The sequence below is a fragment of the Trachurus japonicus genome, chromosome 23 (assembly GCF_045865225.1).
Source record: "Trachurus japonicus isolate A0001 chromosome 23, Traja_1.0".
NCBI classification, from domain to species: Eukaryota; Metazoa; Chordata; class Actinopteri; order Carangiformes; family Carangidae; genus Trachurus; species Trachurus japonicus.
Window position 1 is genome coordinate 13,811,538 of NC_140929.1, and position 102,415 is coordinate 13,913,952.

Consider the following 102,415-nt stretch of genomic DNA (forward strand, 5'->3'; position numbering starts at 1 on the left):
TCCCTACACCGTCTTAGAAACATTGTCTTCCAGTGTAATGCCACTCCACTGTCAAGTGACTGTGTGTTGGTGGTTTAATCATTCAGCGGGGCGGTGAGAGATTCCAAGCCGCTGGACTGATGCCTCCCTCGGCCTATGACAGCGATTTCCCGGGCTGGCTGGGTGATCCCCACAGGAGGGTGGAGCTAATTCTGGGGTTCAGCGTTACATTTCCGCATGTCAACAAAAACAAGTTTGGGAAATACAAGGGAAGAAATGAAGAGTTCGTGTAGGAGACGTGTGTAGGTCCCGTGTGCTCCTTTCATTTTTGCATGTATCACAAAGCAAACACGTCAAGACTTTCGGTCACATGATGCCAAGCCGGGGCAGACACCAGCTGCAAGGTGCTGCTGCCTCTTCTCCACGACACTGGACACTCACTCCGGACTCTTTATAAAGAAGGACTTTTGTACTGAAAAACCAAGGAGCTCAGTGACCCGTGCACATGTTGAAGTTACAGCAAAAGTTTGACCTGCACAGAGATGTGGTGTCTGACATCCTCAGGAAGGAAGCGTCTGTCTGCCGGGTGAAAGGTGAGGCGTTCAGGTGCCCTCGGTCAGCTTGACGCGGTGTTGCCAGCTTTGATTTGTAAAGTAGCCTAGCTAACAGCGATAGCCGAAGTGTCAAGTGGAAACGTTGAAAAGTATTTTTTCTACTATTTTCATTGGGTTCAGAGTGAGTTTCGACCTATACTGTGCATGTTTGTGTTCACTTGAGGTGTGGACTGAATGATAATTATTGAAAAGAAAATGTTCCCTGGTTAAAATGTACCCTAACTAAGTTTCCATTTTAGCTCTAGCCTCAAAATCAGAAATATAACTTCTAAATGATTTAAAGGTGTTTACAAGTTGAGCACTAGATGGAGCTGTTCACTTTTCACTTTTTTCTTAAAAACTCTCATAAATCTCCAGAACATGGAGCAATTTAAACAGTAATTCAATCACAACTTCCTGAATCAAAGCCCTTAGAATTGTCAGTTCATTAGCTGAGCATCTGTGGAAGTATAATTTGATTTTAATGCATGGAGAGTGTTTCCTTTTTCAGTCTCAATAGAGGGACTAATTTTTTGCAGGATCCAATACGCTAGAAACACTTAAAAACATTATAGGCTACAGCTTCTAAATAACCAAATCTGGGCATTTTTTGCATCAAACATTATACAGAATCACAGAAACACTCATCACCATCAGTGTCTTCAATATGAGCCCCTCAAAGGGTCCCCTGTTGTTTACTATGTGTTCATAATAAGGATTATGTCTGCAGAATACACTGGCACAGTGGACACTTGTATCCTGAACATTGAGAGAGATGAGGGCATCCTTTACTCCTGGAAGGTAAGTCCATAGAGGAGGCACTGCATATTATGTGTTTCTTATACTGGGTATGCTCATTAAGTGAGTGTGATCAATCTAATCCATATTAATCCGGTGCTTTTTCCAATTCAGTTGTGTTACAAGCTGCATTTCACTTCCGAGTCACTTCATTTTACTGTCTATCTGAAAGTTGCACTTTATTCTGCACAAAACAATGTTTTTACCCCTTTATTCCTTTAATTTCACCATAACAATGTCCTAACCTAACCTAAAGCTCCCACATTTCTCCACAGAGTTCCTGTACTTTTTTATATCATACGGACTTTATATGCACTCGGCTTGAGAGCCACTCTGTATCTGAAGTATTCAAATCCCGGATGCCATCCCTCTTCAAATGGACACCATCAAATAAAAAATCCTATATTCTTTCCTCTGCATTTCTCTTTAGTTCTGTCTGACATATTTGGTATTTCTGGAAAGCTCGAGATCTTTACTAGAATATGAAATATAGTTCTCTATGTTGAACTGTGCTTTCTCTGCACAACATACATTTTTAATGATAGACCCGCCAAAGACTCTGTGGGTTTAGGAGGTTAAAGACAGTGTGCAGCCTGCAAACAGAAAATAATCTCTTTTTTAGTGCGAGGTTTACAATTTAATGCATGCCTGGATGTGCTTTGTGCTTTGGGTTTCAAAGAAGACCTGCTTTTATTTTAAGTCTGCTGAGCGCAAAAATGGGGCGATGCGCTGGTTTGAAGTGAGGCAGGTCTAGTCAGGATAGGCAGGGAGGTCAGCCGGGGTAATGAAGAGGTCAAGCATGACGTTCCAAACATGTCATCGTGGTGGAAGACCCCAGTGGGAAAGCGGGTTGGGATTACCCACCTCTGCACTTATTTAATTGATTGATTGATTGATTTCAAGATTCCTGCCCTGACTAGAACTACTCTCTTTTGACAGGGAGCAACAGGAACCACCAGGATTGGGAAATATGATTCCATCACCAAACAGAACAAGGTATTTTACATGTATCCATGTCCCCTTCAGTGCTGTTTTTGCTTTTGTGTACGCCGCTGTCGCTCTGCACTCTCATCCCCATGCGGCCGTGTTTTTGTTCTCTGCAACAGCTCCTGTACTCATTTGACAAGCAGGTGTGTGTCAGCAGCTGTTCCCTGAACAAGGAGGAGACGTTGTTGGGTGAGCCCCTGTGATGTACAACCAATGAATTAACCAGCAATAGACATTATTAACGACAGAGCGCTCTTGGCTCAAAATTATGTTTAAGCTTCAGTGTCTAGAGAGCAGTTCAGGAGTAGTTCTGCATTATTATTTTTCTTCCACCATTGGGGCCAAATCTGTAATATTAAGTCATGTCACTGCACTTCTTCTTCCTCTCTCTCTCTCAGCTGTCAGCTTGGCACAGAATACCAGAGAAGTAGAACACCTCAGACCAAGTAAACACCCTCTCTCAGTTTTGTTTAATGGCTGTGACATTAACCTTTTCTGCTTCTAAAAGTATCTTAAATCCATACCTGGCATTTTCAAACTTGGCCATAATTGTGTTTGATCTTTGCAGTATCCAAGTGTCTGACTCTCCTGATTGAGATCCATCCCATCAACAACACTAAAGTACTCAAGGCAGTTGACTGCAGGGTCAAAGTGCAGGTATATGTGTGTGTGTGTGTGTGTGTTGTCTTGGCTGCTGTCACACAGGTTTTACTGCAGCCAGGAGCTGACGTTGCAGTTACAGTGAGTTGGAGCTTGCAGTGTAAAAGTGCCGTAGACTATTTATGTTATTAAGCTTGCTGAAAGTGCACTGGCCTGTAGTCGCTTTTCTATCACTTTCTCTTTAATCACTTAATCTTTGTTTATTTCTCTTCCTAAATTATGTCATCCCATTAACAGGGGGATATTATAAATGATTATGTAATTAAGCTACTGTGGCTATAAAATATGCATCCCTCACTGTTTGTTGCTAAACCACGCGTTTAGAGACACGCCAAGAATATTTGAGGGCTGCGTTGAAACATAAAAAAATAAAAAAATCTCCAAAGTGATGTCTCTGTTTGGTGACAAGTGTCATAAACTACTTGTTCATACTTCAGATGCTGACTCATGTTTGTCTGCGGCTTTCTCTAGTTCCTCCACGAAGAAACTGACAGGAGATCAGCGCTGGAGAGCCACCTACTGCTGCTGACAGAAGACGGATGTGAGTTTTTGTGTTCTCAGCGAAAATAAACTCTCAGCTCTCAGGAGAAAAATGATTCTTGACATTTATTAGTTGTATTTACACGTAATTATGCTTGTGTGTGTTTCAGATGTGGATCTGTACCACGTTCTGCTGACCAAACAGGAGGGTTATAGAGTGGTTAGTGCTTTGCATTCCCCACATTGCCTGCTCTTTTTCTTTCTGAAGGATGTGTATGTGGACACAGTTGCCTCAGCTAAAGCTGAAAGTATCATTGAGATTTTTTCTGGCTGGTGGCTTTGTGTATAAATTCTTTCAGAGGGTCTACATATCGAGCAATTAATAAGTAAAACAGTTGGAATGTATTTACATAACCTGGTGCAAAGAATATATTATTTTGACCTCATTCTCAGGCGATAAACTACAGTGTCTCCAATTCCCCTGGGGAAAGATGTGCATTACGAATTCAGAATATGTTGAATATGAATGCGTGTATGTGTGTGTGTGTGTGTGTGTGTGTGTGAACTAGGTGATGGCGAATCCAGAGCGCTTGCCCAAAACTGTAGAGAGAATAGTAGAGGATTTTAGTTGGGTCCAGTGGGACGGACACATGCAAAGACTCTACTGTCTCATGCACAAGGTAACGCATGCGGACATGATTGACTACACATGCATTCATCCATACAAAAGGCGGCTGCGTCACTCGTCAGTCAACAGAGCTGCAGAATAACCTCACCAACAATCACGTGTCGTTCACAGGACAAGTTTCTGCTGAGATGTGTTCAGTTTTACTCCAACCATAACTGTGACACTACAGTAAGTCCACTTCATGTCTTGTACTTTAATGCATCAACTGTTTGTGTGCACATGGTTTGTTCTTTCATTCGATAAACCCCTGCAATTCTCTTGTTTTATGTTGTTGTCCAACAGATGGAGCTGCCGATAGAGTTACCTGCTAATCCTTTCCCCGCGGTCAAGTAATTAGAAATATGTTTCCTCAGTTGGCACTTGAATCTGTATTCTACATTCATTTGATTCTTATATTGTACTTGCAATTTAAAAACCTGTGTGTATGTGTGTGTGCGTGTGTGTGTATGACCTACAGGTTTGTTAACCTTGGTTTTGACCACTATCACATGGAGAAACCAGAACGGGAGCTTGTTCGGATGAAAGTATTCACAAACAAAATAGGTAACAAAGTCACACACACATCCATAGACACAGACACACACACACACACACACACACACACACACACACACACACACACACACACACACACACACACACACACACACACACACACACACACACACACACACTCACTTGCCTTGTGTGAATAATGTGCTTTTAAACACGTGCCCTCTCACTCAGATGTGTTACTCCAGTTCCATTAATTATCATCACTAATATGTTTATGTGTGTGTTTTTTATTTCCCTTTGTGAAAACAAGAACGTAAGTGTGTGTTAACATCTTCAGTGCACAGTGAAGCAACAGAATCAGACAATAAAACACAATGCAGGACCTGAATCAAGGCACTTAACGTAATTTACACTTTCACTTTTGGCATGATGATTACTGGAAGAGTTCCATTACAAAATGAAAAATGCTGATTAATGAACATCAAGGTAACCTTTTCTCACTAGGCTTACATATAACAGGGTTCCTACACAAGTATGGAAAGTATGGAAAGTATGGGATTTGATTTTATACATTTCCAGGTCTGGAAAAGTATGGAAAATGGAAACTATTGTATGGAAATATATTTATCTGGGTTTGGTCTTATTCACATTATTATTTTTGTATGCGCTGTTGTACCGAGCTACAACATCCTGGAAATGATTTGGTTACATAATGGCATACAAATTCAGAATAATGAAAACAAATGATAAATTGCATGATTTATTAACATGATAAACATCTATTTACTTAAATGTAACAAATTATTTAAAAAAAAATTTACTGAGACACTGCAAAAACTCAAAATCTTTCCAAGAATATTTGTCTTATTTCTTGTCAAAACTAATCTCTTTCCACTTAAAATAAGACTCATCACCTAAAAATTAACTTGTTTTTAGATCATTTGCACTTGTTTCAAACAAATTTTCACTTGAAATAAGTAGAAAAATCTGCCAGTGAAAGGAAGTTTGTGCTTGTAATAAGAAAGAAAAACTTGCTCCACTATCAGATTTTTCTACTTATTTCAAGTGAAAATCTGCTTGAAAGAAGTAAAAAGTGTCTAAAAACAAGCTGCTTTTTATGTGATGAGTCTTATTTTGAGTAGAATGAGATTTGTTTTGACTAGAAATAAGACAAATATTCTTGGTTACAAGTTTTTTGCAGTGGAAGTCCGGAAATTAGGGTCTGGAAAAAGTATGGAATTTGGAAATGTAAAATGTGTAGGAACCCTGATATAAGAATTGCTCTGATAATAGAAACAGGTTAAAAGTGGATGCTCAAACAATGAACAAGCTGATTACATAAGTAGAGTGATTATTCATTGAAATTGATTAAATTTGTTATTTCTAAATGAAAAACCTCCTTGTCTCAGTGACTGATACAATTTCAACATCAGATTTTAAAATGTGAATAGATTCTCCAACAAAACAAACCAAAAGGCACTGATTTGATCTCACATTGATTTTCATGAACATTCACATGGATGTTTCTGGTCCTGAAATAACAGCACCTACGAAGTTGATATGCATCTCCTCCGTCCCTGTGGTTTTGTTTTCAGGAAGCATGTGTGTCTGCTACAGCCAACCTCAAAAGGACAAACGGGAACTAATATACACCGTGGTTTTGGTTCACAAAGGTGTGTGTGCGCCGCTGACTCTTGTCAAAAGAAAAGTTTGAAGTTTCTACTGTACCTCCAGCACGTGGCGACTCAATTTCTGTCTTTCTGCAGACTGCAGCAAAACGTTCAGAGTGTCTCTGGGCAGCGACCTGTCGCAACACAAAGCTGCACAACTCCATCCACTCTTCATCCCCATAGGTCAGTGTGCACACAGGAATGTGATACAAGCACACACACACACATCATTCTGCTTAGAAATTCAACTCTCTGTGTGTGTATGAGTTTGTTAGCTTGCCTGCCAAACATGCATAAACAGAAACACTGACTCGCAAATACAAATAAGTGTGTGTGTCCTCATGCAACCTAATAGAGGTCTAGTGTGCTTCTAGCATACTTAAACACAACACACACATACACACACACTGACGGTGATGTTATGGCGTTTTTCTATGTAGGTTACTACATCCTGGTGTATCTGAAGGATTGTTTCCTCCACTGTGTCAACACCAGGCAGCAGGAGATGCTCTGTCACTCCCTCTTCCTCTCTGGTAAGACAAAGTTTTTGTACAAATCATGTCTAAGATGAGTGAAAGCTGGTTGTCCATCCTCTTTCTCAGCTGCAGTGCACACATATGTGATTTAGATTGTATTCTGATATGATGTTTTAAACATGGGACCTGTGCAAACATGGAGCTTTCACTGATATTTGCCTGTCGGAAAAGAAAGTCCTCATATTCATTCTCTGTCTGTTCCAACACCTCTAAGGTCAGGATGTGGACTTGGGCCTGCAGTGTCGCAGCGTGGCTAACTTCACGGTGCTGCACACAGAGGAGGAGTCTTCTGGTCGCCTGCTGGACCTGACCACTGGAAAGATCCACGCAGCTGAGCTCAGCCCTGCCTACCTGCTGCAGATACTGCGCTCATCTTCTAGGTGAGCATGATCCATTCGCTTATGGTGGAAATAAAGTGTCTGTATATATTCAGGGTAAATATTTAGGTGGCATTTATGTAGCTAGAGAAGAGGATGGGAGAGTATAGGTAGGAAGCAGACAAGTGAGGGTTATTTCTGTGTGTGCACCTGCTGAGCCTTTCTGTGAAAATTAAAAAGAAAAAGAAAAAAAAAAATATATATATATAGCTCTAACTTGATTCTATGCCAGTGGGCAATTTGGATCGAAGCATCCTGCTCAATAAAGATGCAGCAGTGGCTCTTTGCTCTGTTTCCCGTCCATGGACATTTTTTATTCAATTCATTCATATTTCAACTCTAGACCACTTTCTTTTTGTTTTAAACCACACATACATCACTGTGTAGGTGACTGCTGGCCGTCTGCCTCAGCATCTGCGCCTCTGTGTTTGTATATGCTTATGCTGTATAAAAGGTAAATTTGTTGTACATCCCCTTCCGTCCAAGGTGTCCCAGTGGCTGGACCGACCCTCAGCGCCTGGCCGCCCTCCACTGCCTTCTGGTTTACATGGGAAACGACCCAAGCTTGGAGCTGAAGGTACAGATGGGAGGGAGGGAAGGAGTTGGGAGGACACAATTATTGGCATTTCAAGCAAATGTACTGAAACAGGAAAAAGTCCCTGGGTTAAATGTTTGCATTTTCCCAAATAAAAGGTACAAGACAACTTCTAGGCCCACAGAGCAAGCACACCTTTTATTCTGTTTTGTTATGCAACACATTATCATTATTTTTGTACAAACCTTTTCCGTTTTCAGGATTTAAATGCAGTCACAAGAATCTTTTGAGAATAAATGTCCCAAAAATTGATGTTCACCTTAGAGGAAAAAATTCTCTGCACTTCTATGTAAATTCTGTAGGTGTCAACCTTGAGTTGGAGGAGAGGAGATGGAGAAAAAGAAAAAGCAAGGGGGTGAAATAAAACAGCAGCATAGAGAAGACAAGTGGACAGAGATCAAACAAAGACAGAGAGAAAGGGACAGATATGTTGTTTGGGCACAGCGCTAACGATGACTCAGACTCTATTAGTGCTGCACCTAAATTAAGACGTTCCTGCCGCTCTGATAGATTGTAATAAATTCTTTCTGTAGAGGTTAAATGAGTCACCAGCTTCATTAGTGCAGCCAGCACTGGGAAATTGGACACCACACATAACTTCAGTATTCTTTGTAGACTTGGTTAATGGGGCCAGCAGCACAAAAAAGTAGCGGCTTTGATAAAGGTGATTGCTCGTTAACATTTCTCCCTTTGTTCACAGTAGTTTGCAACTTTAACAGAACAAAACTAAGTCCTTCCACTCTTCGTTTTACTTCTCTCTAGTTCCAGTCTATTTAACGGTTATTGTTATGTTTAACGTCTCTGGCCTCAAAGTGACTCGTGGCAAAGACGCACTTCTTCAAACAGCATGGGGAATGGGCAGCGGAAAATGAGTTTTCACTCTGATGCTCTGTGGCTGTAGGATTTTCAGGGTCTATCTTTGAGGACATCAGTAATTTTTCACATTTCTGTAATGTAAACAGTACAACATCAAAGCTAGATCATCAAAAAAAGCCTTATCAGGAACTTAGACTTTTATTATATCAGTCTACAGCCATGCAATCGTATCTATCTCCTCATCCGACGGGCTATTTTATTTATTTTTTATTTTCAAATGTTGAACTTCTCTCTTTAAAGAATAGAAAATCAACTAAGGCTGTGTTAGATTGTTCACTTTATAAGAATAACTTTATTTGTATAGCACCTCTGACACACAAAATGCAGCTCAAAGTGCTTTACACTTGAAGCAATAAAAGGAGCAAACAAACAAATAGAGCAGGAGAAAATAAATGTAAGAGCATACATAAAAATATACATTATTAAGAAATAAAAAAATAAAAGAGAAAATTCAATAAAAACAGGTTCAAGGGATAAAACACAAATGGATTTACTGAAAGCCTTCCTGTCGAGTTATGTCATAAGGTTGTTTTATTTTAATGTCCTCGGGTTGTGGCCTGTTTATTGTACATGCTCAGGTCTTTACACAGTTTTGATGCATAGTTGATAAAAGCAGCTTCCCCACCTTGTTTGTGAAGGGTTGGGGTTTGGTCACAATCAGAAAAGCAGCTGTGGATGATCTCAGAGCTTTTTGTGGATGATAAGATCTAAAAAATATAAGTGATATAGCGTTTATAGGTGATTAAAAGGACTTACAAAACAATTCTAAAAGACCCAGGGAGCCTGTGCACATCTAACAGCTGCAACAGGAGTGTTATGCTCTCTATCTGTCTGGTCGAAGTTTGTACGTAAATGTACTAATGAGAATGCAGTACAGCTGTGGCCCAGTGCTCAGCTCCCACCTGTGTGACACCTGTCTCCTGTGTGTTTCCATCATGCCACTAGATTATTGAATGGCTGTGTGACAACGTGAACGCCTTCGCCTCCTTTGATCAGATCCAGGAGTTCATTCTAGGTCGGTGGCAGCCGAAGCAGCTGAAGGGGACACAAATCTCCTGAGTATCACTTCGACTTCCTTTTTCAGGAGTCCAACTCCTTTCTTGCCTTGTTTTTTTTTTTATGTCCTCTCTTCTTTGTGCTTTACAAGAGCCGCCTTGCATCTTGTCTGCACAAAGCCCAATTCTTTCATCAACTCTTAAATTTTTTGTTCTTGCCGACTTCTTTTTGCCAAGCGTCCCACGCAGACCTTAAGAGTTTCGAAAAAATACACGTGGTTATTTTAAGGCCTTGGGGACTTGCACATAAAACGGTGCGAACATGGTTGAAGTCCAGACAGACGCCCGGCGGCACATTTGTATGCACCAGCACGTCCGCCTGGTATTCTGTTAAAGACATAACTCAAGAACAGCACATGATATTGATGATTCATTTCATATTTAAGAAAACAGTCATCACCCAGAGATTAGACCATCACATTAGATGCTCAAGCACCTTGATGCATAAATTAGCATTTTATTGGAGCTGCAATAACTTCTTTAACTCGCTCTCAGATACAGAGGTTATTTTAATTCAGATGATAGTGTGGAGTGCATGAAATTAACGACTCATTTTTGACCTCTGCTTCTTAATATTTCAAATTGATCATGGTGGGACGTGGGCTGAGGTGTTTTATTTGGGCATATTTATGTAAAAGATACAACATAAATGTGTTTGAAAGCAGAGTTTGAGTTCTCCCTCTGACTGTGATGTCTGTGTTGCAGCCTCTTTGTACAGGATAAGCTACGACAAGTCTCTCAGCCTGGATAAAGTCCTGCCGTACTCCTCTGTATTCGACAAGAAGGTACCTACATGCACATTTGCATTTGCATGGAAAATAAAACCCTGTATGTATAGCTGTGAATGCAAAGAGGGTACACTTGTTCAATTTCACTCTTTAGTGGTACACGCACACACTCACGTCTGCTGCCTTTGCGTGTTCCAGGAGGTACCAGTGTGTCTGCTGACGATCCCTGGTGTGTTGTGTACCACCGAGCTGCATATTGAGTCTGTGCTAAAAGGGAAGGTAAAAACATGCTCTTCAATTTTTAAAATGCATGTCTAAAAGTAGTTACAGCATAAAACTTCAGACCGGAGATTAAATTTAGACAACGTGCGTGTTGCATAACTTGTCATACATGCTCTAGGTGATACAATACAATGACTGGAGCCGGCTCAGATGTAAAAAACTGTGTAATATTATTCGCACTTGGGTGCAACTCAGATGCAATTATCTGCAAATGTTTGCAGCAGCGTCCTTGCTTTGTTACTTTGGCTGTGCTGTGTGTTTGAATTGTGTTGTGCCTGCGTGCGTCTCTAGGGTTTCTGGACAGAACTGCAGTGGAACACAGAAAGGACAAAATATCTGGACGCTGTTCCCAACCCCAGATACAGAACCTCACACATACAGGCCGAGTGGGACAAACTGGTGAGTGTGTTTATGTCTTTTCTGTGTTTTTGTGTGTGTGCCGCAACAATGCATGTATATCTATTGACACAAATGAAGTTCAGTTGATTAAGTGATGTTAAATGTGTATGTGTGTGTTCTTGTTGGAAATCCTGTGGGCTTTTGTCAAACAGCTGGAGCGTATTTTCAGCCCTCCCATGACAGCTTTTCTCGTTTCAGAGGTCCGAGACGAGACCATCCAGCTACATGAATCACCTGGAGGAGAACACAAAGAAGTAGGTCTGCCTCCCACCGGAGCTCCGTTAAGAAAAGTACCACAGTCCTGAAACTAGAGAGAGAAGAGAGGGGGAGAGAGCGAGGGGCGCCGTGCACCTCCGCACTGCGTTCTGTTTGGAAAACACACCCTGCTCTAATGAGCGCTATAATTTTAAACCTGGAAAGGTTTGTGACACCACCGGTTCAATCTTCATAGAGGTTGACATAGATTAGCGTGGTGCTCCAGTTTTCAAAAATATAAGCTTATATTTAGGCGTCAAAATCAGGTCTGGCAACACGTAAAGTGAGAAGACGGTGAAACTGACTTCGGCTGCAGAAGTTCATCTTCGCTAATGACACTGATTCCTGGAACTCAGTGCGAAGTGCATTGAGCTTTACCGATCTTGAAGGCACATAGGTGGTGTTATTCTATATTTTCTCATATATAATTGTCAGTATGTCACTTTGAAAAGAGCAAAACAAACAATGCCTGACTCCACCTGTCATCACATTCAGACTTCCAGCCTCAGCTCGAAGCCTTTTGGTTTATTCTGAAGATTTAAATCTTTAAAAATGGCTCTCAAGCATGCCGTTTATGTTTTTTAAAAAGGTTTTTTTTAATCCCAACAGCTGGGCACTGTAGTTTTTTTTAATCAAACTTATCTTGTATGGGAGAAAGAAGTGAAGTCAGTAACATCTGGTCATTTCCAGCAGTGTATGTTGGACTGTGTAAATAAACTCCAGAGACCATGTGCGTTGTAATGAAAGAACCTGTTCGTCAGTGCAGTGCAGAGCAATAAACAGTATCTGGCTGTGATGACACAGACAATACTTGTTAGTTGAATCAGATAACTGTTGGATCTTATCTTTTCATTAATAGAGTATCTTCGTTAACCATGCTTGAGTGGAGATATTCACCCAAAAATGTGTTTAATGATGAAGCTACTCTTGTCAATTCTGAAGTTTAATCAGTTAGTTGAAGAATAAAACATTATCTAATATAATAAATATGTGAAGCAAGTTTAAAAAGTACTTTGAGTTTATATTTTATAAAGACAAAGTACTAAAACTCTACTATTTCTTCGAAAAAATGTAAGATTATTTGATTTGTGCTACGTTGCAGCTCAATGAAATTCACTCCATAATTTCCCCGGCCTGTTGGGAGCCTTGATAAATATGGAACAGGGTTGTTGATGGTGCAAGTTCAATTTCTAAAACCAATGTGGAGAAAAGACAAGAAAAGGTCTTCCCTGTGTCTGCTCTCTGTGTAACTGTCACAGCTTAGTTACTTCCACTCTACCTCTGCTGCTGATGCTTTTCTCCACTTTCACTCTTCCTTTATTCACCTTCCTCTGTCTCTCTCCAAACACTTAAAAACTTGAAAGTGAGATAAAACCCTGCGCCCGCTTCTTTTATTGTTCTGTGTGAAATCTTTTGTAGCTGGTTACCTGGTGTCTCCCTGAATTAAAATAGGTTAAAGAAAATGAGATTATAACTGCAGCCCCTCAGCGCTTTATAATAAAGCCACTTGAAGATGTCTGCGTACCTGTATCCATCACTGAGGTGAACCTGCCGTGAATTGAGAACAACTCTGTCCGGTTCATGCCAGGTATCAAACCGGCAGCTTCTCACTTCATAATTAGCTTCTCCTCCTTCAGGCCAAACTCCAGCACCTGCTTACAAACTTTCTGCTTTTGTAGTTTTGATATATTTCTGCTGCCGACCGCAGCAGCGCAGCATTATACTGCCTGGGCTTACAGCATAAAGAGTAAGACTCTTATTATAATGCAGGCTTGAGGGATTGTTCTCACACAAAGCTTTTCTTCTTATTTTGTAGAGTTCTATCAATGGTGGACACCTGGTGTCTGGGTAAGCACACTGAACATGCACATGCACAGACAAACATAAATCCATAGCTGCAACACACACACATACACACAGGTACACACACAAACACAGGGGATGTGAGTGTCATAAATAACAAAACCTTGGCTTATAATGAAACTCAAAACTGAGTGTGAAAGTGTTTCGGTTTGTGCGTTTGTGTGTTCTTCTGAGGTCGCATTCTTCGTGCCCACTAGAGAATTCAGCTGAACCGAACCACCACACTAATTTATCTTGGAAGGAGAGGCTGAGAGAGAAGTGAGGGAGAGGAGAGGGGAGGGGAGGGAGGAGGAGAAAACAGGAGGAGGAGGTGGGGGAGTGAGGAGGAGTATGAAAAAAAGAAAAGTGAAGAATGTATTGTTATATAACAGTGGGGAGTTTAGGTACTTCCTTCCCTTCTCTCTCTCTCCCTCTTTGTATGTCCATCTCTCTCATGACTCTGCTGCAGCTGCTTCGTGTCAGAAGCGAGACAGGACCTTCCTTCACCTCAGTCAATACACACAGATGATCTCATGCACCCGCAGCCTCCCTCAGATTCTCCACTAACACGCACACACAATCATTTTCCCTGCACCGAACCTTATATGATAACACTCATGTCATGTAAGGATGCCTGTTGTTGCTATGTGACACATGATGCTGAATCCTCCATCAAGTGTGGAGATCTGGATCAGGCCTAGGGCTAAAGATTATTTTCTTCATTTTTTACATTCATATCTTTTTATTAAATGTGAAAAATAGTGGAGAAAAAAAAAACAATTTCCATGATCCAGATGTGATGTGTTTGTCAGAGCATTGGTGCAAACCCATTTCAGAAGAGAAAAGCTGCAAAAATCCTCTTTTTGGAGTGGCTGAAAAGTAAAAAAAAAAAAAAACTAAAAGAAGCATTTCTACTTTTATGAGGTAAATTACAAAATTAATGAATCAATTATCAAAACCTTTAACTGTTAATTTCCTAACTGGGAGCTTGTGAGTACACGAGCAGCGGCGCCTCCCGTTGGTGTGAAGTCAAAAGGCGCTGAACCTGCTCGCTCTGAATAAAACCATCAGCTAAATGTCTAAAATATGCTAATTTAAAACAGTTGATAACTTTGAAGCGCTAACAGGCATACAGGGAAATCTGGCAGCGCAGCCTGTCAGTTAGCCGCTGCCCTGCCAGCGTTATTTATATCTGTAACATATTACTGTGTAACATCAAAAAGCACAGCCTCTCGCATGGGTGAAGAAGTCATCAAACGATGGTGTGAGTGTGTGTGTGTGTGTGTGTGTAATAATTCATCTAAAAGTAGCCAAGCTGCAGCGCCGTCCACTTTTGTGCGACTGACATAAAACAACTCCAGCAACACACACACACACACACACACACACTGAGGAGGATCTCAGCGTCCAAACCCCTCAAGCTTCAGGGTTTATTTTTTGAAATAAAACACCCCCAGAAGAATCTATTAATATCTCCGATTCTCTCTTTTTTAAATGTTTTTTATTAACGTCATAAACAAGTTTGAGTGTGTCCTCCAGTCACACTGATGATCTGTTGATGATGTCACAGCTCTGACACACCTGTGGTCTTCAGTTTAGAGATGCAGCAGCGTGAATCTCTTTCATCTCTCTGTTGCCCGCTCTCCTTTAGATAAGAAGGTGGTGCCGCTCTTCCAGGAGGAGGACCATCAACAGAGGCTGCTCATAGGCCTGGTGAGACATTCAACACACACTCACACACACACAGGGTGGTCAGAGGGAGCTTTTTGATGCTCGGGGTCTTGACCCTCCCTTTGTTTCTGTGGGGAAATCTTAATGCTACAGCAGGCGGTGACATTTTAGACAAGCGAGTTTCCAACTTTCGGGGGTAAAACTTTGTGCCGAGCGCTTTCATGTCAGTGACCTCATGCACAAAGTGAGATCCGGAAAGAAATTGGGTTTTCCCAGTTTGGTGCTGAGGAGCTTGACTGGCCGGCACCGAGCGCCTGAGTCCTGACCTCGACCTCGTCCGACACCTACGGGACTGAACCGAAACACCGACTGACTCTGAGCAAAGGCTTATGTATCTATGTATGAGCTGGGCAACAACAACTCAGGACAGTTGTGTTACTGTGTGAGGAGCAAAAACACTTTGAATTCACAATGTGGCATAAAATTAATTAAAGTTGGGTTTAATTATTTTGAGTGACAGGCTGCATTTGTTTAGTTTTCAGACATTTTCACACCATCCAGAGTTTTTAGTTAAAATCAGAAACCTTCCAGTTATAATGAGGACATGGTTGTTGATTACAGCGACTCTACCCATCACCATGGCACCCACCTCACTAATGCTCCAGTGGCTGAATGGGATATATATAGCTGGTTATCTTAGCTTAGCATAAAGACTATAGAAACAAGTGGGAACAGCTAGCCCGGCTCTTGTCTAGAGGCAAGAAAATGTGCCTACGTCTTCCTCTAAAGTTTACTAATTAGCACGTCACAGCTCACTGTGAAGATCTTGGAGGGGATTTTTAGTTTGAACTTGGATTCTCTTGAAAGCCCCGGAAAAAAAAAAGCATCACTTGTAAAACGCTGTCAGCCAAATGAATCATTCAGCTAAAGGATCAGTCAGAGTCAGTCATGACACAACACGCCGATGTATCAAAAAGCAGAAAAGTCCTTCAGCACTCCAAAAAAAAAAAAAAAAGGAGGATCGTAGTTAACATCCTGACACTCAAAATCAAAAGAGCGGGAGCAGAATAGAAAACAATCAAACACGTCAGCCATAACCTGGATGGTTGATCAGGGAGATTTTGGGATACGTTCTCAGCTTTGATGTCCTTCCTCCTTTTCTTTCCTTTTTTTCTCTACTGTGTGTGTGTGTGTGTGTGTTTCCCCTCCACTGTCACTAACTGTGGATGAGGCAGAGTAAAGAGGAAGTGGCTTCTCCTGAGTGCTGCATATTGTTGATATATAACAGCATGTGCACGCTCGTGGAGGTGGATTCTCCCTTTATCGTGGCCTGATATACACTCCTCTAAAGATCCACTGTGAACCGCTGACAGCCGATTATTTCCCTCCATAGTCATCTTTTAAGGTGAAGTTCCCTGTTACGCTTCAGATGACTCGACACTTAAAAAAAAAGGGCATCTTAAGGTCCCTGTCCTGCTTTTTTTTTTTTTTTTTTTAACTGTGTGCTGTTTGATGGACAATTTCATATCCCCCAGTTTTCCCTGTACTCAGCACAGTTTTTAAAGAGCAGATAGCTGCAATTTAATGGAGTTCAGTCAAGATGCTGGAGTCTCTGCTATTCTTAGACCGACCCTCTCCTCCTGTCATTCTCTCTTCTTTCTTTCCTTCCCTCCATCACATGCATCTTTCTATTACCCCTTCCTCTCTCTTTCTGGTTCTTTACCTTCACTCCTTTTTCATTGCTCATTTCTTTCCTACTTTCCATCTTTTTCCTCCTCATCCCCTTCTTTGCAAACATTATTCTCCTCTCCTCCTCTCCCTCTTCCTCTTCCTCCCCCCTTGGTAAAATCAATTTTTGGGACATTGTAGTCATGGGAACACTCGAGGTGAACTCAATTTGACCTTGCTGAGTGCACAACAAAGTCTGCTTAAAACGCACAAACACAAAGTTAAACTCTCGGCCACACACACACACACACACACACACATACAGTATGTGCACAAAAGAATAATCAGTGCGTGTTCTTTACATTGCAGACGGTCGACAAGCTCCGAGAGCACCTGAACAGACACCTGCCTCGACTGGGGAAGAAGAAGATTGACTCGCTGGTTGTCTGCTATGGAGCCAAACTGGTTGGTACACTGTGTGACTGTGTGTGTGTGTGTGTGTTTGGAGATAAAGAGCAGTTCAGGAGCTCTGTATATCCCTCTGAACCCAATTTTTTTAAAAGGTGCATAGCTCTTAAAGTATTATTTATTTAATATTTGCCCTTGCTCTTTTTTCGGGGAAGGTTAAGTGGCACTCACTGTGCGGCTCGCTCAGTTGGAAGAGGCAGCAGGTTTTCCACTCTCACTAAATGCTTTGACAGAGCTCACAGATGGATGTGTGCTCTTGGTTTAGAGGGATTACCGTGAAGATTCGGGGTCACCGTTTCAGTCCTCTGAAACAAATGAGACACATATCCTCAATGACTTAAAGACTCTAGCTTTGTTTATGCATTAAAGGGTTAACTACAGTGGACAGTGGAGGGGGTGGGAGGTGGGGGGGTGGTATTCCCCACTTCACTTTTCACAAGCCTATTTTTGCCATTTTCAGTATTTTTAGTCCCACTTTCTATATTCTTCTAATATCATTTTGCTGAGTCTCCAGCTGGGAGAAGAGGGAGGAGCTGGTGAAACGGTGGAAATACTAAATGCATTGTGGGAATCCTCTGTATAAACAATGCAGTGAAATCCCCTCCACATAAAACAAATACATTGCTAAACCTGCTTTGTTTACATGGTAGTAATTATTGCACTCTTACCGTTGGGTAACATGAAAACATTTGCAGACTTATGTGTTGTATTGTCTGTTTCCAACCAAATGCACAACCCCAAACATAAAAACATTTCTCTGTGGCGCTACTGGAGGTCAAACAACTCTGTGCACATTATTGTTGCCAGTGCTCTGTCAAAGACCATCACAGAGGAGAGGAGAAGCTACACTTATTTGCTCTCTGGAGGAGTCAGATAATGATCCCAGCCAAGAAAAAGTCTTGCAGCTGTGTATAAATGATAGTTTTTATACTTTTTCTGGTACAACGTGGTAATTAATCACCTTTAAGTGCTTTTTCTCGTTGTTTTGGAAGTAAAAACAGTTTAAAAATTACATCGCAGAATGTAAATGCATCTAAATGCACATGTATATGAATGAGTATAAATATAACTTCACTGTGGCCCCTTCACACTTCAAAACGCCCTTGGTATCCACCCACGGAGCGGCGGGTGGGATCTGCATAACCGAGCGGAAAGATGTAACCACTCTGTGTCTGTGCCCTATAGAAGCACTCGGTTCTGTAAAGTCAGTCTTTAGTATTCCTGGGAGGTAAATCCTTTCACAGCTAGGAGCCACTGAAAGCAGACATACAGCATATATCAACACAACAGTATTAAATCAGGCCAAGGGTAAGGCAGGAATTGAATGGAAAGCAGGGTGCACAGCGTTTTGGGACTTAAAGGAATTGCATATGACAGAGCGAGAAAAAAAAAGAAAAGAGGAAAGGTATCTTCTGTTCTCACAGCTGGATCAGTCGACGTCTCTGCTCGGTGTGACAGGCTCATGAGTTTTAACCTGTGCCTTCAATATCAAAATGAAAGTAGTAAAAATAGGTGAGCCTGTAATCGGTTCCGACACAGACAAGCGCAGTGACTGAATTTATTCCCCTCAGCGAGAGTGGAAAAGTTTCTCATCCTGGGAGTCGGACTTATTAAAACATACGCAGAGACGAAAGACCCACAAGGTATAGAGCCTCCAGGGACGTTTTTTAGTTAAACAGCAGCCGACTAACTCACCAGGCGGGGCGACGTGATCTTACATCAGATCAGCTGACTCAAACTTTTTAACACTCAGGGTGGTAACGTTTCAAAGACGGCGCACTTCCCCTCCACAAATAAAGAACATCTCCCCCTCTTGTCGGTGCTTATTGAGACTAATGGCTGCATTGACACAGGGGAGAAGTTGGGGGTGAAAACGATTACACCTTGGAAGAGCGGGGGGAACTTTCGCCATGATAGATTACAGCTCCACAGTACATTATTGTCATAGTTATTTATTTATCCCCCATCCCTGTTGCTACAGACGACTTGAGTTGCATTACTTTTTTTATTTCAACACAGCAGCCAGTGTCAGAGCAAAGAAAGAGCCACTAATAGCTGAATATGAATGACTAAAAGCAGGAATGCATATTAAAAGTAATGCAATGAACTGAAATAGGCTGGAATAGTTTTAATTATGCAGCAGAAAAGTTATTTCTATACCCAAGGTTATTAAACTTTTCCTCAGCAGAGGACCCACACCGAGTTAATCCAGTCTCTTTGTCGGATCGAGGTTCATTAAGACAAATCGCTGATTCTAGATTTTATTCTAATAGAAAACCACACAGGGATTACAGCGTACGAGTCTGTGGCTTTAAACCACTCGCCTGCCTTTTGTTTGACTCTTTTTTTTTCAGCACAGAAACATCTCAGCCATGTTTTTTTTTTTTTTTTTAATCTTATTTACTGATTGTCAGGGGCCTGGATTGCATCAGCAACTGAGCACAAGATACTGTATGAGTTAAACCAGGAAATTTGTAAATAATTTATTTTATACCATTAACAAACCAGTGGAAGGACTGTTTGCTTATAAGTATTAGTTTTTGATTTTTGTAGTATTGCTTTGATTATTCGTATTTACAAAACAGCCAATTAAAATGCATGTTTTGCATGCAAAGAAAGAAAAAAGCGTTGGTTTAAGATCAAGACACACTGCTTTGTTAAAGCGTTAAATTTAGAGTCTATACTGTGTTGATTGCACACTGGTCTCTTCAGTGTCAAACAGTCACACAAAGACAAATGAATCCCATATGTACCAGCTTTAGTTCTCACAAGTGGAGAACATAAAACACATTAAAGACATTAAGATTTGTGTATTTTCTTGAAATGGTTCAAAAGCAACATATGGGAGAGAGCTGCCTGCCACCATGAGAATTAGGATAAATAATAGATGTTACATAGAAATAGAACAAATGGAATGATTACAGAAGAAAAAAAAGGACAAAAGACAGAAAAATCTAATAAATTAAGATTATGAGCTGAGCAATTAATCAAAATATTGAAATTGTAATATGGCTAAGTGCATATTGTCACATTTTGTTCAGCTCTCAAGAAAACAACAAAAGTGGCCTTGATCTTTGACCTTTGGTGACCAAATTTGGATGATTTCAACCTTCAACTGAACATTTGTGTCAAATTTGAAGGAAACTCTTCAATCACTGGCTTTAACAGATGAAGAACCACCAGTGTTGATGTGGTTGACAGACAGCACAACAGACAGCACAACAGACAGCTCAAATAACGTTCTTACGTCCCCCCCCCCGCCCCCCCCAGAGGAGCTTATTATTCCATTTTTCCTCAGAACTTCAACACTTTTATTTTTGGGAAAAGCCGGTTACATAAATGACGCTAATTGAAATTCCCACCCTGAGGTCAGTGGAGGACGTTGCTGGCAGAGTGGGTTTCCCACTGGTGTGCAGGATGTGAACGAGGCAGATCGTTTTCCTGTTATTCTACATGACACCAGAGAGATGGAGAGGGCGGTGTGCGTTTTGGCACGCAGCGGGCACGCTTCAAAAGTGGAGAGCATCAGAACGATCCTGGATGCTGTCAGACGAGCGGTGAAGTGATGCGTGTGTGCGTGCTGAAAGATGCGTTTCTTCAACATTTCAGAAAATGGGAAGTAGGGGGAAAAAAAGAAGAGGGAAGTGAGGAAACTGATCATAGAACAAGTGCGTAGAACATTTCCATGAAGAAAATGTTGTCATAGCAAAAAAAAAGAAAAGAGAAAATTGCATATTTTCTGACAGGCTGCTTGTGTAGTGCAAAATTTCCAGGCCTCTGACTCAGCCGCATGTTGAAGAAAAATGTTTCATTTGGATCTAATGGAGCATCTCCTTCCCTAAGCACTAACATGTGCTTGTGTGTGTGTCTTTGTATGTGTGTGTGTTTAGCTGGAGCTCATCAGACACATGCTGGACTCGGTCTGGCTGAAGTACAAGCTGGGCCCTCGTGTTTTATGCCTGTGAGTACTCCACCCCCCCACATCCACCCCCCATCGCCACTGTGTGTATCTAATTTAAAGTCATATTTCTAACGAATGTCACGTAAAGCGTAACACACTCACAGGATGTGTGCGTTCGGCCTTACGCATGTGTGCTCCAGACCCTCCATCATTCCCCGCTGTGTGCGTGTCTGCATGTACAAACTGCTGATGACCCCGTACCCTCACGTTACATAACAGCCCCATCCCAAATTTTCTGTGTGTGTGTGTGTTCTTGTACTTACTACGTTGTGAGGACCCGAACGAGTTTTTAACCAACAGAGTGAGGACATTTTTGGGAAGTGAGGACATTTTGGCCGGTCCTCACTTTTTCTAAGGGCTGTTTGAGGGTTAAGACGTTAGGTACAGTAAGAGTAATGGTTAAGGTTAGGCATTTGTTTTGGATGGTTAAGGTTAGAGTAAGGGACTAGGGACTACATTATGTCAATGAGTGTCCTCACAAAGATAGCATTACAAGGATGTGTGTGTATGTGTGTGTGTGTGTTCCAGGAAGCAGCAGGGCAGTCCAGCTGAATGGTCTGCGTTTCACTTCATGTTTCGGATCCTGGAGGCCACGAGGGGTCTCTGCCTGCCCCTCCCACCAGGTACACTCCCCCCTCACACACACATGCATGCATGCACACACTCACACTTTTAGTTGTTATAATCCAGCCTGTTCCCAGTCTCAGAATAACAATGTGTGTTTGACAACAGAGACAGCAGACCCCCCCCCTCCTCCTCCTCCTTTCTTCCTCTCCTTCACTAATGTAACCAAAAATATGTTAAACATTAGCATAGTGCAGACACGGGTAAAGCCGAGCGTGAATACATTTTCAATCATTTGAATTCATTTTCCAGTGTTTGTGGCGTAACTCTCTCTGTTACACAATCGCTCATGGGTGAAAGTCTGTGGGTTAGACTCCCACTGGATGACTGGGAGCGACGCAGCAAGCGAGATGCGCCCCCGAGCAAGGCAGCACCCGCCTAACACCGAGGCAGCAGGTGTAACCCGTGGAGCTGTAAACTTCATGCGTGTGACGTACAGTAGCTATTGCCGTGGCTGTGCACTTAGGTGTTATTTTACTTTTTCTCCTCCTGTGTGATTTGTAGAAACATAAAAAGCTAACTTTCCCCTTCTTCTTCTTGTTTTTCTCCTCCAGGCTATCACACCCTCTTAGCTGTGTTTGCCGTGCGTTGCCTCCCTCATCACACCTTCCTACAGTACATTGATCACGGCTTCCTACAGCTCACAGAAACCTTTCTGTCTCGCATAATGACAGGTACACACACACACACACACACACACACACACACACACTGATAAGTCTTTCCTTGTGTTTATGAAAAACTTTTTTTGTACCCCTGGTAGACAGTAATATCATTGTCTCTGTGAGAGTGTTAATTTTAGCACTTAGCTCAAAGCACTGCATATTTAGCCTCACACTAAGTCATTCAGCCAGTGTAAATCACACAGTCTGTTTTGTGGGATATTCTTTTATTAAAAAGGCACACCATGCAGAAAACAAATATACAAAAATATACAATCCAATTAATGTACAGTGGTTAAATTCAATTCAAATTTATTGACTAGGATAAACCCCTATGACATTATTGTTTAAGAATTGTTGCACGATTTTTTGAACATGATGTGGTTTTTATAGAGGAAAAACTGAAGCAGTACTTTGGAGTTTTGTGTTTAGGTTGTCCATCAGTGAGATATTGAGTTTAGCAACATAAGTTTAAGACATGAAGTTATGACTCTGGGATCACATCTGCCATCATTAGTTATTAGGACTAGGATTGTGCTTCTCTTTTTTGATCTCTTTGTGATAATGAGATGAAAAGAAGTACAGGAACGGATTTAGACAGTGATTGAAAAAGTAAAAACACTCCACAAAGGTCAGCATCTGGCTAATGCGGAGCAGGTCTTTTCTTTCTGTGAAGAGAGCGACCACGTACAGCATGCGGAGAATGACGGGAAAAAAGGCCACGGCCAGGGAGAATGCGATGATGCGAATGAAAACCTTCGTAGCTCTGGGCTGTTTCATTGTGGCCATTTGGGCTTGGCTGACCCCTCGGACAAGAAGCACGTAGCAGGTGAGCAAAGTCAGGTGGCTGAAGATCATGAAGCCGATGTAGACCACCTCGAACACCGGCATGATGGAGTGATCACCGCAGGACTGGCCGCCAGTCCATTCGCTCTTGTCTGTGAGTGAAAACACGACAGGAAGAGCCTCCAGGGTAGCGAGCATCCACACAGAGGAGAGTAACAGCCGCTGCCAATTCCGGGCCAGTTTGCTCCACTTCTGGGGATGAAGAATCTGCCAAATGAAAAGGAAGTTTTTAGTTTTGCATAACATAAATCATCAGATCAATCTAGCAGTGGTCTTTTTTTTTTATCTCAACCCAAATCCATTTTAAATGGATAGTTCATCATTTGTCAAATTGGCCCATTGCCATAATCCCTATAGTTTTAGAACTAGGTTTTTTACCTTTAATTGTTGGTGCAAGCTATTTTTAGAATGGCGGAGCAGAGCCGCGAGCTGCTCAGAGCTAAGCTATGGAGGCTAATGGGATTTCTTGGTTTCCCTCATCAAACTCATCAAATACACAATCCAACAACTCCGCTCTCCGTTTTCAACCTGGGCCCTGTTTTCATATGTTTTTCTGTATATGTGAGTGATGGATAATACTTTTATTGAGGTCACTGCAGTATTGAGCCGGGCAGGCAGCCTGCAGCCCAGCTAACGCTCTTCCGCGGGGCAAGTGGCTCCCGTCAAAGTTTGCCTTATAAACGCCCTATAAAGAAGAAGAGACGTGCTGGCTACAGTAAAGGTAGAGACATAGGCTACTGTACGTTAATTTCTCCTTTCTAGTATGTTGTCGCACACTCATAACTATCTGAGCCTGTCAGCTTGAAAAAAATACCCGTTTATAGGGTGAACTTTGACGGGAGCCACTTGCCCAGTTGAAGAGCGTTAGCTTCGCTGCAGGCTGCCTGCCCGGCTCAATACTGCAGCGACCTCAATAAAAGTATTATCCATCACTCACATATACAGAAAAACATATGAAAACAGGGCCCAGGTTGAAAAAAACCGAAGTTGCCCTTTAAAGGTAACGAACCTACTGCTATGACTATATGGATTATGGCAATGGGCCAATTTGCCAAAATGTTGAACTATCCCTTTAACCTAATAAAAAAAATCTCTAATTGGGAGTGGTAGATTCATACCTGGTAGTATCTCTGAATGCCTATCAGCACCAGGATGTTTAAGTCGGAGCTGATGCAGAAGAAGAAGAAGTAGAAGAGAAGCTGACAGACGGCGTAGGGCGGACGAGCTCCACCGTAGAAAACCGCCACGCCGAAGGGCAGGCAGAGCAGGCAGAGGAGGTCCGACACCGCCAGGTTGAAGAAGAGCCGCTGAGTGATGGTGGAGCCGTGGAGATGCCGGCTGAGTTTTGCTATCACCCTGATGTTGGCGGGGATACCCAGCAGGCAGATGACCGCAATCACCCCGGCAACGACCAGTACGTCCCAGGAGCCGGGCACGGAGTCTGAGGAGGGGGGCATGGAGCTGGAGCCGTTGGCGGAGCTCTCGTTAGAACTCATCGTTGGATAGAAAAGTGATGAGACTGAAGAGATGAGTTGTGTCGGGCTCAGGCTGTGCGACCTGGTTGTTGTCTGTCATGCAACAACATATGTACGACCACACCCCAGTGGTCTGTGGTCTCAGTGCTGCTAACAGCAACTCATGGTCTCTACTCTTGACTATTTGAAAACTCTTTATGGATTAAACTAAACTAAACAAAGTGGAAGTAAAGTAGCAGAGGGTTGTGACACTGCACAGCTTCATCCCAATCCCAGTGTGGAGTCTCTGAGTGACTTACCCTTGAATAACTTAGCGCTGTGTCTTAATTAGAGCCTCACAGTGTGGCTAATGTGGCTGTGGGCACCTAGTTAGGCACAGGAGGCCCAGGTGTTCATCACTTGTTGTGAACTACTTAGTGAAATACGTGTGAAAAAAACCCACAGGACAGCAACTGTTACCACTAGATGGAAACAGGTCTGATGTGGAATTTCAATATAAAAGCAGATAAATAGGACATATAAATATAACTCAACAAACACACACAGTACACCCATATACACCACCACTTACAAGCACAATGCACAAGCACTTTATTCCACGTAACCTGCCATGTTGTATTTGTCTTCTCATCTTCTTTTACCTCGTCCATTGTTTTTATGCTCTATGTGTTTTTTTTTCTGTTTCCTGCCCTTATGATGTGTATGATTTTAAGTATGTAGGCCACCACTGTGATGGGCAGTTGCAATGTCATTGTATTTTAATGCAGTGACAATAAAGGCCTCTTAAACCTCTTATATCCATATAGTAAATTATACACCTTTTTTGTTATATTTTTCCTTAATTTTTCTTATTCTTACGTCTTTTGTTATTTCCAAAATGTTTTATTTCATACTGACTTAATGAATGATTTGTTTTTGGTCATAGTTGCAGCTGAAGAATAAATAAGTCTTGATCACTGAAGCCATAAAAACGGGTCACACCGCACATACAGTACAGTAGCTGTGACATCAGTTTGACCCAGTTTGACATGAGACAGCAACAGACACCATGAGGATTCACCACCTCACTCATAAATCCTCCCCAGTGTGTATTTTGTGTCAAAGTGTATCGTTCAAAGGACAAACACTGCGACTTGGCGCCCAAATCAACAGGACCAAAATATCCGACCTTCCTCGTCGCTCTTGATGCCGTTGTACTTTCTCTTTCTCACGCACACAACAAAAAGATCTCCAGAGATGAAAAGATTGATTTGAAAGGGCCGAGTCCGAAACTTAAAAGTGAGAGAAAAGGCCGTTTCATGACTTTGAAGTAAGAGGGTTCACGCGTCACTTCTCCCCAGGGAGTAATCAAATATCTATATACCCACTCTACATTCAACTGGTGCGCGCTCCCCGCCCGCCTCATTACAAACACACACAAACATTTTCACATGTAGTTCTCTCTCAGTCCAAAGCAGTCGTCGCCCTTAACCCTGGGTGCAGAGTAGACCTTTGATACACTGCCTACATGTGGTAACCATGGATACTTGCTGGACACATGGGAGGAGCAGTAAAGTCCTCCCTCTTGGTGGCTGAGCACAAATCTGGGATTTTGATGATTGTGTTGGTGTCAGAGCTGCACAGTTGATCACAATTGAATCAGAATTGCAATATGGCCCAGTGCAATATTCAAATCACAGGAGCTGCAGTTTATTAGGTTAAGTCACAACATTGCTTTGCATCGACAGCACCATGAAATAAAGAAAATCATATGATCGATTTCTGCAGAAACATCCCTTCCAACAGCAATGACAATATCTGCCCATCTAACTGCAATATGATGTTTTTTTTTTTGCATATTGCACTCCTCTCTAATTAGCATTTATTTGAATGTTTTGATGCAAATGCTGAGAGAATGTGTCACACTCCGTTCTGTCAGACTGGTGTCCAGAAGAGTAATTAGTGTCTCTCATTTCCTTCTGCTTTGTGTTTAGATTTGGACAACAGCGACGCCAACGAGAGACTTAAGTTCAGCATACTTAAAAGACTCCCCGAGGTACTGGTGTTATGTGTGTGTGTGTGTGTGTGTGTGTGTGTGTGTGTGTGTGTGTGAGTGTTTGTGTGTGTGTGTGTGGCCACAACACAAACAGCTGTGACTGTTATCGGCCATGATGACACACAGACACAGTGGTTTGGCTGGAACGAGTGAGTGAGTGAGTGAGTGAGTGAGTGAGTGAGTGAGTGAGTGAGTGAGTGAGTGAGTGAGTGAGTGAGTGAGTGAGTGAGTGAGTGAGTGAGTGAGTGAGTGAGTGAGTGAGTGAGTGAGTGAGTGAGTGAGTGAGTGAGTGAGTGAGTGAGTGAGTGAGTGAGTGAGTGAGTGAGTGGGAAGTTTTGATCTTTTCTCCCATGGTTCTCTCCCCAAACTCCAATTAAGAGTTTGAAGTTATTTTAGTTCTCATCTCCCTCAAGCCCCCCTCAAGCCAATCACAAAGCACTTGTGTAACCAGCTCGTGTGTGTGTGTGTGTGTGTGTGAGTGAGTAGCTGGGGAGGGGTGTGTGTAAGTCGTTTGTCGGCTTAGTGTGTGTGTGTGTGTGTGTGTTTGTGTCTCAACTGTTGTGTAACTTCCACGTGTTCCCATGTGGGTACAGTATATTTCATATTTCTGTGTTGGTGTGTTTGTGTGTGTGTGTGTGTGTGTGTGTGTGTTACGTCCGCACTGTGATCAGAGGAATGTTGAGTGTTTAGTGTCTCTGTTCTGTTTCCTGCTTGTCAGATTTTTTGTTGGGTGAGTTTGGCAGGCAGGAGACACACACACACACACACACACACACACACACACACACACACACTGATAGAGGTAGAAAACAGGAAATGTTTGCCCACTGTACCCGAACAAAACCCAGCATCTCCATAATTCTGGTTATTAATGTGTTACAAACGTACAGAGGATTTCCACTGAACCTTCATATTATATTTCAGAGCTCTACACTGTGGATCAGGAGCCTCAGCTTCTTCATAGCTGTAATCCTTCTATAGCACTCATACAATAATGCTAATGTTTACTAAGTGGCGCTTTAGGCATCAACAAATGAAAACAGGCTGCAATGCACAAACTGCTTCTTATTGTTCTTTATTGATGAACTCAGATGTTTGTTACGTTCACCTGTTCAACCTGGACTAGTCACACAGTCGGTGCTGGTCACTGAGCTTGGGACAAACTTCACACACAACTTAGTAATGGATTCATGAATAGCAGCTGCAGCTCGGCCCAGATGTAGAGTGGAAATGAAACATACAGATAAGATGTATCATTGCAGCTCTTATGGTGCTGAACGTAACATCTGAATGAATTTCAGAAATATTGAAATTCCTCTTGAGGATTTTAGGGCTGTTATAAAATTCAGTGGATGAAATATTTTGAGTTTATTTGAGTTTTATGGCTTAATAAAACAAACCTCTTCTTTGATCATTATTTTCATATTACAAATTAATTTGAAATACTATGAACAAATACTTTCCAAGAATAAAGTCTCTTATTTATATTATGTTAAGGTCAAGTTAGGGGATACTTGTTGTACCTGCTCAACCCTCACCCTGCTCTTACTACCTGTTGCATACGTCAACAAGTTCAGTGAATCCTCCATCTAAGATTAAAGGTTTTTTGTATTCACAATTATTTTACAAGGAAATTAACTAAATTTGAGAGTAAATCCTTTAAGAGAAGTGGTTTATTTCAAACACTGACCTCCTGGTTGTCCTAAGGAACCAGCAGTGCTCGTGACATGATGATATTGTCATGTATCAACATCAAGGCTTTTATTTTGAAATGTCACAGTGTTTAAGCCAATATTGGTCAATCCTGTCCAGTCATCTGTGTAGATACATACATGGTATCTCAATTCATTCATATAAAATTAGATAAACCATGACAGAACACATTAACCAGGATCTTTTACTGATCATAATAATTAATTTCAAGGAGGTGTGTGTTAATACGTGTATGTTTAGCCCTGATTATGTACTGTAAAAAAACCAAAACAAAAAACTATGACGTAGCTGAGGAACTTGTCAGTATCTGGCTGTTCTTCTCGGCTCTGAAGGAAACACAATCCTTCAGCAGCTCTGGATCAACTTGGCAGCGCTGTTTGAAGCTGGACAGAAAAAGCAGCCTTGAGGAAAAGCTGCATTCTTTCTCACTGTCAGTCACACCGGCAGTCACCGCTTGCTTAACTTTTATTTATCACTGTGCTGTTGGTTGCACAACACTGAAAAAATAGGATTTCTATGAAAACTCATTAGCAGTCAACACGGCCATAATGGGTCTGAGTTCCAGTTGGTAAAATAGAGGCACAGATGTTCACATGCTCCAGGGATGCTTTTTTTTAAAATGACATCATGAGCTACATGCCTAAAATATAAACTCTAGTGTGTGTGTGTGTGTGTGTGTGTGTGTATGTGTGTGTAGCCTATGGTGCAGAGGATCTACCATATGTGGGATCATCCTGTCAGTTCAGCCTCAATCTCCAGAGATTACGTGAGGACTCTGCTGGAGAAACGCAGCAACAACAAGGTAACGCAGCACGATGTATCACTCTATCTCGCTCTCGTACACACACACACACACACACACACACACAAAATGCACTGCAGACTAGCAAACAACACACACACACAAACAATGGGGAAGATTCCTCCTGACAGGCATGAAAATCCCCCAGGGCAGAAAAAGTGAGTGAAAAATCATGATGTTCTGTGGCCTCTTGTGTCACAAAAAGCCTGAAATATGTTTTATCAATACAAAACCCACCGTCCTTGGCCTGTTTCATTAAACACACCAATAAATAACCACAGCGAACACATCATCTGTCCACTTAATGCAATCAGATAGTTTCTCTTGCAGCAGACCAGTATCATATTGTGAAGTCAGAAAACAATCCCAAGGCCTCAAAAAGGCTGTAGACCATGAATGTAAACAAGTGTGTTAGGTGGCTAGTTTCTTGATTTGTATTGAGAGTGTGTATTCTGGAAATAACATGGATCTATAGTTGTGTTTTTGTGTTTTTTTGTCCTCCATTCTTTCCTCCTCAGGGTTTTGCAACCACCAGTAGAGACAGACCTGGCTTCAGACCTGAGTTCCTGCCTCTTAGCTACCTGACAACAACACTCACTGATATAGAGGAACAAGGTAGCGTATGTGTGTGTGCATGCATGTTTGTGCGTGCACGTGTGTCTGTTTTTATTTCCTGCCAGGTTTAGATACAGAGGCCTTTGGAGGATTATTGTAAGACAGAATGTGTGTATTCAGTGCACGCTTGGTCAAAAATGCAGCAGCATCCTTCATGAAGTTAAGGAGGAAGTGTGTCTGTGTGTTTGTGTGTGTGTGTGTGTGTGTGTGTGTTGACTGTTCTATAATAAGCTGCATCATCCCTCTGTTCCAGCTTTGAACCCGTTCGAGGAGCAGGAGAACGTGGACGCTCGGTTCGTGGAGGAGACGGCTCTGAAACAGACGCTAATACTGCTGGGCTTTGATAAAAAGTGAATAATGTGGAGAAAGGAGGAAGAGGTGGGGCGGGAGGGGGAATGCGGATGGATGGACTGAGGGGGAAACAGATGAGGGGGAAAATGCGTTGGAGAGCACAGTCATCATTGACTGGGCCTTGAGGACAGGTAACGGATGGGTGGATGATGGAGGGCTGGGAGTGTGAGATGAATGGAGAGATTGAAAGGCAGAGCGCTCATACACAAGCCCTCAATGGATGATGACAAATTAGAGAGAAGGAGAGGGAGGGATGGATGGATGGATGGATGGAGAAAGAACAGATCTGAGGGGAAAGCAGATGAAGAAACGACCCTCACTGTTTATTATAAATCCTGACATATGTGTGTGTGTGTGTGAGAGAGAGACAGCGAATGCAACCAAAACTCTCACCGCAACAGCTTCATCGTATACTTCACTTTCAGGAAATATGCTTTTCAAATATTTATTGATAATCAATAACTGCAGGCAGCTATTTATATTAACTCAATGTCTGTTGTAGCAGCAGCCATTCTCTCCAGTGCCTCCTCATTCAACTTCTCTGCTGTCTTTCAAACAATTTATGATCACGGATGTCAAATCCTGCAAACAGTATTTATAAATCAAACAGCGTTGTTTATCCTCCTGTGTTTCCTGTAATGTCGCCGCTCCCCCATCAACTTGATTACACGCTGACAAAAGCTTCACAGACACACAGGGCTGGATATGTGCGAGCGGTGGCAGCTGTGCATTTAATCTGAGCTCAACACTTAGCTGTACAGAGGGGCTGCAGTAGAAAAGTGCCCCAAGGCGCAAATCATTGAGGGTGTTAAGTAAATGTACAAATTAATGAGGATTCTTTATCAAAATGAAAAGTGTCAGATAAGAAGGATGTTTTCAGATTTTAGACGATGAAGATGTGGATTAACCAAAGTGACTAAAACTAAACAAGGTGTTTGAAATGTTGAGGGAGTTCACCATTTGTTGCCTTGTTGAGGGGTCTCATTTAAAATATGTTATAGTTAAAGTTTAGCACATTTGTCAAATTTGTCAAAAAAAAAAAAAAAAAGAGCCTCTGCCAAAGTTTTCATAAGAATACAACTTTACAAATTTAGATTTGAACTTTAGAAGATTAAATACAAACCTTATTCAAATTGAAGGTTGCAATCATAAGCAATAACACTCATGCTAATGGCTAATGCTAACTTGATATAGGCCTACAACAGCAACAACTGTTTTGGCTGGTGATATATTATGTTTCAGCATTCACTATCATCTCGTAATTGTTGCATAACGTCAGTGTTTGATATTCGGCGCTACAGTCAGTATAGATATATTTAAAGATTCCCAGCTCTATACTTAATAATTAATACATTATACATGATGCATAATAAATGAGGGGGAAACAGCAGTTCAGTAACTTTCTTGCAAAATAAGTCGAAAAATGCTTTGCCAACCATAACAACAAACAAGATACAAGATAAATACAGAAATAAGACCTGAAAAAAAACAAAAAAAAAACAAGGCTCACTTTCAGTCCACACACACAAATGCTCAAACGTCTGGTTTGAGTAACGTGAGCATGTGTCCTCAATCACGACTGAGCTTTTGCTGTAAGTGGAGAAGCTCTGTGGTAGTGGTGGTTGTGTATCTGTGTTTTGAGTGTATGTGTGTTGTGTGTGTTTGTTCATAATCAGTTTTTGATAGTGTCAGAGTATTGGCACCCTGCGCAACCCACCCGAGACTAAATACCAGGGATTATTTACATCTCACGTCCTGCTTTGATTTGAGAAATGACATAACATTCCTCTGAAGAAGAAAAAGGGATTTCTTTCCACTCGTGATTCATATGTTTACAGAAAAAACTGTTTTGTAAGATGAAATATGAATAAAGAGAATTTTTCATTTTCGTTTTTGTGCTTTTACTGGCTGTACGTTTGAAGAATGTGGTGTACAGAGGCTTTGTGGTGAGTTAGGCCTTGGCTCACTTTGTTTCTATTTAATTTCCTTTGAACCCTGGTAAAAAAAAAAAAAGAAAAGAAAAAGAAAAATAGTGCTAATTGCACTGAGGAGCCTTGAGATGAATTGGGAAACAAAGTCAGATCATTGTGTAGCGTGAAAAGCTCTCCAGAAGAGGAAGTGAGCGCTCATATTCCTGAGAATATCTGAGTGTTTTGGACAGACTCAGCAGAGCTCCAGTGAAATCAGGAAATAATCTCAGCGTCAGTCATCACACGCTGAGTCACATTTAGTGAGGAACACACCCATCACGCTTTTGTACATGCTTGCATTACAACACCACGGCATTGGAGTTTGCTTCAAATCATTTCTCCTCTGGGGAATTCCTCTTGTAAACGTGAACAAATTGCTCGTTCCCCACTCCATTGCCTCCCCCCCCACACTTTGTTATGCAGTCGGTGTTATGTAGCTGACTAATAAGCACAAACAGATAGGGGGCTAAATTAATCTGACAGATCTCACCATCAGCCTGCAATGGATCATCACACACACACACACACACACACACACACACACACTGCACATCACTGGTTGGACAGGGTCTGGCTCCAAGTCAGATAAACTCAACCTTCTGCCTTCTTGAACCTCTTAAGAAGTTGACTCACACAGCTTGTATCGCAAGTATAGCTCAACACGGCATACACTAGAGATTTCCAAACATTTTCGTCTGCCCAGCAGCCCGTGTTATCTCTAACACTTCTTCACCGGGAGCACGTGTCAACTGTTTATCCATCACTTCCATATAAGTGTTAAACTGTTTATCTATTACTTCCAGTTACCTTTTACAACTGTTTAAACATTTAGTTTGATTATACACTATATTATACTCATACTAACATCAAGGCATCGTATCACATTTAGGCATTTTCAACCTTTAGCTAAACATACAAATGTTTATCTATTACTTTAGGCCTCTTAAATCACCATTTATCAATGAATTACTACAACTAAGCTACTTTTAGCCAGCTAATGGTTTATCCATTTATTATTTTTTAGCTGGTGTCTACCATTATCCATTTAGCTAGTAGCCTAAAAACTGTAGCTAATGGTTTATCAATTCACTTTGGCTTCTTGTTTCTACCATTTATCAATTAGTTGCTTTTAAGTAGCAAATATTGTTTATCAATTTTACTCTCAATAAACAATCTTTTATCTACAATGTAGCAAAATTGTTGATAGGTAGTACTGCAAATCAACAGTTCATTCTTCACCTTTTTAAAAGTATTTTTTGGGGGGCTTTTTGCCTCTAATTGACAGGACAGTAACGATAGACAGGAAATGGGGAGGCAGAGAGAGGGGGAATGACATGCAGCAAAGGGCACACCGGGGCAATCGAACCTGGGCCGACTGTAGCCTCTGCAGGTGGGGCGTCTGTTCAGCCCAGTGAGCTAAACAACGCCCCATTCATCAATTACTTTAAGCTGATTTGCTTGTTAGCCGTTTACCATTTTTAAACTATCAGTCCATTACTTTAGCTGTGTCAACGGATATTCTGCTTCTCATTTAAACATTTTTTTTGTAACACAATGTAATTAACCATTATGTTTAGCTAACTGTATCGTTTTCTAGTCGGTGCTCATGCACTCAGAAATATGTTACAACAGATTCACACGAGTGAGTAGTTACTGGTATCTGTGGCAATAATTTCACTACACATAAAATCATACCACTGTTAATTTTTTTTTTCAGAAATGTAATTTTTGCCTAAACATAAACATGTGTAACTAACTATACCCACATACACAGTGTTGGCCCGCACATGAACTTGGTATTCAAGCTCACACATGCTTACAAGCTGCAAAACACTCTCATGAGATCAGCAGATAGAAGGACTTCCAGTAAAGTTTTAGGAACTTCAGAGACTAGAGACACTTTGTTTTTCGTCTCTGGTAACCAGCTCTGAAGTCACCACCCCACTTATAACTCCATTTTTATCCATGTTTCTCATGACTCCCCTCTTCTGCTCTTTCTGTCTGCCATCTTGTTCCTCTTCATTTAAATTCTCCTCTTTGTCACCCTCTGTGCTCTTTCATTGCCTGATCTTCCTCTCCATATTTATATTTATCATTTCAGACATTAAGCAGCCACTCTTAGCTCAGCTTAGAGCTTAAATCCATTGCAATTTATTCATTAGCTGCATGATTACAACTGCGAGGAATGAAACAGTAACGAGATGAAGAATATGTAAAAATATGTGAAATCAATTTATCTCCAGGAGAAAGGTAGTGAGAAAACATGATGTGTCGAGAACACAACATTTCCTGTTAGTGAATGATACAACAATAAACACAAATTTCATTTCCCCCTCATGCCCTCTGTCTCCCCTTCCATTCTCCTACAGTACTTAGTGTTTCTGCAAGCAGAGCGTAAACAAGCTCTTGCCAGTAAATGCAAAAAAAGGAAACACAATTACAACCAGATGCCGTCCACAAGTACACACACAAATGACCAAACAGCACTGGTATGCTGGACAGTAGGGACAAAAATATACACAAGAAGCTGAGAGGTGCAGCAGGAATTAGCGGGAGAGCAGACAGATCTATAAATGTGTGATAGGAATGAAAATTGCCTGAGAAAATATATTGAAAATTCAAATTCTAAATTCTCATTTATTTTTGAATGTCTGCTGATTCCTCAAGTGGAGATTAAATGTCTCTGAGGAACACTGACATGACTGTGGATTCTGATTAAAAATCAAACCCAATCAGTGTGTTGTTGTGTCGTCTATCTCTAAGGGTTTGAGTGTTGGTTTGCGGAAGTGTCTCATGTGGGCTGCAGGCTGGGATGGTTTGAAGGGGGCCTGGGCTCCGTACGGTTTGGGCAGAGGCAGCGGGCCGCTCTCAGGGATGTACGCGGTGGGACGGACTTCAGCTGTGGTGTACTCTCCACTGGGCATCTGGTTCCACACGTCCTCTTTGGCCCGCTGAACACACACACAAACAAAACGCACATCAGAGGCAGTTTTAATATTTGATGTAAGACTGCATGACCTTGAATCAAACTGTTAAAAATTCAGTTTTGCTGAATTTTAATCATGAAATAATTAAAGGGACAACGAGGAGTTTGTATTTGGTTATAAAAAAGTCTCATATTAATGTGGATGAATATGCGTTACCCACATTTGTTAATGGCCCCATTTTCGATAAGTTTATTGTTTTGTCTTTATCGTTATTTTTTTCATGGGAATAATGCCGCCGAATCACCGTTTATGGTCGGAACTAGGGCAGCATCTGATCGTCTTCGAACCTCTGACTTTCATTCTTGAATGAAAACATTCTTGGCAAGACGTCCGTCTTGCGCCAGTCTAAGAATTTCACCGTGCGCGCAGGCTCATGGGAAATGTAGTGTGAAAACACTTCGCTTTCTAAAACTCCTTGTTGTCCCTTTAAAGCAGAAGTAAGCGATCCGGTCATTTTGGCTGACTTCTTGTCAGTCGATGGAGTTAGCAGTCCCCGCCCTCGTCATGGATCTATTGGTCCTCGTCCCTACTGTACGTCACCACAATCACGCACATCCCTTGGCTGCACACACAGCCCTTCATGCCATTCTCTCTCCTCATTGGATAAAGCTTGTAGGATACAAGGAAGTATACAAGAAGTTTTCTCCTCGGCTTACAGCAGAGCAGAGTGACTGACAGACCCGTGTTTCGGACCAAACACTCTATGTAAGTGATTGCTGTCGGAAGATAGAACTATTTAAGACTCATATTAACACAAACACTCCGCTTACTTCTGCTTTAATTCCACTATTTATTTTTACTTATTTTTTAATATCATGACAAATGCAGGGGTGCCAATGAACAGTTGAGCTCAAGATCCCAAGGCTGAGAGTTTGAGCTAAAGTTGTTTATATGAACTTCAATAAATGAATATTCATGTAAGACATTAGTGATTAGAGACGCTCAATGGGATGTGATATGTGATTTTGTTTTTTGGAGTAAAAATAAATGAATACACAGGTAGCTGCATTTCTTCATCTCTATGACTAACAGATTATGATGCACTGATGACTTTAACTTTAACAACAGAATGATTAATACATGATTTTGTCGAAGGACTGAGGTTATAAAAATATATATACCTCAAACTCACTTCTTTTTTTTTGACACATAAAGAAATGGAATCACTCATTGCAGGCTGGAAAATTTTTCCCCGCGTTAATAAAACTAAAATATGACGACTGGTGGAAAACTGACAGCGGCTGGCAAAATTGATTTGAACCCAACATGGCTGATGAATCAATTTGTAACCATTGCTGCCTCCTGCTGAGAAAAGGGGGGAAAAACTGTGCACATGTCGTCATGACACTAACGGTCCTCGCTTTGACTTGCGCCCCACCACAGCATGTAAATGAACTGTGCCTAAATCTCACAGAGACTTCAAAGAGATGGCGATTTTCTTGTGCGTATGAACAGTTTATCCGCTGGCATGTGATCTGAGGGAGTTCACACAAAAACAGGAATAATGGCTTTGAATGCAAAAAAAAACATAGGAACACTGCCAATAAATAAACAGGAAACATACTGTATCCCTTTTCTTGGGTTCACAAACAGTTATATTTAAAGACCTAGCTAACAGCGTATGAGTAATAACGCTCAGGCTGAGGCTCTGAGAAGAGGAAATAAGCTTAAGTTCGGTTTCTGCTTGTGCCGTCTTGTTTTTATTACATGCAGTGTATTGAGGAAATGCAGACGGGTTTAACAGCAGACAGGCGGCAGACAGCTGGACCGGTTTCAGACACCGCTGATCCATGTGCGCCTTTTCTTGTGTAGACAGCCCCTACTTCTGTTTGTCAGCCTGTCTGCCCTTCTTGTCCCATCTTTGTGCATGTGGTGAAAACACTTCAGTTCCTGTCTCGGCTGTGTGCGAGTGTAGAGGACAGTTTCTATTCCCTTCCCTCAGTCGGTGTGTTCAGGTGTACTGCAGCCGCTTTTGTCCCTCAGCACCTTAATTGATTCGTACCCCATGTCGTGTCCCCACTTCACTTCTGTTTTCTTGGTCGCTCTATCTTCTTTTCTTGCCCCTCGCTGCTTTAATCATCTCCTGACCAGTGATCTTTGTGCGTGTCTGTGTTTCTTTACCCTCTCTCTCTCCTCTTTGTCCCTCTGCCTCCTCTTCTTGTCGCGGAGCATCCTCCTCCACTCCTCCTCTATCTCAGGGCAGGGTGGCAGGCCCTGCTCCAGCCGCCGCTGGCACCTGTCCATCTGGAAACACAGGGGCCAGCGCAAGAAAACATTCATTTTGTATTCCTATCACTGCGACCACTCTTTGCTCTCCTGGCTCCAGTTAGAATTGAATTTTAACTGCGCTCGAAAACAGATGGCCGTATTAGTGTCAGAATTAGGGCATAGTTATGCTTCTGCATTTGCTACCTTCCAGTTGTGTCTGTGGTGTGCTGCAGGCATACATCAGCTGCAGGGGCTCTTCAGGTTAATGACAATCTCTTGCAACATTTACAAGACATATGGGAAATCCTCTTATTTTTATTGGTTTAATTTTTTATTAAGGCAGAAAGCAGGAACCATTCTCTGCTCAATTTCAAAATACTGTAGGTTGCCAGCTTAGCCACTGGCATTTTGTTGCTTATGGCAGGTGTCACTCAAACCTGGGGTAAAATGATTTCTCTCCACTTCTGAAGGAAAATGGAGCTCAAATAAAACCATTGTGTGTTGGGACATGCTACAGCAGCTTTTGGCAAAGCTGTTGTTACCAGGTCTGTTCTGCCAGTTGAACTCCAGTCCTCAAAGCACCAGATGTTGAAATTTATTACCGAAAAATATAAAAACACAACGTTTACAAGCGAGACATACACTCAGTATTTGAGTTTATGATGGAAGCATAAGAGTCAATGAGCAACACATTTATCAATATGTTAACCTTAAAGCTGCACAAATCAGTGATTTAATATTCACAACATGCACTGTGAAATGTAACTTATTGAGCATCCTTCAGCTCATTGTTTTGGTTTTAGGCTGATAACTTCACTGTTGTAACTTGGTCTCAGTGCTGCAATCATTTTGTGGCGTAACTTAAGCAGCAGCTGACACCGACTCTTCAAAACCCGCTGACATTAGCAATTAGCTGGCGGTCATGACTTAACTGATGAGTCATTTCTCTCTGGAGGTAGCAGGAGACCAAAACAAAGCTAGAAGTGTTGTGATAACAGCACTTACATGACTTCCATGTAATGTAAGCTAATGCCGCTAAATATGCAGCTGTTTGCTAACAACTAGAGGAATATAATACAGACCGTAGCTTGATACGTATAAACTAAATGTTACACGCTAAGTAATATTCTAATTTATACACTAAAACAACACTTACAAAGTTTAACTTACGGATAATGTTGTCTTTGCTTTCTCAAACACAGGCATGGTGAGAAGAGGCTCAGGAGTGATTTTGTATTTTAGAACTTACGACTCAAATGTCAACAGTAAAACACATTTTGGTTGCTAGAGCAACAGAAGCTGCTAATGAGGCTAAGCTAATAACTGCTACCAGTTACTCTGGTCATTTTCTTTAGTAATCAGCCCCAATTAATTCTTCATGAGGTGACCAGTACACAAACAATAATACAAAGGTTTGCTCGTCTTGCAGGCTCAATATTGCCTGTGTGTTCTAAACGTCCTTATAGTCCTGTTGTTTTTATTTACCGTTTATTTTTATTTACTGTGGTACTACTTATTCATCTATTTGTCCTTGTATTGTCAGTTTTATTATCTTGGTTTTATGAAACCTCCAGGCCATCATGTTTATGGGTTGTTCGTGTGTCCATCCTGTCACCATACAGATCACGCTTCTGGCCATAACTCAAGGATGAATGCACTAATTATGACACAATTTCACACAGGATAAAATGATGAAGTGATGACATTTCATATCCAAAGGTCAAATTCGCTGTGATATTATAATGTCCTCAGAAAGCACCCCTGGCCATGATTCAACACTAACTCAGAACCAAAAGGAGAGATCGGGACCTTATTTCCTGTGACTTGACTGGCTGGCGGAGGCAGACAAGAGCCAGACAGTAATTCTAGTTGACATTTCTTCAGTTTTATGAACCCACTGGAGGTTTTTTTAAAAACTCATTTATGAATATTATTTTGTCTGTGTTTACTTCTTGATTTATCTTTACAGTGCAGATGAGCAAGATAAGTGGGTTTGAGGTGAAAGATGGGACACAGTGAGGGTTTATTTTTGAGACACTTTGCTGCTTTCGATCGCGGTCAGTGGAGAGTGACAGGAATAAATTGGAAAGACAGTGGGAGACTGAGAGGGAGAATGTGCTACTAAGATCACACAGTTTGGACTCCAGAATCACACAGTTGTGGGTGCATGGTATGCGCTGTAAGTGAGCGAGACCACCTCTGACCTGGAGCTCTTTCTCTTTGATCTCTTGTTGTTGAGACAAAGCAAGGGCCTGCTTCATGGAAAGTTCTGCAGCAAGGGCCATCAGCCGCTGGTTGGTGCTGATCATATGTGACCGGATGTTGTTCAGCTGGAGGTAGACAACACATACACACACGTGCACACAGAGATTAGCTGAATATTACATTGATTCAATATTGAAACACTGGTTTTAAATCAATTAAAATCCTTAAAATGCCTAATCCCTAAAAATCCTTTGATCTAAGATTTTTTTTTATTACATACCCGACACTTGTAGCTTTGCACTTCAAATCTAATTTCCCTCCATTCATGTTATGAAGAAATACTTCCACAAGCTATCAAGCGTAATGAACCTTGCTCCACTTGCTTTTGTTAAATGTAATGCTCTGTGAACTCTGCCCACTCTGCATGCTCCTCACATGGGCTGCACATGCTCATCAAACAATGTGCGAGTGTGTTCATGAGAGAGACACAAAGGGAAGACGATCACTGGACTATAAATGAACAGGTGAGTGATATAATGAGGATCTGTGCGCGTGTTAATCCGAGTGTGCAGTCTTTTGCGTTGGAGCTTTTGTGTTATCTGATCGTGTGTATTTGAGCCGGGCTTTATCTTGTCGCGTACCTTCTTTGCCAGAGAGAGTTTGTCCTGTTGGCAGTTCTCAACCTGCTGGCTGAGGGGCTTCGAGAGCCGGGTCACCTGGTCCACGAGCAGCTCTTTCTCCAGCAACTGTCTCTCGTGTTCTGCTAGATTCACCTCCAGCTACATACAGTACGCACAAACAGATACAAGGATTATGGTCTTGCAGTGCAGTTTTCAAAACGACAAAATCAGCTGCAGTTTTGTCATAATGTTGTTCGGTACCTGCTCAATTTTCTGAACCAGATCTACAGCTGGCGGGTCTTTGCCTTTCAGCTCTTTGTAATCAACCGTTCGATTCAGATCTTCACGTGTCTTGTCCCTGGCTTCTGAAAGCTGAGATGGAGAAAATAAAATCAGCTTTTGACTGTGAGTCATCACACTGAAAAATACAGTGAACTGAAACACAAAAGAGGTAATAATATTCATATAGGCCAAACAGTTCTCTTAAAGTTGCTGTCATTTCTGTCTAGTAATGAAAATAATACAGTAACTTCCCACAGGACACTAGACTTCACTCACATGAATACTGCTGTCTGTGTTTCAAGTGCCTTTGTCCTCCAGGCATTTAAGATACTCGTTTCAACGGGATTTAAAAAAAAAAAAAAACTCTTATGGCATTTCACATTCAGCTAAATGCAGTGCCTATATGAGAATTACTCCCCTCAAGGTAACAAGTCACTGGCAAAGTGTGATAAGAGAAACAAAATTTTAAAATGCCACGGGATCCCTCTAAGGTACTGTTTTTCTGACATCCCGTTAGACAGCAGAAAGAAGGGGAGGTGAGGATACAAAAGAGAGCACGAGAAGACGAGTTGAAAGAAGACAGTGAAGGCACACACTCACAAGAGAAGACATTAAAATGATGTGAGGGGACAGCACTGGCATTTTAGCTTCACGCCTTCAGCTGACACTGACATGATTCAGTGAGGAGGAGTTTAGATAAACAACAGAAAATTAACACCTGAAACATTCATCACCAGGAACCCTGTGGAGTGACCTCGAGTAGCGCTATGCACCCAGTTTTGTTTGTCTGGTCCAGTATGCACATTTCGCCACTTATCTTCAAGCAGTGGAGGCACAAAAAAGTGACGATGTGCTGCTAGCAAAGGCAGGGCAGAAGAAAACTGAAAACTTGCAAACATCGATGAAAACAATGCAAGTTTCGACAAAAAATTCAACAGAAATAAGCTTGGGTGAAAGTTTTTTGAGCAAAGACATGCATTCAATAGATTTGTAAAACCTCAAGGATAAACACAATTCATGTTCGTGAGCCACTCGTTCTGTAAACAGATCTATAAATTGCCTTTAATCTAATCCATCAAGCAAACATGTCAAACTTCACAACGGTTCCAGCTTCAAATGCTTTACCACCGATTTTTCTCCTTTATATCATTGTCAGCCCAGAAGAACAGTCAGTACAAACTTCTGTTGTTTGCCCAGGCTTTGTTCAAACAGAGAGAAGTTCAGTTAAAATTCTAGTGGAGATCCCAGAGTTTTGAAAGATGGCAAATATGTCAGACTGAATTTTGGGTATATGTGGATAAAATGAGACACAAGACGTGAGAAATTAAATAGATGTGTGCATCAAACGTTATTTATAAAGCTCATACAGCTTCAATGAAGAGTTGGGGACAGAGTATATATCATATATATGTGAAACTGTCAGACAGTGTGATCAAAGTAATTACATTGAAGGGAAATGGAGAGAAACTTAATGGTTAAATGGTAATCTAGAAGATTTTCATTTCAGAAAGTGTCTTTCAAGTCTCTATCTATTGCAGAATGAGGTAACACAATGGTGATTGAGTCTGTGACTCACTGATGAATGTATACATTAGTCTTTGCATTTTACAGTTTGATGAACTGAGTGTCCTCATGGAGTTTTGGCTTGTCGGTCAAATGAAGCAGTCTAAAGGAGGGAAAGATTTGAAGCCTTGAAATAGCTTTAAACGCTGGGTAGATTTTTGAACGTTTTAAAAAACTTAATGATTAATCCTTGAAGCACCACTTAATTAACACATTAGTTGAAAGGGAAGTATGTCCACTGGAGGATATTGGGTCATAACTGCAAGTGGAATCAGTCCATTTCATGCAGAAAAGGTCGTTCCAATATTCACCATTTTATGTAGGTTAGGGCAACAAAGATCAATAAGAAGTCAGACGCTGGATTTTTACATGGAAATGAGCTATTTTAAAGCAGCTGCAGTGTCTCAATAGGGAAGTTCATGCAAATGCACAGTGGCCCCATTTACAGCAAAATGGAGGTGGTCTATATATAAAAATACTGTATATGCAGGTGAGATGATCAAGGAGCCCTGACAGGGACCACAGAGGGGACATAAGCAGAAAATAGAAAGAAGGGAGAAAAAAAACACATATCAGATGACAGAAGAGAGAAAAAAACACAGAATACATGAGAAAATATTAATAGATGCCTGGGGAGATCGGTGAGGGAGACGAATATAAGAGAAGAAGAAGAGATTGGCTCGACTGCAGTAAACAAAGAGAGGGTGGAGAGGAGTGAGGGAGGAACAACTGGGTGTGGAAAAATGTTGTGCACAGGCGTTCTGACCTGACATGACCCGGCTTATGAAACAGCAACTTCTCCTCCATTCGACCATACAGATGCATGTGTACGTGCCTGTATCTAATGTGAGAGTGTGTGTGTGTGTGTTTCAGACTTGAAAGACAGCGTGGAACAAAGTGATGATTCCCATTTTCTCTCCCTTCATGGGATGAGATTAATGAAGCCTCACTCATTCAAACAGACAGCAAGTCTGATTAAAACAGACTGAGGTGTTCACCCTGATAAAAAGATGCTTCCCCCTCAACGTCATATGACTCTGGTTTCATCTTCATAGTATGGCTGCCATGTGATTAATCGAGGTGTTTTGTGAGGTTAAAGTTGCAGATGCTCAGCGGGGAATAAAGTTGAGAGGAAGAAACACTGACAGTAAGCAACTGATAGACGGAAAAGCAGAGATACAGATGAGAGTGGAGCAGATGTACTCGGAGACGCTGATAAAAGACTCGACAGTTGGAGATAAAGTGAAGAGGAGCAAAAGGAAAGACAGCATGAAGCCTAGAGTGAGAAAAGGAACACGAGATTGGATGTGAGAGCAGAAAAGAAAGACAGAATTAGAAAGACAAGAGATGCTGAGAAACAGAAATTGGGGCTGACCATCAGGGACCAGGGTTATCTGCAGTTTTCACAGAACATAACTTTGACAACAAAACCTTGTTCACAGTGCCTCCAGCTGAATGCGCGATGAGGTAATTTCAAAACACAAAATTAGGCAACAAAGCAGGCTAGATGTTCCCATTTCATGCTGAATGTACAAATGGAAGTTACCAAACTGTTAAATATGATAGTGACACCACGAAATAAGAAAGTTGAACTGAATTCTGAAATGGTTTCTCTTTTTATGAGAGGAAATAAACAACAAAATGATACAGCAGCTACTGTGCACACTTTAACATATTTCAATAGATTTTTTTTCTGGGTGGACATCACATTTCCCGTAATAAGAGTGTGACTGAGTCCGACATTTGACTTTTTTGCAGACATCGCTATGTGATGTAATGAGATGTTCCAGTATTGACACCACCATCTGATAATGTCAATACGTCTACAAAGGCATGGTTTCCAGTGACAGCACTCCGCCGCTCCCAGATAAAACTCATGACAAAGCTACTAATAATTCGCCCCGCTAACTAGAAGCAGGACAACACCAGACATTATTTTGGAAATGTTGTTGAGTCGCTGACGACGAGTGCATCAAATCCTCTTGGATCCTCTCATTCTTCAAAGTTATAACTGCTTTAGTGAATATGGCAGGGAGTAACAAGCAGACAGCAGAAACCTGATGAAGTAAAGATATACAAGTTGAAGTACTTTAAATGCACTGGTATTGGATTGGTACAGGGTATTGATTGATGTTCAAAGTTCAGGTATTAGAAAAGGAAAGAAAGTTGTCAGAATATTTCTACTAATGTACTGTAGCACTTCCAGCTTACAGAAAGACTTGCTACGCTGTTATAGTAAGTGTTTGTTTTCACTGTGACAGTTCAGTAAAAGGTACAGTAGCAAGCCAAATGGAAGCTAGTTTTGCTAGCCAGCCAATAGAGGCTATTGAGGCCCATTAAACAGTGCTCTCTCTAGCCATCTCTCTTCCAAGGGTTGTGTTGATGGCAAATAATTAGACTATCAAAAGCACAGCATTGACTTGCCCTGGGTCCTCAGCACTTCATGTATTACAGAGTCACAGAGCTACATACTGTAGGGATTTCTCAACTCATGCAGACACTAAGCTAATGGCTAGCACCGTTGCCCCTGGAGTAACAGACTGTAAGGCTTTTGGAGCTAAAATGACATAACAATTTTAAGTGCCTGCCCTCAACAAATTATCAGTATTGACATTGGTAACCAGGACCAAAAACTCAAGCCCCCTCTCCAGACAACAGTAATGTAGGGCACACTGTTATCTCATACTTTCTAAATTAGCAGCTATTGCCACAACAATCACAACAATGGTTGATTCAAGTGTGTGTCTGTGTTAAAAAAGGAGAGAATTCAGAAATCCCAGTCTCTATGATAATTGAATAATGGATTGTCAGCAGAAAGAAACCTCAAAGCATCAAAGCTGTTTTAATGCACCTCAAAGCTTTAAATGAAGAGGAACTTTTCAGAATCTGCAAACACTCTCATGTGATGAGTGTGTGCCCAGTTCTAACTTTTAAGTCTGATTGATCCGTGTTCCTCCCTCATACGTAACCACCGTTAGCTATTTAAACACAACATGATGGATGGGCATACAACGCGTCTGTCACTCTCCTTCTCCTTGCTCCGCTCTTCAATCACTCTTTTTTCCCCTCTGTGTTGCCCTCACTCTTAACATTTTTATACCCGTCTTCCTCTCTTTGTTTGTCTTTCTCTTTGTATTCATCTGTCTTTGTGTCAGTGTCCCTGTTCTGCCTGCCTGCATCTCTGTTTTCTTCATCTGACAGTCAAAAAGAATAGCAGCTTTCTTGGCCCATGAATGTTGTAAACCATTGTACATATGAAAGCATCCACGCAGAATACAATTTGCATATAATTTACATAATTTCAGCCCAGTTAGCAGTTAACATGATGGCTTAAAAAGCCACATAATGGATGGCACACTGAATATTTAACAGTGCAACGATAAAGACAAATAATGACCTTATTTATAAAACACTTCCCAAAAATGGGTTACAAAGTGCTTCACAATAAAAAGACATAAAAAGACAAAAAGGGACAGATCAGTGAGGCAGAAAGGTCAGTAACTGTAGTAAAATCATAATCTTAATAAGGTTATGTAAGGTTAATTAGGAGAACATGTGAGCAGAGGAGCTGGACTGAAGATTTCCTGAGACCCGCATGAAGAATAAATTATAATTAGATATGAAAACATACATTTTTAACATGGACTCTGCAAGGGTGTTAAAAAAAACAAGACACTGGTTAACAGATTTATACCAGTGATGTCAAAACGATTCAAAGTTAAGGGGTATAAAAGACTGTTGAGACCGTTAACCTTAAGTATTGCATATATCTTTTAGGAGAGATTTGACCAGAAATACAGACTCTGCTGACCTGGATTCCTCAGGCAAAATCTCTCTGCAGCCTTGAAGCCTCCGACTAGAAAAAACCTTCCCCTGTAACTCTAATACACAAACAGTTCAAAAGCAGACTTTTAAGGAGATGGTGTTCACACTGTATTTAGACAAACTGGATCCACACACTAATTCCTCTCATCAGGATATGGAAACTAGTCAGTGATTCTGTGGACCTCTTTGGGCTGGACTTCCATCTGCCTAACAATCCCATAATCCTGTGAAAAACCTCTGACTCAGATGTATTTTAACAGGTAATACTCAGAACTCCAATAAAAGATGGAGGAAAAGTAATCAGAGAAATACTAAAATCAAATATAAAAAATGAAAAAGACAAAAAATATGTCTGTTGGGTGACAGTTTGGAGTGTAAAAAGCTATATTAGATTTTTTATTTTGAAAATGTCATGGCATAAAAAGTGAGTTTTCTTCATTTCAAGGATTCTACTGTAACTTTGCTGTGGGAACCTTGAAGAGTGCTATCTCACTGAGAGTCTGTCACAAACACTGTGGGTCAAATGTCTACGAAAAATAACAAGTTGGCTGCTGTTACTGACGTGCTTTTATTCACAATCAGTGAGGGGGAAAAAAACTTGGATGTTCACAGCAAAAACAAGACAAGAAAAAAACCCACAAGTCTGGTTCATAGCCAACCTCAGACTACTCGAGAGGCTTGTTGCACACAGGTTTATGTCTGCTAAGCCCCACCCTCTAGACTGGCCCCAGTCTATCAATCAATTATCACCTTTTTCTCACAAGATGCAAGTCCAGTGCTAGTTTTCATGCGAAACAAATACAACCTGTCAACAGAGACACACTTTTTAAGTTCAATTACTTCAATTGATCCTGACAGCTTACCACCGTTTCAATAATTCAGCAAGTAACACAGAAAATGTGGGTTCACCTGTCATCAGCACACCTGTGCAGGTGGCTGCTGCTTCTAATTAAGGCAACGATTTGCAGCTTTGTAATTAGGGAGTGTGGAGGAGAGGGACATCTGGGATGAGCATGATTAAACTGAGCTGGAGTGACTAAGCTGTTAAGTACTGTAGTGTTTTCTTTTGTCGTACTGCAGTGTGTGTGTGTGAGGCTTTTATGTAGACACCAAAATGACAGAACGGAGTTGCGTCCCAACTTTGAAGACGTGAGAGAGTTAGAAAGTTATGCAGGAGGTGTTAAGGAAAGGTCAGATTTATGAGGTGAGCTATCAAATGACATTCAACAGTTTCATGTGCTGCACAAAAGCAATTACAAGTTGCAGCATTATCAGCCGTTTTGTTTCTGCGTGTCTGCTTTTTCTCGCTTGCTCTCTACCTGCCTGACTTCTCACTTACACAGCATATACACTTCCACATTTCCGCACACATCCTCTTGTCTATCCAGACACGATCTATGGTGGAGTTCCCCATGGTAATGACTTCCAGACGTGTTGGACAAAGATTTAAGAGATGGACAAGCAAACAATATGACACCACTGTCGGGACGGTGCAGTATGTCATCAGCCCCACCCGCCCTGTTATAAATCTCACTCCATGACAGGCTGTGTGCGCTCTATAAATATCTCTCTGTCAGTATCTTTGTTATATTGTGCATGGCTACATATAACAGAAGTCTAGCTAGTCATTAGCGGATTGTTCAGAAATATTCAGATGCTGCTGCAAGGGTATTATCGCAACTTCACTGATCTCAGTGTGTGTGCAGACTCGCGTACCTGGATGTGTGTGAGATGTCGACGTGCCAGCAACTCATAAACAAGTAGTAAATTTAGAATCCAACACCAACCTCTGTTTATTTTGAAGCAATTAAAATTCCTCAGAGCAAATGAAAGCCTCAGAGTATATTGAACCTCAATAGTCTCACAGATGGCCCGATCTATCTTTGTCAAAATTTTCCATCAATGGGAGGGGGGATCTGTCTGCAATGAACAGATAAACTGGTCACAGATGAATACAAATACACAATATATATGATAAATCGACAGCAAGGCAGTTGCATGGAGATTGAATTCGCATAGAGAATGAATTTGCAGGGAGAATGAATTGAGCAGGCAAGCCTCCTGCAGTAGGAGAGCACCTATGATTCACTTTTTGTACCCAGGAGAGATGGCTGTGTAAAAGGAAAACAACGATTTAGAAAATGATTTGCTATTTACACACAGAGGAGAGGAGGTGATACAGAATGACTAGATGGATGAATGGATGAAAAGAAAGACACACTAACACACTAATTATGGGTGGTTGTGTTAATTATTAGAAAGCTCAAGCTGTGGTGTGTGAGGCCAAACAAGATAACAAGTTTACATTTACTGTATACCAGCAGACTGTATCAAGGCACAGCAATGCTTTTGGCTAAATGCTAACTCTAGCAAGTTAACAATGCTGCTAACATACTAATGTTTAACAGGTATAATGTTTGTCATGATTACTGTTTAGTGTGGTAGCACTAGCATGCTAACGTGCTAATTTGCACTCAACAAGAAGCACAGACGAGGTTGATGAAAACATTGCTGTTGTTGTGCACTGTTGTACATATGGTATGAAAATGTTAAACTGGACGATGGTGCCACACAAAAGTTGGCTAGTTTAGCTAAATAGTTTATAAATTTCATCCTGAGGGAACCGAATTATGATCATTCAAACTATACTTGTTTAGATATTTATCACATAAATGTGGACACTGTGGTGTCATATGCTGAAATGTAGGCAATCAAATTTGTGAAGACACATCCTCTGAGAGCCACAAATGTGGCTGAAGTCTGAAGTGGGAAGTTTGACCTGACTGTTGAGGTGAATGAAAACAAGTAATTGGTCAACTGGCTTCATCCTCTGGTGACCACAAATGTTTCTCCAGAATTTCATGGTAATAGTTGCTGAGATATTTCAACAAAGTGGTGGACTGACCAACAAAAAACAAGCAAGGGATCTACCGTATACACTGCCAAGGTCAGTGAGAGAGGGAGAGAAGGAGGGAGATAGTTTTAAGAAAATGAGTGATGGATAGGAAGGATGTGAAGATAAAGTTTCTCCAAGTGAAACAAAAACATTAAGAATGCCTCAAGGGAACATCGATATGAGACGTGGTCAAACAAAGGCGGGGAGGAAATACGAAGTAATGTTGAGTGAAACAAAAGAAAATATGACTGACAGAAAAAATATGGCACCAACAGGACCCGTTGTAGCAAATGATAAACAGCAGAAGGAGTAAACAGATGGAGAAAAGGGAAGGGGGCGTTTTTCAAAAGAGCAGCACATGGTGAAGCCTGTTCCAACACTGCGTTCATCCAAAAGAGCAGAAGACTCAGATGAGAGAAGTCTGGTCCAGCAGCAAGTCAAAACCAGTCGCTCTGATCCAGAGCTGCAACACACCCAATCCCACGATGCAGCCCCTGGCAGGGAAACTCAGTGTGTGTGTGTGTGTGTGTGTATGTGCGTGTGTGTGTGAATGTGTCTGTATGCTTCTCTCAAATCTCTCTTTCTATGTGTCTGTCACTCCTTATGCATTGCAGAATTGCTTGAATATGTTTGTATTTTTATGTTATTTATTCATGTGTGTGTCTCAGTCTGTTACTGAGAAGCTTGTGCAGTGTGTGGTTGTTTGGGTTCGTCCCTCCAGGTTTAGATCTTCATCTTCTCTCTGCTCGTGTGTCTGCAGAGTTCAGGGAGCAAAAATAAGGTTTCTGTTGCTGTTGATACTTCTGAAGATGTTCGACTACAGTCACGGCACCGCGACAACACAGAGGGAGGGGAGCGGCTCTGAAACCGAGGCTGTAAACTGACCGCCTTTGATGAGGGATCAAAGTCAGCTTAAAGTAAATGAAAACATAATACTCAAAGTAGAATATCAACATTGAGTCTGTTCATTAGGTTGAAAATACAGCTTTCCTTCACAGTGAATATTCAATGGTCTCATTATAAGGTGAGGCTTTGGAGATAATTCAAAACAGATTTTCCTATTAGTGGTGTCATAAGTCATGTGTTGTGTTCTGGAGCTTGTACTTAACTGTTTTCACTGGATTTCCCATAAGTAGACAAAGATACAAATAAGGCTAAACAATAGTCTGAGCTACCCATAGGACACATGAAACTCAAAGCTATGACTTATCATCTTCCCAAGATTTTATAAGGATTCCCCACTGATATCATTCATATCACGTTTAAAATTGAATGCTGGGAACACACACCCCTAACTGGACAATGACCTGAGGCCATTTTGGATTAAGTCTCTGGCTTGCAGACATTGAAACGGATATGAACGCAGACACACACAGACAAAGAATTTACCAGAATGTTCCAAGGAAAATTTTGCAGATGCGCACTCTCAATCTATCTTTTCAGTGCAGATCTTATCACCCAATCACACCGGGAAACTCTAATTGACACGTCTAACTGCTTGCAGACAGGATTTCGAAGCCAACGAGCAAAGTCACATCCTAAAGTGGTCATGCTGAGATTGGACATTGGGGAAAAGGGGACGGCAGCGTACCATGGGCTCAATCTGAGCAAATTAGTGGTTACATTAGCAAAACCACTCAGGGGAAACTGCAGGGGCGCCACGGAAAACAACCGCACAAGCACCTGTGTGCAATGCTCATTAAAGACAGTAATATACCTGGTGCCAGCAATAACACAAACCACTGCAAAAAGAAATAAACAGCAAAGCTGTTTGGTGCACCTTTGTGCTGGAACTTTTGGGAACTGGCTGGACTCGCAGCAGATGCTAGTTCATCAAAAACACTTTTTAAAAAAAGTGTTTTTATCTCTTGTTTCCAAGAAATGAGAGGCCATACTGAGAAAGGAGAAGTGGGTGTTGGGAGACTGTCACCAGGACACTGTCATTACTGTGTACACATCAGAAATGAAAAAAACTCAGTAAAATAATCTCTTAAATAAACACACCTTCCCACCCACATTTTTCCACTAATTAGTTTGCAGTTTCAAAAGTTAGGTGGGATTACTGTAGTGCTACAGACTGTCAACTGACCGCCGCTGACGTCTGTGGATTACTGTAGTGCTACAGACTGTCAACTGACCGCCGCTGACGTCTGTGTGAGGATGAACACGAGTTTGTGGGTGATGTTTTTCCTACCTCTATCTGCAACATTGTGATCTCTTCCTCCAGCTTTTTTGTGACGGGCACCTCCTTCTTCTTCAGCTCTATCTGTCTCTTCTCCTCGTTAATGGCTAACTGCAAGTCTCTCATCTCTTTCTCCATTGTCTCCAGCGCCATGTTGCCCTTAGTGATGGCAGCTTCCTGGATGTTCACCTTCTCATAGTGGCTGAACAACACCTCCTCGTGCTCCAGGAGCTGAATACCACTGTTGGTGACACACACACACACACACACACACACACACACATACAAACAATTTACCCTCTCTACTTGAATTCAGGTAAAATTCATGTAAACTTCAACAAATTAGTACCCTACAGGAAATTGCGTTGCTGAACAGTTGTCTCATGATTCTTGTTAATGTCGAGAAGCGCCTGCTCCTGGAAGTTGATCATTTGTGTGAGGTTTGCCAGCTCCCGTTTGTTGTCCTCACCCTGTCGACTGACCTGATGGTGTTTCCATGCAACCTGGAAGATGGTGGATAGAAAAAAAATCATTTCTATTCAAAAGCATGTTTATGCTATTCTTATTAAAGATTTTGACAAGTAGCAGGAAAGCTATAACTCAAAGATGGTTGATCCTCCGACATTGGACCAGTGGTGTGGGATTGTGAAAGATTTAGTGTATGGACTCACTTTTGTTTGGAGAAATGTACTGCACACTGGGAAAAAATGGATTATGTACTGTATGCACTCCACCTAGAATGGTATGACACTATACCATGATGTATGGAGACAAATGTTTTGTGACTCTTACTGTAAATAAAAAGACTATAAAGAGGCATGTTTCTGCTTTTAAACAGAATGAAGTACTTCACCTTGGCAGTGCAAGGCAAGGACAGTACAGTAGCAAAGGTTCACAGAAATGTTGTAATCCCTGAATTGTTTGCATCTTACTCTGAAGTGTCTTATGAAACACACAAAGATAAATACAGGGGGGGTGTTAAACTCTCGAACTCCTGAATCAAAGCTCTGTTACATAGTGAATCTGTTTATCAGTTTGTGATACTTGCTCATAGCAAGGAAGAACCACAGTGTCTTTTAACTGATCACATCTCTGTGTTTGTGTGTGTCTGTCTGGACCTTGGAGATGTCATTGCGCAGTTTGTCCCTGATTGCAGAGCCGTTAGAGAGCTTCATACGAGCCTTTGTACACGATCTGGAAGAGAGAAACACAAAAAGAAAAACCTCAAGGACATGATACAGAATGGAAGTAGCTTTGGTTGTGGTAATCATCAACAAATGCAAAGGTCATGAAAAAGCTACACTGTGTAATTATACCTTCACAAAATGATGATGATGTGCATGGCCTCTTTTCTGCATAAATATGCACTATTTTTCTGTATTAGCACATCATATACAGAGGTAACCTTAAACCCCTCCTCTACACAAAACACACACACACACACACACACACACCTGTCCTTGTTGATGACAATGGTTCGTTGGATCTCCATCTCGTTTTCCAGAACCCTAACCTGCTCCGTCAGCTCTGTGATAGTCTGTGAGGTGATCTGCTTCAGCTTGACATACTTCATCTTCTCTTCCATAATTGTGTCGCACAGTTTAGAAAACTGTGATATTCTGAGGCGGAAAAACACTGATAACAAATGAACCCATTCTTCGCCTGCATTAGCAAGACTGACTATTATCAACACTCTTTGTTTAGCTAAGTACTATACATAGGATTTATATACTGCAGGCTTTATACAGTACTGTAGTATTAGCTACTGTAATATAATTTGTCAAAGGCTGACTCAACTGATAAAGTGGTCAAACTTAGTATGTTCATGTTAATGCATTATTGGTCTTAAAGTATGAGCTGTGGGGTAATAACATTGGTTTAAAAAGTGTGTTATGAGGGAGCTACATTGAAGCAATGAGATATTTCATTAAATCTCATGATGTAAGTAGAACAAAGAGGACCTGCAATATTTAATGATCAACCTTTTGCTTGACTGGGAGCAGTTTTGAAGGTCTATGGCCGTGTACTTTACTGAGAGTCTGCTGTTGTACTGGGAGGTGCAAGATGCATTAGCCTGAGTCTGAACACTGAAGTATGACCAATTAGTAAGTTATGGTTTTCCACCCAGACAACATGTGCAGATGTCTGAATTAATTGTGATCCCAGCTGTTACACAGATCAGAGGAGCCAAAACAACAAGTAGGAAATCAGTTATAAACTTTTCACATCAATATACTGTGTATCAGAAATTGATTTGCTGCCCACATTGATTGCTAAGACCATGGACATAATGTACAGGTACCGGATGACCCTGGATGCACAGACACAATTCCTGCCACTTAATCTAATGCAAAGATCAAAGATATCTTGAATTGTAGAATGAAAAATGTCACATTATGGGGAATGTAAAAAAGAGAAAGTAAGAGCTTTCCCTTTACATTTGATAAAAAGTGGCAGATGGAGAAAACGGGAAACATCAGTGATACCTGCGCTGTAGCATCGTGTTGAGCTTGTTTTGGTCCATGATAATCAGCTCTTTTTCTCGCAGCTCGTGACGGATGTGCTGGTTCAGTTGCTGTGCACAGAATTACTCAGGTAAAGCCAGAAGTTTCATCACCTCTTTGTGTGTGTGCATGTGAGTGTGTATGTGGTGTGTGCATTGGAGTGTGTGCGCAAACAAACAACACATTAGTTGATCTAGTGATCCTCATTTTAGTGTGTTATTTTTGACAAGCTTTTTATGGAAATCAATGATTCATTTCAAAGCTTTTCATTTGCTGCATTTACTTCAGTACTTAATTAAATCAGGTAGGAACTTGTATATTATAATGTTTGATACAAAAAAGAATTATACTACATTTGATTTTAGCTGAGAGGAAGAATCTCCTGGACCTTTGTTCAAGTCAAACTGCAATCTCACACAGGGAAAGTTTTAAAAATCTGTATTTTTCCAAATCACTCAGAACCGATCACACTGTGGTGACATTTGCACCCTTTGAATTTGCCTCATTTTTTGGTTGCTCTCCTGTCACACTAATATCAAACTAATCCAACTTTAGTCTCTCTTTGATGTTTCTGTGTGAAATACAAGTCAGTGTCGGCGTATGTTATATAATGCACTAATGAAGACATCAAAACGTGATGCTGCTAATAGACCTTTCTGTGTGTGTGTGCACCTTCCCACTTGTTTGCATCTACGTGATTGTGTTTGTAGCATGTGTGTAGTTTGCGTGTTGTTTTTGTTGCACCTCAGCCCTGAGCAGTTCACGGTGCTTCTGGCCCCTCTCCTCAGCTTTGATCTGGGTCAGACATCTGAGGTTGTGGAGTTCTTCTCTGAGGCTGTTTGACTCCCTCAGCAGCTTCTGAATCATCCCACTCTGCCGATTCTTCTGGCTCTCCTCCTCAGCCACTAAGCGCTGGTTGGGAACAAATTTACGGATGTTCTCATTTGGACTTGAAAAATCTCATGACTCTATTTGGAGGAAATTTAAGGGGTACTGACAGCAGAATGAGACCATAAAGTGGACTAAAAATCCCTTAATAAGAGGATGATGGATGCAGGATGGTGTAGTTATATTAAGTCTTGTACAACTATGTGATATGCTGTAGATTGGTAGTGGAAAATCTCATTTAGTCTGGAAGATGAAAATGGTAAAAAGAAAAATATCAAAAAGGACTTAAACATAAAATTTCAGGTGAAAGTGACAAGAAGTGAAAAAAGTTACGAGATATTAAAACTAGAATAATAGATTCAATGCTTTGCAATCACAGATTCAACAAAAAATGCATACATTTACATGACATTAGCGAGTTATTGTGTCCACCCACATGTTTTGTCCCCACCTGTTTTTCAAAGCTGACTTTGAGAGCGTCCACCTCTTTCTGAAGCTCCATCCTCTGCTGAATACTGGCCTCCCTTTTGGGAACAGCATCTAACTGGAAATTCGACAGTCAGTAAGGTCAACATCAAAAGTCTGCTCAGATTTTCAATGTTAAAGGAGATCTTACATCTGCTGTCGTCCCTCCACAATCTTCGAAAAAAAAGCTGTAAAATACATTTTTATCAATTGCTTCCCTGATTATAGTCCTTTAGACTTAACATGCCAAGGATAGAAGGACCGTGAGGATCCAGAACAAAGATTAGCAAACTTCATATCAAATTCACAGTGCATATTCAATCTCACATTAAACATTGACTGCAAAAATAATTAATACTATATATCAGAGTTTCCCTGAGGCCTCTCTGATAGCGCTTGGATCAAGCGACACTGTGAGTGTTCAGTGAAACTTATGAAAGATGAATGCCCTCAGGCGTCAGGATTGCCCCTCTCTGCAGGGTTGCCAGGCCCTGTGTTCAGTGGTATGAGCTGCGTCGCTCCTTATTTAAAAAATGTTAATTGTCTTCTTCCCTGACAGGAGAATAAAATTACATTAATCGTTTCAAGGGTTTTCAAAAGACAATGCAATAAAATCTTATGTGAGCTACATGACGCATTTCATACTAATCATTATTAGCCCTCATGCACTGTAAAGCTTAGACCACAATACTGTGAAAATATTAGGCCCATCAATCAACCAGTTTGATTTAAGTGTAATACATTTTTGTGGTGAAGCCACAGACTGACAAATCTTCGTCTGATCAGCCTTCAAAGTCAAATTTATGTTTGTTTATATTTATCGTGTGAGAGTCACTGCTGATAGGCAGATTAGTGTATGAAGGGATTCTATTGTACAGCTGTTTTGTTTTTGATCTTTTTTACATTTGTGAATTCCCTGATGTGTCATAATGATTTCCTTTCATACGGTTATGTGCTCGTGAGATGTGCTGATGCATTTCCCACGACTCGCTCTCGCTCTCCCCCCGCTCTGTTCTTCCTCTCTCCACTTTCTCTTTAAAAACCAGGAACATCAGTTAAATTACAGGAAGCTCGAGAATAACAAAATGCTTCTGGTGTAATGCAGATTAACGGCTTAATGCGTTTATCATTGGCACCGTGACATGTGAACTCAAAATGTTGCCACACCTATGTTAAAGCCAGAAAATCTGCCAAACCAACAGCCAACACCAGTAAAATCCTGAATATTTTTCCAAGCAGCAAGGAGGTGTTAAATGAACAACAGTAGTTTTCCACTACATAAACTATCTTCCCCCAAAACTGCAACAATCCATCAGTCACCTGTGCCTGTAAGTCACTGTAGATGGACTGCATGTGTTCTAGCTGCTCAGTGGCCATGGTCAATGCATACTCCATCCTCTTGAGGGCTTGCATCTGCCTGAAGGAAAAGCACAGGCGCCCTTTAAACATTCATCCACATCATAAGGCTATGGCTCCTTCAGCTGGAATTCATTATCTTAAATTTGCCTCATTATATAATATAATATATCAATTCTTGTCAAATATGAAGAGTTTAACTGTGTTTGGAATGCAGCTACAGAAATCCTTTGAACCTTATGGCCTTTTGTTCAACTAAAAAAACTCACAAAAAGACACATCTGACAACATTTGTGCGCAATCAAACCAACAAGCTCAACAGTTTGAAGTGCCCACATACAGTGTGTACTTTATGGATGTGTGGAGACTCATTTACATCTGTGATAGAGCTCAGTTTGACATCATTATACCTATTTTTCTCCCTGAGCTGCACAGACTGGCTCTCATACAGGTGCTTTCTGTCACTCATGATGTTCTGCAGCTTTATTTCCAGGATACCTCTGGTGATGGAAAAACACACATGGACATGTATGAAAACACAGAATGAAAGCTTCTCTCTCTTTATTCTAAACACCTAATCAATCATGGTATTTTATCTGTTATTTACAGTGTGTCTAAAAAGGTTGTTTTAATTTAATCACATTTGGTATTTAAATGCTGGCCAGAGTCCGTTTTTGACTGTAGTTAGAGTTTTGTACCTGTTCCCAATGAATTCAGCCTCCTCCTCCCTGTTGACCTCCTGTTCTTTCAGCAGCTGTCTGTACTCTGCCTGACTGGCCTCTACTTGGGCTTGGAGAGCCTCCAGCTCCTGCATCACCACCTTCGTCTTCTTTACCCTGAGGGAGTGGTTATGCTCGTCCACCTCCTTCACTTTCTGCTCCGCTTCTGAAATCTCTGTGTTCAGTGCTTCTATCTGCTCCTTTGCAGCTCTAATGTGTTTATGTGGAAAGGACAGAAAGAAATATACATAGACAGAAATATAACACAAAACATACACCATATATACAGTACCACGACCATAAGAGCATCCCTTTATCACCCCATGCTTGCCCTGTAAGAGTGAATATCTCATGAAATAACAGCATGTGCATCCATCTTTTACACACACCCCCAAGTCCCACTCAGCTTGGTGCATTTCAAATAGCTCACATGGCTCATAGAGACGGCTCCACTGCATCACTTGTGAGCCAAATATTAATTTGAAATAAACATAAAAAGAAACTGTAGTGAGGCTGCAAGTGGAACTATTCTCTGGTGATTAAGGAGCTTTTGACTGCAGCTTCTCTTAAATATGAAATTAATGATGTCTGCTGATGCATATGGCTGTCATTTTTTATTAAATGAGGATTGCCACCTTCAAAAATTGTGAAATAATTTGACTGCAGCTACAAATAGTATCTTATTTTTCACTTCATTATTTGGACTAAAATATGCCGTTCCACAGAACTGCAAAGTCTACAGTACATCAAAAGGAGCGTGGCTGGAAAGATACGTTGCAGAGAGGAAACTGAACAACAAATGGAACTGGAAAATGAGCAGGAGAAGCAGAGTAAAGAAAGTTAAATTTTGCTTCAGTTTTGCACAGATTCTGTCGTTGCTTTTCTGTTTCATATGAGCTCCAATCAAAAATCTACACTGAGCAAAAACAATTAGCAGCAGATGCTCATGTCTTTCTTGTAAGATGAAGGGAGGGAGACACATATCAGAATGATTTAAAGCCAGTGACTCAAGGATTGTGCAATTCAGGGAGTAGTTTTCAAAAGGTGTTTCTTCTATATTTTCTTCTTAGTGTTGTCTCACAGAATTTGCTCGTTTTTAATTCCCAGTGACTCAACTTTCCTGCTCTACCCTGATAAAGAACATTACAGGGGTTAAATGTACTTACTCTCTCTTCAAACGTTTCCTTTCAATCTTCTCTAAAATCTGGTCAGGTACGCTGATGAGCCGGGCTCTCTCAGCCTTCCAACACACACAGAGAAACATGCACACACAAATGTAAGAAGTCATGTGATTTTTTTTTGGGATGGTGTGCTAACACACATACAAACACACAGACCTCTCTGAGCTCTATGATCTCCATCTGGTCCTCCAGCTCTCTCTGTTCTTTCATTATCAGAGTTTCATTGGTTTCCACATCTTCCATCAGACTTCTGTGCAGGGAGTGAGAGAAAGATAAACACAAAAGCTCATTTATATTAAAGAAAAAAAAGGTGATTAACAGACTTAAAAAGATTCAGCTGCAGTGCTTCTTACTGTTTTCAGTTTCACTGTTTATTTCACACCAGACCACAGCAACCAAACAGAACAAACTACAGACACCAACATACCAATACAACAACAGCACAGTTAGAAAACAACAACACCTGGTGTGAAAAGGGGATGGACGAAGCATAGCTTTTAAATTTCCATCCCCCACATAAAGACACCATCGAGACATACATAACAACAACAAAAAAAAAAAAACAAGCGAGCAAACAAACAAACAAAAAGCATTGAAGTAGGAGCATTGCGAGTGCATTCTGCATTCAACTCACGATGTAAGAGCACATGAAAAACTGAAATATATGAAGAAACATGAATAAAGACAGTGGCCCTCATTTATCAAACTTGCGCAGGATCTGTAGATCAGGATCTGTAGATTCTGGTGTAAATATCAGTGTACGCCAAGTGTCACGTGTGATTTACTAAAAGTGTGTACGCTGCTGATTTCGGCGTAGAACCGGCGTGGTGGTGATAAATCCGGCGGCTGAAAACCAGCGTCATTTAAATGTCACGCCCCGATATATTCCTGCTTTAGAGGCGTCGCCCTGCCCCTTTTACGACATGGAGACACGGAAGACGGCCAAGAAGAGGGACTTTACCGACATTACCGCGTTGAACAGGGAGAGGGCGGCAACATTAAATATCTGGACATTGATAGATTGATAGATTTTGTGATTGATAAGCGTCATCCCGGTGGATGGAGGCTGCAGACGCACATGTCACCGACCACGTCAGGAAACCCAGCGATCTCATGAAATGCTCCTGCAGTTTACTAAACACAAGTGACTGAGGAGAAATCATATAGGCATATTACTGCTGCGAACGCGACTTTATGACCATCAGCACCGCTGGCATGGTTCGGCTGATGGAGGGATGTGAAACACCGGCTCGATGTCCCACTGACAGGTCCCGGTGACGGGGGAAAAAAAAAAAAAACACTCCGCCGCGGAGATCAGCTGCACCTGGACAGGTAGCGGAGCCCCCCTCCCCCTCCGGTGTCCGGCAGAGAGAGAGACTGAGGAGCCGTCCGGTCATGCTCTGGTGCAGGAGATGTTGGAAGTTTGTGTGTGTGATCTACAATAACAGGTCTGTCTGTCATTGACTGTTTCTGTTTACACAGCTGATTAACGAGCATCTGTCACGTCGTGGTTTTTAATTCATCTCAGTTGCTCAAAATAAAAGTCGAGTTAAATTTTCAACACGGACTTGGTTGTAGCGTTTCTTTTTTTTTTTTGGCTACTTTTTATCTTTTTATCAATATAAACAACAACAACATGTGGTCCACATCGCTGCGTTATTAGACTATGGTTTAATAATCATTCTGACACAGCAGCACTCCTTCCTGCATGTTCTACGCTGGTTCCAAATGTGCGTACACCTGGTCAGAGCTGGTGTGAGATTTGTGCGTACCGTACGCTCACGTTCAGATTGATAAATGCCGATCCTTGCGGTGAATTTGGTGTACACCCATTTTTCTGGTGTACGCAAGTTTAATAAATGAGGGCCAATATGATGAAGAGATGGAAACTGTCACACCAGTTAGATGAATAGAAATTAAAAGTTTAGTAATGACAGACCTGACTTCCACTTGTCTCTGGGCCACTTCTTTCCTCAGTTCCTCACATTTGTCTTGCAGTGCCTTTCTTCTGCTCTCCAGCTCCTGGAGGACCCAACAACAGTATGAACTTTAGATCACAAATCAAGATTTTCATGTTAATGATGAGAATTTAATTGAGTTCTGGCTGTGCAGCCAAAAGACTATTGTGTTTTTCCTCATTTCACAGTGTCTAATCCCTGTTCTCAGAGTCAGTTCCAACAGACCTTTTTTCTTAACTTAGAGAGGCTTCTTCCGCCTGCATTGCTTTTGTCAAAGTGAGGTCATTTCCAATTGAGATGTTATCTTAATATTAAAAAGCCAAGGTCAAGTTTCTTTTTCCGAGGTAAGAAATGATCTGGTGGTGACAACAATTCTACTTTGATGGCCAAATTTTGGTTTTCAACATTTTCTGCACTGAAATACAGTATGTTTGATTTTTAACATTGCTGAAAATGTTGAATTGCACTGACAAGCTTGACTATCACAGTAATCACATGACTTAAGCAGCTACTAATAATTCATCTAGATTAACATTATTCACTTTCTATATTCACTCTTTCTCTGCTACACACGTACAGCACAGCACACAGACGTACAATTAGAAATGTATGTCAGTCCTCAGTGAGAGAACGCTGTTTATTTATCACGTAGTGCGTTTGTTGGTGACTCCCCCAGGTGCCATTGAGCATTTCATTAGAGTTAATATCACACTTGATGCTGTTGGTCTAATATGGCACATTTTCCTTCATTAACAATGGGGAAGGGATTCAAAGGACCCTTTCGCACACAGACTGCATTACATTAAAAGTTAATTGCCTGAGCTGTTCTGGTAAAAGCAGCTTGTTGTTATTCAGACAAACAAGTCCTTTTTCTTTTTGAAGACAGGATGCTTTTTGAACACAATTTTGATGTTGTACATTTTAAGAATTCTTCATGTTATGGTGCTGTGTGTGTTCACAGTGGCAGTGAACAGCTCAGTATGATAATTCGTGTTGGGCAGTCACGGTGCTGAAACTGTGTCACTGGCTCTGAAAGGATTTTCCTTGTGTAGATTCACTTCTAATGATAAGTTCTACATCAGGTCGCCCAAAACAAAGGCAAAAAGGGATACACTGAAAAATTCTGTTATGTTAATTATTCAACTCAATTTCTTTCATATCACACTTATTTCTGAGGGAGTAGAGACTTTTACAGCTCTCATACTAGCAACTGTCTAGTGATCAGCCTATTTATGGTGCTGAATGTAGATTTTTGTGAGAGTATTTTTGAAAGCAGATTATTTAGTCCATTAAATGTCCTTATTTGGACCATTAAATATTACCCATAACACTCTTTGCCTCATGGACACAGTAGCTATTGAATGGTGTGAAAATGATTCCAGTCAGAGGCATGTTAACAAAGTTCTAGCACATTTCTAATGTCTTCTTGTTGCGATAAGTAATTAAACAGTAATTGGAATCAAGAACAGAATTTTGATGAAGTTTAATGATTGTAGAGTTTGAATGCAGTTCTCCCTGAGACTTGCCCTCCAGGTCTTATGTTCCTATTCTTGGACTTCTGAGTGGATTTTCTTCAACACAATTCCTGATTGTTTGTGCTGATGATTCAACATCTGCTGTGGATTTTCATGCCCATCCAAGTGTTGGAAATGCCCACAATGCACCACATTGTGGTAGGCCTCTGACAGACTGAATAATGAGAGTAATACAGTAGTTATATAAAGCTTGATTTATAGTCCTGTAGTGTTGAAAGCACACACCATCAAGCAGATACTAGGATTCTTAGGATTTGTGAATGAATAATTATTCTTTTTTTTACAAGCATTATGAATGCTGTATATTACTATATAGTAAGAATTACATTGTATTTCTACATTTATTATTATGTATACGATTGCCAGCCACTACTAACTTGATATGCCTGCTTTAAGTTAAAAAAGTAAAAACTGCTCTCCATCTGTAACAAAGATTAAACCTTATTCAATATGTGTGTGCCATCCTTTTGTCTGAATGTGAGACTGGAATGTAAAAAGCTTCTGCTTCACATTACTTTAAATGGCCCTACAAAGAGCCAATTGCAAGTCGTCATATGAGAGGATTACGCCTGGATGGAGGCTTAATGTAAAACTCATATTTATCCCCTCTGAAGACCGTTGTTACCGTAGTAATCCACATTTCTGAAACTGGATGAGGATGGTGCAATGATGAACTTACAGCAGGTTTCGGCTGAATCTCATTCTCTTTCACCAGATACTGCTTCTCTTCCAGGAGACTGCATAGAGTTGAGATGAGGTAAGAGGACGTGAAGTGATGAGATTGGGGGAAAAGAGGAAGAAATGTGAAAAATTAAATAGAATCAAGGCATTATCAAGATATAGAAATGTCAATTTTCAGTTCCTGGTTCGACGGAAAGAGGAATGCGTTGAGAGGAACTTACATACAGTACAAATACACCAACACTTTCAAGTTAACTGAACTCATGCTAAATCTGTCCTACAGTACCTGAAGGGCAAAGTTTCACATGTTTTGAATTAGTTCTATGAATCCGTTTTATTATAAATAATGAGTGGTTAAAAACATTATGACATGCAGTTAATAAAAAGAGCCAGTATGCAGTCTATATGTACAGTAAATGTCCATATACACGTACACTGACAAGCTTTCTCATACATAAAGAACCCAGCACAGTTCAGATGTGCATATGAAAACATAATTTGAAAAATTCTCAATTTCCCTGTGGCGAAAGCTTTTTGAGCAGCTGATTAAAGTTTGCATGAAATAATTCAGCTCTGTCATTGTGAAAATCCTTACAACAGCACATAGTGCACAGCTACACATTTCACCAAGTAAATGATATTAATCTTCCTGACAAGTTGATGTATTGGATATTAACTGATATATAGAAAAAGAAACTGCATGAATGCTAAAATATGTGGCTGGAAAAAAGTGCTGAATTCCTATGTTTCTGTTTGGCTCCAGATAAAGGACGCAAAGATTGTAAAAAGGCATATTTGCATGGTGAGCATCTGTTTGTCATATGCAGACCGCGAGCCATGTGGACAGGAGACGGAGAAAGAAAAACCAAATGAAAAAATAAGGTCAGGAAGAGGGGAGGAGATCAGGCTGGAGAGGGTGAAAGAAAGAATAGCTAGAAAAGTAGAGACGAAAATGAGACGATGACAGGACAAGAGAGTTCACTACCAAAAGCTGTCACACATAATATGCTCGCTCAGTGGCTAATACTGTCTATTACTGCATCCTCAGAGAACACCCTGTAAGTGTTTTCATTTAATATTTCAATTACCGCCTGAGCCTACAGCTTTCTGCCTCAGTGTGTGCTCTGGACTGAAAATCACTTTATGCTATGGATCATATCTTTGCAATACAGTGGTGCATTTATCTGATGAGTGCTTTAATATTCTTCATCTGACCTTTTCGGATTTATCTGTAAGCCGATTACCAGTGAAAACAAATTTCAAGATTATTTTAGGGACTTTGCTTTAATTGGAAGCTTTAGAAGCCCTCATTCATGTTTTCACCCCCAAAACATCAGTCACACTTCACACTAGTTCATCTACTTCATAGCTTTTCATAGCTTTTTCGGTCAACGCTATGTGGTCTCCTCACACCCTGTCAAATTATCACATTGAATGTGGCGATGAACTCACTGACATCAACTTACAGCGCAGGCACTTCACCTATTTTATTTCTGGACAAATTTCTGTTGCTGTTCATCTCCTTTCATCTGTAAACATTGAACTGATTGCTGAAAGTGTTTTGTTTCTGAAAATCCCATCTGATGCGAGGTGGCTCTCAAAGATTTTGGGAACCACCAGTGTGTGTTACCATGTTGCTTAGCAATGTTCCAATAAGCTCACTTTGGCGCAGCAGAGTTTTTGTATAAAGAAGAGCGAGGTGCTCGACGGCTGAGTATGTTATTTTTCAGTACCGTGGGCGTGTTTGACCCTTTGGACACACTGACAGTGGTGCTGAGTGAGTCAGGGGAAGGAAAAGAGAAACCTGCAGCAGAAAAGAGGAAAATCTGTGATGAGAAAAGAGCCTCATGGGAGGGAAAGGAAAGAATTAGAGGAGAGGAGCAGAAACGACCACAGGACTGACGTCAAAACACTGACTGGTACGGAGCTCAGACAAGTAAACACATTCCCACATCTCCAGCAAACATAAAAATCTACCGTACTTGAAATGCTTATATATCTAATTTATTATGTACATCAACTCTTCACCCCATGTGATAAACCCTCAGAGGAATGGTGGTGACTGAAACAGAAACTATTTAAGCAGTTTTTAGTGCAAACTGTTACAGTAAGTGGTGCAGAAATAAAATGTGTGTGTGCGTTTGGCCCGTGTGTGTGCCTTAACGGTCACCTTCACCTTCCTCTAAAGTCAATAAGAACTTGCGAAGATGCTGCCTCATGTACAGTAGCTGAGTGTTTGGTCCCTGGTTATTTAACCGTGACTGTGTGTGTGTGTGTGTGTGTGTGTCCATGCACGAATATGCTCGCCTAATGTACACAACTTCTCTCTTCAACACTCTAGTTTCACTTCTGTGTACTGCCCTTGCTGGCCTCTGTCACTTGGGCTCCTGTCAGTGATGTATGTGTGTGTGTGTGTGTGTGTGTGTGTGTGTGTTATGAGAGAGATGACAAAGCTGCGGCCAAATTGGAGAGGAGTTTGTATCAAGTTTGATACTGTCAAACTTGTCTGATTTATTTGGCATGCGATTCAGTATCTGATTGAAACTGAAGCTTGAAGCATGAGTGACTGCAATAATAATGTGTGTATTTTATGTCCACAAAGCTCACCACTTCAGTTGGTGTTGGGTCTTGTACTCTCTGTCCTCGGCAGCTCTCAGTTCATTGTACACCTGGAGGAGCTGTTGCCTCAGTTCAGTGACCTCAGTCTGAGGCTCCTCAGACGTGCTCTGCTCCTCTGTTCTCTCCACCTTCGCCTGCAGCCTCCGCAGCTCAGCACGACACCTCTTCGCCTCGTCCAGACGCTGGATCTCCGAGTCCTGGGCACTTTCAGATGAAACAATGATTTAAGTGATGTGATCTTACATTTACATAAAGAAGTAGACCAAAACCAGATAAAGGCAGTAGTCTGAATCCTTCTTTTCTTTGTATTCCACTGTTTAAGTAACGTCATAGAAGATAGAGAATCCTTTTCTACCTCCTTTCCAGACAAAGTGAAAATAAATTCAGCACAGCAGTGCAGTATAGTTTTTGATATTATAATTAATTGACAATCAAATGAATTTCATGATTCTTCTGTTAAGGAAACTGATCAATAACAGAAGGGTAAATCCACAAAAACGTACTTACTTCCTAAAGGCGAATTGATCTAAATAACCTTGACTCTTCTCTGAACACATTTTTTCCCCTAAAACATGTGGTACAATAACCTTGTAAATTGTTCTTTAGATGCTGATTTACATGATAGAGTTCTGACTACTGAGCTGGTTAAATTGTATGTGCGCATTCAGATTTCCCCCCCTCGTTTTCACAAGAAATTGTAGCCTCAAAAGTTAATTTCACTCCCCCCATTATGTGCCTTGGATGGTGATTTGGAGAATAATTGTTCAACCATGGATTTAATAACGCTTGAAAAGAATTATGCTTTGGGACACGTCTTTGACAGCAACAGTACCTCAGCCTGCAACAGTCAGTCGAATTGGTTGTACCTGCTTCTTTCTGCCTCGGCGAAACGTTTGCTTCCACCTCTTTGCTCAAGTCATTATTTCATTCTTGACTCCACTAAATGAGTTAGAAGTAATAAACCTATGAGTCTTCTGAAGCCAGGGGCTGGTGTCACAGATGCCACCACTGTGTTTTTACAACAGTGTATAACAGCGGCACACCTAGATCAGATAAGCAGTTAAAGACTTTTTCAAGGACATCCCAGTTGGACGCATTCTGACTTCAACACAGGTCTGATGTTTCTGCACGCACTTCTCTAATGTGCTGCCCTTGCAACTCTGTTGTCAAGCATTGCTTCAAAAGGGAAACAGGGAAACATACCACTTCAGAGTCTCCTGCAGTAGCCTGTAGCTGGCTTTCAGTTTGGCCACTTTGCTCTGGCTCATCTTGCCCTGTGACAACAGCTGAGGAATAGAAAGCAGGAATATTACCAATAATATGGGCATGAAAAACATTCTGTAAAGAAGGATATGCTCCAATATAAATGATGATAAAAACATTCCCCTGGTGTGAATCATCCACATCTGAGCAGTCCAGCTCCAGCCAGACTTTTCGGCAGCCCTAAACTGTCTGGCTTCATTCAGCTGAGCCGGCTACAGATTTCCCTGCATGGGTGTGCCATCTCAGGTTTCACTATTTCAGTGTCAGAGTTTATGACTTCAATAGAATATCAGTGTCAGAGTTTATGACTTTAATAGAATATCACATTAAGTGGAAATCTCTTGTTGGCGTTTTTTCCGGATAGAATATGCAATAGGCCATTATTGCCAGGAAACAGATATATTTCTGTCCTGTAAGCAATTTTGTGTAATATTGTTTAGTGATCAAATTTAATTCCAGAGGTTGAAAACTAGATCACGAGTGACCCAAAGAAGAGTTTTGGATTTTATGACAGTCAAAACTTTTTGCTTCTTCTTCAATATGCATAAATATTAGTTACTGTAAAAAAAAAAAAAGAAGAAAAAAAATCTTTCATATCTGTGTGGATTCACCAACTCCCAACTCTGAATAAACCTTTATCATCATAGTATCAGAACACCTTATCATGATAAGCAGAAAAAACAAACCTCCAACTATCTGCAGTCCCAGAGGGAGCAGAGTAATGATAGAAAATAGCCCATATATAATGATAAGTAACGGTATTTGTCAAGATTAAGAAAGGTACCATCAGGTATGAATGCTTTTAAAAAGTTGATTAAAAAAGCTGTGAGAACTTTTGCAAAAACAAAACAAGAGAGATGGCAAGGAAAAATATATCAGGTCAGAAATTTAGCAAACATGAGAAAATTATCTATACAGGCTGTTGTGAAGTTATTTCTCTCTGGGGTGAGGGTAGTTGTGTGTGTGCCACGGTGATAGAAACAGAGGACAGGTGTTGTTTCCCTCTTATCTTCAGAGCCAGGTTGGTAGAGTGGGGTGTAATGAGGGATAGCCTTGTCTGTATCAAAGAGCTGCAGGACTGAGGATATCTCAGGTCGGACTACGCAGCAGGTAATCTAACGGCAATGAACACACACAAATGGTCTGATTAGGCACACACACGCGTGCTGATAACTCCCTCCGAGTTCAAACATTAAGGATAACCGATTATATTTTTAGATTCATTCCATTATTTTGTTTATCTGGCTATTGTCAAATGCGCTTACAAGTGCAAGACCACGTTTCAAGGGCTGAAAGGACAGAGATATAAACGTTGTGAATGATGTAGATTAGGGCTTTTGTCAATATGATTTATTTTGGTGTTTTTCAGTCAGTTTGTGTTAGCGGTCACCCAAGGTCACCTCACTACACGGAAAACACCTGACTAGTATTACATGATCTGTGTTTAAAACATTAAGTACAGCTAAATCAGTCGCCCTTACAGATATTGAGCCAGTCATCTGGTCCTAATTGATGTCTAAACTGCAATTTTAACCAAGTAATCTAATACAAAGAAAAGCAGATTACAGGAACGTGAAATCATCTCATCATTGCCCTCAAACAAAAATAGCAATTTGAAACAGATTTTGAGGCTGAGTGACAATTTGGAAAAAGAGGTCAGTTCTGTGTTTTCAGCAGCATATACAGCATCCCAGTGATGCGACAGACATCCAAGCCATAACACTGGGCATTTATCTGAGAGAAGCAGCCTGAAGCGGTTTCAGGCAGCCCCTCTAAATTCTGGTGCCAAGACTTATCTTGAGCAGAATAGAGTATTGGAGGCTTTTACAGGGTGGCTGCATGAGGCTCACATGTGGCTGAGCATCTTTGAAGTGAGATAGAGACAATCACTGCAAGATATTCAAGCAGGCACATGGACATGCATACCTGACTATTTACGACCCTCATCCATCCACACACACACACACACAGACACACGTGTGCATAACTTTGGCGATACGAGCATGTGATCTGCGCTGCAGAGCACGTTTAAAACCTTCCAGTAATACGAGAGTGTGATGCAGCAGGTATGTGGAGTGTGTAACAAAAAGAAGCTGTGGGCTTTAATACGCCGCACCCTCGGGGAGAAAAATAATGACCACCACCACCACGAGGCACAACACTGTATTCCACTGGGTGATGGAGAGAACCATCTCTCTCTGTTTGTATCTCTACCTTCATGTCCTCATTTTGACTGTTTGAGTTGGAGTCGAGCCTACAGCCAGATTGAAACACTTTGTTAGAAGTTCTTTTGTGCTGTAATATTTTCCTTTCTGGAGTGTTCCTCCATCAGGGCTGAGAGCCACTTCTGGAAGTGAAATCAATTACTGAAACTGTGTCAGTTCTGTAGAAATATGACAAATGCATGACTAACGCCTTGGAAAAAAAAAATCCAATTACAGTACCCGTGGTTATGAATTACAGAATGTACTAAAACAATAGCCGTGGCCCACAAACACACAATCAGTGCCAAGTTAATGAAACCACAAGAACTTTTTAACAGGACTCCATGTAGGGTAACCCCCGGAGTGAGTGAAGCTTTGCTGTTATCTAGAATAAACAACTTTTAATCACTTTCATTTATTGATATAAAGATGCTCCATGAATTTACCTCATGTGTGAATAATGCCTGTGGGAAAGAACAAGTGCAATTTTATCTATGTCAATCTAAAAAGCACCACAAATAACCACATCTCCGATTCATTATTATCTGTGAAAACAAGTGTATTGTTTACTGGTGATTAATAAAGACTTGATTATCTCTTTTAAACAAACAGCGTAGACCACTTTATAAATCAGCGGTGACAATCATAGCGTGGTTGGTTTAAAATTGCTTTTGAATTTCCACATTTTGTTCACGCTACAGATGAAAAGAGGCTCTCAGGAAACCAGGGTGACACACGTCCCTCCGAAACAAGACACGGTAGCAGAATAAATAAGACCATTAAGTATAAGCTATGGTGTGCTGTTTGCTACATTTCACTAATAAAGCACTACTTAGCCATCGGAGCATATCTTCTCTAAATTGGATTGGCTTTATTCATTTTAATGTAGTGTGAAGTGTGCGCTCTGCAGGTGTATTGTGCTCGAAAGTTTAAATCAGATCAGGACAGAGTATTGGCAGGCGCTCAGTATTCATGGGTGTCAGTGTTCAGGGAAAACTGAATTTATTAGTCTCTAATGCTTAATTTGCAACATCCTCAGCGTGCCGTCTAAATCCGGAAAAAAAGCTGTTGCTAGAAATGAAAACAAACCCCTCTCTACAGTATTGTTGCTGCTGGTTAACCATGGACAGCGCCCATCTGACCCTTATAAGGACGTGGAGAGTGAGTGGCGCGGGTGAGCCAGGGTTTTTAGAGAGGTTTCAGAATCTGTAGTGTGTGAGGATGTGTCCTTTAAATGTTGTGAACATCTGAAACCACCAAAACAAAACATGTCAGTGTAAAAAGAGTTGAAGTGGACGTGTGACTGTGAGTCATTTTGCTCTTCAGGGAAATGAGCTGGCTTCAGAGGAAGGCAGGACGGCAGCATGCCCTGACTGCAGGAGGAAAGAACCTACCTTTTCTCTTTACCCCCCCCCACCCCACACTCTACCCCTCACCCCCCACTCCCATAATCTCTGTCCGCATCTCTGTTTTTTCACAATGCTGCTGATATGGTGTTTTGCATTACGCAATAGTCCTGCCCCTCCCATCCTCTATAACTCGGCACACTCTCTCTCTCTCTGCCCCTCTCCCTCCCTCCCTCCTTCACTCCCTCCCTCACTCGTCCTGATATTAATGACACAGCTATCTGAGGCAGCGGCAGTTCCCCTGCGCTCTCTCCCTCCTGCAGGCTGCGCTCATACACACACACACTCACTCTTAAACCAATAGGATACTGGACACTCATTCACAGACGCTACACCTACAGGAAATCTGCAGCTGCACACACACACACACACACACACACACACACTACTATACACACTTGCACACACTTTAAGTTTACATCAGAGGCAGTTGCTAACACTTTCACTTCACAGAGACTTATTTCTTCTTTACAAATCTCAAGCAGAAAAATGAGGACAATTTTGCTTTGCATCGGTGCCAGTCTCCTGCTCACAGCCACCCTGGTGCCGCGCGCCAGCCGGGCAGCGGACTTCACCGGCAACTCACACCAGAGATGGGATGCTAGAGGAGCTCACACTTCAGGATCTGAATCGAATACCCCCACCTCCTGCCCCGTTAAACTGAGACCCTCGGGCCAGTGCGGGGCAGAGGAGGAGGGGGACTGCCCGTACCAGATCACCTTACCTCCTCTCACCATCCAGCTGCCCAAGCAGTTCAGGCTGCTGGAGAAGACAATGAAGGAGTTGCAGAGCCTGAAGGAGGTGGTGAACAAGCTGAAGAGCGGGTGCCAGGAGTGCCGCGGGGCACGAGGCAGTGGAGCTTTTGGGCATCAGCAAGCAGACCAAGGACAGAGGGAAGGTGGGGAAGAATTGAGACTGGAACTGACAGGACAGGATCTGCAAGCTGGGTCCAGCCAAGAGGAGCGGGGAGATGGGATGATCCCTGGAGCTACAGTGGACGGTACTGGACTGGGACAAGGCACTCTGTTTGGGAGAATTACACCAAGCCCCAACAATATGCAGGAGATGCAGGTAAGACATTTAACACTTTTGGACAAAGTAATTTATTTCTCCAGACTTTTTCCTAGAGAATTATTTAAAATACTTGGTCAGCCTAATCCAAGTTAGGGTGGACAATACTTTATCTGATCTGGTCATATATAGAATAAAAATCAACAAGAATTTCCATGAAATCAATCAACTGTAAAATCCTTATCAACCCACAGTGAGCATGATTTAAAGGTCTACACACAAAGTCATATGGTGGTACTGCACCAGTTTCTCCATCTCCATCAAAACCATGTAAATTCACTGTGAGCCAGGATCATTTATCAGCCCTTTGAAGACTAATCTAAACAAACTAAACTGAAATGTGCTTTATAAACATTCGAGATATAAAGTCACTTAAATATGCCCGGGCAAATGTACCCATCTGGAATGTAAACTGACCAAATGTTAACAGACCTGTAAAGTCCTACCTGGCAGGAATCCACCAGGGAAAATTCCTGGTACTGTAAACAGGGTGGGGAGTCAGCCTTAGACACCGGCCAAATGGCAGTAAATTTTGCTCTGTCTGGTAAGCTTGTTGACTCTCACAGCCACTCTGGCAGACGGCCAACCATCACGCAGACCTGTTTCTATTCTAAAATTCAAATTGGCTGGTAAAACAATGCAGGAGACCCGGTGACTTCAGTAATCCACCTGCTTTGTATTCGGTGCACAGCAATAATCCCCCTCCCCTTCCCTCCCCTCCGCACTCCCCTCTTGCTCTGGCCCTTCCCAGGTGAAGCTCAATAGGATGTCAGCCAGCCTGCGCAACGCCAGGAGCCAGATCTCGGCTCTGCAGGGTCGTCTGGAGGGGCTCAACCTGCTCAACATGGACAACGTGCAGGCTATGGTAGACAGACGGGTGGAGAACATCACTGGAGTGGTCAACAAGCTCAGCTCCACCTGCACCACCCATTGCCCAGTACAGAATGCCCCTCAGTGTAAGCCTATACTTTTTGTAAGATTCATCTAGTTGCATTCTTTATTTTGTCTCTTGAATGCTCGAGCCCTTTCTTCTCTACCTCGTGCTCTGAAAGCCCTCTCCATCTTTTCAGCTATTTACCATATTCTCTTGCAACTCAAAAGTCCTTTCTCTGCATTTTCTATTGTTTTATTCTATTCTATCTTTGCTATTTCAAAGTTGTTTCTCCTCTCCTATCCTCGGCTCATGCATTTTTTGTAATCCCTCTGGGTATGATCAAGGAGCCTGGTCTCTATTCTTTTCTATTCCCACAAATTCACCACAGATGTTATTATGGTAATGAAATTCTGGCACACTCCAAACACATCCAGCAGTTTGGGTTGCTACGAGGTGAGTTTTTTTGGCGTAGGATCTATCCAATCAGAGCTAAGTGGACATGGCGACTTGTAATCACTACAAACAACCCAACTCTGGGTGGTCACCTTCACCCAATGAGGCCTGTCTTTCTGGGAAATGGGGAATAAAATCTTTCAGGCTGACAATGACCTCCTCAGCAGCACATAGTGATCTGTTGCGACATCCCTTCTCCCTTACAAACAGAGGAAAGAATAACATTACAAATTTTGGGTAGATGGTGTATAATATGAGAGAGGAAATTTCCCATCACTTTTAAAAGATGATACTGCAGTGAGTATCAACAAAAACATCCCATGTCAACAACTTAACTATAGTAGAACCTGTCTACCCACTGTAGCCATAGAAAAAAAATATACCATAACATAACTTAAAGCTGAGGTCATGCAATACATAAAGCAATATGACCACTAGGGTCAAAGTGAGAATTCACATTACCTCTTATATAACAAAATCAAGTGAGCGACATTCCTCTATGATGGTCCATACGCAGAAACTCAAAAAGAAAAGGGGAGGGGGAGAAAAGAGAGGGAGAGAGACAGATACTTGGCGCCTATGGTACCACATGATGCGAACATTTAGAAAATAAGCCTAAGGGAGTGGGATCTCATGATGGAGACTTATCAGCGGGGACTGGAAGCTAGCTAAGCATAACAGACATTCCACTTTACATTCGGTGTAAAAGCTTATTTGGATGAGGGCACAGTTGAAATGCGAGCCACTTTTCAGACTGAAGCTGAATAATATCCTGATTCTGCATGAGTGGATGTGACACTATATTGGGGCTTTTATGTGGAAAACAGATGTGAGCTTACTTCTAAGTAGATTAGCTGGGACAGTGGTGTGAAGGGAATACTAGTTTTTTTTCCACGTCTGCGTCTTTTCTTGCCTCTTTCTCCTTCAAACTCTCCTTCAGTTCCTGGTCCGTCTCCCTCATACATGTATCCTAAGCACATCTCTACAGCGTCTCTCCTTTCTGTTTCTTTTCTCCCTTGCTGAATGCCATTTTTCATTTATCGTCTCTTGCCCTAACTTTCTCTGTCTCCCTCTCTTTAATCCTCTTTCCTGGTACTCCCCCCCACACCCACCACCACACATCCCTCTCTTTTGCACTGGAGGTCATGCTCTTGAGTGCTCATTCCTGCATAAAACAACTAACTCTCATTATCTCGTCCTAACAACACAAGCAGTAATGTAGGCAGCTTTCCCAACATTAGTCACGGAGGGCACACAGGGTCAGTAACACTTGTCTTTGTACATCAGTCTGTCATGTTAAGTTCAAGGACCGACAAATTATTCTGCAAGTTAGGAAATGATGTCCGATGGCGTTTGAAGTGAATCTGAAGGCAGTAGACAAGAGACAGCTGTTACCATGGAAATATACCAAACCCTAATGATGAGACCTCCATAGTTTCACAATATGGGTATAAACAATGCAGTAATTGTTGTTTTACTCTAGTGATTCCTCTTAATGAAAAACAACATTAAAATCGGAGATAAACTGAAAACCTTTTTCTTGTATACCAGCGCAAAGAATTGACTATTCCATTTTTTACACACAGTGTTAATCGTCTTAATTCTTCATCTTAAAAACTAATACCAGATGCTGAATTAATATGCCCCTCTTGACTTGCCATTAATACTACACAGTGAAAAAGGCCTTGAGAGGAAAAAATGTTGTTTTCTGGTTGTTTATCACTGTCAAAAGTGCTTAGTGAAGCAATTCATGCCTAAATGGTTCCCTTGAATTCTCAATAAACTATCCAGCTGCCAAATTGTAGCTGAAATCATTAAAGAACTGTTAAACAGAGATTTGGACAAACCAAAATTAAAATTCTGTTTTCATCCTAAGCCAGGCAGGCAAGCGGACATAACACTTTAAAGAGATGTCATATGAGACAGATGTGTTTCTATCTAGAAGGGAGGCGGGAGCTGTAGTGATGGATCATTTGCAAGTAAATGTGAAGTATTCACACATGCGCAGGGGATTTAGAAAAGCAGCCGCAGTGGTACAGCTCATTAAGCCACACTACAGTTCAAACATTTACACTCCATGGGTTTGGAAAAGACATCTAAGGACACTCATTTAAAAAAAAAAAAAACACAAACTTTTTTTTTTCGTCCATTCAAACCCCTTTTGTTCCAAGCTAAAAACAAAAACAAACAAAACAAAAACTGATGAGGAAACATGTAGCTAATAAAACACTGACATTTTATACCCAAACATTTTAGGCCAGCGTGGGATTGCAATTCCACCATTAAGCAGGACTAATACGTTTGTCAAGATGCTTTTATCACTCACAGCTCACACATTTATTTCCTCCTCTTTGCCAATTCCCATCCCTGCTGCAGGAGCTAATCTTCACTTTCGCTCCTGGAAGATATATTGGGGCCTTCAGGTGAATGGACAGCAATTCATGTTGCTGTTCAGCTACGTTAAGTCAATTATTGACAAACGAGAATAAATGCCCGGTACGCTACATTGTCAGGAACTGCTTCTTTGCGATGTGATGACACAAGTTCCTAAAGGAAGGAGTGTTGCTTTCTGATGATAGTGTCATCACATTCAACCTGCCAGTGGTGTTGGGTTTCAGCTGTTTTTGTGGGAAAAGATTAAACTATCACTCTGAATACATGTTTCCTTCCATTACAGGGGCTAATCTTACATGAGTAGTTTTTCCAAAGCGTACTTCCTTGATAACACAGCTGTCTTCCTTTTATGTCAGTCATTTATTTGTTTAAGGTCAAACAAGCAGCGTGGTATTTAAGCAGTCAGTTTGTCAAATAATCATCTATAAAAATATGTCAGTCAAACTAGTGCAGTCACCTCAACAACAAGACAGCCAATCAGCTAACAGTGGGTAAGTGGCTGATATTAGAGTTATTTAGGTCAGGCACGGTGCCAGAGGTGGGGAGATGAGGTGGCTTTTGTTTGTCTAGGGACACCAGTGGACCGGTCAGACAGATGGGGACAAATGGAGAGAGGGAGATGTGAAGCGGGGATTTCACACAGACCGACTCTTTGAGTGAAGGAGACACTGAAAGAATTCACAGGTCAATACTTTGAATGCCAAGTGCAGACAGAGCTGTTAACGTGACAAGGATACATTTCAGCCTCACACTCGTCTCTTTCCATATGGAATGATCTATCATCTGCAGCCATTTTGCACCTGAGGTATTTTTGTGTAACGTGAAAGGAAAATGGATGGTTATCGACTCAAAGCGACCAAATTCATGTGGTGTTTTTCTTTTGTGCGCCATTTACCATCTCCTGTTTTAACCATGCAGGAGAGAAGAAAACTCAGCTCTAACCTTGTACTAATGTTACCATGACTGCACTCACTGCACACTATTTGCTCTCGATTTCTCCTCCCTGCACCTCAAGAAACATGGTGTTTGGTCCCCTGTGCTCCGAATGCACCACCCTCTCCCCACTCTATTATAATCTACTAAACCACTAAACAGATTTAACAGTATGACAAAACTGTATCAGAGCGTCAAACGCAGGAGGGGTCCACATGCTGCCTGCCCAATGTCAGGATGATTTAGGCCCCAGGTGCTGAATGTGCAGGGAGGGGGTACGCCCCTCTAATCCAGTTTTACACTTTCCCACGTTTTGACAGGTCTGTTCCTTTCAGTTCCCAAATGCTAACTGACAAGGGCTTTTGGACCTTGGTTTTGGGTTGGGTCAGTGGCCTGCAGCGCGGCACAGGGGACAGTAGTGAGAGGTAGAGGAATAAGTTGGAAGGGAATGAACTGTGGCAGTGGTGCAGCACAGGGGAAGGTCACTGACTTTTATCTACTGACAGTGGACTTTGTCCTTTCACTCCCTTTTTTCGTGTTGGAGTCCTCTGATTGACTTTCAGGGAAGGGACCCCATACTGAGAAACAAAGGAATAGACTGGGATGTTCTGAAATGATTACAGACAGACAGTATTTAGCGATACAAATGTTTTACGCTTCACGAAAATCTGAAATTTAGTGTGATTCACACACGGGATTGTTATGTTAAATCATGGGGAACAGCATTGTAACAAAAGACATCTCATTCTCTCTTCCTTTCTTCTGCCTTCCCCAGCCTCAGGGGCTGTTTCTATTACAGTCCCTTGGTTGAGTCGGGGGAAAAAAATGCCAGAGCAAAGTGAAAAGATTATCAAATGTCTGTAACATCGCCTTAAAATTGTCCTCTCTTCTTTTCTCTTTCTCCCTGTCACCGAACAGTCATCTTAGCCCCGCGGGACTGTTCAGACTACAATGTGCTGGAGACGAGGAAGAACGGTGTGTATCGCGTGACTCCTGATGCACGCAATGGGACGTTTGAGGTCTTCTGTGACATGGAGTCCTTTGGGGGCGGCTGGACTGTGATACAGCAGCGGCTCAACGGCTCTGTTAGTTTCAACCGCACCTGGACCGAGTATAAGAAGGGCTTTGGCAACCTCAGGTATTGGATTTCAATCTTTCCAAGGTTACTCTGTTGTGATAGGTCTTTAGTCATGTTTAGCATAGGGGGGAAAGATCTATTGGAACCAAAGCCTGTAATCAAGTCAATGTTATTTGTAGAGCCCAAATCAAAACTAATTTTCCACAAATGTCTTTACAATAAGGCACCCTCCACCCATACACCCATACATCTATAACCTCTGGGACATTACAACAGCTGGTGGTAATGTAATAAAGGTAACATTTTATGTAGTGTTTAACTAAAAAAGAGTTGGTTGGTTTGATTTACAAGTCAAAAGTGGTGCCATCTGTATGCAGGGCTGAAATAACACACGGGTAAAAGAGGGTGGAAATTAATTATCATCACAAATCTAGACTAGAAATGGTGATTTTAGTGTCTCTGGCCCATAAAAAAGGACAGTTGATGTTCTGGAGAACATTAAAGGGGATGTTGGCAGAAAAAAAAAACAGCACTGAGACAGTACAGCAAACTGGCAAATGCCTCACTACTGACTGGCCTTATACCAGTTAGAATATACCATTTCAGGAAAACAAGGGGGAGTGCTAGACTGATATAAACCGACAAATAAAGAATAACAAATAAAACCATCAAATCAACAATTAATTACTTCCTCTGTGAAAGCTGAAAATGATGCCAATGCACCTTCAGCTTCAACAGAAATTCAGTTGTACGCCTCCTCCCACAACACGCGAGCACCAAGACAATCACTCTAGAGACGGCCTAATGACGCACACCTGTTCTCACCACCGCTGATCGTTCACCACCTGTTTTCACTATCACTGATGGATCATCACGTGTAAAACAGCAAAACAAACATACATCACTACATTAGGTTTGACCTCATTTAACAGATCATAAACCTGTGAGCCAAAATTAATGATGAAAAAGAAACAAAAAGAATATTCAAATCTGGGAACAGGAGTACACACAGGGAGGCAGTCTTCTCATGATGATTTTTAGTTTAACCCAGGGTTTCTAACAGCTAATTTTCTCAGCCATCCTCTCTGCTCAGCTTTATATAGGAAATAACCATGACTACAGATTTAGTATTACCTCCCACTGAAAGAGTAATGTCTATTTTCAGCTTTATTTTACTGTCACACTACACTCCCCTTGCTTCCATTCCTTTCCTCCCCTGTGGCGATAAGTAAATTCATTTTAACCATATCAACCGTCTAATCAAGTGTACAAGAGAATGAGCTTGTTTGTAATCTACCCCTCATTTGTTCTGTACTATCCTCCCCCCTTCTTCTCTCTTGTTCTCTCCTGCAGAGGTGAGTTCTGGTTGGGTAATGACCATATCCACTTGCTGACAAAAGCTAAAGATATGATCCTGCGTATCGAGCTGGAGGACTTTGAGGGTGTACGGGAGTATGCGAAGTACGACCAGTTCTACGTGGCTAATGAATATCTACGCTACCGCCTGTCCATCAGCGGATACAGGTACAGTAGAATATATATATTCTGTGCATGCGTGTGTCATCAAATATTCATCAAGGACGCCAACATCTAATGTATATCGATGTGTCACTGTAGTGGGACCGCTGGGAACGCCATCAGTTTCAACAAGCACTTCAACCACGATCAGAAGTTCTTCTCCACGCCCGACCGTGACAACGACATGTACCCCTCCGGAAACTGCGGCGCCTACTACAGCTCTGGCTGGTGGTTCGATGCCTGCATGTCTGCCAACCTCAACGGGAAGTACTATCACAAGAGGTACAAAGGAGTCAGGAACGGGATCTTCTGGGGAACATGGCACAACATGTCAACAGAGTACTACCCCACAAACTACAGGCAGGCCTTCAAAACTGTCAAGATGATGATACGGCCCAAGAACTATGCTCCTTAGGAGGACAGCTAGACAGAGTATAGCTAGACAGATAGACAGACAGACACAAATAAAGACAAAGAAAATGGACGAACAACTAGACTCAGACACTCATAAACATGCACATAGTCATGCATTTGCACACATTTACACAGGCATACGTGTACACTGAAAACGTCGACAAGCCCTATAGCCCTATAGAAGTTTCAATGCAGTAATAACAAAAATAATTGTGAAAACATTTAACTGTGCTGTCCGACTATAGTGAGTGTGGCCTTCAAAACGTTTTATTAAAATGATAATAATAAAAAACGATGGACTGTGAACGACGATGGACTAATAAAAAACACCACAAATGCAGTGTAAAGGGCACCCTCCTACAGCGGCCATAATATTATATGGAGGGTTGCCATGAGAGATTCTTCACTTTTTTTCTGATATTTCTCCACTTTCTGTCCTGTTGCCCTCCCACTATAAACCCAGCCAGGACACAGCACAGCACATAGTAGTAGTAAAAACTAATGAGCTATCATTTCTCTCCACTCCAAATGATTTCACAATTAACAGCAGCCACTGAAGTGAGTTATGTGAGAGCTGATGATACATTTTTGAGTGGGTCAAAAATTCTTTGATAAAGACTTCATCTTAGGGAAAGTCAAACTGATAAAAAAAACAACAACCTACAAGCAGTGATACACAGCCCTCCATGGGCAGTGGTTAATCTTAATCTTCTTGGTCGTCATTTATTTGATTACATTAGGACACTCTGCAGGATGGATCATCGTTCTATATGTTATAAAACACCCACATATAAATTTGGAGCCTGAGATAAATTTCTATTGGGTCATTCATAAGTACGTTCTGCACTATGGATGTTTTCATAAATTCTACTTGACACGAGCCACAGAGCAGGTCACTGCTGCAAGAAAAAAACAAAACAAAACAAAAAAAACGGTTCAAATTGTTTTTCCACCCATAGCTCTGTGTGCATTGAACTACTGCGCATCTCTTGATGCTGATGCCATACACCAGTTTCCATGTGTAAAAAAAGAAAAGAAAAAAAAAACAACCTTCCTGACTCATCACTTGTACAATACTGCCGCCTAATGTTAGAAAACTGTATAGCATCATTATATCCATTTTATACACACTGTGAATTGGAAGGATGGGAAAAGAAATGTTTCACTTTAAGGATGTGTACAGTATTTATTTTATTTTGTGAGGTTATGATAGCTTTTATATAAATACATAGGTCATACAGTACAAAGTCTAATGATTGTTGGTATATGAACAGTGATAAAGACTGTGCATTATTGTGACCATTCATAGTAAATATGTGTGTATTTGGAGCTTTGTGTGTGTACAATATTGATCTTTTCTATCATTCATATTCAACTGTCATGCCAAGATGCAGTTTTTATATCAAAAAATGAATAAAGTTCTAACTACATGGCTGTGTACATTGCAGTGTTTGGCAGAGTTAAACCATATGGTTGGCTACTTTCAAAGCATCTTTTGTACTGGAATCACCTTTCAGTAAATGTATACAAAAATGTATACAATTTAAGCATGAGTATCCACGAGAAAAATCTCTAGTACCTAGGGCTATCTGGAGCCTGTAAAAATGGAGGTATGAGGCGCTGCATGCCCATCATAAATGGGTTAATGAGATGTTCATTCAATAAAGCAACTCAATAAAAGAATGAGTTCATATCAGCTTCACAGAAGATAAATGATCAAATTGTGGGTCTGTGACTTTAATGTCTGTTTACTGTATGTGACGAACAAGTTAATAAAAAAGTATTGTGCTCATCCACGTTATGATTTCAAGTTCCAAGTATTCACTTTTGTTTAAACATAAAAAAGCATTTAAAACTTTTGAACCTTGTGAGGCACATAAATCCATTTACAGTACAGTGCCGAGGTCTACTCTAAACATCAGTTTAGATGGAAAATAAATTGTTCCATAATACACTGTATGATCTTTTGAAAGCATTCACAATATTTTACATGATTTAGGTAATTACAGTAAATACTGTCACTGCTCCAACAAAAGTAAGATTTGTCTTCCCAATGAAAGCTCTAAAATGCCATTATCATTAAACATTTATGAGTCTTACCTCATCTAGGCACTGGAAAGCAGGAGTAGCAGAAACATCAGTGCTGGCAGAGGGCTGCTCCTCTGGGAGTGAAGCATCAGGTGCGAGGGCAAACAGTGGGGCGTCCTCTCTTCTCTTTGTTCTCTTCCCCTCCTCCTCTTGTTCCTCCATGTCCTCTTCTCCTCCACTGGGAGGCCTGCTATACTGCTGCTCAGACAGACTCACTAATGACCCATCAATTTATTGATGACAGGTAGATTAATGTTGGAAGAAAAGGGAGAAAGAGCAATACAGTCATGAGACAGAATACATGGTTAAATGATGCTTCACAGACATCAGCGACTGGCTATGTGGGCTCCATATCTTAAGATAGGCTATGCAGTACATGGTGTCTGTAATTTCCCCAGAGGAGAGTTACTCCAAAATGTAATTCAGTAGAAAGGTCACAGGGTGGTTTGGTGCAAAAAAAAGTATTGCTAGTACTCAGAGCCTGGAGCACACGAGTTGTTTGAGAAACAATTCAATTATAAACGGTGTGGTTTTAAGTTTGGAGCCAAAACAATGACATTTCAATTCAGGAGTTGAGCAACTATAGTCTTTTCTAAACGCACTAAGAGGTCAATAGTAACAATGGAGATAAACAATGAATAGTTCCCGCAACTCACATTTTAATAGGCCCTGTACAGTAAATATGTATGGTTCATAAACCCACATTAAATACTGACAGATCCCTCTTCGTGTCAAAACAAAACAAACACATTTTCCCCTATAAAAGTTCTCTACTAGGCTGATTTATACTTTCGTCCCCTAAACCACGACGCTTTAGCCACTTCAAACCTACACTTCAGCTAACGCGTAGCTAAATACAACGTTAGCTCCCTCTGCACTTGTGTTGTGTGTTTGCTAAACAGACAAACAAACATTTCTGAAAAAAAAAAGTCGTACTTCTTGACACTAGGTTTCACCCACGTCTTCAAGACTCCGTCCTCCGTCCTTTAGTCCGCTAAAGCTACGAGGCCAGAAGACTGTAAATGCTGGGTCGTTTAATTACAACCACTGCTCCAGTTAGCAAAACCAAATCACTGATTCCCCTGGAGTTGGTTGAGTGGTTGTGGTTACTATAGCAACGACGCAACATTACGTCCCTAGTTAAGTCAGGTGAATTCTCTTTACTTGTCTCTTCACATTGTTTGTTTACAGTTTTACATCTATATTTAGCTTTCGTTCCTTAAGGTTGTAGCAGATAATATTCAAATAAGTAAAATTAAAAATTTAAATTAAAAAAAAATCATTTTACACTTGCAGTAGGCTACTTTCCCAGCAGATGGCGCTAAATAGTAATTTACCTGACTTCAGCACACTCTCAACACATGTCATGCATTGGCAACACTAAACAGCATCAAATGCCAGCTGGCTGAGTGCATCAGATGACTGAGCACTGAAATAAAAGTATAATCAACTGACCTGGATCCAAGGTGAAAACTATGGTGGTGATGCAACACTGCTGTTCCCCTTACAGCTTTTTTCCCACAGTGTAACTAGTCTGAGAGCTGGCAGAGCCAATAGCATACTTCACCCCCTGCAACAGCTGCACCAACCCTCTGTAATGGCTTTGTCTATTTCGTTTCACTTTAACCATATCTGACCAACAGACTGTACACTCCCTTGGTGCTTTGGCAAAGGAGAGATACTATTTTTGTGCACAAAGTCAACAGTTGAAATGACTGATTTTCCAGTGATTTCAGTTTGGCACTTTGGTTTTACTTTCATTAGAAAGTAGATTTAAAAAGTGGTAGGCTAGATGGCATCAGCGGTATGATGGTAAACCTTTGAGATCCAAATTCCATGCTGTTTTTCCGTTGATTGCCAGGAAGGATTAAAGAGGGTGGAGATGATGAGGAATGAGAGAACAGAATCTGACTTCTTAAACTGCCTCTCTAATTAAACCTGTTCATTATATAGACCTAATTTTACCACCCCTTGTTAAATTCAAACAAATCACCCTGCACTTTGGCATCAATGTTTGTGGTGGAAGCCAGGTTTCCAAATTAATCTTGAAACCTCTCCAACAGTCTGGATATGTGAACTTCTGAATCATATTTATTTTCTGCTGAAGATCTGTCCCTTATGTGCCCCTACTATTACCATTTTTGGCTAAATAAAACATAAGCCCCATTTTTTATAGCTATTTTCGGACCGCAACTTAGACTTAGATGCAGGAGCGTGTTGAAGGATGCTGAAACTTAAAATAAAGTCTAGCTTGTTACTATTTGTCGCTGAGTCAGTCATTGGCATAACACATTGGCTGGACCACTTTATGGTGCTTAACCTTCCATCCCAGTCAAAGTGATAAAATCATGTAGCCTATGTTTGTGTTTAAAAAAAAAAAATGCAATTTGAATCTTTCCCACAGCTCACAGTGTACCTGCTGTGAGATTTAACATCTATTTTAATCCAGAACAGACACTGATGATGGAAATTGAATCAGTCAGCAAGGCAGTTAGCAGCACTGAATAGCTACTACAAGAAATATGTTTTCTTGCAACATTCATTTTATTGCCATTGTCATCTGATGCAGCTAAAGGTGATATTGGTGATGCTTAAAAGGAATCACAACAAATCTGATTCATTTAATTATGATTTATTTTATTTTATTTTATGTAACGTCACATAAAAATTCAATTTTGACACGCTCCTATTATCATGCTGTATTTAAATACAACAGATTAATACTGTTGAAATCATACTGTAAATTAACAGCAATCATTTACAGTGTAGGCAAGAAGACGCCAGTGGTCCAAATCAAATTATTGAGACTTTGCATTTTAATTTCACTTCAATAAACTGAATTATAGCTTTGCCTTTAAAGTGCTATGACCTAAAAGTGTAATATAATTTTGTGTTCCCTCGTGCGCTGAGGTGTAACCTGTCGTGTTCAGGATTTATCACTTGGTGGACACAGTGCAGATGTGTTGGACGTCTGTGGTGAAACAGCAATTACCGTATTCAAACAAAATGATCACCAACAACAACAGAAAACTCAGTATGGATTATAGCTGACATATCATGTTATTGTAATTACAAATCAGTATGAGGACATGCATTCTCAGGCTGACATTTGCTGCTACTGTTGTTTTATGAACTCTTTGTAAAATCAGGTTGAGTATCGCAGCAACCACAGGTTTTACATTGCGTGTGTGCATGTGCATGTCCTGCATGTGTTTGATTGCTCCTGCATAAACCAGACCTTTGGAAAAAGTTACTGGACTCCAAGGGTGCAGCGTCCAGATCTCTGTTATACTGTTGTATTGTAGTCACAACAAACGCAACTTAAAGACTGGGGGTAATTCTTTACAACCTCCTCCACCTCCTGCCTTTCATGTAGGGTTAGGTGTTGGGAGGCCATTTTAAATGGCCTAATTAACACATACACATACACACAGTGTTATTTTTCCATACCCGTAATCTGCTCTTACAGTTTCTCTCGTCAAAGACCTTGTCCTTCAGACAAAGTGTCTGGAGACAGTTTATAAACAGATGTTTAAAGTCTCTTAAAACCCTGAAACCAGCTTTTATGGACATTCAAACTGAATCATCTGTGCACTTCTACAATAAAATAAACGTGTGTGTCTCTTTCCCTTATAGTCAAAGACAGGATGGGTTAATAGATGAAACAGTGTGTGGTATTTGATTACTGTTTATTTGTTTCACTAGGGAAAGAAACATGAAACTTACCCTAATCAAACTCCTCATTGTCCTAGCTGGTTTGATCAGACTTGATACTACTGAGTTCAAATTGTGCAAGACTTTAGTGGACTACCTAAAATATAAATCACAGAGAAACTGAGAAGTTGTTTTGGCAAACTGTGAGTCTGATGTCATTTCTCAGAGCCTCTACAGCGTCTCTGTGGGGAACCCGGGGTATTGTTCCACAGGGGCTTTTTTACTGTAAAGCAGAATATAAGACCCCCTCTGGCTTGAACTCACCGCCATACATGGCTCTCCTAGACAAAAATGTATCCACATCTCCAAGAAACATCAACTGAAGCCATATGTGTGAGCCAGTGAAAGCGGAAACACACTCTGCAGGATATCCTGACTCATATGGAACAAGTGTTACAGTAATATCTAAAGAGCATCTAACTCATCAAGACCTGAACAGAAGTTGTTTGTATTCAGTATATCAGGATGTGAGAAATGATTCAGACATGGATAGAAGGTCACGTCTCATTGGTTTTTGTGTATTTTGTATTAGGATGCTTGCGTCATATCTGACATATGCACAATTGTACAACATGGACACAAAATAGGCTCCATGATTTGACATGGACTTGTTTGGACGTCAAAGGATGTGAGTCAAGTGAACTTTCAACGTGCTAGACTGTTTAATTTATTTTTTGTAAGCACTATGAAAACAACACCTGGTCTAAATATGCGTGTGTGCATGTGTGTGTGTGTGTGTGTAAATGTGCTTTTTAGGGGCACATTCTTTGGCTGATCTTACATATTGGAAGCCTGATTTTTGCCAGTTCAGGCCTTTGAAGTGAAGTTATGTTTTCATACCTCCCTCCACTGAGGAAATCTTATGAGCAAGGAGACAAAACTAATTCTGTCTAACTAATTTTCATTTTTATCCAATTCTCACAGTCTATAGTCGAGTCCTAAAGAGGCAGTATTGATGATGTTGCATTAAACAACTTGTTTTTTCACCACATGGGCACAGAAGGAAAAGATAAAATACATAATATGAATATAAATATTTCAAATATGGAGCCTCCTCTCCTCCATTGAACTTTGATGTGGTCTCTGTTGTTATTCTACAGAGCTGCAGCTTGTTCCTCCTCAGGCTTTGTACACTTCTGAGGAAAATACATGTGGTGCTGCTCACATAACAAGTAACTAATCTGTGGCAAGGCTCCGCACCAGGCTGATGTCCAATAAATGAAACAAGTTGCCAATCACAGTATACGTGGACAGGTATAACCTGAAAAAAAAGTGGATGCTTACTTCAGCTTTTTCAAATACAACCTTTTTTCCCCCCTTTAATTACTTTCCAGCCTGAAGTCCCCTGATTGTTTCTATTATCTTTAACATCCACAATTTAGTGTTTTGGATTTTTACACTGTCTCCAAAATAGATGATTCTGCGGCCAAATAAATGTCTCCCGGGGACAATCAAGTTTTGACACTTGAAACAATAACTGTTTATAGTCTGCTCATATAAATGTAGAAAAAAAGATCTCTAAAAAAGATAATTACGAATCATTTGAGGAGAAAAAAAAACTGTCTGACTCAAAATGCCAAAACTTCTTAATGTTTTTCACCTTAAGTGCCCAGTCTAATTATAGTTTACTGGAACCTACTGAATCACTGTCTTTGTTCACATGTGTGGTTTTGGATCGTAACCAGTAAAACAAAGTAGAGCCATGAGTGGCAAAGAAAGTGGATTTCATCCCAAAAGTCTTTATGGAGGATAATACTGTAGCAAAAACCCGCTACTAGAACAGAACATTTATAAGTCCTTGCTCGAGAGCTGGTGGGGTAGCAAGTTAATTGATTGCAGGTATGTGACCCTCTGTGACCTCTGAGGTGGAATTTGTCCAAGGACACCCTGCAAATGTCCAGGGGGATTAGAGTGAAATAACCACCGCCTTCCTGTTTCCACTGAGGAGAGGAGAGATAGCCCTGTATCTATTTTACTGCTTTCCATAAACGTGTATGGATTTCATGGTCAAGGATTTGGGGGAAATTAGAACAGCACAAAGAGGTCACACAGGTCGCATTAGCTCAGTGTTTATATGTTGAGGCTGAATACACACACAAGGGGTCAGGTTTTCTTATCTGTCACGTGTGATGAGTCAGCATGACTTTGATTCTCATGGACACAGACTCGAGTTACATAAACATCTTTCAGGTTGGTTTAGACTTTAATCTAGGTGCCAGGATGGGCACTTTACTTTCAAAAGATTTACTTCTGTCACAATTTGTTCACACAAGGATACAAACTGCTATCCTACATTACCAGAACATTAAATCTAATGTCCCTTTGCCTAAGAAGCAAGGACAAAGTTCCATTAAACATTTCATAACCTCTCAGATTTACTATGTGACTGTTTCCTGTTGTGGGGCCAGAGAGCTTCATTATCAGCCACCATCTGACCACCACCAGCCAACGTCACCATGATGTTTTACAAATTTACATTAAGTACAAAGCAGGAAAACAAAGACAACACAACAGAGGGGAGAGGCATGCATGCATGTTTCATCACGTCAGGGGGAGATTTAATCACCTAAAACATCTGTAGCTGACCCATCCTCCAGAGAATTCACCTTTTTATGGGTAACAATGGAATGCCAAGTGAGAGAGAGAAAGAAAGAAAGAAAGAAAGAAAGAAAGAAAGAAAGAAAGAAAGAAAGAAAGAAAGAAAGAAAGAAAGAAAGAAAGAAAGAAAGATGTCCCCATGGTGTATTAGTGTAGTGTAATTAGATTTCTCTGAGCGTTGCACATTGCCTGTTGAGAAAGATGGAAACAATTAACCTCATCTGTTCACCAGATCTAGAGGATAGCCTCTCATTTACATACATGGTCACTTGTGTGTGTTCGTGTGTGTGTATGTGTTTCCCACAGACCCAGGGAGAAATCCCCCACGGCCGCCACGGCTTCCTCCCCTTTCATCCCGGCCACAGTTATCCACAGACAGCCGCATTCATGCATACGCTGCACTATGCCGGTCAGGGCTGCAGAGCATCCCGGAAACAAACCATCTCCCACTTTCACTGTGTCATTTTCTTTTTGCACTTCAATTCTATTTCAACCACATCTTTTTTGTCTTTTTTTATTCAATCTCACATTTTTCTTATTTTCTGTCCTTGAGCATCACTTTTTTCTCATCATGAATCACTCTCTTTCTCTCTCTCTGTCTGTTTCTCTCGTTTCACACATGCACACACACAAATGCCACATCTGGTAAACATTGCCACTCGTCACCACTAATAAATGATAATAGCGAAATCTCTGGGGTAAAAAAAACAACATTTCATATTTCTGGAGTGGCTATGGGCTCATTTAAAACCCATGTTATCTGATTTTTCCTATTGGAAAACCTGTGTTCGATGTTATGGAAAAATCTGTACTTATGTGTGATTGAGCACAGTGGTCGCACAGTGATACTCTAATAGCTCCTATTAAATCAAATTATACGGTTCAATATGAGGTTTTTCGGTAGAGCAGCATTAATTACCTCTTGATTTTTACTGGGCCAAGAACATCAAGGACTGATCCTTGATGTTCTCTAAATTTAAACTCTAAATTTAAACCGGTAATAACTGATTTTTAGCCACTTTGGGGCCGGGAAAGAAGCTGTTAGCACAGAGTTTGATATGAGATTGATATGAGGATAGTGTTAGCAAAAGTGGCTGTTCACAGATTCATTTAGATGTTTGTTTCTGCCAACTAACGAATGTTAAGCCTAATATTTACTTCATTGGTCTACACCAATAGCTCAAACAGATATAGCGCTGCTAAATGCTCAGTTATATCCACCCAGGTAATTACTGACTGTGGTTGTCTGGTGTACACCTGGTTTATTTTAGCTTTATCATAGAATAACATTTATTTTTAATGTAAAATTAATGTTAGGAATTGCATGTAAGCAAAGTCCTTAACATTTAAAAGTATATTTATAAAAAATGATACCTGCATATGATCATTATAAATGTATGAAATAGTTTTCAAGAAAAAATGGCATCGTCATTTTCTTTTTTGGGGGGGATCAAATACAATCACGTGTGGCTAAAAATAAACACACAGACGTCTCCACTCATCTGGTCTCTGTTTATGTCAATTGTTGTAAAAACCCGCTAAATGTTTTCCATGGCTTGTGGTGGTGCCATCTTGAAGCGGGCACATTTCATTTTCACTGAACGATATGCTATAGCCACAACTTATCGTGCATATATGTGTGTGTGTGTGTGTTTATGTGCGTGTGTGTTTTTCTTTCCTGTCTGTGGTCAGGAACAGACTGGAAATGCTTCTCTGTAGTACGGAGAGTTTTCTGTTTGGTCCTCAGGGAGTATGGCCTACACCCCAAAACCAAAATTACAGAGGAGAGAACTCTGACTGGGGCGGAGGGAGGGAACGCAAACGTCTGTCTTTCAAAAGTACAATTAAGCGCCTTTAAAGATTTCAGATTTATGAAAGTCACAATCCAACTCCCCCAGAAACAGGCCCCCGTCTAGTTAAGTGAGAGAAAGCTTTAACAGAAGAACAAACAAAACAAATCTGTGTGAGACTGTCTGTGTGTCTGTTTAGAGGCCACTTTGCTGGAGGAGGTCATGACTCACTCCTTCTCTGTCTGGCGGGTCTCGGAGAAGCCATTACAGTCTAGAGCTGGAAACCGACCCGACCCCCCACCGTGACCCAGTCCTGATGCAGTTGGATGAATTCCCAAATCCTCCAGAGTCCACTATTTAGTGGCCAGTTGGTCTTAAAACCTCTTCAATTCGTGTTGAAAAAGGAAACAGAAACACAGACTCGCCACTGGAGCGGGCCAGATGAGTTGAGACAGTGAAAGAGACAGACATATATAAATGGAAGCAACATAGTGTTCATCTTGTGAGTCAGGTACAAGTTATCACATGTGCTCAGTCAAGGTGAGTGAAGTGGAGCAGATGCTGAGATCACGGTGAAAAGATGTAGCTGCAGGGTCAGCTACAGATTGACCCCCGTGACCTTTGAACCCTCACTCAGCTGTGTGGTATGTCCAGCCAGTGCTCACATGCAATACACATGCACGCACATGCATAAAGCATTTCCTGTGAATACACAATAAGTACACAATACATCTAGTACTGCTTTCCCAGTGTAACACCGAAATATACGTGAGGCCTGTTTAATGTAGAGTACCGTGTATAAAATGTTTCTAGGGGGCATAAAGTATAATCTTATTATTTCTGAAATTGAAATCTCAAAGTTTTAAAATTGCATTACACATCGTGAACACAATCCTCCTTTCATTCTTTTATTGCAGATGTAGACAGTTTGTGCAGCATAAAATAAATAAATTCCAGAGGTTATAAAATTTACTGCATGTATGTACGTGTGTGCGTTTGTGTTTGTCTTTGTGTGTGTGTCTGCATTTTCACAAACTCAATTACATGTAGGACCTGAAAAGACTTTAAAGGGATGTGAGTTTGGAACAACGGAGTCTTGAGACCGTGGGACCAATTTCTGCGATCTGTATAAAGCATTTTTTCTTTATTGTGTAAATGCACTGTGTTAAAATACATGAACCCTTTGAAGAACTTTTACTGAGGTTTCTCTTTATTATTTTTTGGCCTGTATTATCAAATAATGGACTTTATGGAAATGGTTTAGTTTACAGATGTTTTTGGGTTGCAGCCTTACAAAACTGAACAGTGGTTATGTCTATAATGTCACTCGTATACCCTGACTTATTTCCTTTATGGGTTTGTTTCACTATTGCTGCACTTTTTTTTTTTTTTTTTAACTAATCCTGCGATAGATTACTCAACAAAACAAGCCTTTATTCTCAGTTTTTGTTTGAGGTCCATTCATATTTCTTAGTTTAGTGATGGGCCTGCACACCAAATGATAGGACAATAGCTTCTTTGTTAAACCACAATGGAAAAAAAAGATTCTTGTTGCTTACACAACAAAACCAAGATTCCTTCACTTACGTCCCCCACTGTCTTCGTTTCTCTTTCTATGCCTGGAAAATTGCACCCTGACATCATTGCAACCACTGACCAATCACCTGCTCCCTTGTGTAACTGGAATTATGGAAGCATATGTATTATTATATAAAGGATTGTGAGGTTGATGTGACCCATGCAGTGACCTCTTTCCTGTCTTCCTGCTGTTTTGGATTTCCACCATTTGCTGAGAACAGAGCCGTGGCCAAAGTGAATTAGGTGTGGTGAGACTTTGGTTAGTCACAGAAAACAGGACACAGGACAGGAAGTGCCAAAAAATATTACAGATATTCACTTAAAATAAAGTACTGTAAAATGTCATATTAGTGTTCTTTTGGTCCACATTTCAGCTTTACTGTAAGGTTTTTCACAGTAAAAGCACAAAAGTCACAGTCTAAGTAAAAGGTGGAATATTCCTTTAAAGACAAATCAGACACAGTGTGAAGCTGGCGCCTCTTTAGCGCTGACAACGCACACAAATACGCATATACTGTGTGTGCGTACATGTCGTTTTCGCTCTGTCAGTGCTACTCAGCGCTGGAAAGCAGATGTTCCAATGAGAGCCTGCCCTTCATGGTAAATCATCTGTAGACACACCACTGGATGACGCATTTACAACACACAAACACTCAGGCACAACACTTACACTGTCCCGAGGACCTTAAATCACCAAGAGTTGGACCAAGACACTTGCACTATGCATTTATTGAAAGATCAACAACTACCAAATGACTCTCTGGAATGGGTAACTGTATATTTACATATGTGTGAACAGGCATGAGTCTGTTTATACTGAACTTTACACTATGTAGAGGGTCAAAAGGGTAAATTATAAAGAGATGATGACAGACAGAAGACATGATGGACTATGTTTGATTGACTTGTTTATTCCGTTAGCTATTTACATTGGAGGCAGCTACGGTATGGTGGTGTTCAAGTACAAAGAGTCGCTATCATGTTGTTGATGAGCTTCTCATTTCCCCTTCTCTTTATACTCATTTTCTCTCACTTTTTCTTCTGTGATCTAAATATAAACCCTTAAATTACTGTATTTCTAAGAACGTGTTTACAGTCGGGTGATGAACGTTGCCACAGGCTTCAGACAAACAAACAAGCAAAACAAAAAAAAAGATAAAAAGCAAATGTAAATGCGTCCTAAATGTGCTTTCAAGGGCAGATGTTGATGGATTTTCATCTCAGGGTCGTGCCATACTCCTGAGGCGAGACTCTCATAGTTGTTTCCCTTCGTTTCCAACTGATTAAAAGGAATCAGTCCGTCATAACAGAGCATATTTACATATGTGCATCAAAAAGCCACTCCAATAATCAATTAAGCTACCCATAAGGTGCCAGCTGTAGACATGAAAGCTGCAAAATGACTGTGATGAGGAGGATGGAGAAAAAGAAGAAGGGATGTCAGTATCATCTCTTGTGGACTTCCAAACGGTAGTTTTGGATGAAGGACAGGAGCAGAGGAAGAGGGGATGTGGGTTGAATGACAAGGTTTATGGTGACGGTTTGGATGATCAAAGGAAAATAATCATAGGAAGCCAGAGTAAAAGAGGACCTCGTAATGTTGCACTAATTAATTTTACCTTCCATGGACCATATCCAGTTTAGCTTGATATAGACATGCTCGTAGAAAATATGATCAGTCAGCTCTAAGTTATTGCAAGCTCTTGCGTATTAAAAATAGTTGTTCCGTGCCTCTATTTACGATGGCAATGAATGATTTATAGACTGTAAAATCACATAAACAGCCTCCTTTTACGGGCCCTGCAGCGTTCCTTTTTTCCAGGGCCCACAGTGCCCTAAAAAGTGCCCACCAGCCAAACAGAATATTGATATTGGAAGACTTCGTTCAGTGACTATTTTCAATGATCATTGCCAGTGCTTTCAGATTAATTATTCAAAAAGATATCCATGTATTCAACCACAGTGAATTTGAGGTATTGCTAAGGTTAGGAAAGACAGTCACCACAGTTGAGAGAATACTAAAATATGCGCAAGCTTGTGTACACATGTTGACGCACCATTGTGTGACAGCTGTTATAAACAGCTGGGGACAAAAAAAAGGGCCCATGGAGTGGCGTATGATCAGAGCACTGTGACACACCACAGCCTCTATTAGTGGTTGATGTTTATGGTGCTGTTGTCCTATTAAAATCACAGATTGCAGCCTTTGAGAGAAACGACTCCATAAAAGATCCAATTAAAGAAACATGCAGTTAAACAGATTTTTTCTTTTTTAAAGAAAAAAAAAACTCTTGCCAGTGGTCATCGCAAAGCTGCAAAAGAAATTAGGACACAGTCAGTCTGCTGTCTATTTACAGCACAGGTTAAAGATAGATGTCATCTTGTGATAATAATTTTCACTGATATAATGCCCCCCATTCACTGCCTTGAGAGCATGCACTCTGTTACTGGACAGATGACACTGACCATCGAGTTGAATACTTCCTTGAATAACCACAACCCCACTATATTATCCTCAGCTGATGGGCAAAATCTTATCAGTAGAAAAAAATAAACTGGGCCTGCAACAAAGAAAAACATCTAATCCCTTTGGCAACCCCAGGGTGGAGAGTGAAGACGGTTATCTTTTTGCGGAAATAACATCCCTCTAGTGTCTTCGTGTTGCACTTTGGTATCAACAAGGCCGTCTTCAAATGGAATATATATATATTTTTCAACCAAAGAGTGAAAGTATAAATATTGAAATTAAAATGCTCACTTGATAAGATAAACATAAACACATCATGAAGTTTTCCATGAGTGGTTCTCTCTCTTCCATTACCATTTGTGTAAACAGCAGTGGATTCTGCAGAAACAGCATCCAGGGTTAGTCATGCTTTGCCTGTAATGAGGCTGTGCGCATAATATCAAATGCAGATTTTGGTCCAAAATCCACAGTTTTTGTTATATTTGTAAAATTACACAGGGACTTGATACATTTGCAAATAATTATGACTGTTCTCCAAAATACTGTAGCTATAGCCTCTGCTACGTACAATTATGGTACAGTAACTACATTGGATCGACATGAGATAACAAATGATTTCAGTTGTCCTGGGAAGTATCAAGAAAGAGATGATTCAGTTCGGCCGGCTGGCTGGTGAATGTGTGTGGTTTGTATATGATTTATGATTATGGTAGCACCTGGTCAGTGTGATATCATGTGCTCTCTTCCCCCGAAGTCAGCACAGATGAATCACAACCAAGTTCTTGAGGCAACAAGAATGCAGAAAAGACATTTTGGGTTGGAAAAATGGGGCAAACCAAAGCAGATAGTGGTTTGAATGGAAAAGTACTGGTAACACTGGGGACAGATGTGAGAAAACCTCTTATTACATCTCTTGCAAATGGCAGCTACTGAAGAAAGAAAAACACATGGGAGTTTTTCTCACCTTCGCATTGATGTATATGAAAAAAATGTATCGAGTTATTGGATATTTTTCAAAATGAAATACTTTCCACAGCTACAGAAAATGACAGCCTTTCATTAGGTCGCCTTAACAGGCCTAAATCCCTGTGTTAGATAACAGGCTAACCACATGTGCTAGGCTAATAAGTGTGCGTTTACAAAAAAAAAGAGGAGAGAAGAGAAAAAGGAAACATAAACAATATCAGTCCCTGAGGAAAAGTGACGACTCATCAAATAGACTCATATTCTCCCCTGTCTGTCAGCGATGTGAAGTACAGATGAGCAGCTGTTTTATGCACTGGTGTCAGAACAGCAGCCTGGGACAATATTCACATTTCACTGTGGTCTTCTTGGTAACAAAAGAAAGTGCATAAAGTCTCAGTCCTCCGTAAGCCTGGAAGACAAGACCATGGCTGATTTAGGTCTTCACGCTCTTACTCACTCACTGAAAGTGACATGATATTTTATTATCAGTCAGCCTGGAGTTATTATCATCATAATTTACAGTAACCTACAGTATATCTCCGGGAGCGTGGTAGATTAGGCCATTTACCGGCTTATTCTCTCTCATCTGGCACTTCTGTTGGATTGATAGAGGTTAATAAAAGTCAGAAATTAACTGGAGGTCTACATTATCCCTTAACTGTTCTCCAGACCTCTGAAAATATTTACACATGGTATCAATATTTGTCACGTGAGCGAGAAAAAAAAAGAACAAAAGAAGGCTATAAAAGATAGACAGATATGAATAGAGGAAGAAAATGGTAGCCATCCAAGAAAACAGCTGGCTGATGGCTGCTAGCTTCCTGGCTTCATACATGTAGCTGTGCAGAGCTGTCATAATATATGGTCTGATGCATTTACACCCGTGTTCTGTACAATCACATTGCCATGTGGTTTGGCTGATTGGCTCATAATCAATGTGAGGACCCAGTGACAAAAGACTCAGTGAGTCTTGTTTGTGTGACAGTTGACGGTGCTGTCACTGTGTTCCAATTGATCATGTGCCCTGGCTACTTGCCCACAAAGATATCAAGGAGACCATAGGGTTCAAACCCCGCCCACTTACGAAGTCAATCACAATACGACTACAATCAGATCACCCAAAATGCATTTTTAATACCAGGTGTAGCCTACTGTATATGGTGTATGAGGCATGATCCCTCTCTGGCTTCCCACTCAGCAAGACTCCAGAGAACTTTGGATGTTTAACTGTTATCAAAATATAATGTTTTTTGTTTTGTTTTGTTTTTTTCTTTCAACCAAACACCATCCAGGCTTATTTACTACTACTAGTTTTGCATAACTGCAATTTCTTGGGTGTATTCTTTCTGGCATTTAACGTTGATAGGATTTAATATTTTGTCTTTGTGCATCATTCAGTTTCCATTTTTAAAAGAGCACTGACAGAGTTTTCCATCTGCCGTGCCACTCAGTCAGGCAAAAGGTTTAAGTTTGTGTCTCTTAGTGGGTCACAAGTTTTTTTCATACTGGATGTTCACATCATAGGATGTGACACAACTAATATTTTTTCATTTTCTAAATTCAATTTACTCCTTGGTGGGGCCAAGTTGAGGATTTTTCATGTCATAGCTGATTCCTGTTTAGGACTAGGCCATTACATCAGAAAATGGGTGGAAATACTGGAACCAGTGACACTGGAACAGACGGAAGTATTTATTATGGGTCCGCTGCAAGTTTAGGATCCTGAAGGTGATTGAAACAATTTCAACTCAAACGTAAGACTATTCAGAGCCAGACAACACATCTGTACACACTGAATACTCTCTGTATCCTGCAGCCTGTGGCCACAGTTAATAACAGCCAAATCCTGCTTAATTCCCTGGACAATGAATTTCTTAGTAACACATAAGTTCAGGTGACAGATACCATTCTTTACACATGCAGGAATTAAACTAGTTAGTATTTGTGGCAATTTGAAACTGACTGTATGAGTTTTAAGGAGAAAAAAAAATAATTGGAAGTTACTGGAAAGTCTTTCAGATCAAATTGAAACCAGTCAGCTGCTTATTCTCCATACAGACTCCAATGTCTAAAAAACACACCATCCTTTGCTGAGCAGAGGAGGTAATGATTACTCAGTCAAATATTCCAAGATGTTACTTTTCACATTGTCTGTTCCCAGCATGCTATCATGTGGCTTTAATTGACACTGCCCTTTTGTTATAAAGTGACACACAATATGGTCCTTGCCTTAGGAGGAGGTCAGTGTCGATTGATGGATTGACAAAACACTAAATCTCAAAGACAAAACCATTCATTATCACTCAATTGGATTAACTAAAAACCCCAATTTCTCTTTATATGGAATATTAAATGATCAGACACAGCCAATACAAGCAAATATAGAAAAGTGATAAAAATATACCAACTGTTTCCAATTGGATACACAGTTGCTATTGATTAGGATTGTACTGAAATATGATTTGAACCCTGTGTTCCTAGTCGATCAGCTTTCATCTCTGATGGGGTAAAGCTTCAGTAACAAAAGACTCTGGAACTTGTTATAAACAGTGACAAAAAAAGAAGAAGAAAAAAAGACACAAATCACACATTTTGTTGATGTTTTTTGTTTTGCAGCTTTCTATCACTGGCCTTTTCATGCCTTAAACAGTTCCACATCTTAATACGCAATGAAGTTTTTGGATCACTTTGTGTAAAGAAAGCTCCTACAGGCTTGGCAGCTGGACACAAAATCACTGAAGCAGCCAGGCATTTTATTCAAAGGAGTTTTACATGAATATATCTTTATTTTCCTCCAGCCACTGAAAACACTGCACTTCCTTGGACTAATGTTTGCTTGGCGAAGGGACATTTCCTGTGCTGGATAACCTGTCCTGGTGACCTAGCAGTTCACTGCTCACCGGGACAACAGAGATGCCAATGCAGCCTCTGGGCTAAAGTTACTTTAATACTGTAAGAGCTTTTGTCTGCTCCCAGGGTCATGCAGGAAGCAGGGGTTTTGAACTGAAGGTTGCTGGTTCAACTCAATTTTGAAAATCTGGCACTGGCATTGTCAGCAACTGTTGTGCAACAAAGCTGCATAAGCATTAAATCCTCTCTACCCACAGTACTCCTCAAAACGTTCAGTTGTATCACATGAGCTTTCTCATTTCATTTTATTTTTTATCACTTTGGTTCCTGAGGGAGAAGAATCTTTTCCGCTCAGGGAGACAGATAAGACATTCCCTTTGGCCTGTTATGTCATCATATATTAGGGAGATATGCAGAGGAGCTCTGGTGATAACTCTAAAACAGGAGATGGCCATTGGGGCCAAGAAAGAATGATGATAAAATGATTTTCAATACAGCTGCTATCAGTCAAGACATGAACAATGTAACCATTACAAATCTAGTTAGGTGTGAATTAAACTGTGTCGACCTGATACAAGGACTGATACAAGGGTCCTGTCACTGATTCGTCTGAACTCTCCCATGACATAAGACGACAGTGCATCCGCAGTAGCTGCAAAAACATGTACCTATTCATGAACTCAGTGATAAGGCACCCTGGTGTAAGCACTTTTTTTTGGAAGCAATGCTGATGAGAGCAGTGGGAGCTATCCAAAATGCTAAAGTTGCAGGTCAAAAAAACAAAACAATGAGCTGAAAGTCGCTAGAAGTGAAAAGCTGCTTGGGAGATAACCATCTGTGGCTTTGTCCATACAAACAACAAAGCTGTTTGATTTATCCCAAAAACCTTGATCAGAGCAGCTCTGAGTTATGTCAGACCAGCTCACTTTTCAGCTAAATCCTATTTTCCACGGAACAGTTTTTATTGCCTCCCTTCCAGTTTATTTAATATTGTACTAATAATTGAAACATCCCATTTCTCCATACTCTTTGTAATCCCTTGTCGTTGTCTGATTAAGTAAAACAACACATTCCAGGATGTTTCACAACAGAAAAGATGTGATGAAACTCATTTATCTTTTGCGGTGCTCAGGATGACAAATTGAGACAGAAGTAGATGATAAAAATGTGTCCAAACAATCTCTCGTCCAGCCCTCCTGGGAGACTGAATTAATGGCTGTTATTACTCTAAACACAGAGTTCACTTAAGTCATTTTCAAACCATTACAGCAGATTGAACTGCAGATGTATGATTTCTCCTCTTTGACACCTATTTAAATGTGTTTAACGTCTCTTTCCATTTATTCTGTCTCCAATCAACCCTCTTTTGTCCTTGCAGTTCATTGTTGTGACATCTTATGACCTCTTGCAATGAACACCCAGTTTAGCAAATAACAATCCTGCAGATGCGAAGACAAAGATTCATTGATTGTGTTTCTTCACTGTTTGGTGTAATACGCAAATGCAAGATTATTTGTTTTAGCTGTACACAGTGTGACATGACGCTCGGGGTTAGGGTTTGTTTTATCCCCTTCTTCTTGTGTCCTCCATTGGTCCGTCTTCTGGCTCAGTGAAGCAGAAGAGAAAATAACAAAGGGAGAGAAAGAAATCATGCAAAGCAAATAAATCAGCAAAAGAAGTGGAAAGTGGGGGAGAAGGACACACACACACACAGCAAAATAGAGTGAGATAAATAAAGAGTAACTCAGTGTTTGAAGAGAGAGAAAAGAGACTTAGAAAATTGAGAAGGGGAAAAAGAGGATGACATGATTTCCTGAACTTATAAGTGATTAATAATTGTTGTCCTTGAAGTGAGCAATTACCTGTAGAGCGTGGACTGAGTCACTGCATGGGATTCAGTGTATAGTTCCTTTGATTAAATAGGATTTAAGTTTATAGCCTTAACAGATGGAGATACGGGGTCATCTGGTTTGTCTAAATAGGCTGTGTTTGTGTGTACATGTGTTGTTCGAATGCATTTCCAGTCTGTCCTGGACTGTGGCCAGGTAAAGAGACATGGTGGGACACTGACTGAGAGAGAAAGAGACACAGACTTCAAGGAAGACGGCCAGACAGCAGACAGAGAGTTAGCTGACTGAACATGTACGAAATCAAACAGAGGGTTTAGAGGACAATGCAAACCATGTTCCCCAAATGGCTCTCTAATGGTAGCTCAGTCCCTGCCTCTGTCTCTCCCTTTAAGAAATAAAAGACTGATTTCCCCAACTTCAACATTACATTTCCAAATAATCTCACCACAGGGTGTGCTCACTGCCTTTCCTTTTAAAACAAATGAGAGAAGCTCTCAATTGATAAAAAAAGGGTTTTGTCTCTCAGGCTTCATACTGGCTGGCCTTACCAGACTATTATAGTTCTGCAGCCTTCCAGAAGCCTCCTTCTTCAGCTGTTGTTAACATTTCCATGTTAACCACATTCTGTGTTATAAACTGTTTTCTTGTCTGTAACAACATCTATTGCACGTCTGTCCGTCCTGGGTGAGGGATCCCTCCTCTGTTGCTCACCCTGAGGTTTTTCAGAATTTTCCCTGTTAAAAGGGTTTTCTATGGAGTTTTTCCTCAGTCGATGTGAGGGTCTAAGGGCAGAGGATGTTGTTATGATGTAAAGCCCTTTGAGACAAACTGTTTGTAAAAATGGGCTATACAAATAAAATTGCCTTGCCTTGCCTTGCCTTCAGACTCTGCTCAGCGCAAAAATATGTATTGTTTCTTCTAATTATCAATCAATCAAATATAATGTTGGACTCGGGACTAAGAGATTTCTGGTCCAATATTCACCATTTTTTGTTGCTCTGTTTTGGTCTCCGCCAGCTCCTGAAAGAAATATCTGTTGCTCTAGTTCAGGGGTCATCAACTATATTTGTTGAAGGGCCAGAATCTTTCTCAACAGACACCTTGGGGGCCGGACATTCAAATAGGCCGAGATTGAAATTAAATTTACCCGTTTGCCTAACAATGTATTTGTTTATATTCTATTTTACCTGTAAACTCATAATTTTCATTGATACATATCTTTGGTGTTTGGAATGATATAAAATGAAAAATCTTGACAGCTGGACTTTCAGATCCTCCCACATGCTGGAGCTTTACACTGCTGACTTGCCCTGTGATTTTCAGCCATATGAAAGGAGGCTGACAATCGGTTCTGATGATAGTCAGTAGTCCTGAGTAGTCAGTAGTGTTTCCCTTCTATAATACCATTCTACATCTCGGAGGCGACGTTTTTCCACACATGGACAGAGCTCAGTGGGAAACAGTAGGAGAGACACAGGCCGAGGGGGAACCGGGACAATTGCCCTTCGGGGATAAATAACGTTTTTTGAATTGAATTGCACACCGGAGGGAGAAGCAGGTCCGTGCAGCTGTGCGCCACGGACGTGCAAAAAAAAACAACAACCGAGTGGCATCAAACACGCGCTGCTACCGCATCGTTTTTGGGTTGTGAACGTGCATGACACGCATCTACACTGAATGGGTTTGAGTGCGCAAAAGACGCTACATGGCCCGCCCGTGCACACCCGGTTTAACCAAAGCGGCGGCAGCTCGCCTCTGCAGGCTGGGAAACCCTGCAGTCCAGTCGGCTCCCTAAACTTTTACGCACGGGGCTTTGGTTACCGCGGTGTTTCCTTATCCCAGCACATTGACTTACAGGCGCACACTTTGAGCGTGTCTGCGTGTCTGCGTGTCTCCGTGTCCCAGCGCATTGACTTACAGGCACACACAAACAGAGACCGAGAAATATAATAGCTACTTTTTAACTATTAGAACTCAGTCGCGGGCCGGATAGGAAGGTTCAGCGGGCCGGATTCGGCCCGCGGGCCGCCAGTTGATGATCACTGCTCTAGTTACTAAACACAGGGCAGTGTTGCTGCTCTTGGCAAGATCTTTAATCGGCACTTCCTGCCTTGTGCGCCTGATAATTTATTCCTTTTTTGACTCATTTTGCAGCTGCAACTCAAAGGCAGACCTACAATAGATAACAGTCTTTGATTGTATGTAATATCATGCATGCACTGGTTTCATGTATCACATCATGATAGCAGACAGTGTTCATGTACGACTCATGACTGGCAGCACTGGGGGTGCAGTATGTCTACTTTATAAAAAAAAAAATTAACCAGTTTTGGGCCAGAAAACCAAAACACGGAGATGGGAGATGCTAAAACGCTCTGTGGAAAGAAACTGTCGTGTTGGGTGAATATTCTCTCTCAATGAGCATCTGTTTCCACGTACACATTATTGTGTGTTTCATGCTTGGTCTGCACATACCCTTCTTCTTTCAGGCAGAGATACTAGAGGAATGAAAACGTCTGCAGTCTGTCTAACAGGATTTAGGGAGTTGTCCTCTATACTCCTGGGGCATGGAAGCGCTACAGCCCCCATGCACAGCATGTTTTCCCTGTGGCGAAGGCTGGAGTCGGAGGAAATGCATCTTTGGCCTAATTAGAGGGCAGTTTTTTGTGTTTACATTACATAACTGCCAACTATTCTCCAAAACATACAATTATAATACATTATAATGGCATTTAGTTGGATTTCCTACTTCACAGGAAGCCACTGGCTTTCATTCACTTCAGCACGGCAGCTTGTAGAGACTGCTTTGTCTTTTTTTGATGTTATTTTGTAAATATTTGGGGTTTTTAGAAGAAGAAAGTATGAATGTGACTGAAATGAATCGGCCTGGCCTGAATAAATGGTTGACACATTTTGCTTCCAAAGACTTATTTTGACATTTAAACGATACACAGAGGCTGTAAAAGTGTCTAATAACGCCAAGGGGTTCAAAGGTCAATCTGATTCTTTAAAGAATGTGCTTGAAGCATTTTAACAAGGTAACACTCACACATGCAGGAACAAACACTGGTGCAGGTTTGAGTATTGACATGTGCACACGGTAGGTGTTTGCATGTTTGTGAGTGGGTGGTGTGAAATCGGTGTATGTCTACTGTCTGCTGCTAAACAGACGGGCTGACTGTTTAATAGCCTTTACAGAAAAACTCCCTAGATCTCCATCTCAGCTCCTCCTGCCCTCTGAAAACACTTGTTCTGGTCTAAGTGCCCTCAAGTGTTTGGCAGTAAACAATCCATTTAAGACGGTGCAGAAAGGTGGTCCTAATATGGAGCTGTTTCTCTCAGTGTTGATGCAGAGGAAAGACGTGGAGAGAGGAGAGGGAAGAGGGAGCAGGCAACAGTATGTTGATTATCACGATCACTGTCCTCTGGCACCATAAAATTACACAGAATGCCCTTTAGTAGTCGACAAAACTATTCCTGTGGGAGCTGTTTTGTGTCAGAGTGGACAACTGGTTCATGTTAGTAACAAGTGGTAAGGAATGTCCAGCCACTGTGGGAATCTTAAGTGAATATATGTACTGCAGTGCAAAGTAATTACACAGGATTGACCTCAAAAGAGGCCTCCTGATCCAATCTACCATAGAAAAGTCAAAGAATGATGACACATAAGAAATGACAAAAGAATCTGTGTCTGAAAAACAATGGTTAGCAGCTCTGTGGCTCGCCAACATCTCCCTAAATCATGATTTTGTCAGGATCAGGATCAATTCAGGATAAAACAAGGATGGTGAACATTTCCACTCATTTTGAAAGGGATTGTGTATCTCAAAAGTTAAGGGTGATTTATACAACAGTTGAGATATTTTTGTGAACTGGCTGACAGTGAAACACCACACTGCAAGCATTGTTGAAAAGTAGCAGGGTAGGAATAAAAGGCAATCCAAGGCCTAATAACAAAACAACGATCAAAGGCAGATGTTGGAAGTGGACCCAGGCTACTTTGGAACAAACCTGCTCCAATTAACCTCCTCGAGGCTCTCCCCCTTTTTCTGCAGGGAGTATGACACAACAGAGAA

At 41.0% G+C, this 102,415-nt stretch overlaps 4 protein-coding genes across 7 annotated transcripts; 2 read left to right on the plus strand and 2 right to left on the minus strand.

Annotated features, from left to right (window-relative positions):
* Positions 1–206: 206 nt before the first annotated feature.
* gsap (gamma-secretase activating protein) lies at positions 207–31,137 on the plus strand. Of its 2 annotated transcripts, XM_085768975.1 has the most exons (33): positions 207–572; positions 1,303–1,373; positions 2,310–2,366; positions 2,477–2,546; positions 2,756–2,803; positions 2,926–3,014; positions 3,489–3,558; positions 3,668–3,717; positions 4,067–4,177; positions 4,297–4,353; positions 4,468–4,514; positions 4,643–4,728; positions 6,276–6,353; positions 6,447–6,533; positions 6,791–6,883; positions 7,101–7,266; positions 7,750–7,840; positions 9,680–9,749; positions 10,495–10,574; positions 10,716–10,796; positions 11,091–11,198; positions 11,397–11,452; positions 13,270–13,301; positions 14,947–15,008; positions 17,004–17,099; positions 17,258–17,305; positions 20,993–21,063; positions 21,592–21,686; positions 22,242–22,361; positions 26,644–26,705; positions 29,116–29,220; positions 29,739–29,835; positions 30,089–31,137. In XM_085768975.1, exons 1-33 carry the CDS (start codon positions 485–487, stop codon positions 30,187–30,189), a joined length of 2,643 nt encoding a protein of 880 aa, XP_085625101.1. In that variant the 5' UTR covers positions 207–484; the 3' UTR covers positions 30,190–31,137. The 2 variants fall into 2 exon arrangements, with proteins under 2 accessions (XP_085625101.1, XP_085625102.1); XM_085768976.1 differs by lacking the exon at positions 17,258–17,305.
* LOC146962686 (G protein-coupled receptor 183-A-like) lies at positions 22,720–24,872 on the minus strand. Its single transcript, XM_085769472.1, has 2 exons — positions 24,314–24,872; positions 22,720–23,402 (listed from the first exon to the last, which is right to left on the minus strand). The coding sequence occupies exons 1-2, from the start codon at positions 24,689–24,691 to the stop codon at positions 22,863–22,865; spliced, it is 918 nt and encodes a 305-aa protein (XP_085625598.1). The 5' UTR covers positions 24,692–24,872; the 3' UTR covers positions 22,720–22,862.
* Positions 31,138–34,276: 3,139 nt separating the features above from the next.
* Positions 34,277–81,598, minus strand: ccdc146 (coiled-coil domain containing 146). 3 transcript variants are annotated; one of them, XM_085769811.1, is made up of 23 exons: positions 81,463–81,598; positions 80,539–80,741; positions 66,034–66,116; positions 64,819–65,034; positions 62,210–62,267; positions 59,977–60,059; positions 58,194–58,287; positions 58,023–58,096; positions 56,836–57,066; positions 56,548–56,637; positions 56,102–56,198; positions 54,768–54,860; positions 54,173–54,340; positions 53,411–53,499; positions 52,379–52,543; positions 52,043–52,118; positions 51,279–51,427; positions 50,937–51,165; positions 40,438–40,548; positions 40,198–40,335; positions 39,556–39,681; positions 37,265–37,387; positions 34,281–35,107 (listed from the first exon to the last, which is right to left on the minus strand). In XM_085769811.1, coding segments are annotated over exons 1-23 (2,916 nt in total). In that variant the 5' UTR covers positions 81,464–81,598; the 3' UTR covers positions 34,281–34,888. The 3 variants fall into 3 exon arrangements, with proteins under 3 accessions (XP_085625940.1, XP_085625937.1, XP_085625938.1); XM_085769812.1 differs by having other exon boundaries at positions 81,487–81,512; XM_085769814.1 differs by lacking the exons at positions 80,539–80,741; positions 81,463–81,598 and adding an exon at positions 71,221–71,466 and having other exon boundaries at positions 34,277–35,107.
* fgl2a (fibrinogen-like 2a) lies at positions 69,938–79,487 on the plus strand. The gene is made up of 5 exons (XM_085769815.1): positions 69,938–70,774; positions 71,526–71,730; positions 76,347–76,566; positions 77,860–78,030; positions 78,124–79,487. The coding sequence occupies exons 1-5, from the start codon at positions 70,193–70,195 to the stop codon at positions 78,437–78,439; spliced, it is 1,494 nt and encodes a 497-aa protein (XP_085625941.1). The 5' UTR covers positions 69,938–70,192; the 3' UTR covers positions 78,440–79,487.
* Positions 81,599–102,415: the final 20,817 nt, after the last annotated feature.

Coding starts and splice junctions, on each gene's coding strand:
- gsap (XM_085768975.1), top strand. CDS start 485: ATGTTGAAGTTACAGCAAAAGTTTGACCTGCACAGAGATGTGGTGTCT. Junction 7,841..9,679: donor ACCCAAGCTTGGAGCTGAAG/GTACAGATGGGA, acceptor TCATGCCACTAG/ATTATTGAATGGCTGTGTGA. Junction 29,221..29,738: donor AGAAACGCAGCAACAACAAG/GTAACGCAGCAC, acceptor TTTCCTCCTCAG/GGTTTTGCAACCACCAGTAG.
- LOC146962686 (XM_085769472.1), bottom strand. CDS start 24,691: ATGAGTTCTAACGAGAGCTCCGCCAACGGCTCCAGCTCCATGCCCCCC. Junction 23,403..24,313: donor GCATTCAGAGATACTACCAG/GTATGAATCTAC, acceptor TTCATTTGGCAG/ATTCTTCATCCCCAGAAGTG.
- fgl2a (XM_085769815.1), top strand. CDS start 70,193: ATGAGGACAATTTTGCTTTGCATCGGTGCCAGTCTCCTGCTCACAGCC. Junction 76,567..77,859: donor AAGGGCTTTGGCAACCTCAG/GTATTGGATTTC, acceptor TCTCTCCTGCAG/AGGTGAGTTCTGGTTGGGTA. Junction 78,031..78,123: donor CTGTCCATCAGCGGATACAG/GTACAGTAGAAT, acceptor GTGTCACTGTAG/TGGGACCGCTGGGAACGCCA.
- ccdc146 (XM_085769811.1), bottom strand. Junction 54,861..56,101: donor ACAGTGACTTACAGGCACAG/GTGACTGATGGA, acceptor TCGAATTTCCAG/TTAGATGCTGTTCCCAAAAG. Junction 37,388..39,555: donor TCAAAGAGAAAGAGCTCCAG/GTCAGAGGTGGT, acceptor CTGTGTTTCCAG/ATGGACAGGTGCCAGCGGCG.